Raw genomic sequence first — 144,179 nt, 5'->3', positions numbered from 1 at the left:
TAATCCCTGAGCACAGAGCCAGGAGTAACCCCGGAACACTGGCAGGTGTGGCCCCAAACCAAACACAAACTGAAGTAATCAATTTAAATAGATTGACAAAGAAGGCATGAAACAGGGAAAACATAAAACATGGCTCACCTAACACAGGAACATGGTAGAGTCTGTAATTCCATTAAGTGCAAATAACTAAATATTTCACTTAAAAGAGTAATAGACCATATTGGAAAACAATAAAACAAAACTCAGTTATATAATGAGTATAGGAGAAACATTTAAAAATAGACACAAAGAATCTAGTAAATAAAAATAAATAAAATGATAATAATTATTTTATTAATTATTTAATAAATAAATTAATTATTATAATTAATTCATAATTTATAAAATTATTATAAATAAAATTCATGCACTAGTAAATAAAAAAACTATATATTGGAAATACTAGTCAAAAATATAAGTCTAAGGGGCCAAAGCGATAGTACAGCAGGTAGGGCATTTGCCTTGCAAGTGACCGATCCAGGTTCGAACCCCATAGTCTCATATGGTCCTGAGCACTACCAGGAGTAATTTATGAGTGCAGAGCCAGGAGTAACCCCTGAGCATCACCAAGTATGACCCAAAGAGACCCCCCAAAATATGTGTAAGATTAATATTAACCTCTAGGAGAGCCCGGCTAGCTACCGAGAGTATCTCACCCACATGGCAGAGCCTGGCAAGCTATTCATGGCGTATTTGATATGCCAAAAACAGTAACAACCAGTCTCACAATGGAGACATTACTGGTGCCCACTCGAGCAAATCGGTGAGCAAAGGGATGACAGTGACAGTGTCACTGTTAATTAATATTAATATTAATTAATATTAATATTAATATATTAAAGTAGACTTTAAAACAAGGCATTACTGTAAACATTTCTTAATGAAAAAGGGGTCAGTTTGCCAGTAAGAAACCACAATTTTAGGTGTGTTTATAGTATGTGTGTATCCACAATCATAAAGAGAAAAGTTTAATGTCCATTGTTTTGTTTTGTTTTGTGGGTCACACCTGGTGGTGTTTGGAGGACCGTGTGGTACTGGAGATCAAACCCAGATTTACAGCATGCATATGTCATTCTTTTGTTGTTGTTGTTAGTTATGGGGCCACACCTAATCATGCTCAGAGGTTACTACTGGCTCTGTAAAGGAATTATTCCTAGTAGGGCACAGAGAACCATACGTGGTGCCAAGATCAAATCTGGGTTGGCTGCATGCAAGGTAAAAGCCCTCGCTACTATACTATTGCTCTGGCCTCCTCATATATCATTCTTAATTCTAAATTAAACAAATAGTATAGATACAATGAACACTGATTTAATTGAAATACTGTATAATATTTTTTCTCTGAGAGCCTGGCAAGCTACCGAGGACATACCACCCGTATGGCAGAGCCTGGCAAGCTACCTCTGGCGTATTCGATATGCCAAAAACAGTAACAATAACATGCTCTTCGTGTTCCTGGAGCGAGCAGATGCCATTGGGCTACATTAGCACACGGCCGGGACGAATGGAGACACTACCAGCGCCCGCTCGAGCAAATTGATGAGCAACGGGATGACTGTGACAGTGACTGTATAATAATTTATATTCTTTGCAAGTGTAACATTTATTAAAATTCACAACAGGTAAGGCACTTGTTATGAATCCTTGATCCAGGAGTAATTCTTGAGTGCAGAGCCAGGAGTGAGCTCTAAATATTACCGGATGTGACTTTCAAAGCTTTTTTTAAAAAAAGCTACAAAAAGTAGTAACTAGTAAACAGAAGTCAAAGAGATGGAAAACAAATATGTGAGAGAACATTCTTTTAATTGAATGTTGAAGGGTCAGAGAGATGTGTCAAAGGACTGGAGCACATGCTTTGTGTGTGGAAGCCCCACGTTCCGTCCCCAGAGTAGTCAGTCCAGTCTCCTAAACACCACCAGGCGAGATTCTTGAGTACATCCAGGTGTGGTCAGCAAAACAAAATCAAATGTTGGTTCTCTGAGAATTAATTAAATTGATAATCCATAACAAGGTCAGTCAAGAAAAAATATAAAATGCAAGAGGTAAATATTATAGTTAAAAAATACATTATGCATTTATGCCATCTAGATGGGCTATTTAAATTGAATTTGCTAATCCCCCCCAAAAAAACCTTGAAACAAAATAGCCGCCTGAATTATATCTAGTCTCATATATACTTGAGAACAAAAAGATTTATTTGTTAATAAAAGTCTTTTCACAAAGAAGACTCTAGTACAGATGTTTTCTGAGTATCCTTCAACACAAGGAAGAAATCATCAAAATATTACACACAAAATTTTCCAGAGAAAAGGGCCAGATATATATCTGAATATATATGTATATATATATAGAGAGAGAAGGCACTTTTTAGCTGAAAAAAATCCTTAAGTAATTTCTAAAAAAGGTTAGAATATTTTAGAACAGATTTTTGCCCAGAAATATAAGAATATTTGCATTTCAGTCCATGTAATTCTTACTATATTGATAAAAAGAATGATAAAAATAACAATGACTTTTTCTTTTTTATTAATGCATCATTGGTTTATAATACCATAGTATTTCAGGGGTACAACTTAACACTTCTATATGTGTATAGGATTCACTGCACTTACTATAAAGTCCTGTAATAAGATCTCTAATAAGACCTCTCTACCCTTCCTTCTACTCTTCCCATTCTCACTGGTAACCACCATAGTTTTTACCAAGTCTAGGAGTTAATTTTTTTTTTGCCAGTTTGTTTGCCTTAGTTCACAGTAACTATTTTGAGAGATGAAGAAAAAGCATTTGATTAAATTCAGTGATAAAAATATTTAATAAATCAGGAATAAAAGAGAGCTTCTGTAATGTAAACACCAATAATTAAAATAATGCTTTCCATTAGGAACAAAGGCTACTATTTCTATTCAGCATGATATCAGAGGCCACATTTAATTCAAGCACAGTGAAAGATTGAAAATAAATAAATGAAGTCATACTGTTTATAGGTAACATGATTAAGTGTAAAATCTTTTAAATATCTACATTTAAAAGGTGAATGAAACACTGTTGCATAAACAGGTGAATAAAGCAAAAATGTTTTTCATAGCAATTATGCAAATAGAAAAGGATATATAGTTTTTATAAGTTTGAAAAAATAGGTACCTAAGAGTCTAATGAGAAATATGCAAGGCTGTTTGCTACACAGGAGGAAAAATCCTACAACCAATTAGAAATTAAAGATGCCTTGGGACTGGAACTACAGTACAATAGGTAAGGCACTTGCCTTATATGTGGCTGACCTAGGTCCAATCCCCAGCACCTCATATGGTCCCCTGAACCAGCTAGGAGTGATCCCTGAATGCAGAGCAAGGAGCAAGCTGAGACCCACTGGTGTGACCCCAAAACAAAATTTTAAAAGATGACCTAAGTTCATTGAATGAGATATAGATAGATAGGTACATACATAGATTGATAGAGATATTCATGGAATAGATGTTTCAATAAGATGTAATGACATCAACTTTTTTATTTTGGAATCTTGGGGGCATCTATAATTTATGGTTGGGGCAGGCTTGCAGCTGCTTCAACCAACATACTACAGCAGAAGTCAAACTGTGTGACTTTAAAAGCTATTATAAAAAATCATGCAGTTTATGCTTCCAGACACTCTACTAGACTATCAACTAAGCCAGAGCCCCACGCTTGCTGATGACGGGAAATAACCATCCTCTTCGGTTTTTTTCCCTTTGTCAGACAGCGTGGCGATTACTAAACAGGCGTGAACTCGGTGGCGCGGGGCAAGGGGGAAAAAGAAAAGTTATGTAACAAACAGCAGGACTTAATATCTCTATATGCTTAGTAATGGAGAATTATCAAATGCCTCATTGGCAATAGGACTGTCTTTTTCTTTTTGGGGGGGAAACCCCAGCAACGGTAGGGAGTTGTGTGTTGAAACATGGAATGTAATCGAGATAAGCGCAAATGAAGTGAAACTTATCACGTACAAGGGTTGGGACTAGGGAGGTGGGAGGGGGCGGCAGATATACTGGGGGGGTTGGGGATGGAAGATGGGCACTGGTGAAGGGAGGGGTGTTTGAATATTGTATAACTGACATAATCTTGAGAACTTTGTAACCCTCCACTTGGTGATTCAATAAAAAAAAAAAATCATGCAGTTTAGACACACAGTTTCTATTATATTTCTTTTTCTTCTTTTTTTTTTTTCTTTTTGGGTCACACCCGGCGATGCACAGGGATCACTCCTGGCTCTGCACTCAGGAATCACCCCTGGCGGTGCTCAGGGGACCATATGGGATGCTGGGAATCAAACCCCGGTTGGCCACGTGCAAGGCAAACGCCCTACCAGTTGTGCTATTGCTCCAGCCCCTCTATTATATTTCTAACATAAAGCCAATAATTGCTTCCTTAGGATAAAACACACTTTTATACTTCCACAGGCCTATTTAGATTCTCCTCTTAAATTTTCCTTAACTCCCTTCACCCTTAGTAAATTTTACATTAGTACAATTTATCTAGGACTGGAGTGATAGCACAGTTGGTAGGGTGTTTGCCTTGCAGGCGGCCAACCCAGATTTGATTCTTCCATCCCTCTTGGAGAGTCTGGCAAGCTACCGAGAGCATCCTGCCCGCATGGCAGAGCCTGGCATGCTACCTGTGGCATATTGGATATGCCAAAAACAATAACAACAAGTCTCACAATGGAGATATTACTGGTGCCTGCTCAAGCAAATCGGTGAACAATGGAATGACAGTGACAGACAGTGCTATGATTTATCTATTTCATGTAAATCTTAAAATGTATTAGCACATAGAGACTGAGCACAGCGGCCACTCAACACCTTTATTGCAAACCACAACAGCTAATTAGAGAGAGAAAACAGAAGGGAATGCCTTGCCACAGTGGCAGGGTGGGGTGGGGGGGAGATGGGATTGGGGAGGGTGGGAGGGACACTGGGTTTACGGGTGGTGGAGAATGGGCACTGGTGAAGGGATGGGTTCCCGAACTTTGTATGAAGGAAGTATAAGCACAAAAGTGTATAAATCTGTAACTGTACCCTCACGGTGATTCTCTAATTAAAAATAAATAAATTTAAATAAAAAAATGTATTAGCACAAAATTATATTTTTTTAAATTTATATACCTATAAAGTTTTTCAAAACTTTTTAATCAATTTATCATTGATTTAGAATTTTATGAACTTCCAGGCGATTTTTTACCTATATGTATAATCTATCTACCTATGTGTTTGACACCACCTTCACAATAAAATAAAAAGAGAAATCTAATCGCTTCTCGGCCTTTTGGCTAAGATCAAGTGTAAAAATAGAAATATATCTCAAATATGAGATGAAAAAAAAACATAGTAAGGGAACAACAGATGGTCAAAGTCAGAACTGTAGAGTTTGTCTACAGAACTGAGTTTACATGGTGGAGCGAGGGGTCCTTGGATACTGGTAGAGGGAAGAGAGCTCGCTGGCGGTGTTGGAATGATGGATCCATGAAAAGGATGATTAACAATATTGCAAATCTTGGTACCTAATAAAGACTATTTTAAAAAAGAAAAGAAAACAAAAACAAAAACAAAAAGCCATGCAGGTTATCCTTGTCTGGGAACATCTGCTATCCAGGTGTTCGCCCTTGCAGTGAGGCACTCACACCACACAGAATAACCACAACTATGTGTTCCACAGGCAATTGTAGTTCAGATGCCAAAATCCTGTTGAAGAAGCCCCAAATTATTTCAGTCCCTCACTGATTGAGTCGCCCCCCCAGCCAAGGCTCTAAGTATTGCGGCCAGACAAGCCATCCCTACAACGCTCCCTTCCCATTACTGACCCAACAGAACCCATCAGGGTAATAAAATCGCTCCTTTGAGTCAGTTTTGCATGGCTCGTGATTCAGCCATTGATAATCAGAATAAAAGAGAGCAACTTTGTCAAAATTGCACTATGGATCCAGTATTATCTCAATTAAAATCTCAGGAGAAAGGGCAGCACTGATCCTAAAGTGTATTTGGAGTTACGAAAGCGACATGACCATTTCGAAAGGAAACAAGTTGTAAGGTCCAGACTTCCCAATTTCAAAACTTATTATACTCTAAAGGAGATGTGGTTCAGGGACTGCCCATCTCTTTCATTTGTGTGGCCCTGGGTTCAATCCCCAGCACCAGAGAGGTGTGGGGATGAGGTGCAGGGAACAGACTATAGTAATCAAAATAGTGTGACTGGCATATTTAAATGAAGAGAACAAGAGAAAATAATTGGGAGTCTAGATATCAAAGAAGGGTACCCAGATCCCCCAAAGAGAGAGTGGTTTTTTCAACTCATGGTGCCTGCCTGACTGCTTACTGGGTCGGCTCTCTTGGCATAAATCTAACTTGGCTTTGGGAATTTTCCCAAAGTGATAAAGTCGATCTGCTGAGCTAGCCTAAGTTTATAAAATAAACAATGTAATTAATGATGAACATTTGCTTTGCTTCTGGGAGATCAGAATTTCAGTGAGCTTACATAATTACTTAATGCCCACTAACTAAATGAGGCTTATGCATTTTAATTGGCTTTCCTAGAAACTATGCAAGTTACTCCATTTCAACATCGGAGGTGTCATGTGACCCCCTTCAGAAAGAGCAATAGGAAGTTGAAACATTAATCCCCTCCCCCCACCTCACCTCCGCCCTTCAGATTCTGCCTAAACTCTTTCCTTCTGATTCAGCTTTGTAACTTGGCCTTGTTATTATAATAAACCTTAGGTGTGAATTCTTCTGTTGACACACTGAATGCATGATGGTCATGGGACCGCCAAACGAGTATGTCATATGTGCGAACACAAATGGTATCACAACTGTTCCTCCAACATATATACTGGTTATAATACACATACACATTCATATGCAACCCAATGTGATCTATTGCACTAAAGAGTTCTTGTTTTCTCCCATCAAGTAAATGATAGGAGAAAAGAACAGCTCAGACTTATACATGTGCTAGTGTAGTAAAAGCAACTTCTTCCCCAGGTAAGACATAGCACTGTAGCACTGTTGTCCTGTTGTTCAACGATTTGCTCCAGTGGGCACCAGTAACGTCTCCATTGTGAGACTTGTTGTTACTGTTTTTGGCATATCGAATACGCGATAGGGATCTGCAAGGCAAACACTCTACCTGCTGTGCCATCACTCCACTAAAGGGAAATCATTTTCCTCCCAAAGGAATTAAGAGCGATCTGAATGAAGACAGCACAGCACCTTGGTTGTGAGTCCTCCCCGCAGCTCGATTAGGAAGCAGGCAAGCATGCACTGGCTGCTCCTGGCTGCGGGAGATAGACCGCACCCTGCTCATCAGCAGGATGGACTCAGCCTCAGCAGGTAAGACATAATTCTACCTAAATGAGTCAAAACTAAGAGAGTGCTAAGTAAACTTTTAAAGAGACATATTTTACAAAAATGCCACCAATGATAATCTTTTTTGGGTAAATATTCCATCTTCTTACTAGTTCAGTTACTATTTAAAATCACTGAAGTGGGCCAGAGAGATCGTGTAGTGGACAGTGCTTTCCTCGCAAGGGACTGACCTGAGTTCAATGCCTGGCACCACATAAGGTTCTTAGGTTTTCCAAGCCCTGCCAGGAATGATTCCTGAGTGCAGGGCTAGGAGTATGAAGCTGGATGTAACCAAAAAATGAATTAATAAACTCACAATTTCACATAACAGAAGAAATTTAAATGCAACAATACAAATAAGTGATGTAATATATACTTTTTGGTTGTCACCAGAACACTTTTACATTATAATTTATTTCTGCAGCCAACATCATCAGCTGCCACAAATGTTATCAGCACTATTTAAGACTCCTGTGAAAGCATATCAATGACAGTTTCAGGAGTTCACATCATTCTGTAAAGACCCTGCCCCCCCCATCACCACCATGCTCTGCAAAAAAGACTATAAAACTTTTTTTTCACAAATGAGATAAATCTCTACCTGCTGCATTATTTGCATTTGTTTTGTGGCCACACCTGGTAGCATGGGAGGTTTGGTGGGGAGGCAGTGGGGGGATGGGGATGAGGGGTGGAGGTGGGGAGGAAGTTTATTCCCTACTATCAACTCTGCATTCAAGAGTTGCTCCCAGCAGTGCTCTCCAGGGACATGTGATGAACTAGGGTATTTTGCATGCAAAACATGTAATGAGCCCTTTGACCTAGCTCTTTAGCTCCTGCTTTCTTATTTGCAGAATACAGCTATCAGAACAGTAAAAAAGAAGTATGGGGGCCGGAGTGATAGCACAGCGGGTAGGGCGTTTGCCTTGCACGCGGCCGACCCAGGTTCGATCCTCGGCATCCCATATGGTCCCCCAAGCACCGGCAGGAGTAATTCGCTGGGTGTGACCCAAAAAGCAAAAAAAAAAAAAAAAAAAAAAAAGTATTATCATTATTATTTTGCTTTTTGGGTCACACCCAGCAATGCTCAGGGGTTACTCCTGACGGTGTTTGGGGGACCATATGGGATGCTTGGAATCAAACCCGGGTCGGCCACTTGCAAGGCAAATGCCTACCGGCTGTACTATCACTCCAGCTCCAAGAGAAGTACTGTTTTAAAAGGGGAAACTCACCAATAATTTGTATTACACTTTAGGACTATGACTTTGCAATTAAATTTGCTTTAAAGGAAAATCTTTTGGGGCCAGGTGGTACAAAGGTTAAGGTGTTTGCCTAGCATAGTGCTACAGCCACCATTCTGGTTGAAATTCTGGCACTATATACAGCCTCTGAGCACAGAACCAGGTGTTGTCTCAGAATACAACCAGGTTTAGCCCCAAACACACAAAGATACAAAAAAAAGAGAGAGAAAGAAAACTCTTTTGAAAGAACAACACAATGGAATAAACTTTTAAAATTCAGACTTGTTATTATTTAATATTAATAATCACAAAAGATTTGAACTAGATAAGCAATTCTGTGTGTGTGTAACAGACAAAATTCAGTATCTGAATACACAAAAGACGTGGTTAAAGCATTACTCACATTTCTATAGCTAATAAACACTGATGATTCTACCACAGAACTCAAAATTTATCATTGAATAAATGGATCCAAGTCTAGTTCAAAATAACTAACAAAAATTATATCATTTGAACCCAAAAATCTCCTTTGATCTGAAAGTTTATTTCCCTACTCTTCCACCTTATAAAACTGTAGGAGTAGTCTAGAAATGCTACTAGTATCAATGAATGAACAAATCATGGTGATAAAATAAATGTAAAACTACTATGGTATTTTTAAAAAATTACTTTTGAATATTAACTTAGTATTGCCCTTGTGCTACACCTATCACCTAAAACCTTTTGATGCTCTGAAGTTTAATAAGTAGTTGATTTACGAAAGAAATTAAAAATTTTTTCCCAACTTTTATTTTTCATGGAGGGGTGATGCTGAAGAACTTAAAACAACAAAGAATAGCTGTAAAACCTGTACTTCAGGAATAACTGACTCTTGAGATAATTGGGCCATGAACGAAATGCCCTTACAGCTAGTATCATACTGACTTATTGCATGTGGCAGTTACTAATATCCAGAATCCAATCTCAATAGGGTTTCCAACTGTGTACCAAGAGGTATGATGCTAAATCTCCAAAAGATTACCTACTTCATTTTAAGTAGGTCCTCAATTTGGTAATCTATAAAGATTAAAGCAACTGGCTTCAGATTTTAACTGATGTACTCTTTGTTAAGATTAAGAGAACATAAGATTAAGACAACATATCTAAAACGGTGATCTGACTGATTATGCCAACGCTAAATTCTTTCAGATTTTTGAGTTAATTATGAGAATCTGTGCTCACTCCGTGGGCACTGATTTTACAATTCAGATATAGGCAAAAGCAAACAAGAGTTAGGCAAGTTTCAAAAACTTTAATAAAGAAAAAAAGACACTTCCAAAAATAAATGCCACACAAATAAAAGTTTAAAAAAAAGGCGATATTCAAGAAACAGAACTCATTCACTCTCAAAATATACTAAATACTTAAATCTAATGATGTCAAGTGTTTAAATTCTGGGCAAAAGAGCTTATAATAATATAGCTAGTAGTGTTTTTCATATGGCTGTTTCAAGATATCACAATATAGTTATTTTTTAAGTCTATATTTTCTTAAACATCCATTTCACAATTCATTTAATTATTTTACATTCATTAAGAAACACATATTTACTAACAATGGGTTATTTTGTGCTTTAATAATAATGAACCGTGGTAAAATACTTCAGTGATTTAAATGCTTTGCTAATGACTACACCCATCACAGATTCTTGCACACTTAAACAGCTACTGCGATAATCAGAAGAACTACAACTCTTCTTAAATATAACGTAATTCACTCATTTGGTAAGCATGCTAATAATCAAAGAGATGCATTTTTCCTCAAGTCAAAACAAAGAACTTTCTAGATTTTTTTTACAACCTGTAAATATAACCTACTTATTTAAATCACTTTTAACTCGCAATTGATAAAAACAGAGGAAATAGCATTTTAGAATTTTCTTTATAATTTCTATTAGTAAAAAACGGACACCCTCTTTCAAATTATGATGACACTAAGATTCTATGTTAGAAATTCTAGATTTTAAAACATGAAAAAATACAATGTCAGTTATACTTAAAGGGGCATTTTAATAAGTCTAATTATTCTACAGGCCCAACACTTTTCTTCAACAAAGCCTTATCCTCAAAATAGCAAATAATCAATTTTAGACATGATACAAGAAAAACCCTAATTCTAATTTCTTCCATAACAAGGATCAAAGACTATCATCCTGTAAATTGATAATTTGGTAAGCAGATACAAATCTAAATCAGTAATATTTATATAATTATAATTAATACTGAATACAATAAACCATTAGTTTGACAATTTGGAATTAAATTTCATGCAATTTTTTATATAGTGCTTTGATTCTCACTGATAGATAATTTTTAACTTTTTAAGTAATCAAGACAAATAGTAGAAAAAGCATTTTATTTATATGGAAAAAAGCTACATTAGGATCTGTAAAAGGTGTCAATATTGCCTATACAAAAAAAAATTCAAATGTGAAGAGCAACAAAATAGTTTACACATCATCCTACTTAGCAGTGCAATTAATTCACATTGCCATAAAGTCAAGTATAACAAAATCAAAAACAAGTATTTCTCCATAATCAATATATTGAGAATTACAGTGTAAAGATCATTCAGGTTTAAGAAATCTGTAACTGATCTACAGAATACCTAAGACAAGGAAGACCATTAATTATCAACTGTTGGGCTTTTTCAATACTGTTCACAGAAAAAAAGGAATACATTGACATACATGTAAATAGAATATATTTAGTCTATACAATAAAAAAATACAAATTATAAAGTGAGCTAACAAAGAATGAAATTTGAATGTAGATTTATAAAACATATCTTAGACAACACATACAGTATTCCTCATGTAAAAACATCTAGATTCAGCAAAAAATAATTTGGTTGCTTTTCAGATGCATGTAGATCTTGTAAGCTGAAGATGCAGATGTCCAAGTATCTTAAAAATCATAATAAATGTCTTTCTCAATGCATACAAAATGATAAATGCTCTCATCACAGTCTTAAGGATATTTTTGGAAGGTTGTTTTGTCTTGCTTCGGAAATACATTTAAAATGGGTAAAAAAATCAAAGGGTCTCATGGTACAATGAAACAGTAAACAGTACTCAATTTACTGCTAATGTTGGAAGAAACCTAGATTTTACAGTACTCTGGTATATATGATTTTTTTTTGATTTTACATTGCATATTTCTGAGTCCATTCTCTTGCATGTCTGTTGTATCTGTAAGCATACAAAAGAGATATAGTAAAAATATACTAAAAAAACTTTGCAATATTTATCTATATAAAATGAAAAGATTTATCTGTATTCTCTTAAGATTAGTCGAAACAATCACAAACATGTCAATAACTGGGTCAATGTAATTTTTGGCTCATGTATATTTGAAGCAAAGAAATTTTTTTAAACTAATATAATTCTCTACAACCTGTATGAAAATATATCTATATTGCAAATAACAAAAAGAAACAAGTTAATACAGATCTATGAGTCCACTCTGAGAAGTAACAAAATGAAACTGATACTGTTTCATCTTGTTACTTCTGAGAAGTAACAAATGAATGAACAGTATCAGCAAGATGAAACAGGTTGAAAACTATGGCAGTTTCAGGAGGATTGCCCCATAGCTGGAAGACTGCTTCATGAGTCGAGGAGAGAAGGCAGATGGAATAGAGAAGGGATAACTAGAAAATGATGGCTGGAGGAACCAGTTGGGATGGGAGATGCATGCCGAAAGTAGATAATGGACCAAACGTGATGACTTCTCAGTGTCTGTGTTGCAAGCTATAATGCCCCAAAGTAGAGAGGGAGTATGGAGAATACTGTCTGCCTTTGAGTCAGGGGGAGGGTGGGAAAGGGGGGGTATACCCGGGATATTGGTGGTGGGGATTATGCACTGGTGAAGGGATGGGTGTTTGATCATTATGAGATTGTAACCCAAACATGAAAGCTTGTAACTATCTCATGGTGATTCAATAAAATTAAAAAAAAAAATTAAAAAAAAAAAAGAAAACTATGGCAGTTTTTAGGGAGATTTAGGGATAACTTCTTTACTGGAAGGAGATAATGAATACAAATAATCATTTCCAATTACCAAATTCTTTCATCTAATGTTTCAAGTTATGTATAATTCTTTCTTATCATTCAAAGAGGACAGACAGTGCAAAGGCAGAATGTATACTAGTAAGTTATTTAATAAAGGATTAAACAGTGTAGAAAATAGTACTTTTCATGAGGGGCTGGAGTGATAGCACGGTGAGTAGGGCATTTGCCTTGCACGCGGCCGACCCGGATTTGATTCCCAGCATCCCATATAGTCCCCTGAGCACCGCCAGGGGTAATTCCTGAGTGCAGAGCCAGGAGTGACCGCTGTGCATCGCCAGGTATGACCCAAAAAGCAAAGAAATAAAAATAAAAAAATTTTTAAAATAGTACTTTTCATGAAAAAAAAAAAAAAACTACTAGAGGCCAGAGAGACAGCACAGATGGCAGGGTGATTATGTTGCAAGCAGTTCAGTCCCTGGCACTCCAGGTGGCCCCTCAAGCCCGGCAGGAGTGATCCCTGAGCACAGAGTCAGGAGTAAGTCCTGCACACTTCTAAGTGTGGCCCCCCAAATCAAATAAATAAGACTAATAAATGTTGATAAACTTTCTATTGAAATATAGGAGGATAATAAGTATAATTAAATGTACTTAAATATATTGATAATTAGCTTCGGTTATTATACAGAAATGCATTCTAACAGAAACTAATATAAGTAAACAACTTACTTTTCTTTGTCTGATTTATAGATCTGTGCAATATCTGGTACTAAGGGATCATCTGGATTAGGATCACAAAGTAGAGAACATATGGACAATAAAACTAGATTTAAAAGAGAACACTGTATTAGATAACAATCATTCTACTTTACACAAAATACACACATGAAAATAATTCTACTGTGAATATAAAAATGTATTTACAAGGAAAATTCAAATGACAGATCAAATCACATTGCACACTAACACTGGCAGATAGCATATAGCATTACTTTTTTAACTTCTAAAATTAACATTCAACATATCATACAAAATTATCAAAACTTTTGAAGTCTGGGCTTGCTCTTCAAGCTCGAGTTCTCCCTTGAACACATACCTCTTCTGTTTGTCTCTGCTCCTTTGCTTGCCTATTTTCGTTCTGGAGAAGCCTGTGTTCTGTCTTAAACACATACTGCTCTTTCTCTCCCCTTACATCTTTTAAAATAAGTTTTAGGGCTGGAGCAATAGGACAGCAGGTAGGACGTTTGCCTTGCACATGGCCGACCCGGGTTCGAATCCCAGCATCCCATATGGTCCCCCGAGCACCGCCAGGAGTAATCCCTGTGTGCATGAGCCAGGTGTAACCCCTGTGCATCGCCGGGTGTGACCCAAATACCAAAAAAAAAAAAAAAAATCAACAAAAATGATTTCACTTTACCCGAAAACTCTTTTGAAGTTTAAGTCCTATTTGAATCCTACTATTTAATAACTGTGAATCCCCAAAGGAACTATGAAATATCTTTTTTTTTTTTTGGTTTTTGGGTCACACCTGGTGATGCACAGGGGTTACTCCTGGCTCTGCACTCAGGAATTACTCCTGGCAGTGCTCGGGGGACCATATGGGATGCTGGGATTTGAACCCGGGTCGGCCACGTGCAAGGCAAATGCCCTACCCGCTATGCTATCACTCCAGCCCCAAGGAACTATGAAATATCTTTAAGTTCAAGAGTTCTCTACAGAAAATATTTTGAATAACACATACATACCAGAAATGGCATACACTATTGTTTGGGGGCCATACCTGGCAGTGCCCATGGGTAAGTTCTCTCTGCACTCAGGAATCACTCCTGGTAGGCTGCGTGGAACCACATGGAATGTTGGGGATCTAACCCAGGTCAGCCACTTTAGGTAAGCACCCTACCCACTGAACTCTCTCCCTAGCATCCAATTTTGTATTTTAATAATAATTTTTAAATTATTTTAAAATATTTTCAGTAAGTAGACTATTTAAAAAGTCTACTTACTGAAAAAAAAATCTGTGTTCTAATCAACATAAGATCAATTCAAATTACAGTAAACAGTCCAAATATTTCAAGCATTGTGCTCAGTTTATTTATTTATTTTTAGCTTTTTTTTTGGGGGGGGGGTCACACCCAGCGATGCTCAGGGGTTACTCCTGGCTCATGCCCTCAGGAATTACTCCTGGCGGTGCTTGGGGGACCATATGGGATGCCGGGGATAGAACCCGGGTCGGCCACGTGCAAGGCAAACGCCCTACCCGCCGTGCTATCGCTCCGGCCCCGCATATTTTAAAAGACATATAAGAACAGAAAAAATAATTGTTTCCTGCCATATTACAGCAAATATATATGTATAGTTAAACTTGGGGGGAAATCCAAGTATCTGAAAAAGGAGACAAGAGCTGGTTTGCTCATTTGCAACCCCTGTGCATCGCCGGGTGTGACCCAAATACCAATTGGCTCCAATTGTATGGCATCAGTCCTTAGGGTTTCATGGCATCTTTCATACAATCTTTCACCTTCACCCTTTTCTATGATGTTCCTTTATATTGTCCTACTCTTATAAATCCAAAGAAAACTTTTTTAAAAAGTGTGTGTGTGTGTGTGTGTGTGTTGCTGGGGGAGGTAATCAAACTCAGTAACTATACATGCAAAGCATACATTCTAAGATTGGAGCAACATGCCCTTCCTGCAAGAGCTGATTCTTAAATGACAGTATTTCATTCATTATCAATCTTCCAGTGAAATTTCAAACCCTGTATATTAAACCAACATAGCATTGAAGCTTATATCTACAGAAATTTATAAAAGAACTGCAAATCTTATATAACGAGGTTAACTCATTATGAGAGTCAAAGAAAGAGATTATGAGATTCAAAGGAAGACATTTAAAATATATACAAGTAAAAAATGTACAAAAGCATGAGCAAAGTAGAGGCAGTCTTGTCAAATAAGAACAAAATTCCTCATTTCCCCATTCCTGCTGTCTAGTCATCTGTCCTGATTTTACTATTTTGCACACAAACCAAATATTTTAACATAAGAAAAAGGTAGTAATATTTAACATTAACTTGAGTACTTATTATGTGCCAGGTGCATAGTGACCCTGTATCGTAACACTATTATAATCCCCATTTTATATGAAGCAAATGAAGATGATTACAATCTTAAAGGACAGTTTCCAGAAGCCAGGAATACTAATTATTCCTTATAAAAAGCTACCAATGTCTGGAGATAAGTGCTCAACATCTGGCAGTCTGCCATTTCTTTTATATGTATAAGTACTTAGCTACTTTGCCAGATGACATTCGTTCTGTGGTATCATTCCAGGAAGGAGTATATTAACTGAATAATCCTTTAACTTAAAATCTTTCAGATATCTAGTGCTTAACTGTAAACTATATGAAAGATTTTTAAAAGGACAGGACAGCCTAAAAACTTTTTTGTTTCCTTTTTGGTTTGGGGCCACACGCGGTATACTCAGGTTACTCCTGGCTTTGCACTCAGCAATTACTCCTCCTCGTGCTTGGGGGACCATCGGGGATGTTGGGATAGAACCTGGGTCAGCCCATGTGCAGGAAAAGTGCCCTACCAGCTCTATATTATCTCTCTGGTCCCAAGATAATATTTTAAAGAAGATGTTAGGCCAGAAAAATTGCCATTTATAAAATCAAGTACCTGAAATCAGTATAACGTTGATCTTGGTTCTTATAAACCTTAGTTTTTAAAAACCTTATACTTAGGTAACATTTATAATTTTTTTTTTAAAAAGTTGTGACCATGGATTCCCTCTAAGTGCTTAGGAAGAACATAATTATTTTAAATTTTATAAATACAGAAGACTACCAAATTATCTCAGGTGCAGATGCTTATTCAAAATAGTATTTCCGACTATCAGGTTCTCCTTTGTTAGAACTAGGAGGGCTGGTATAACAAACAGTATTGGCTAATAAAGTGAGTTCAGATGGCTTTTCTATACGTGATAACTTAGCAGAATAATGCTATATATCTGTGAAATTTGAGAATCTCAAGGATTGTGTAAGTCATAATAATGGTAGTGATTTATTCAAAGTTTAGATTCACATGCCCTATGAAAATTAAAGCGTGGAATGTGTCTTTCATTTTCAATCACCCTGCCAGTCTAATTTGCGACATAAGGTAAAACTTGTCAAATTTCTTATGCTAACAAGTCTATTTAATAAATGGAACCACTATTTAAAAATTTTTATTTTTACTTCTTTTGTTTTGTTTTGTTTTGTTTGGAGGCTGTACCTGGCAGTACTCGGGGCTTACTCCTGCCTCTGCACTCAGGGTTCATTCCTGATGGGCTCAGAGAACCTAGGATTGAACCCAGGTTGGCAGCACGCAAGGCAAGTGCCTTACCTGCTGTACTATTATTGCTCAGGCCCCTTTTCTTACTTTCTTTTCCCCTTTAAAGACAATGTGCAATCTAAAGGTATAATATGTCCCAAACTTCTAATTCTAACATTTTAAACTTCTTTCATTTCATCATTTAGAACTGCCCATCATTTTACCCTCGCTGCAAATTAACTGCTAAGGAAGGATAATATAAGAGCTATGAAAGTAATAAAAAATTGAAACAGAAAATAACCCTGTAGATGGTTTCTTTTAAACTTTAGTCCCTAAAGTTCTGTTTCTTTTTACTGCATTACTTTTACCAACTGTTACAAATATGATAAATGAAATTACCTTTTGACACAGTCAGAGCAGGTGACCACTGCGATCTCAGAATATCGAGACAAATACTTCCATTACTGTTTATGTTTGGATGGTAGATTTTTGTTGTGAAAGCAATCTAAACATAAAGAAAAAAAATGACAAACCATAAAGAATGAACAAGACCAATCAATATGCTCTAGGGTAAAATGTCCTCAATTTTATGTGACCTTAGGACAAAATATATTCAATATAAATGAAATGAGCTTCTATATTATATACATTAGAAATATTTATTTATTTTTTGATTTGGGGCCAAACCCAGTGGTACTCAAGGCTTATTCCTGGCTCTGCACTCAGGGATCACTCCCCAGAGGAGCTCAGGGGACCAACAAATAAATAAATAAATATGAGGTACCAGGGATTGAACCTGGGTCTGCTGGGTGTAATGTCCTACCCACCATACTATCTCTCTGCTCTTCATACACGTTATTTTTAGCTACCAGAATGTGAAAACAAACGCGTAAAAATTGATTTTCTACTCTAGTTATATGCCTTATTCTCTCAAGGAATTTTTTAGTATCAAATAGTTTACAATAGTATAACTGGTTGAGTAATTAAACAACCAAAGCAAACAACCAGGATCTCCTAAAGCAATCCTTTTTTTGAGTCAATTATCAATAATACTGAAAGTGACACCTGGATCTAAAAGAGGGTATAATTCCATTCCAGGGGAGAGATGAGGGATCTCAGCTTGTGAACTGCCATAAGAAATTCACTAAGAGATTTAATCTTCCAGATGAAATATTAGATATTTCATATAATACTAACCATGTGTTTTAGAAACCTAAAATAATTATTTCCAGAGTGACAGATTTGCTAGCGAGCCTCTCTTCTCGGTATCTCATCTGTTTGTTTTCTCTTTAAATCTAATCTAAATTTCATAAAAACATGTCTTTATCTCTCCTAACATATTAAATACAGACACGGGGCTGGAGCGATAGTACAGTGGGTAGGGCATTTGCTTTGCACGTGGCTGACCTGGGTTTGATCCGCGGCATCCCATATGGTCCCCCGAACATTGCCAAGAGTAATTTCTGAGTGCAGAACAAGGAGTAACCCCTGAGTATCACCAGGTGTGACCAAAAAGCCAACAAATAAATAAATAAATACAAAGACCACATCATATTTATGTTTATATTCTCCAATACAACAGAACATAATCGTGTTCAATAAATGTCTACTGAGCACTTAAAAATCGAGAAAAAGAGATCAACTCTGAAAGATAATTTACCTGAACAGGAAAGTTTAATTTTAAAATTGTTCTAAATTTAATTTTTAATTTTAAAAATTGGTGGGAGAGTCCACAAAAAGCAGTGCTCAGGGACTACGTCTCTGTGTTCAGGGATCACTTCTGGCAGTACTTGGGTGTTCAAAAGCTACACAGGGATTGAACCTGGGTCGGAAACAGGCAAGTAACCACTAAAATCCTTATACTCTCTTTCTTGCCTGCAGATACCATGTCTTTTAGAAACATAATAAAATATTTAAGAAAGAATATTTTAGATTTAGTAGCTGCACAGCCAGTTTGAACCTGGCTAACCTATTCACGGTCTTTGCCATCATGAAAACACCTCTGGATAGAGAGTAAAATCCTTGACATAGGAGTTACATTAATGATAAGCATAGAAATACCTTTGGTGGTTTAAAAGGATAGTCTGTCGGGAAATGTACAGTGAGAAAGAAGACTCCACCTTGATACGCGCTATCAGGCTGAAATGATAAAATATGTGCATCAGTGTTTGATTACTACAGATTTATCTTCCCCCAAATACATAAGTTCAAAAAATTTTTTTGTCATAAGTTTCACTTATTTACCTTGAGACAGCTTTCCCTTTGCAGGAATGAAGGATTTTCCAACAATCATGTCGACATAATAGAATTTAGAATAAAAATAGGATACACACAGTAGTGTGACCTGCGCAAACAAATCTGAGTACAGGTTTTTAAAGATTACCGTAAACTCAAGACAGCTGTGAGAAAAGAATAAATCTCTGTAGCAGCAATCAGTACAGAAAAAAGAACTGGGCTAGTTTTTACTTTCTTAATTATGAAGCTTAAGTTCTGACGGCCCTTTAAGAGGCAAGAATGAAAATGAATAGAAAAAAAGCAAGTTATGAAAAAAAAGTTAAGAAATACTGCTATACAACCTAAGCTTCAAATTTTTCCATTTTCTAACTATTCGTAAAACAATGTAAAAAGTAGCCCGTAGAGCCTAAAAACAAAACATTTGATTAACTCATTTTTCATAGACTTATGACAGGAATCAATTGCACAAGAGAAATTTAAATTTGCCTATGCTTCCTTATGGTAATTATAAAATGTTTCTGATGTTACAAATAAAAGGTAACTAGAAAGAGAAAAACTTATTTTAATTATTTTGTTTTTAGTGTTTTTTTTGTTTGTTTGTTTCTTGGGCCACACATAGCAATGCTCAGGGGTACTCCTGGCTCTGCTCTCAGGAATTACTCCTGGCAGTAGATGGAGAACTATTTGGTATTGAATCTGAGTCTGCCATGTGCAAGGCAAGAGCCCTACCTACCTACAAGAGTACTACCTCTTTGGCCCCTATTTTAATTACTTTATATTAACACTTGATAATGTTAAGACTATCATTGCTTCCTTCTTTAGTTTTTGCATATATATTAGAGGACTGATTGCATAATTATTATTCCTACATATAAGGAATGTGGAAAATATAACATTCAATAGTTATGGTCTTAGGAACTCAAATGACATATAGAGCAGCATTTTATTTTATTAAAACAAAAAGGGGCAGAAGTAACATAATTTTGGTAACATAATTGTAATCCATTTATTACATGTGATTTACGTAAGAAGTATTTGTGAGTGGTTGTAATTCAGCTGGCAAGAGTGGACCTACAAATCATAGTATCCATAAGGCTCTTATTAAGCAAATGAAAAAGTAAATAGAAGCAACTAGATTCTTCTTGAAAATTGTCTTTAAAATGTTGCATTTTACCCTTTTAAAATGACAATGATATAACTATTAGCTCTTTGAGACACTAGCTCAGGATCCCAGCTCTGATGATATATGTGTAGATGGATATATGACGTGTTCTGAGGACACACCTGGCAGAGCGCAGGGCTGACTGATGGCTCTGTGCTCAGGAGTCACTCCTGGAAGTGCTCAGGGAGCTCAATGTGGTGCTGGGGATCAAACCACAGTCGACTGTGTGCAAGTTAAGTGCCTTAACTCTGTCCTATCTCTCCAGTCTCTGAAAATTAAGCCTAAGCCACTATAAATGGAAATTTTACAACTTACTAAAGTTCTTATGGGGAAAGGCAACAGAATGAGGTCCATGTAAATATGCTACTCATATACTCTCACCTAGAACATCAATTCAAGTTGTCAGTACTCATTCTTTCGCAATCAGACTTTATTGTTGTTGTTGTTGTTGCTTGCTCATAGAAAGAAAATCCTGTTTCAAAATTATAACTACCTCTCGGGTGCAGAAATAAACAACCTCAACAAAGGTTAATAAGTGTTAAGAGAAGCCAGCCATAAAATGACAGGTAATTCTACTGAAAAAAAACAAAACTAAAATTTACAAATTCATAAAGTGGCAAAAATAGACTTACTGTGATTGTTTTGTTTATCTGTTTGTTTTGGGGTTTGGGGCCACACCCAAAGCTCAGGGGTTACTCCTGGCCCTGCACTCAGGGATTACTCCTGGAGGGGTTCAGGGAACCATATGGGATGCCATGATTAAACTCTGGTTGGCTGCATGTGAGGTAACTACCGCTTTCTCTCTGTCCCACCCCCTCGCCCCACATTGTGGTATTTTATGAGTTTGGTTTCAGATAAGGAACCATAAGGACTATTTCTGCATATTACTACTTGTAAGAATTCCTTTAATAGGTTAAGTAGACTTCTTTCTAATTATGCTTATTTCAGAATCAACTTTTTGGTTTGTGGCTTTTGGACCACATCTGTGGTGTTCAGGTCTTCCTGGCGCTGTGCTCAGGGATCACTCCAGTGGGTCGTGGGGGACCATACTGAGTCCCACAGCAGATCCAACTTGAGTCAGCCACCTGCAAGGAAAGCGTGTTCCCTATTGTACTATCTTTCTGCATCCTGGACAACTGACATTTTTGTATTTAAAATAAAGCCAGGGGCTGGAGTGATAGCACAGTGGGTAGGGCGTTTGCCCTGCACATGGACAACCCGGGTTTGATCCCCAGAATCCCATATGGTCCCCCGAGCACTGCCAGGAGTAATTCCTGAGTACAGAGCCAGGAGTAACCCCTGTGCATCGCCAGGTGTGACCCAAAAAGCAAAAAAAAAAAAAAAAAAAAAAAGTCTAAAAAAAAAGTCAAAACTAAAGCCAACACTCAGCCTGATCGCAAATTTTGGGTGATCCATTAATATATATAATGATTAATAAGAGTTTGACGAAGGAAAACATAGTGATCCAAGCTATTTACCATCACCAGTGGTCTAGAGCAATTATTACAAATCTTCTAATTATATTTTGTTTCCTGAGTGATTCAGAGGACAACTCAACATTAGCCACAAACAACTGGTCAAAGGTAAAATGGCCAAGAAGGAATTATGGCTGGGGGGATTAATTTCAGATATATGAATCATACTTACAGGCCCCATGATAGTAGCTTGCCAGTGGAACACTGAAACAAAACAAAGGAGTTTCGGAGTCATTAATCAATGTTCAAACCTATATTCCTGGCAAGCAAAGTCCCAGCAATAGAGCAGACGCTTACAGTCATCTCCTACGGGTCCAGCTGAACAGTGAGCAGGTGGGTCACGTTGTAGATCACTTAATTCCTGAAGCAAAGCAAAATATCTTAAATTAACACCTTTTCCAGTGACACAAACCTGATAAGCCACGAAGAAACAAACTATTGACTTCATTTTAAAGTCTTTCAAGGCAATTCTATTCAAACTATGAAAACATGAATTGTACTCTTCACTTTGGTACGCAGAGTATGGGGTAAGTTATTAAATTAGTTCATGTGACCATTCTAAACTTTGAAAAAAATCAAAAGGATCATAAATGTTGTTTCGCTTGACATCCCTAAAGACAAAAACTTTTTTTTTTTTTTGCGAAGTGGAAGGAGTCTCACGCCTGGCAGTGCTCAGGGCTTACTCCTGGCTCTGCACCCAGGAATCATTCCTGGCAGAGCTCAGGGGACCAAATGGAATGCCAGGGAGCAAACCCGGGTTGGCCACGTGCAAAACAAGTGCCCTACCTGATGTCCTATCTCTCTGGCCCCTCAGTGTTTACTTTTGGCTCTGTTTTCAGGGATCACTCTGGGCAAGCTCAGGGGACTATGTGGACCTGGGGATCAAACTTTGGTCAGCTGCATGGAAAGCAACTTACCTGTTGTACTTTTGCTTCAGCCCCTAGAAAACTAGTTAATTAGGAACCAACAGTCTCCAGTTATGATTTGTATGTTAATAATTTGTATGTATATGATTTATATATATATTATATGTGTTGTGATTTAAAAATTAATGATCTGTATGCCCATAAATACATATTGTTTACTGGGGAAAAAAAAACCAAAATTGCATTTTATGTGGAGTAACCCAGAATAATGTCTGAATTTTCAGTCAGACTTTCAAATTCTTTTAAAATATTATAGAAAAATAAGAGCTATTTTGTTCTTGTATTTTTGTACTCTGATCCTACCTCCTTGATTAGAAGTTAAAATAGAATGACAATATCCAACATCCAAATCCTTATAAAGACCAGGTTCTTAAGTTTATTTAAAGCTCACTTACAGGAAAGAGGCAGCTGTCAGAATATCAAGCAGGCACAGTAACCACTGCTTACTACTAATAATGGCACTGGCGCTTTGATTCACCCATCCTAGGTTTTGTAAGACGGTCTAAATTTCTATAGCTCCAAAGTTTAGAAATATGTAACAGAAACAATGGTACATATATACAAAGTAACCAACAGAAAACAAAGGCACAAAATATATCCTCTTGCACCTAAAAACACAGATATGAAATTTGAGAAAAGCAAAGAAAAACATTTTAAATTGAAAAAAAAAGAGAATTCTAAGATGTGCTAATTAGTTGAAAATATAAAACAAAAATTACAAACAAGCAAAAATCCCATTCTTTTTTGCTCTTCTTCAGAAGTCAGTCTTTAGATAAAATATTTGGGATTGCTTATGTTTGTTAAATCATCCCTTTGGGGGCTGGAGAGATAGTAAAGGTATGACAGTACATCCCTCACATGTAGTTGAAACCAGTTCAGTATCTAGCAGCATATGAAGAATTAAAGGAAAACATAAATACCAATGGCTTGGTATTTACATCTTTAGTTTCAGATGCTTACTAAATTCTAGCTCTTTCCTTCCTTTTTATTTTCTAAGAGAATATTTTCCAAAACCAGAACTTTTAGGCACATTATTCATAGTTTCCTCCACAATACTTGGCACACAGCTTTTCAAGTATATGTTTCTATTATTTAAGTAAAAAAATTAAGAATAACATGATGAGCAAAACAATCTCAAATATCAGTATTTTAGAAAAACATTATTAGATCTGGCAACAGGATAAGAAATCAGTTACTCCCTTTGTATCTATAGATAGAGAGAGGAGGCAAAAAAAAATCTCAATAGGATATAAAGGAGACTCATTCAGGTCACCATTTTTTATTTTTTGGTGGGGGTGGGGGTGCACACATAATAATATTCATGGCTCAGTGGACCACACTGGGTGCAGTGAATTAAAACAAGGTCAATCACGTGCAAATCTTACCTGCTGTACCATTTGTACAGGTCCCACTTTAGATATCTTAGAGTGGGGTTGGAGAGGTAGTACAAAGGTTAAGATACTTGGAGAGAGGCTGGAGCAATAGTACAGCGGGTAGGGCATTTGCCTTGCACACGACTGACCCGGGTTCAATTCCCAGCATCCCATATGGTCCCCGGAGCACCGCCAGGAGTAATTCCTGAGTGCAAAGCCAGGAGTGACCCCTGTGCATTGCCGGGTGTGACCCAAAAAGAAAAAAAAAAGATACTTGGCGAGCACACAACAGACCAGGTCTGATCCCCGGCACTGCCCAAGTGATCTCTGAGCACAGACCCAGGAGTAAGCCCTGAGCACTGCCAGGTTGGTCTCTAAACCAATAATGATGGTGATGATGATGATGATGATGAACACTGACATGGCTTTTAAAAATATATTGAGTATAGTTTATCACTTCAAATTACAGAGAGAAGGCTCAATAGGCTGGAGTGCAAGCTTGCAGGCAGAGGACCAAGTTTGATCACTGGCACCAGAAGGTCCCCCCAGCACTCCCAGGAGTGAGCTGAGCACCAAACTACAAGTAACGCCTGAGCACCTGTGGGTGTGATCCAATAACAAAAGTTCACTTGGGTCGCCTTTTTCCCCCCTGGCACCAGGGATTGAAGCCAGGGCTTCATATGTGTTCATGCTTTCTATCACTGAGCAACATCGCTGACTTAGAGGACCCTTAACACAGTAATAGCAAGAACTAAATCTCAAAAAAGCATTTTTTATTGACGTATAAGCAGACATGCTATGGGGGCACGGGAGGTAGTTGAAAGGCTGGATGGAGTATAGTCCTCACAAGCACCCGCCTCCAGTTCAACCCTCCACACTACAGGATCCCCCTGACGATGCTAGAACCAGCCCTCAAGGTCTACAGTTTGGGCAGGTCTAAGCAGTGCTGCATCACAGGGCTCGTGTATCTTCAGAAACGTGCCCCTGGACTCCTCGAATACTGCCTGGGAGGCCCCTCTAAATAATAATAAAATTAACTCACAAGTCAGTCCCACATTTTTTATTCACAGAATATGAAGTTTTACGCTGTCCAAAAGGATTCGAATGTCATACAAAATTCATGTCAGAAAGTTTTGCGTTTCCCTTAGGAGACCTCAAAATTCTAAACATCCTTACTGTTTATTTAGGATGCCACTGACCTACTTTCAAGAATTAGCTTTCAGTTGCTTTTCTAAAGGGAGATAGAGATTTGTGCTGACCCAGTCTCAGAGTTAAGTCATCTTCCAACCACTGGTAATCCTTGGTGCCAGGGTTGCCCATACACAGAGCTGCCGTTTGCAGCAAGGACAAAAGTGTTTTCATCTGTCTCATTCTCAATTTAACCAGCTGGGCTAATTATAGCTGAGATTTATTAAGCACTTCCGTATCCTTTCTAATCAAATTATGATTTTAATTTTATACTCTCATCCCAACTCTACCCTCCCAGTATTTTAAAGATTTAATTTAATGGTATCAGATTATGATGCTAGTAACAATCCTTATCATTCAGGCACATTTGGGGATGGTAAAACTGGAGCATGAAATTCAAAGATACCTTATTTAAAGTAAAAAACAAAAAAAAACTTTAAAAGTTGCATTTTTAAAGATAAAAGAAGTTCTCTGATTTCTCAGAAGCATAAAAAATAGGGCTGCAGAGATAGCTCAAACATAGGCTTCTCATGCAGGAGACCTGTATTTGATTCTCCTAGGACAGAATTGTGATCTAGTAAGGAATTGACATACAATATCCTGACTGACAAAAATTGCCTTCTTCTTCTTCTCCTTCTCCTTTCTGTTTGCTTGTTTGTTCTGGGGCCACACTCGGCAGCACTCAGGGCTGACTCCTCTATGCTCAGGGAACCATATGGAGTTGTAGGAATCAAACTTGGGCTGGTCACATGCACGTCAAGCACCTTTCCTGCAGGACTATCTCTTTGGCCTCAAAGCACCTTCTGTGCCAAAATTAAACAATGAAATCTGAAACACTGGAAAGTTTAAAGAATCTCCTAGATTCTAAAAAGCTACATAGATTTTTGTCTACTTCTTACTTTTCCCCTTTTAAACTTGCATTTTACTACTCTACTACATTTAGTACAAATAACCCTTATTTACTAAAAGATGGATTGCCGGAGCACAGATACAGTTAATGGCATTGTTTATGTGCCTGTCATTATAGCAGCAGCATATTTCCATTCATTCCACGTATGCAACGTACACCAACTCAAAGGCATGCTAGAATACCACCCCTCCCCTGCCACACCCCCAAACAGAGCTCTATAAAGTTCCATACAGGAAACTGCACTTAACAGAAAAGGTGGGATGGAGATAGCATAGGGTTAATGGTGTTTGCCTTGCACACAGCCAACTCAGATTTGATCCTGGCACCCCACATGGTCTTATGGGCTCACCAGGAATGATCCCTTAGCTTAGAGTCAAAAGTAATCCCTGAACACTGTTGGATGTGGTCCCAAAGCCAATAAAATAAAATAAAATAATGGCATACTCGAAGAAGCACTTTAAAAAATAAGCCACCTATCCAAAGGGCCAATATGCATATAAGAAATGACTCAGCTTCACTAGTTATCAACAAAATGAAAATGAACATTTAAAGGCTGAACCACCGTCCAAAAGAATGCTTAAAACAAACAAACAAAAAAATCAGACAAAAGTGTAAGAATTTGTAAAGATGGTAAAGCAATAGGAACTCTTAAATGCTGCTGTTGGGAAGAGGAAAAGTCAGACAGAGAGAAATACAGAGAAACAGGAATACTCAATCGCCCAGCAATCCTGCTGCAAAATATAAATCTAACAAAAAATGTACAAAAATTATAAGACACAAAATTTAGCTGCCAAATAATGATACTGGTTGCAAATTCATATATAGGACCTCATTTCAGTAAATACGTTGTGTGTATACATATATTTTATAGGTGTACCTTTCAATTTCATTTTCAAAGACCTAAATCTAATTTGAAATGAACAGCTGATACAATTTCCAATTTTCTTCTCCTTTGAGACAGTGTCCACTTAAAACAAACCAAACTTATACCTAAATAGAAATCAGGCAATACATATCATCACTCTGGTCATATGCCCAAGAAAAAAGCTGTCTGTGTCAATAAAGCAATATTTTATTCCAATGTGAAAAAAAGCAAAAGTTCAAAATAAAATGTTATATATTAATAAAAGGCAGATTTTAAGATATTGCTTCTATATTCTGACAGTAGCTATAAAAGCACTGAGTCCACAAAATGTTTGTACCTAATGGATTTATGTAGTCTTATATAGCAAAGCACTTCTATTTGAGTTCGGTTTTCTATAACAAACTAGACACAAAGAGAAGTACTGAAAGGTCTGAAACTGAATTTTAAATTGGCACAGATGGCATGTTTATAACACCCCCACAATATGCTGAGTGTTCTCTATAAAACCAACCTAGACACAGCCCCTGCCTCTAGGGGACTTAAAATCTAAAAGTGGATGAGGCAGTCTAATTCAAAGAAAGTAAACAAATAAAAGGAAACAAAGAAGGGAATGTAAGAGAAGAAGCCTGCATTAATCTCATAGCTCCCCAAAGGGTAACAGTCCAGTGTGAGCGGCAGAGAATGAAAGCTAGCAAGTCAGAGCGGCCTTATTTACCAGCCGAGCTAATATGACACTATGCAGTAAATATTCTCTAAAAAAATTATGCTGACCAGACTGAAAAATGCTTTGTTGTTCTCCAGCTCCAATATCCAGAAAGTCTACGTCTCCATAACAGATCTAACATATACTCCACTGGGTGTGTGGATAGGACATTAAATAGCCTGTGTAAGGGAGTGATTTACAGCCTCAAATTTAAATCACTGGGTCCAAAGCAAATGAAGGCATTATTTTAGAAAACCCTGGCTCAACAGGCAACTAATTAATGCTACACAACCATTTTTACCTCAAAACTCCTAAAATAAGTCTCTAATTCTTAGTGGGTTGCATTTTTTTTATGTCTCTAAAGGGATATATGAGCTATATTTAGTTTGTCTGTAAATAAATATTTCATGGCCTTACAGTTCAAACTCTGATCTTAACCAGTTGACTAGAGCTATTTTCAATAGTGAAATGTTAAGCAATTGTTAGAAACATTTCTGAATACAGGACCTTTGTGAGCCCCTGAAGTAAAGAACCTTCTTATTTTAAACCATGTAGTGTCAACTTTTAAACGCCTGATAATACTCAATTTGTTAAGTTACAGGAACCAAACTAACTTCAACAAACTAGTTCTGACTGCTCCATGACTCTTTGGGTCAGGGATGTCTGTTTATTAAGAGAAGCAATAAAATAATCACTATTAGAATAATTAGAACAAATGATGAATAATGTAAAGGTAAATAGTAACACCAAAATTCTGCACAAAAGGAAGATGAGTATAAGTGATGCTGCTACTGACTTGGCCAGAGTCTATTTGTTGAATCTGAACTTTATAGAACACAATTTAGAGTAACTTTTGAGGTCAGGATTAGACACATTTATTTAATGCCTCAGATCTATACCACTTTCTTCCAGTGCTCCTGATACTAACCAGGATGATTTTCTGTTTCCCAAAATACTCTCTCGTCTCTAGTTCAAAACACAGCTTCTTTCTAAATTGAGACTCCCGGGCCCTGGAGACGCTCGGTGGCTAAAACGCCCTGCGTTGCCAGCAGGTACCCCGGCAGCCACTCTCATGCAGTAAGTGCAGTCCTGGCAGCTCTGCTGTCTGGGACCTCCGGGGCCATATCAGAGTGTGCCACCTCTGGCACTGCAGCCAAGTGTGCGTCAACACTGTAACAAAAGGTGTGGAACCGCCAGTGAGGACAATTACAGCAGTGCAACCCCCCGCAGCAAAGCAAATGTGTCAGCACCACAACCAAAATGTGCAACTGCTGGCAAGCACCAAAAACCAGCACTGTGTGACTGCCTGGCCCCCATAACATTTCAAACACAGAAGAGGAAAAAATTGAGTGACTTCAATCACTTCCCTTTCTACATATTACCATCATAAGAATTACACGCAAATATGTATCTTAGACAATTCCAACATATCTCTGCAGAAATTATATTTGTGTCTGTTTTATGAAGTCTTGTGGTAAAAATGTACTTATTCATCCTAAAAGCTCAGATTGAAATTTTAGAATCACCACCTAATTCCATTTTCCCTCCATGCCCTTTTTCTCTGCCACATGAATCAGTATCAAGTTGCTCCACTTCTCCTTCAATCAAAATTCCTCCCAATGAATGGATTTTAGGAGTAGGTCACCCCTACAGAAAAATACCTGCAATGATCAGAGAAGTCTGGGAAAAGTCAGAGGAGAGCCACTTCAGCATAAGAGTGACAGTTGGGAGACACTCAAACATTTGGGCAGACTGGGGTATGGGTAGCAGGAGGAAGAGTTCTGGAGAGATGAACGGATTGGGGCTTCTTAAAACTTTTTCCACTGGTGACCCCTCCTCCACCTTCAAAGTTTTTACATGATCCCATGTATTTAACGAAACAGGTATACAAATATAGAGAGAATAAAAAAATCAGCCATGCACTGATAATATATACTAAATACTCTTTTTTAAATGATCCTAACTTTCAGTTAAACACCCACAAAACTAGGATCTAGTCCACTGAATCTTTGAGACTTTTCTTAAAGAGCCCATCTGGGTAAGCATAGATGGGTCAGACCAACTCAAAAATGCCACATGCCCCTCTTTTCAATTGTCCTTGTCCATTATCCTCATCTAGACATTCTTTGGATTACACTGAACAAGTGCAAAGATATCTTAAACCAACCCGTTAGATACTCCAACAGATGGAGTATCCCTACTAATACGCCCTCGTCAAAATAACCTTCCTTGGGGCTGGAATGGTAGCACAGTGGGTAGGGCATTTGCCTTGCACATGGCCGACCCGGGTTCAATTCCCAACATCCCATATGGTCCCCTGAGCACCGCTAGGGGTAACTGCTAAGTGCAAAGCCAGGAGTAACCCCTGTGCATCACCAGGTGTGACCCCCAAAATAAGAAAAAAAAACCACCTTCCTATGAATGTCAAACCTTTTCTATGATTTTCCTTACTCTTTAATCTCTTATTAAAGATTTAAAAATCCTCTGGATGGCTTACTAGACCTTCCAGGATCTCTCTCTTTTTTAGCTTTGTATCTTCAACCACTTTCCTTTATTGATCTACACACAAGTTAAAATGTTTTTCAAGTCTTCCTCAAAATACTATCCTGCCTCTGGTCTCTAAACACCATTTTATTTATTTTTTAAAATTAATTAATTTATTTTTTGCTTTTTGGGTCACACCTGGCAATGCACCAGGGTTCCTCCTGGCTTTGCACTCAGGAATTACCCCTGGTGGTGTTTAGGGGACCATATGGGATGCTGGGGATAGAACCCGAGTTGGCCATGTGCAAGGCAAACACCCTACCCGCTGTGCTATCGCTCCAGCCCCTGAACACCATTTTAAACAGAAGACTTGTCATCACCTCCCCTCACTCCCTCACTAACTCTCCCTCAATGCTTTCACCTTCTTTACTTTCACTTCAAATCTCATCTTAATCATTGTTTTCTTAAGGCAATTTCTCCTGAATCCTTCCAAGGGTAACTGTTATCTCCACAGTGCGCTATGCTTCCCTTTTCATGACATTCATCAAATTTTTCATTACAAAGAGAACACAATGCCGGGGCTGGAGTGATAATACTGAGGGTAGGCAGCTTGCTTTGCATGTGGCCTATCCAGGTTGGATCCTGGCATCCCATATGGTCCCCCAAGCATTGCCAAGTTACTCCTGAGTGCAGAGCCAGAAGTAACCCCTGAGCATCACTGGGTAAGATCCAATCCCCATCCCTTTCCCCCACCCCCAAGTAGTTCAATATCTTTCCCAAGCTTCTGTATGAAGTACATGTTTCTCAGCCTGGGCCCTCCCGTCCCACCACAATATCAACGTTTATGGTCCACTATTTTCTGCATGCTTCCCCAAAGTAGAATTATTAGTTCCTTCCCAAATATGTTACATAATTTCTAGTATCTTTATTTCTATAGTTTCTTCCTGGCTTCCCTAAACCTTTAAACTGCTACACAGGGGCTACAGCGAAAGCACAGAGGGTAGGGCATTTGCCTTACACGCGGCTGACCAGGTTAGATTCCCAGCATCCCATATGGTCCCCTGAGCACCGTAAGGAGTAATTTCTGAGTGCAAAGCCAGGAGTAACCCAAAAACAAACAAACAAACAAACAAAACTGCTACCTGGCTCGAGCAGAGCACACATTTGGCATATGTGGGCGACCTCTAGCATGACATACCTGCTGGGGCACTGCCAGGAGTGGCCTCTGTTCTTCTTTTCTAATTTGCTACTTATATTTGCCAACCATTCCCATCTTCCCTATTGGTTTCCTGCCACCCCACTCCTCCGATTTTCCCCAAATTAATCTGGTGTCTCACTCTGAATGGTTATTCAAATATGTTGCATTTTCCTATAAAACTTTAAGTCTACCAAGTCAACATGATATGTTTTCTTCTTGTTGTTGCTGTTGCCGTTGTTAGTTTTCAAACCACACCTGGCTGTGCTCAGGGATCACTCTTCTAAGGCTCAGAGAACCATCTTTGGGATACCAGGGATTGAACCCTCGCCGGTGATGTGCAAGACAAGCACTCTGTCCACACTGTACTACTGCTCTGGCCCCCAGCACGGTACTTTTCTTATGATTTTACTTTTTTTTTTGCTTTTTTTTTGAGGGGGGGGTCACACCTGGCGATGCAAAGGGGTTACTCCTGGCTCTGCACTCAGGAATTACTCCTGGCGGTGCTCAGGGGATCATATGGGATGCTGGGAATCGAACCCGGGTCAGCCGCGTGCAAGGCAAACGCCCTACCCGCTATGCCATCACTCCAGCCCCATCATTTTAGTTTTAAATGTCTTAACTAACACTGGTTATACCTGACATTTCTATAGATTTTATTGCACTTTTTATTTGCCTCGTATATGAACGATGTTCCATAAATTCACTAGCATGAATCTAAGAAACATATTATACATGGCAACAATAAAAAGAATTGTCTAAACATGCAAGTAAACAACTTGTATTGTTATTTTTTGTGTCAAAATTTTTATTAGAGTCCATCACACTATTTGTGGTACAATGGGAGGCAATCAGCATAAAAATCAGATGTTTTTCTCTTTCATGTTCCAAAGGTACTCCGATTTCAAAAACTTGTGAACATGGTAAACAACTTTTAAATTACAAAAGACACCTGCAAAACTGAGGAAAGCTAAAGGAAATTAGATAAACATGCTATGCTACCGGTGCAATAAAGATGTATCTTATTTGCATCACAGATAATTGCTCTTTAATCAAAGAAAATACATCTTTAGGGGTTTGTTAAACTAATATATTAAGATGCTAAAATTTATTTCAGTTCTAACATCTCAACATAAATAGAACTTTTTTTTTTTTTGAGTTGAAGGTTCACACCCAGCCATTTTCAGGGTTTACTTCTGGCTATGCACTCAGGGATCACTCCTGGCAAGGTTCACGGAGAACATCTGGGACACCAGGGATCAAACCCATAGGGCTAGAAAGACAGTACAGTGGGTAGGACACTTCCCTTGCACACAGCTGACCTGGGTTAGATAACTGGCATCCCATATGGTCCCCCAAGTTCCACCAGGAGTGATCCCTGAACCAGAGCCAAAGGTAAGTCCTGAGTACTGCTGGGTATGGCCCCAAACAAAGCAAAACAAAAAAACAACAACCATCAACCTCATGCAAGGCAAGAGACCCACACATTCTACTATCTCTACAGCCCCACTGTAAATGGAATCTTTTGTTTGTTTTTTGTTTTGTTTTGTTTAGGGGCCACATCCAGCAGTGCTCGGGGATTACTCCTAACTCTGTGCTCAGAGATCACTTCAGGCAAACTTTGGAGATCTTACAGAGTGCTGGGAATCTAATCCATCTCATCCAAGTGTAAGGCAAACGCGATACCTGCTGTACTATCACTCCAGCCCCAGTCAATAGAACCTTAATTAACTCAAGCTTTAGAGGGTAGGATGCAGGGTCACTGCATCCTATTTATGTGAGCTTTTTCAAACTGTTTGCTAAACAAAGTGCAAATAAAATTATTTAGATTTTCTTATAAGTCCTTCCTGAACCAGAGAAATCATCTAAGTTAACCCACTGAATTTCCACATAAATGAAAGAAATAATTTTTTTTTTTTGCTTTTTGGGTCACACCCGGCAATGCACAGGGGTCACTCCTGGCTCTGCCCTCAGGAATTACCCCTGGCGGTGCTCAGGGGACCATATGGGATGCTGGGAATCGAAACCGGGTTGGCCACATGCAAGGCAAATGCCCTACCCGCTGTGCTATCACTCCAGCCCCGAAAGAATCAATTTCTTAGCCAAGGTCACAACATCAAAAATAGGACAAGGGCTCAGACTACCTGACTTCCACTCCAGCACTCTTCCACTGCCAAGCAAATCTCACCACAAGACTGTATTAATGAGAGCATATTATTTTCAGCAGTGGAGCCAACGGTGCTTGAGTACTGAATTAATGTCATTTGCACATTTTCAGCAGTGCTCAAGAAAAACAAAAGTGCGATGAGTGAAGGAATGAAAAGGCATTCTTTTCATCTTTTCCCAGGAGCCTTATATCTTGTAAAAGGTTAGAAGTGAATACTACTTCAGAAGCTTTGAAGAGACTATGTTCAAAGACACTCTGAGAAGCAAGAAGAGCATAATAGAAAATTGCATACAACTATTCAAAAGATATAATAGAATTTTGACACAAAATGGAACAAGTTTCAGAGAGCATTTTAAATGCTACATTATCAAAAGTTACTATTTATTTCTTAGTAACCAAGAAAGATGATACTTCAGGGAAAAAAAACAAACTGAACAACCTATTTCTTAAAATCTACTTAACATACAAACAAACCTGGCAACGCTCTACAAATATTTGTTATTACTTCTTAATAGCCTTTTGTGACATTTTGTTACTTCAAACAGTTTTTTTGTTACAAATACTTCTTAATAGTAGCACAGAGTAGGCACTTAAGTATTTGCATAATAAATTAATCCCACTACTATGTTTGGGTACTGAATACTATAGCTGTACATTAGCAATGAAAATACTGCTATCTGTAGTAGAAAATAATGAGCACACGTAGCTTGCATGTATTTCTTGGAAACACAAATGTTTCCAAAGCTAGAACATCTTACTTTATGTGTATCTCTACATATATGTGCATGCTTGTATATAATGAAGTTCATTCATTCTTTCTTCATATGTGTGTGCTTGTGTGCATATATATATGTGTGTATGTATGCATTTCGACAATATTGATTTTACCTATGGTTCTTATGTCACAAAAAAATTTATTTTCAAACTTTCCTTACTGTAATACAATAACATTTTGGATAACAACCTATTAAAAGACATACATATAAAATATATATATATATAAATAAAATAGAAGTTTCATTAAGCAATATCCCATTACACTCACAGGGATTTTCTATTTCTTTTTGTTATTGTTTGGGACCACCAAGAGTGATCCCTGAATGACAGAGCCAGGACTGAGCCCTTAATCCAAAAAACAAAAGAAAAAGAAGAAAAGAAAAGGTGGTTGTGATTGTGATCCACTAAATTTACTTGTCAACCTTTTTCTAGAGGCTTATAAAAGTTTAAGACAGTGGTAAGGCGTAAAACCTTCATTTGTCATTCATTCCATAGAAATAACCTAAGCTCAACAGACACCAGCCAGAAACTGGCAAAATGAAGTCAAGAAATTATTAAATAAGGTTTATGCAAAGCTATATTGACAACCAAAAGGATTTTATTACTGTGTAGGTAAAAAAAATACAGATCCTTATTCTATTCTGGAACATGACATAAGTCTCAAAACCTTAAAAAGAATCAGGGTCAGAGAGATAATACAGCAGGTAAGATGCTTGCTTTGCACATGGCCAACTCAGGTTCGACTCTGGCATCCCATATGGTCCCTGGCATTTCATATGATACCCAAGCACTGTCAGGAGTGATCCCTGAGTGCGAAGTCAGGAGTAACCCCTGAGCATCGCCAGGAATGGCCCAAAAACTAATACATAAATAATTTTTTAAAGTTGAAAAAGAAATAATAATACATGTTCTCTGATCACAATGGAGTTAAAAATCAGTGCCAAAGCTATTAGTAAAATACCAGATGTTAAGGAAATAAAAACTTTAATTTTTTAATTTTTAATTTGTTATTTATTGAATCACTGTGAGAACAGTTACAAAGCTTTCAGATTTCAGTCTCGGTCATACAATAATCAAACACCCATCCCTTCACCAATCCACATTTTCCACCACCAAGAACCCCAGTATACCCCCTATCCTTCCCCTGCCCCTGCTTGTGTGGCAGATGAGGAAATAAAAACTTAAAGGGTAAGGGGCCAGTGTGATTGTACAGGGCGCAGGCCTTGCACACAGCCTATTGGGGTTTATATGGGGGATGTTCCATCCTCCAAGACCGCCAAGAATGATTCCTAAGCATGGAGACAGGTGTAAGCCCTGTGCACTGCCATCTGTAGCCCCAAAACAAACAAAACAAAACAAAATAATTGAGTCTAAAAGAAGAAAGCAAAAGGAAATTTTTAAAATACTGTTAACAAAATGAACACACAACATATTAAAATTCAGGAGCAGCAAAAATGCAGGCTAGAATTTTATTGGTTTAGAAAAGAACAATGAGCAGAGACCATCCATCAGATCTGAGTAATCCAATCTCGTAAGACAGGTAGCCCCCCAGAGTGAGAGCAATTAGATCATAACCACGGGGGAAGAAACCAGCTTCCCACCTTGTCCAGTAGGAAGGGCTTTCCTACTACATCCGAAAGGAAACGGGACTCTAACAGAATGCAGTGTGACGAAACAAGAGGAGAGATACAAACAGAATACTAGGAACAGAGCAGAGTGGGGGAAACACCCAGAAAGAGGCAAGATACCAAGCTGAGAGCATGATGATGTGGGTACAGCAGATGGGGGAGGGAGGAGGGCTTCAGAAAGGTCTGGTAGCCTCTTCTCTAAACTAAGAACAACTTCTGGAATGTAGCCACCTATTATGACAGTCTGATGTGTATAAGTGAACCTTCAGAGAGTAATCCTAAAACCAAATTAAATGCAGAAAACCCTCAGCTTCTAAGAGGCAATCAAGATGATGACCAGAAACAGAACCCATCATTCCTTCAGACAAATGTCTGGAGGTGGGTAGAGGGCCATTAACCACCTACTCCACCTTTCCCAAGTCCTGCCACTCTGGGCTGTATTACACCCGGATTTACTAAGTTTTATTTCAGTATTTCACAGGAGTAGAAGAGGAAATGACAAGTTATTTCAATATCTGTCTTTAAGTAAATGTAATTCAGTTCACCCACTGTTAAGAAAAAGATAGGGCTAATACGTTGCACATAATCACGAATTCAGTGCTACTGAAAGTATTCAGCTTATTATTTTGATGAGTAGTCCCCATCATGTTTGTTTTCTATGCGCATTTTGGAAACGCAGGTAAGTAGAGATGCTACTCTGCGTCACTAGGGCAATCCCTCACCCTATTTGGTTTTCATGTATTTATGTTCCCAAAATAAACATACACAATTTTATTTGAATCTATGTTATCTGTTTTCAAAGAATGAATCTCAGAACTTCTGAACTCATAGGTTATTTCATTTTTTAATACATTTATGTAGTGAAGAAACATATACAATATTAGAAGGAAGACCACTTAATTACAAAGATCTAAAAGGAGAAAATTTCACACAGAATTTTAGAAAAAGAATATTTTCTTCCTTTCATCTCAAGGCAAACCATTTATCTGTCAAGAAGCATACTTTACTTTTTTCCCCCCAAAAAAATCATTCTTTATTTGAAGAAACTGGGGTCTTAGATTCAATCTTATTATAAGAAAGCCTTTCTAATATATCTGTGCAATTGAACAGTTCACTAGCATTCAAAGTCACTATAGAACTAATCTTGCTGTACCAAAGTTTTGAGAAAAACAAAGTCTAAAACTGTGAAATAATGTACTCTTGACAGAACATTTATGATACATCTCCTTTTTCTAAATTCTTTTGGAGGATAAAATTAAGTGATGGAACAAGAATGAACAAACTTATTTTACTCATTTGCCATGACAAACAACCCAGTGTACACTATTTCAAAGCAGATATTTACAATATATAATCAACATACTGAGTGATGAGTCAGTGAAAATGATTAAATATGCCCAGGTCTTAATTATAATATTACTTTACATTTGTATAAACATTCCAGTTTGCAAAGTACTTACATCCATAAACTTGTCTGACCACCTTATGTCTTTCAATTTAAGTTCAGCATATATTAAATGTGAGTACATCTGGATAAGAGAATCCAAAGTAGCTAAGAATATGGAATCTGGAGCCAGAGAGATAGTACAGGGGTTAAGGTACTTGTCTTGCACACTACCAAGGCTGGGTCCATCCGTAGCACCACATAGGAGTTCCCCCGCCTCCCACTGTCACTACTTCTAGAACTGATTCTTAAGCACAGAGCCAGGAATAACTACTGAGCACTGCTGTGGAAGGAAGGCAGGGAGGGAGGGAGGGAGGGAGGGAGGGAGGAAGGAAGGAAGGAAGGAAGGAAGGAAGGAAGGAAGGAAGGAAGGAAGGAAGGAAGGAAGGAAGGAAGGAAGGAAGGAAGGAAGGAAGGAAGGAAGGAAGGAATCTGGGACAGAGATATAGCTCAATAAGCTAGACCACATGTTTTGCACGTAGGAGACCCAAGTTTGATATCTGGAACCACATAGAGCACTGTTCAGGTACCTGCGCACTGAGTCAAAAGTAGACTTGGAGCAATGTGAGGTAAGAGCCAAAAACCAAAAACTGAGAAAATTATACATTATGCAGTGTGTGTGTGTGTGTGTGTGTGTGTGTGTGTGTGTGTGTGTGTGTGTGTGTGTGTGTGCGCGCGCGTGCGCGCGCGCACATGCTCTTTCCCTGAGTCAGGGAGAGAGCTCAGAGGGCTGGAGCACAAACCTTGCATACTGAAGCTCCAGGCTAGATCCCTGGTACCCCACAATCCCCGAAATACTGCTGGATGTTAACCCCACCACTCAAAAACAAAAGTATCCAGAATCTGAAGCCAACTGTGATCTGAAATCCTAGGGCTATCCTTTACTAGATATCTGACAGACATGATTCTACATATATCTCTCAACATTTCCGTGCCTCAGATTCATCATCTATAAAATGGGGGTAATATTAAATTTCTACCTTTTTTGTTCTACTAAATATAAATATGTCAGTTAATACATGTTAAGCACTTAGAATAGTGTCCAACAAAGGGCAAGCACTATTTATTACACATACTAGTCACAGTTATTAGGAGTATTATTGTACAGATAAGGAAATAAACTAGCAAATCACAGAGTCAAAATTCAAATCCAGACCCTCTTCTCCCCTAAGGCTGGGTATTTTTTTAAACATTCTAAGGTTTTCTAGAGTGACAGCTTGAACAGTTTAATATAGGATTGCAAAAATAAATAAATGTAGCATCTCAAAACATAAGTTCACACTTGAATTTATGCTTGTATATACATTTTTTGCACTTTTTGAGGGGCTACTTCCATCTGTACCGAGGCTGCTCCAGTGGTACCCAAGGAACAGAGCCAGGCTTCCCTCATGCAGACAAGTGCTCAATCCATGAGTTACCTCTCTAGCCTTATATATACATTTTAAGTTAAACCAATTATACACAACAAATGGTTCACTTTGAGAACAGAACTTTAAAGAATAGTTATCTATGTTGCTATGTCTGTAAAACCAAATTCTTGTTTAGTTCATCAAAAGATACATAAAACAAGCACCAACCCTATCCCATCAGGTTGGCATGATGAGCATTATTTTAATTTCTTTTCAAATAATAAAAGGTCTAAAAGGAAAAATACTAAGATGATGATAATAACTATTTTCATTTTTTCTTTCAATGTTTAAAACAATATGTGACATACATTTCATAATTTAAAAAATAATTTCAAAGTTCATAAAAGACTGGAAATAGCATTAATAGAAGAAACACTTTGAATTCTAGAAAACAACAGATGCCCAGCTAAAAATCACCCTATTTTACTCTATTTTTTCAGACGTGTATTAGGTGTCTTTTCTCAAACTTGGTTCAATTTTTTTTCCCTTTACTGATTTAGGTGACTGTGATAACATCCTCCACTGTATCTAAAAATAGAGCAGTGGCATGTAAATTTATGAGCTGAAATGCAAAACTACACTGGATGTTGAAATTAGAGTATTAAATCATTTAGGGTACTCAAATGCATTGTTTTTTAAGCTCAGTAATCTACAACACGTTTTCCATCTATTTCAATTCAACCATTTTTACTCTTTTCACTTAAGTAAATTAATGTGATTATCATGATCACCTCAACATCCTCAAGTGTAGGCTAAATCATTCATAAAAAAAATTAACTTGGACAAAGCACTCTTTCACCCCAGGCCATAGGTTTCACCTTTGAGGAATGAGGAGAGTTGATCATCAGTGATGTCCAATGTTCTTTCTATGGAAGCCCCTGTGAGGAACTCAGTTCTCAGCAATGGAGAGGTCTGAAATGTCCCACCAGTGAGTGACTGTGATACACTGCCCTAGAGCAATCCGTGGCCTTCATTCTCCTCACTACTCCTGCAGAGTTCTCTGAGATTATGCAGTAAGAGTCTGCCCACCTTACACAGAACAAAATCACAATCCAATGACTACGAAAATATCTGACAGTCCAGCTTAAATACACTTTTTAAAAGTCCAAACATTCATATAGTTCTTAATTTGTTGGAGTATGCAAGATTCAAGTAACAATTTGTGTACTGTGATGTCAAAGAGAGCTTTGTAACTGTTCAAAGAGCAAACTGCATACCTTGCCTGAAATTGACTTCTAATTAAAGAGACTGGTAAAAAAGGAGGAAAAGTAAGGAACCAAACAAAGTAATACGTCAGATAGTTTAAGGGCGGGTTTATCCATCTGATTAACAAAAAGGTGATTTGTACACACCAACTTTTCTAATAATAGAAAAAAAGACAAAGATTGCTACACAGATGTAACGTTGAATGATTCCCAATTCTTCTCCAAAAATCAATTTATTACAGACCTGATATCAATTCCCTGTAAGACTAGGGTTGTATTTCAGTGGTAGAATATGTCTCACATATATGAAAACCTGGCTTAAATCCCTGGCACCTCACCAAAAGAAAAAAAAAAATCAATCTATATAAGTCATTTTTTTTCTCTCTCTCCAAACACTATTATTATAAACTAATAAGAATAATCACTACAGGGGCTGGAGCGATAGCACAGCAGGTAGGGTGTTTGCCTTGCAGGTGGCCGGCCCAGGTTCGAATCCCAGCATCCCATATGGTCCCCTGAGCACCGACAGGAGAAATTCCTGAGTGCAGAGCCAGGAGTAACCCCTGTGCATTGCCGGGTGTGACCCAAAAAGCGAAAAAAAAAAAAAAAGAAAAAGAATAATCACTACTGAAAATGAAGTTTGGGCATATGCCATATTAACAAATACTCTGACTCAGGATGGCAATTGACAGTTGCCAAAAAAAAGTATTTAAGCAGAGCCCATTTTCTCCAAATGTCTACTTTCTGTAGATAAATTCTATACCATTTCAAAGTCACAGTATGTACAAAGAAGACTTATGAAATAATTCTCACAAGAAGGAAGAAAACAATTTTAAAACTTCCTTAAAAAAACGCACGCATTTAATTCAAATGCATGTGAATATTCTCTCATTAATAAAAACAAAAGGTACGGCAAAGATGTTAAATAGGGTATCAAAATAAGGCTTGTCTAAAAGGAAAATATATAATTGCATTATCTTCATAACCATGACTGCATAATCCATAAATACTGATAGCCATGCTTTTTACAGTGATAGAGCCCTTCAGCAAGACACACAAAAACAGTGATATGCACTGCTGGGAATATATCCCAGAAAAGCCAAAAAGTATAGTCGAAGTGACATATGCACTTATATGTTCACCGCAGCACTGTTTACAATAGCCAGAATCTGGAAAAAACCCGAGTGCCCTAGAACAGATGACTGGTTGAAGAAACTCTGGTACATCTATACAATGGAATACTATGCAGCTGTTAGAAAAAATGAGGTCATGACGTTTGCATATAAGTGGATCAACATGGAAAGTATCATGCTAAGTGAAATGAGCCAGAAAGAGAGAGACAGACATAGAAAGATTGCACTCATCTGTGGAATATAGAATAATAGACTATAAGACTAACGCCCAAGAATAGTAGAAATAAGTACCAGGAGATAGTTTCCATGGCTTGGAGGCTGGCCTCTCATTCTGGGTAACTCAGGGAAGGGACCACCAAGTAAAATGTGGTTGGAGGTCATGTGGGGGAAGGGTGAGGCGGGCGGAATACAGACCAGAGACTGAACACAATGGCCACTCAACATCTTTATTGCAAACCACAACACCTAATCAGAGAGAGAGAACAAAAGGGAATTCCCTGCCATAGTGGCAGGGTGGGGTGGGGGGAGACGGGACTGGGGAGGGGGGGAGGGATGTTGGGTTTACTGGTGGTGGAGAATGGGCACTGGTGAAGGGATGGGTTATCGAACTTTGTATGGGGGAAGCATGAGCACAAAGATGTATGGATCTGTAACTGTACCCTCACGATGACTCTCTAAAAATAAACTAAAAAAAAAAAACAGTGATATGCAGATTAAGCAGTTGAACCAAAAGAGAAATAAGTGTCTGGGTCTAAAAGTTGCTGTCCTCTGTACCAGAAGAAGCCACCAGAGGCAAGTGAGAATACAATGTAACATGGCTCTCTTGGCTCTATCCATTCACAGCTGAAAAAGTTCATAAAAAATTCTTAGCCAGAGTCCAGAGTTAGAATAGCAGATAGGAGCTTGCCTTGTACATGACCAACACGGTTCCATCCCCAGCACTCTATATGGTTCCCACAGCACTGCCAGGAGTGATCCCTGAGCAAAAAAAGAATCAGGTGTAGTCCTGAGCACATCGGGTGTGACTTAAAAACAAAAACAATAAACAAATTCTCTGCCAGCATTATTGGGGGGAATGAGGGTATCGGGGGTCAGATCCAGCAGGGTTAAACCCTAATCTGGTCCCGTGCTCGAGGATCACCCCCTTTCGGTGCTCGGGGACCATCTAGGATGCTTGGGATGGAGCTAGGTCGACCCCAGCGGCATCTTACCTGCCTGCTACACTCTCCCTTCAGATCCTCAGTATCAGTTTTTTTGTGTGAAATCGTTTTTTGAAAACATGTTGTCTATTGTTGGCTGTAACTCGAAGGCACTCCCCATTTTAAAAAAATTTCCCAGTACGTCCAATATAAAATATCAGTGAAGTAACCCTAACTATAATGTCAGTAACAGACCTAAGGAAATCAAAGCGAACAGAAAGAAAATGCCCCAACCCCAACTTTGTAAGACGTTGACTTTTCAATCAGCAGCAATGCATATTATGCAAAAGAAGACAGGCCCTTACAGAACTGAAATGGATAAAGAGGTGACTGAATATCGACATCATTCGCCCCCGCTCGTGCTAAGCCCCTGCGCCAAAGCATCAACAATGTAACTGGGGCAGCTTCTACTGGGTCTCAAACTTTACATCTAAGTTTACCATGTGGGGGGGAGGAAGATGGGGTGGCGGGGAGGGTGGGGGGAAAAAAACCTGTTTGGCTTGAATCACCATGAATCACAGCCAGGAGGTCATCTTGTGTAGCAGTGACTATGTTTTCATTCCAGGGATGTGACCTGAAGTGGCAGCAGCAGAGGCACCAAAATAGAAGGGGCAGAAGGTTCGTCCTGGCTTCCCTGGCCGCGACGGGCTGCTGCAGCCCCGTTCGGGCCAGTGAGCGGAACCCGAGCTCGGTGGAGAGCGGGGAGCCGAGCCGCCGGCTGGGAGGAGGGAGGCTGCAGGCCCACCACACCTTCCTCGCGCTCCCGGGGAGCCCCGGCCAGCCAGCCCCGAAAAGGCGGCCGCGGCTTGAGCGTCGGCGTGGGGAAAACACGGCGTGACAGCGCCCCGACTAGCCCCGGCCCGGGCAGCAGCCGGCGGGGGGCCGCGCACCCCTGATTCCGGGCGGCGCGGGCAGCCGCTGCCCAGCCCGGGCGTCCAGGCGCAGCTCGGGGCTGCTAGCGCGCAGCGGGGTCCCTCGCCTGGGCACCTGCCCTGATGCCCATCTCACCTGTCCCGCTGCCCGCCGGCCCGGCCTGCGCCCCGGGACCCCCAGCCCCCGGGGCCCGGACGCCCCCCTTGCCCATTCTCTGCCCTTCCTGGCGCTTCTCTCCGACCACCGCCCGGGTCTGGGGGATGCCGGGGGTCGAAGCGCGTCCCGCCCGCCGGGGCCTGGCCCCGCACTCACTTTCTGGATCCGCTTCAGCGCCATGGGGCAGGACGGGCGGCGGGGACACGGCGGCGGGGCTGGGCGGCGGCGGGCGTGGCGGGGTCGGCGCGGCCCGACGGGGGCCCGGCTCGCTCCGGGCGCGGGTAGCCGAGTGTGCGCCCGAGCGCGAGCGTGCGCGAGTGTGCGGGCGGGGACGCCGGCGAGACTCTTTTGTTTCCGCTTTTGCTTCTGGGAAGGAGCCTGCGCCCTCCCCGGCCCGCGCCCCGCCCGCCTGGCACACTGGGAAGTGTAGTTCCTGCCTGCTCCTCGGCCTCCCGCCCAGGGGCGAGGGGGGTTGCCCACGGGTGACCGCCCCCTGACCATGTGGGCGTGGAACGGCCGGGGGTGTCCAGGGTTCATCTCTGCTCCTTGATTCCGAGGGCATTCCTGAAGCTGGAGTCCCCAACCTGCGAAAGGGGGGTCGGCACATTTCTTGATGGAGGCTATCTGGATCTTCCCGAGCTGGCCTCAGCTCGGATTGCCTTGATTTTTCATCGTGCACAGACTCCCACCAGTTGTGGTTTCTAATGCCCGTCCTGTTCCTTTTCTAAGATTTGCCCCCTCTATCCAATGCTTATCCCACATGCCTGCTCCTCCTTCCAAGTGTGGGGTCTGAACTTCAGTCTCACCTTTTAGCTACTTCCCTCCCCAAAACCTTAACCTGCTAGAAACAGCCTGCTCACATTGTGAACTTGAATACGCACTAAAACCTGGCTTCTGACTCGGCGGGATTGTGCAGCGAGTAAGGTGCTTGCCTGACACGCCGCCAAGAGCGATTCCTGAGTATAGAGCCAGGAAAAAGTCCGGAGCACTGCTTGACCATCCTTCCATCCCACGCTCCCCTCCCCCCAAAAAAACCCTGGAAGCAGTATATGTTTTCACCAAAGTCAAGCCTTTAGTTACCAAATCCGATTTGTGCTTTGTCCTCCTGATAAGCCATCCTTTTGCTTTTCTTCCATCTGAAAACAAACAAACAAACAAACAAACGTTCCCCACCTCTGGTTCATACAGTGCCAAGGTAGCTGAGTCTTCTCTGAATTTCCCTCTTCTGTAACTAGCCCCTTTTCTTGGGCGTGGTAGTGCTTTAGGGAAGTGATTTTGAATCTTTCTCCAACCACAGGCTCCTTCCGAACTGATTTCCTTCCTGTGCACTCTTTTTCCAATCCACTGAGTCTCTAATCTTGTGCCTTTATCCCCCATTTACCGGATTTTCACCTGTGGCCCCATTGGAATATCCTGGACATCCACGGATATGGAAGGGTGGAGGCGGGGGCATATCACCAACGGTTGAGAATGACTGGTTTACCAAACCGTGACAGCTCCCATCAGTATCTTCCCAGATGCTGCTGAGCTGAACCCTGGTGTGCCGGGAGGCTGACGCATGTGATTGGAGAGGCAAGGGCTTTGAGACTAAGCAGGATGGAATCTGAGCGCTGATCCTACCACCATGTTTTCTTGGCTACAACACTCAACACTTAAACTTGCTAAGGCTCAGTTTTCTCATCTTTCAATAGAGTTCGTGTATTGTTGGATTGTTGTTCAATCAAATTTAATCTACATGGCATTCTATTAGTTTATAAATATAATTTTACAATTATTCATATGAAATGTTCCTCTGCTCTGTGTTGATGCATGACAGTGGTCTTCAACCACGCAGGCTTCGTTGGTTATTTTCCCCCAGTGTGGACAGTTCCAGGCTGCATTTAGGTCCTGGCACCCCCATGGGTGTTCCACATGAAAACTGAACACTTATATCCCTCCATCAGGATTTTTTCTTCACTTCATAGCTTTCTGACACTACAAATTGGACTTTCCTTCAGAATGGAGATCCTCTTGTCCGTCCTGAGTTCCTTCATTTAACACTTCCATTTGACACTACCTGCTTACATAGATCTTTTCACCCCAGTTTGGCTTCTGACAACTCACATCAACCATTTCCCCGCGAGGCTGATGAATGAGGCCCTTGATACCTGAGCTGAATGAGGAGGATGTACAGCTCAGGTATCAAGGGCCTCTCCGTCCAGTACAAATTCCTCACCTCTGACACTGTTGACAAGTCCTGAGTGCTGCTCTCCTACAAGGATGCCCCCTTCACTTCCCTGAGCTCTCTTAGCCCTGTGCTGAGCTGTCCTCTGCAACCAGTGTTCTAATTTGAATTCCAGTTCCCCTGGTTTGATGCCTTCTGTGACAGTGCCTCCCTTGTGCTACTTAGACTCTTATACCTTGCACTAAGCATCTTTCTTTTGCAGACACCCTCTATATTCGTTTTCTATTGCTGAGTAAAAAGTCTTCACAACTGTAACAGTTTAACATAAAAAATCCAGATTATCTTATCGTTTCTGAATATCTAAAATCAGTATGTGTGACAAATGGGTTTAGGTGGATTCTTTTTCCTTAAGAAAGTCTCTTAAGACTGTCAAATAACAAGGGAATAGAAGTTTTAGGGACGCAGTGAGTTTGTGTCACCCAAAAATGCATGTCCATTCAGAATCTCAGAGGCAAACTTATTTAGATTTAGAATCAATGCAGATATAATTCACTAAGGTCCTCAAGTTAAAATCCATCTGGATATAGGACAGGTCTCAACTTTAATAAAAACCAAAGTGAGGAAGATTTGGACACAGAGGACACTCAGAGTGAGAGAAATCCATGTGATGATGGAGTCGAAGATGGGAGTTGGGCTGTGACGAGGCCCAGGAAAGCTAAGAATTATTGGCCCTCACCATAAGCTAAGAGAGAGGAACAAGAGGCTTTCTTCTTTAGAAACTCAGAAGGAATTAGCCCTGTCAACACCTTGATCTTGGACAACTAGCCACCAGAATTGTCGAAAAATATATATTTTGTGGTTTTAAGCCAATGAAATTGTAATACTTTGTTGGTAACCTTAGGAAACTAATGTAAGGGCATATTAGAATTCTGTGCCCCACACCCTTCTTACCCCACTCTGTGGACACCCCCCTCTAATATCACACTCTGCCACTGTGCTTCCCCCAACTCTGGTATAGACATTTACCTCATCTGACCTGTCAGTTGACTAATAGGTTTGAATTACACAAAAGCAAAAGAATGAGATGAGGGAGAGGAAAACAAAAAATGAGGAAGCTCCAATAGGTTTAAAAACTTTAAAAAATTTATTTTGGGGGGTGACACCCAACTTATAGTAGAGCTTCTCCTGGCTCTGTGCTGAGGTGTTTCCTTTGAAGGCGCTCCAGGGACCATGCAGTGCCAAGGATCAAGCTCAAGCCTCTTACTTGCTAAGCCTGCACGCAGCCCTTTGAGCTATCTCTTTGGCCCAGTAGGTTTTTAAGTATCCTTTTCACCTCCACCTCTCCTTTCTTTCTCTAGAGATTAAATTACATCCCAAATTTAATGTTAACATTGTATCGTTTCATGTAGAATGTAATAATTTATAATGACAAATCTCCTTTCTGCAACTGTATGATACATTGTACATATTAACACATAAATTCCACAATACATGTTATAATTTTGCATTAAATGTTCATTAACAAAGTGTTCATATATTGATCATTTTTGGTGCTTTTTGTTCCTTTACAAACCTTTCTTTCTCACCTTCTTTCTTTCTCTTTTTTCTTTTAAAAGTCAGTTTTCCTTCTTTTTAAAAAAAATTTATTGAACCACTGTGAGATAGTTACAAGCTTTCATGTTTGGGTTACAATCACACAGTGATCAAACACCCATCCCTCCACCAGTGCTCATTCCTCACCACCAATATCCCCGGTACTAGAACTGAATTCCCATCTGGATCTTGATGCTCTATTCATTTTTTTTTCTTTTTGGGTCACACCCGGCAATGCACAGAGGTTATTCCTGGCTCATGTACTCAGGAATTTCTCCTAGTGGTACTCAGGGGACCATATGGGTGCTGGAAATTGAACCCGGGTCAGCCGCATGCAAGGCAAATGCCCTACCTGCTGTGCTATTGCTCCAGTCCCTTCATGCCCTCTTCTAAACTTACCCAGGTTGTAATCAGAATTTAGCTACTTTTGACTATAGGACAGAGGTTCCCTCCCCCTTTTTTTCCTGGTTGTCAGTCTGGTGTTGTGCTCATTTCCAAGAGATTTCCCTCAGGTTCTTTCTAGTCACATGCTCTTCACAACCATATATTTCTCCAAAGCCAGCAGGAACATCTATTTAGCTCAAATCTGCTATAATATAGACATATGACAAAGTAGTCAATAGAGCGGTGATTGCATTGTATTCACTGGTCTTACCAATGTTCCAAGAGAGGGGAATTAAACAGAACAGTAATAGAAAATTAACATAGAGACTTGTCCCTACTTGTCTACCAGACTTCTAGTTCCTATTGACTGTCAGTCTATAGGGTTATTTATTTTGGCATTTTGATCCCTGTCAAAAGATAAAATTCAGCCAAACAATATGAGCAACCACTTTCAGAGGATTAGTAGGAACTCATCAGGAATCCTTTCTTGGTAAAGAAAGTAAAATTTGTTTTTCACAAGGGAGCATAATCATAATGAGGGTAAAAGGGCCACTGCCAAAAACTGTAAGGTAATCTAAAATTAATGTTTTAAAAACAATTAGTTATAAATTTGACTTGCATTCTATTCACCTCTCTGTCAAGAAATAGCATTCCATTCTCAGATCAGCATCTGCCATGCAAAACAAAGTTTCTAAAGGATGTACCTTGGTCTTAAATATAAGATTTAGGCTAATTTATTCAAACCTTTGAATTTTTCTGTTTCAAAGATTGCCCAAGAAAGGGAAATAGTTTGAGCCTATACAAAGGATGGAGTGTGGAGTGAATAAAGTCATTCATTTGAAAACTAAGGAATTTTTTAAGTCCATTTTTGTATCTCAACCAGACTGGAAATATAATCTAGATATCTGCAAAATTCCCTGAATGAAGTAATTTCTTCTTTCTTTTGTTTTCTACTGTGCATGTGTATGTGTGTGTGTGTGTGTGTGTGTGTGTGTGTGTGTGTGTTGAGTACCTGCTCAAAGGGGTAGAGTATTTGAGATTCTTAGGTACAAATCTGAAGAGACAGAAAAAGGACAAAAAGAGGATGTCACGAGCATTCAAGAGATGAAAGTCTTGCTAAGAACAGTTTAGTATGTCATCTAGTTGGAGGTGTCATCTTAAACTAACATTCTCAAACTACAGTGCGCAATCCTGAATGCATTTTTGATCAACTATGTAGTTTGGAAAATGTGCCCTTCCCTGAGAACAGACCACAAGTACCTCCAGAGCCCTTCTGAAGTGGCGCCTGAGAACTGTCACATGTGTTCCCCACTCCAAATCGTGCCCAAGACATGACCAGGGGTGATTAAATTGGACTACATATTAATTTCTGGCAAGAGTTTTTCTGTCACTGTCAATCACTGTCATCCTGTTGCTCATCGATTTGCTCAAGTGGGCACCAGTAATGTCTCCAATGTGAGACTTGTTACTGTTTTTGGTACATTGAAAACACCACAGGTAGCTTCTCAGGCTCTGCCATGTGGGCGAGATACTCTCAGTAGCTTGCTGGGCTGGCGGAGGAACCAAACCCAGGTCGGCCGTTGAGAAGCGTTTTTCATATATTTCAAAATCAGTTTGGTTCTCAAAGTTTTAATATATTCTAAAAATTCAACCTGTATCAGGATTTCTGATTCAGTAGGTTTGCAGTGGGGCCTAAAAAGCTGTGATTCCACTGTTGTTTGGAGATTCTCTATACCTCATCTTGGTTGGAAACAATCACTGTGGATAAGAACTGTGTGCTGAAAATAGGTAAAGGAACAAACAAGATAACCACTCAGTATATGTATATTACAAACAATAATTCTCAGAAAGACAGAGAGAGAAGAAAAGTGCCTGCTGTAGAGAGAGACAGACTGGGGGGTTGGGAGAGAAACTGGGGGCAGTAGTGGTGGGGAAATGTACACTGGTGGAGGGATGGGTATTGGAACACTCTGTGACTGAACCCTGACCATGAACAGCTTTTTGTAACTCTGCATCTCAAGGTGATTCAAATTTTTAAAAAGAAGAAGCTGTGATTGTAACAAGTTCCCAAGTAGTGTTAAAGTTTCTGGACCAGGGACCACACCCTGATAACTATTGCTCTGGATCATCTCCATTTGGAATGTGGTCTGTGTACAAGGAATATCAGAATCACCTGAGAACTAATTAGAAAAACCCACTGCCTGCATGTACTGCATTACAATCTACAGTTTAATAAGATCCCCAGGCAATTCTGATGAACATCACACTTTGAAAAGAACTATGCTGGGAGCCACTGATAGACAATAAAAACCTTCAGACATAGATTTCCTTGATGAAGTCATGAAATTTGCTTATAAGTGGATGGTCATGGAGAGTATCATGCTAAGTGAAATGAGTCAGAAAGAGAGGGACAGACATAGAAGAAACGCACTCACTTGTGAAATATAAAATAACATAATATGAGACTGACACCCAAGGACAGTAGACGCAAGGGCCAGGAATATTGCTCCATAGTTGGAAGACTGCCTCATGAGCTTGGGGAGAAGGCAGCTGAAATAGAGAAGGGATCACTAAGTCAATGATGGTTGGAAGGATAGTTTGGGATATGAGATATGCACTGAAAGTAGTTAAAGGATCAAATATGATAGCCTCTCAGTATCTGTATTGAAAACCATAATGCTCAAAAGTAGAGAGAGAGTCTGGGGGAAATTGTCTGCCATAGAAGCAGGGAGAAGGTTGAGAAGGGGGAAGAGTATACTGGGGACATTGGTGATGGAGAATGTGCACTGGTGGAGAGATGGATGTTCAATCATTGTATGACTGAAACTCAAACATGAAATCTTTGTAACTGGATCTCATGGTGATTCAATAAAATAAAAAGACACAGATTTACTTAAAGAAACTAATTGATAATATTCCATATGATCCAGCAATTCCACTTCTTGCATTTACCCCAAGGGTTCAAAAGTCTATTCAGAAAAGACCTTCACATAGGAACTGGAAAGATATTACAATGGGTAGGGTGTTTGCCTTGTCTATGGCTGACCTGGGTTTGATCCCCAGAATCCCATATGGTCCCTTAAGCCTACTAGGAGTGATTCCTAACTGCAGAGCAAGGAGTAACTCCTGAGCATCGGCAGGTGTGGCCCAAACCCACAGCTCTCTCATATCAACCCCCTCACACTCCAAACAACAGATATTTGCACTCCTATGCTTACTGTAGCACTATTTACAATAGCCCAAATCTGGAAACAATCCAAGTGTCCAAGAATAAATGACAGGATAAAGAAATGATGGTACTTATACACAATGGAATATTACTTGGCTATAACAAAAGATGCAATTGTGCAATTTTCCACTACATGGATGGATCTGGAGAGTACTCTAAAGTATGTACTATAGTACCCAGTATGTCAGAAAAAGAGGGACAGACACAGAATGATCTCTCTCATATGTGGGATATGAAGAGACAAAGTAAGGAAACAACAGATATACAAAGACAACGGAAGTTGATAACAGGACTTTAGTAGGTAAGAAGCATAACACTGTAGCGAGGTGATAGGAGACTAGGACAGGGTGATAACACTGGAACAATGGTGGAGGGAAGTGAACACTCTGGTGAAGGGTTTGGTGATGGAACATTGTGTGCATGAAAACTGCCATTATCACTGTAAATCAGTATTTGATTTGAAATAAACAAAATTAAGTAAAAATATAAAATAGAGTCTAATTTAGTACATCAAAACCCCTGTATTATATATATATTTTAAAAGTCCCAGGATATTCTGGTGCCTTGAGTGTCTGAGGCTACATGGTAGAGGAATCTTCACCTTACACAAGACCTTAACTCTAAAGCCCCAATTTTCTCATTGACAACTTAACAAATGTTGTATTTGCTTCAAGTAAATGGAATTGAAACCTTTGTGGTCCTTACAAAAAGGTCTGTCATTTATACCCAAAAGTTGTTATTCTGTTCCTTATAAATAAGAAACCTAAAAAGAAAGTTTACAATTATTTATCTTTTTTTCCAGGCAAATTTATCTCTAAAAGAAATCACACTTTAAATAAAAACAACTTTAACATCTTATATTAGTAATTTAAACTTTGGTATTGCTTTAAATGTTTAAAAACATTTCACACATTTTCACTTTACTTGTATCATTTGTCATCTCGTTGCACATCGATTTGCTCGAGCGGGCGCCAGTAATGGCTCCATTTGTCCCTGTTGCATACTAGTGTAGCTCAATGGCATCTGCTCGCTTCAGGAACACAAAGAGCCTCAAACCCTTCATTCAGGGTCTTGACGAAGAAGTCTGACCATCTCGTAGGTGGACAGCCAAGCGTTCTTTTGACGTCCCGTGGAATCCAGTCGGTAATGGTTCTAATCCAGCGGTCATCTCCAAATCGCATTATGTGTCCAGCACATCTGATTTTCGATGCCTTGGCAAATGATTATAGCGTCCCTGATTCTTGATCGTCGAGGTCAGAACTCCAGATTCCTTTTCTCACTTGAGCGAAACGTGATACTCCAAGCATAGCTCTTTTGATTCCTCTTTAAGAGGGATACCTGAATAGTGTTCTCATCCTGTTTTCCTAGAGCCAAGGTCTCTGAGCCGTATGTTAATGCAGGAAGTATAGTGGAGTCCAAAAGATGTGCCCTGGAGCCAGAGGTCTTCATCCTCTTAACAACTTCAGTTTAACAACATCAACAACAAACAGTAACAATAATAGGCCTCATTCACACATTTTAGTAAACAAAAATACAAATGCAATGTGGTCCAAGTGTTTAGTAAGCTCTTCATCATTCAGGTCATGTTTTATTTTATCATTATTTTTTTGTTTGGGGGACACACCCAAGTGGTGCTCAGAGTTTACCCCCTGACTCTGTGTTCAGGGATCACTCCTGGCAGGGATTAGGGGATCATATGTGGTGCCAGAGACAGGACTCTTTCCTTTATCTCTTGTCTTCTAAATTTTGTCCCTTTGATTGTACAGCAAAGGAGCAAAGAAGGACTGCAGGTCTCTAGTTGGTGTTTTTCTCCAGAAAGTTGGAACTGAAAGGTCCTCATCTTCTGTTGACCACAGTTAATTACAGTATCGGATTTTCTTGAGGGTAAACTGTTCACCCTTGTGTGGAGAAGTGAACAGAGATAGCACACTTCAGCGAACCCACATTTGTTGTTGGTCACTTCCCCTGCCTCTGCCTGTACTCCCTCATTTCTGGCAATTTCACTGCAAGAATCTCCTGGAACTCTTGAGATGGTGAGAATTTTTGATGATTGAAAAATTGATGTGTCAACTGGACTCAGCCCTTGTGGGACCCTGTGAGCAGGCCAGCATTATTGATCCAAAAATCAGATGGAAACTCTGACCTTGTGGTGGTTTTGCTAATCTTCTTATTGGCAAAGACACTTCTGCAAACAGGTTTCTTGTGGAGGGTCGATAGCCCGAACCTGGGGATGCTGCCTAAACTGTATTATTCCCAGATGCCATAAAACAAATCAATGCCATTCCCCGAGATTCTCTCTTGGGTTGTCCTCGTAATGACAGGACTAAATTTGATCTCCAAACCCTCAAGAAAATGTACATAATTTTCTCAGCAATGTCACATGGTGGCAGTATGAATTTTAGGGGCAGGAGGCATGGCCACTGAATGACACCAACTCTGGCCATTTATTCCATTCTCTAACTTGATCACCTAATTTTATTTATTTTTGGTTTTTTACCTCCCCCAGCTGTGCTCAGGGCTTACTCTTGACTCAAAGTTCAGAAATCACTACTGGCAGGGTTGAGGGACTATACGTTGTGCCAGGGATTGAGTCTGGGTCACTTGTGTGCAAGGCAAGCACCCAACCTGCTGTACTCTCAGCTGTCTAACTTGATCTTTATTTCTGGCATGTAGAAAAGTAGTCTGAGGGCCCATCCATTCAAGCTTGTATATCTCTTAACATACAGTAGGCATAAACTGAAGCATCTATAAGCCCCGCTAACTATGAAAATTTGAAGAGATCACTAGACTCCCAATGAAAACCCAACTCTTTTTCAACATAGATTACCTGAGGCCCTAGAAATGGATACCAACTTAAACCCTGACTCTACCCTGAGATCAGGAAAAAAATATCCAGAAGCTATATCCGGGCAAAAAACTCCTCTACCTGTTTTCCAGGTATGACCTTCAAGGTCTATAACAATAAGGAAAAATATAGTGAAGGAAAAGCGGACTGTAGAGAGCTGGAAAAAGATGGGGACAGGCCCACTGCACGACCCTGGGCTGTGCACTGCACTACACTAGGCTCCTTCACTGCCTCAGTAGTAGAGCATATGTGTGGGAGTCACAATGACAGTGTGCAGACACAGTTTCACCCTTTAGCCTATTGGGTTGATACCTTGCTATGTATCTTTAGGGTCCACATATGAGAGAGGTTATTCTGTATTGAGCCTTTTTTTTTTTTACTGATTTCACTCAGCATGATATCCTCTATTTCCTTCTATGACACTGTAAATTGCATGATTTTTGCCTTTCTTGGAGCTAAATTGAACTCCATTGTATATATCTATATCTATCTATCTATCTATCTATCTATCTATCTATCTATCTATCTAATAACTTCTTGATCTAGTCTTCTTGTGTTTTCGAGATTTTTTTCATATATTTGCTACTAAGTACAAAGCAAATGTAAGTACTAAGCACCACTACGAACATAGGTTTGCAGATACCTTTCAAATGAATGTTTTATCTTGGAGGGGGTAGATAGCAATGTGGTATAGCTGGGTCATATGGGAGTTATAATCCTTTTTGTTTTGTACCAAAATTTTCTTATTGCTTTTTGTAGAGATAGAACCAGATGACATTCTCACCAACAGTAGATGAGGAGTCTACTGACTGCTTCCAGACTTTCATGTGCATACCATTTTCACTGGTGTGAGATGATATCTCAGTGTTGTTTTAATTTGCATCTCCCTAATCATGAGGGACAATGAAAACCTTTTTCACATGCCTATTGGCTACCTATATATTTTATTTGGAAAAATGTCTTTGATCTCTTCTTATTTTTGCATGAGGCTCTTGAATTTTTTGGTGTTGAACTTCATAAGTGCGTTTAGATCTTGGATATTACTTCTTTATCTGATGTATTATATGAAAATATTTTATCCCATTTAATAGAGTGTTTTTATATTATATCTTGAGTTTCTCCTGTTGCACAGAATCTTTTAAATTTTATATAGTCCCATTTTTTTATCTTGTTTTTGTTGTCCTTGCCTTTATGGTCATCTTGAAGACACCTCTGAGGTCGATGTCCTGGAGATTCCTGCCAATGTTTTCTTCAATATATTCTATGAATCTGGTCTAGTCTCAAAGTCCTTAATCCACTTTGAGTTTGCTTTTGTGAATGGTGTGACATATGGTTCTAATGAAAAATTTTTACATGTGACTATCTAGTTTTCTAAACACTATTTGTTGAAGAGATTTTCTTTGCTCCACTTGATGTAATTAGATCCTCTTTTGCAGATTAACTGTCCATAACTCTAGGAGCTTTACTCAGAACTATCTATTCTGTCTTCATCTGCAGGTCTATCTTTATTCCAATATCATGGAGATTTGATTATATGCTTTGCATATACTTCAAAATTGGGAAATGCAATGCTTCCCATCTTGTTTTTTCTATCTAAGATTGATTTAGCTATTTGGGGACTTCTATGGTGTTATACAAATTTTATTAAAATTTGTTCCCCTATAACTTTATATTTCATTATCCGTGAACTCCAAGCCCACCCTTTGGATGATAATGCTAAGTAAATATGCTCAATAGACAAGCTCTATTACTCAGTCTAGCCTCCACTAATCTTACAAACCAGTAATACTAAGATTTGTGCCTTGATTTCTTAACCTTATAACCTAATTTGTTTGCTCTTGCCTCCAGGCTCTACACTTACAACTTGAAGTTCAGCTGACCTCAAGTTTTGACTCAATTTAAATTTAAATTTAGACCTAAGCTGTAAGGTTTTCTCGTGGCTTCCTCCTTCCTCAACACAGAAATGGCACTGTCAGAGACAGGTCTCTGTTCATAAGCAGCTTGAAGCAGTTTCAGAAGACAGACCATTGTCTCCGTTCTAAGATTTTCACTGTAGGCTGCAAAGTAATATTTTGAGCACAGCTATGTAGATGGGCTGACCATGGTATCATGCTATTTATGGAAAATACCCCCTGCTATGAAAAACATCTGTCCTGTTCCTGCTTGCTACCTCAGGCACGAGGAAAAATAAGCACTGGCTACTGTAAAAACATGCTACAGGGGCTGGAGTGATAGCACATCGGGTAGGGCGTTTGCCTTGCACGTGGCCGACCTGGGTTCGAATCCCAGCATCCCATATGGTCCCCTGAGCACCGCCAGGAGTAATTCCTGAGTGCAGAGCCAGGAGTAACCCCTGTGCATCGCCAGGTGTGATCCAAAAAGCAAAAAACAAAAAACAAACAAAAAAAAAACCATGCTACAAAAACACCACCTACAAGTAATATCCTTCTGCTATAAGTCTATAATGCCACCAATCCCTACTGACTTGGCTGCTGCTCTCAGTACTAAATAAATCATTTTCTCGCTGGCTTTTACTTCAGTCTTTAGTAAATTTTTTACCTAGGCAGCACAGGCCAAACTTAGAGCCCATAGTAGGAAGGATTGGGAAGCCATTTTGATACAGTTTTACTTCTGTGAGATAAAAAAAAAGTGATGGAGATTGCACACAAATAAGAATTTTCCTAATATACCACAGTGACCACTGAGAAAGGTCCAAATGATACATTTTATGTGCTTAAAGAATTTTTTATGACAATTAAAAAAAAGGTTCTACTAAAAAGACAATTATTGGAAAAGATGTAGATAATCTAGACCCCTATCACCATGCTGATGAGATCATAAAATGGCATAGCTGTTTTCGCTAAATATATTGGAAATTTCTAAACATGAACTTAGTCATATCACTCAGCAAATTCAATAAAGCATATAGCCATAAGGAGATCTACATCAATGTCCATGGCAGTATTGTTCATAATAACTAAAACCTGGACACAATCCAAATGTTTACCAGATTCTAGAATATGGAATGTTGGGTATGTGGGAATATCCAGACAATAGAATAATAGTAAGCAATAAAAAGGTAAATGTTGACATTAACATAAATATACATATTTTAAAAACATGGTAAATGAAAAAAGCTGGATGTAAAACTTACATCATGTATGATTCCATTTGTATGAACTGCCTAACCAAGGTAAATTTATGTAGACCAAAATTAAGCATATCAGTGTTTTCCTAAACTTGACTATGCAAGTAGGGATAAGCTATCAGCAAACATAATTAAAACTTTGTATGTGGGCGGGTGGGAAAAAAAAAACCAAAAAATGTTGGATGCTCTGCTGAGATGTCTGGGGCAATAATGGGGAAGAGGGTTGCAATTCCCCCCCTCCCAAAACTCTGGTAGCTGCACTCAAGCCCCAACAGCTGTCTCCATGCCTCTGGCAGGATTGTTCAATTAAATATTCTGGATTTTCTGGAACCACATCTCCAAACTCTACAGCATTCACATCCCAGTAGGATCATACCAGATTGAATGGAATGTAGAAGCCAACCAATCTTGACTAGCAAAAAACTAACAGAAAGTTTAACTTGCAACAACAGCTTTGTAAACCCTCACATAAGGACTTAATGTCCCTGTGGTGAGATACAACAATTTTCAGAAATTTTCTTTTACTCAAATATTTTTTTGGTGACTCCATTATCCATTTAGTGGTAAAAAGCAATATAAAATAAATTACTGTGGGCCTGCTAGGATAGCAGGCTTAAGGGGGGGTTGGAAAAATGGAGACAATGTTGGAGGGCAGGTGACAGTGGTGGTGGGACTGGTGTTGGAATATTGAATGACTGTAACAGATCATCATGAACAACTTCGTGAGCCACGGTGTTTAAAGAAAGTGGGAAATAAAACTTTGGTGATGACAGAAATTTCTTAAAACTAGATGGTAGCGATGATTGTATTAAATTCACAAAAAATCATTAAACATTTTAATGGTAAATTGTCACTGTTATCCCGTTGCTCATCAATTTGTTTGAGCGAGCACCAGTAACGTCTCTCATTGAGAGACTAATTGTTACTGTTTTTGGCATATCCAATACGCACGGGTAGCTTGCCAGGCTCTGCCGCTCGGGCTTGATACTCTCAGTAGCTTGCCCGGCTCTCCAAGAGGGGCGGAGGAATCAAACACAGGTCGGCCACGTGGAAGGCGAAAGCCCAACCGCTGTGCTATAGCTCCAGCACCATTGGGCTGTATAATAAATTGTATAATTTGAATAATAATAAATATAATAAATAATAAATATAATAAATTGTATAATATGAAAATTATACCTCAGTAAGACAAATATTTAAAAAAACTAAAATCATCATGTTTACATTAGAGGCAAAATTGTTAGCCCTATTCCAGCTTCCAGAGCAAGAGTCCCCAGGGACAAGGTGATCTTATCTTACTGAGCTTGATGATCAAGACAAAAATGGAGATTTGTGAATAAAATTAATTTACATATATAAATATTCTAATAATGAACCAAAATCTCATGTTCAAAGAGTCCTCCCTGCCTTTCTTTTCTTTTCTTTTTCCTTTTCTTATTTTTTTTTTGGGTGGGGGGGTTGGCTACACCAGCTTTCAAGGTAGACACAAGTATACATATAATACAAAACATCCCAGATTATCAGGCATTCTAATTTCATAAATTAGAATGGAAAACTCACAAACAGCTGCATTCTTATTAAGGGCAATATGTCATTAGATTTATTTTAATTATTTAGAAACTTATATTTAAAGAGAAAAAGTAGTTTTAGACATATGGCATATAAGTGACCGACCTAAGAGTTGTCATATTAGCCAAGGAACTTCCACCACACTAGAAACAACTTTTTCAAAATATCCCTGCTCACCCCAGAAATAACTCTCCTCTCCTGAGAACAGTATATCTCTCTCAGAAGGTGGGATTTGGCACTGGAGGATAAACCTCTTTGAGAGGTTCAGATAGGCTTTGCCAAGCTTTGTCACTTGGGGACCTGTATTAGTTCAAGCTAGGTCAATTGAAGTAGCCTCATGAGAAACTTTATCACTCCCTGAACTGAGAGAAATTTTAGTTGGGTAATATTGCACAGAGTTAAGATTCTTTTTGTACCAAAAATAATCTTTCTATTGGAAAACCCTTATCTAGGGTAGGGAAAATATGTAATTATAGAGTCTCTGGTCTTTGTCATGTGAGTCAACCTCTCCTCATTGTGTGAGTTCCCCTCCTTCCTCCTGGAAGCCCAAGGCCCTTACCAACCATTCCATAGCTCTAAAGCAAATGGAAGACAATGAGAATATATACAATATTCCTCGTGTACAGTCAAGCAAAGGGCAGCCAATAAGAATTTTTAAAAAGAATTATCTGAACCAGAGAGACAGTGCAGTGAGCAGGGTGCTTGCCTTGCAAGCAGTCTACCTGGGTTCTATGCCTGACACTCCTGATGGTTTCCCAAGACTGCTAGGAGTAAATCTTGAGCACAGAGCCAGGAGAAGCCCTGAGCACCACCGAGTGTGGTCCAAACACACACACACACACACACACACACACACATATATTATATATATATATATATATCCATGTAGATTCTCCATTAAGGATGTACTTAGTTTTTTTTGTTTTTAAACAACTACTGGTCTCTCTAGTAATAGAGATGTTATACTGGTGCCTGCTCGAGTAAATCGATGAACAATGGGATGACACAGAGATACAGTGATACTAGTCTCTCTGATGCTAGTTTGCTGATTTGATCAGCCCAAGAGAAACCCAGGAAGGTGAGAGGGGAATTTTTTTCTCCCCTCCAGAATTCATTCACTCACACTGGGTAGTTCTGGACAGGCAAACCAAGAAATATTGTTCCTCTATTGTGAATTATAGGAAAGCAGACAGGTAACTCTCAACTCTGAGGCCGTGTGTTTTCGTACCCTTTTCCCTAGCATCTTCTCCTTCCATCCATTGTTGGCCTAGAGGAAAGGAACACACTATCATTGGATGACCAGTAAATGGCAGAAATGAGAAAAGGCTGAAAATGAGAGAAAGGAAGGATAGTCTAATTGGTAAAGCTCTTGTCTTGCATGCAGCTGACCTGTAGAAAAGTCTGTCACTTTGGGCAAAGATCCTGTGTTTGCAAGAGAAAAACTGTCCTTGCCCTCTGGGAAGTAGGGTTTGGGCAATTGCATGGAAATAGGAAAGACAACCACAGTTTCTGGATTTTGACAAAAACATCCCATAGATGCAACTCTTACATAAGTGACTGCAGTTGTTAATTTTTTTAAGTCTCCCCAATCCACCACCTTAGTGGGGGTTGAAAAACAATCGAATCACAATTTGACATTAACATATGCCCACAGGAAAACAAAACAAACTTTTGTCACCTGAATGGAAGTTTCTCTTGCCTCTGCAGAACTCTGTGAATGTAGGTGTTAGAGCTGCTGAACTGCTCTAAACTTCATCCCTCAAAAAAGAAGAATCTCCTTATTCTGCTAACAAGCCTCAGAGAACTGACAGATTTAAGAACATGAAGCCTCTTGAAATGATTTTCAGATATTTTTAATATGAAATTCTGGGTAGAAGAACGGAAGAGAGGGCAAAGAGTGAGGAGGAAAGAACTGCCAGTCGAAAATTAGTATAAGAGGAAGGGAAAGTGCATAGTCACCCCTGAATAAATTCCACAATACCCTGGCTTATGTGTGGTTTCTAGTTTAAGCAACCAGAGTACAGTTGTCTTGAACTTAGAGCCTGAAGAAGTAAGCTTTAAGGAGCCAGCGAAGTAGAGCAGCGGGAAGTCTCTTGCCTTGCATTGATCTGACCTGCATTGGATCTCCCAACCCCCTGCAGTGAAGCCTGAGAGTAGAGCACAAAGCAAGCCCTGAGGACTGCTTGGTGTCCCCCATTCCCACCAAATCAACCTCCCCCCAAGGAAGATAAAAGGAACTTTAATGTCAGTTGCATGATTTAGAATTATGGATACACCAGTTGCTCCAGGGCCATGTCAAGGGCCTTGGTTACTCTGGGTGTAGACCAAATGGGGTCACTGAGTAGAATTTTAGAATAATATAGGGGCTCAAGACATTGTGTAGTTAGTAAGGTGCTTACCTTGCATGCTGCAGACCCCTGTTTAGTCCTTGGCATCACTTATGTTCCCCTAAGCACTGCCAGGAGTGATCCCTGAGCACAGAGCTAGGATTAAACCCTAAGCTTCACTAGGTGTGGTCAAGTCCCCTGGCTCCCTGGCAAAAAATAATGAAGTAATATAAAATTGTTAGCAATCTTAAAGGTCTGGAGCGATAGCACAGTGGGTAGGGCGTTTGTCTTGCACGCGGCCGACCCGGGTTCGATTCCTCCATCCCTCTCGGAGAGCCCGGCAAGCTACTGAGAGTATCCCACCCGCATGGCAGAGCCTGGCAAACTACCCCTGGAGTATTCGATATGCCAAAAACAGTAACAACAAGTCTCAAAATGGGGATATTACTGGTGCCTGCTCGAGCAAATCGATGAGCAAAGGGATGACAGTGATAGTGACAGCAATCTTAAAAAACAGTAGTGATAATGTACTATGATGCCCAAATATTTTGTTGATTTAAGTTCTAAGCTATCATTACAATTCTTCTTGAATTTTAAAAACATCTTCATTAAAATATATTCATCTACCATAAGATTCACTGATTAAACTCTATAATTAAATGGTCTTATTTTGGTATATTCACAGACTTTTGCAGCCATTATTGTAATCTAAGTTTAGAATATTTTCACTACCTGACAGGTTTTAGTTACATATATAATATGAACACATACATTTACATATTACATATTGCTTTATGTTCTATTGTTAATCCTTTAATAGTTTACATACTACATATGGTCAATTTGAAGAATTTCTGGTCATACTGTAGGCCTCTAACTCAATGCGATTTAGTTCCATGCATTTATTTTCAACTCAAGTTCAATAAAGATCTAAAATTGTTTTTAAGTCAATGGGGATATTCCTACATTTAAGCAATAGATTCAAAATTAACAATGATATAAAGTAGGATTTTATTTTTAGTTATTGTTCTCTCATATGTTGATATAGTTGACTGGAGTATTTGCAAAGATGTGAGAATTAAATAGTGGTACTATCTGCTGAAACATCAAAGTTTAAATTTGTTCCTTGAAAATTTGGTTAAGCAATATGACAATTGTTTCACACTATGCACAAAACTAATAAAAAAATGGGTTGATACATGTAAGACCTAAATCCGTAAAATACATAGAAGAAAACATAGGTAAATCACTCTATGATTTTGGCTTTAGCAACGTCTTTTGTGACTTGATCCCATCGGCCAAGAAAACAAAAGCAAAAGTATACAAATAGGACAATATCAAATAAAAAATGCTTGCACTCTGAAAGAAACCTGTCACTGAAACAGTCAACTGAATAGGAGAAAATGTTTGGGCAGCACTCACCTGACTAAATATATGTATATATCCTAGAGAGTGGGCTGGAGTGATAGCACAGTGGGTAGGGTGTTTGCCTTGCATGCAGACAACGGGAGTTCGACTCCTCTGTCTCTCTTGGAGAGCCTGGCAAGCTACCGAGAGTATCTGCCACCCACATGGCAGAGCCTGGCAAGCTACCCGTGGCATATTTGATATGCTAAAGACAGTAACAACAAATCTCTCAATAGAGATGTTACTGGTGCCTGCTCATGCAAATCGATGAGCAATGGGATGACACTCATACAATGATACAGTGATCCTAGAGAATGTCATAGTAAATGAAGACAAGAAAGAGAAAGACAAACAATGGATGACTTAAATCATAATAAAAAACAAAAAAAGCAAATGGAATAGACAATGTTCAATGAGAACAAATTTGTAGTACAAAACTAGAACTGAGGTTACTAATCAAGCAGGAAGTAGCAAGGAAGGGGCCTCCTATAAAAAGTGGTGGAGAGATACTTGCACTTTGTCAGTAGGTGTGCTGTGACAACATTGTACCCATAAAACTTACAAAAATATTTACAAAACTTTTATACTCTTGTAAATAAGTATTTTCTTAATAAAACAATGAAGTTAGGATGAAAAATTGGGAGAGACACTATAGTGGTTAATTTCTTTTTTTTTTTTTTTGGCTTTTTGGGTCACACCTGGTGATACACAGGGGTTACTCCTGGCTCATGCACTCAGGTATTGACTCCTGGCGGTGCTCAGGGAACCATATGGGATGCTGGGAATCGAAACTGGGTCGGCTGCATGCAAGGCAAATGCCCTACCCTCTGTGCTATTGCTCCAGCCCCTTAATTTCTTATCTATGTTTTTTTCTTTAACTATTGGTTCTTCATCAAATTCAAATTCTGATTCTTCAGGGACTCTGATGGTTCTTATAGTTATTTGTTTTCTTTGGACTCATCCCTTAGCTCTCTGGAATGCTGTTCAGACTTTCTCCCCATTTTCTGTCGTTGTCTAGACGTTTCTTCCATCTCATCTTAGAGCTTCTCGATCTTATTTTTTAGCTGTTGTTATTCTAGTGTTCAGACCTTCTATTAATTTTTGGTTGTTTTTTGGCACCACATTTGGTGCTCAGAACTGGCTCTGCTCAGGTGTCACTCCTGGAGGACTCGGGGAGCCATCTGGTTTGCCCGGTATCGAATACGGGCCTTACCCACTGTACTATCCCTCAGGCCCTTCTATTGAGTTTTTAATATCATCTACCTCACTCTTCATTTCTGTCATTTCAGGTGATAGTTTATGATTTTTGGCTCTCATCCTTTCTTGTGCTCTACTACTACCTGTAACATTGTATCTTTGAGCTCATTAAACATCCTTAACATGGCATTGCAAAATCACTGAGTTTACAGAGCTGAAAAATGAACTGTCCCTGACGTTCCATTTGCTCTCAATGGCACAAACATCTCTGAATGCAACAGCTACGTGTACCTGGGTCAAGAACTCAACATGAAGAATGGCTTGGTGCCAGAACTGTGCAGGAGGAAGAGAGCAGCGTGGAACGCCTTCAAGAGCGTCAAAGAAGTGGTTAAGAGGACGAAGGACCTCCGGCTCCGGGCACATCTTTTCGACTCCACCGTTCTTCCTGCACTAATATACGCCTCAGAGACCTGGGCCCTACGAAAACAGGATGAGAACGCTATTCGGGTATCCCAAAGAGGAATCCAAAGAGCCATGCTTGGACTATCATGTTTCACTCAAGTAAGAGAAGGAATCCGGAGATTTTGGACGATCAAGAATCAGGGATACTGTCTCATTTGCCAAGGTGTCGAAAATCAGATGGGCCGGACACGTAATGTGATTCAGAGATGACTGCTGGACTAGTGCTGTAATCGACTGGATTCCACGGGACATCAAAAGACCACCAATGAGATGGTCAGACTTCTTCGTCAAAACCCTGAATGAAGGATTTGAGGCTCTTCCTGTTCCTGCAGCAAGCAGATATCATTGGGCTACACTCGAATATGACAGGGACAAATGGAGATGTTACTGGTGATTGCTCGAGCAAATCGAAGATAATTGAGATGACAAGTGATACAAGTGAAGGGAGTAAAAAAGTTCTAGATTCTGTGTATTGTATTATACTATAGAAGTCTTTGCCACTTAAGAGTTCAACAAAAATATTGTCCTTACTTTCTACCAGAATTTTTGTTTTTTTGTGGGCCACATCCAGTGGTGCTCATGGCTTAAAAAAAAAAATCATGGATTTGTACTGAGGAAACTCAGGAATCACTCCTGGCTGGCTCAGGGAAATACATGGACTACTGGGGATCAAATCCTGATCAGTTGCTAATAAGTCAAGTGCTCTACCCACTATACCATCTCTCTGGCCCTCTACCAGTATTTTGTATTTTCTCACTGTCTTTATATTTTGCAGTTAGGGGTGTGGGGACAGAGAAAATTCAATCTTTGTAAGATGTCAGGTAGTAGTGTGTATTTAAAACTGCTCTTTATTCCAGGCTGGTTGTTTCAGTTTTGAAAGCTTTGAATATTTATCCTTTCTTGATGATAAGAAAGGCAACTTTTATTTTAAATTCTTATTTGCAGTAAGGCCCTTTCTAAGCTTCTATTCTTTTTCTGTAGATTTTTTTGGTTGTAAATTCATGTTCAATTATCACGCAATTTCAATTATTATTGTAGTTTAATAATAGGTCTAACTATCTGAGGTTGCTAATTTGGGGCTTAATTATAGGTTTTGCTCTCCTCCTACAGCAATCTGGAGAACATCTCAGCAAATGCTTAGGTCAAAAGCCTTGTGGTAATCTTTTTTCTTTCTAGATCCAATCTGCCCACAAATCCCATCGATTCTACCTTCAAAATAAATCCTGAATGAGAGAGATTTTCTACAAATTTTCCTCTTGTTCCACATGAAGTTGTCATCATTTCCTTCATCTGGATCATGGGAACAGGCTCCCAAGTGGTTTCTTTGCTTCTGAGTTTGATTCTACATTTCATCTCCACAGAGAAGCCAGCACTTCCATGTAAATCAGATGTCAGTCTCCTGCTCCCATGTCTCCGGAGGGCTGCCTCATTCTACAAACAAATACACAGACAAACAAATAGAAAGCCAATTTACCCCAGATCTTTATTTATTTTTTTTTTCTTTTTGGGTCACACCTGGCAACGCACAGGGGTTACTCCTGGCTCTGCACTCAGGAATTACCCCTGGCTGTGCTCAGGGGACCATATGGGATGCTGGGATTTGAACCCGGGTCGGCCGCGTGCAAGGCAAACGCCCTACCCGCTGTGCTCTCTCTCCAGCCCTACCCCAGATCTTTATACCTGCTGTTCCACCACCTGAAATTGCTTCTCTCAAATATCTATTTAGGTTGATGACAGACAGGGAAGAAAGGGAGTAAGACTTTAAACATACCATCGTTTCTTTAAAGATAGAAAACACTATATAAAAAAATAGAAGATAAAGTATATTTTATAATAAAGGCAGGAAGTAAAACAAAAAACTTCAACTATCAGCACATATAAAACATGTAGTAGAATTATTAATATTACAGTGTCAGGGATTTTCCTCCCCCCATAGGTGTTTGGGCCACAGCGGACAGGGGTTCAGGGAACCCCCTGCACTGTCTCTGGCCCTCGAGTGTCAGGATTGAATCAGAGCCTCACACGTCAGGGCAAGTGCTCTGCTGCTACACCTCTGGGCCCATGAAATCCTAGTTTTTAACAGCTAAAAATAAGATAGAAATCATTTACTTATTTTGTTTTTTGAGTCACACCTGGCAGTGCTCAGGGACTATTCCTGTCTCTGCAGTCAGGAGTGACTGCTGAGGTGTCCAGGGAACTGGCTGTGGCCCGGGGAATCAATCAGGGTCCCCGGCTTGGCTGAAGTGGCAGCATGCAGGCAAATGCCTTAGCTCCGTACTATCTCTCTGACCCTCCCATGAAATTTGCTTATAAGTGGACAGACATGGAGAGTATCACGCTAAGTGAAATGAGTCAGAAAGAGAGGGACATAGAAGGACTGCACTCATTTGTGGAGTATAGAATAACATCACATGAGGCTGACACCCAAGGACAGTAGATACAAGGGCCAGGAGGATTGCCCCATAGCTGGAAGCCTGCTTCATGAGTGGAGGGGAGAAGGCAGATGGAATAGAGAAGGGATCACTAAGATAATGATGGCTGGAGGAATCAGTCGGGATGGGAGATGTGTGCCGAAAGTAGATAATGGACCAAACATGATGACCTCTCAGTGTTTGTTGTGCAAGCCATGATGCACAAAAGTAGAAAGAGAGTATGAGGAATACTGTCTGGTATGGAGGCAGGGAGAGGGTGGGAAAGGGGGGTATACAGGGGAATGTGCACTGGTGGAGGGATGGGTGTTTGATCATTGTGTGATTGTAACCCAAACATGAAAGCTTGTAACTATCTCATGGTGATTCAATAAAATAAAAAAAACTCATCTAAAAAAGATAAAAGTAAAGCTTATTTCTTATATCTATGCATGAATATATGGACTGGAGCGATAGCACAACGGGTAGGGCATTGCCTTGCACGTGGCCGACCTGGGTTCGATTCCTCTGTCCTTCTTGGAGAGCCAGGCAAGCTACCGAGAGTATCCCACCTGCATGGCAGAGCCTGGCAAGCTATCTGTGGTGTATTCAACATGACAAAAACAGTAACAACAAATTTCACAGTGGACATGTTACAGGTGCCCGCTAGAGTAAATTGATGAACAACAGGACGACAGTGCAGTGCAGTGCTACAGTGCTATACATGAATATATGCAAAAAACCTATCTATTAAAGGGTTAACATTATTGTCTTGCAGGCGGCTAGCCCCAATTTGATTCCAGTATATGTGCTTCCCATCCCTCCTTCCCCCGCCCCTGCAGCCTCCAGCACCTGCAGGAGTGATGCCTGAGCACAGAAAGCCTGAACATCTCTGGGTGTTCGCAGATCTTCTCCTCCTCCTCAAGCCCTCCAAACCTCCAGTTGAATTACAAAACAAAAAAAATATTCTACACAGTATTTTTGGTGCAGAGAGAGTACTAGATGAAAATGACTCAGCAAATTTTAGAATAGCATGATGAACAAGAGATATTCTAGGAAAATAAAAATAAAGCACGGCCCAAGATATTATCAGATGAAGCAAGACTGTAATAACAAATTATGAAGAGGGATTTCATATGAAGGGTACAATATACACGGAAGGTTCAATAATATATGTGCCAGGTTAGAGGTCTATTTTGACCAATAACTGTCAGAAAGGAAACAGGACTTTGTAGAATAAGTGAACGGGTTTATGATAAGCATAATGAAGACTTGATTAAAGGTAAGTGGAGTTCTGTGGGCTACAAAAAGGAGCTCCTAAGCCTGAGGGAGGAGGGTTGGCTCCCCAGAAGAGACAATGAAGGGCTCCATGATACCTTGAGAAGTTTTTTTTTTTTTTTTTGCTTTTTGGATCACACCTGGTGATGCACTGGGGTAACTCCTGGCTCTGCACTCAGGAATTACACCTAGTGGTGCTCAGGGGACCATATGGGATTCTGGGAATCGAACCCAGGTCGGCTGCGTGCAAGGCAAATGCCCTACCCGCTGTGCTATTGCTATAGCCCAGAGAAGTTGGGTTTCACTTGGAAGAAAAAAGTAGTGGGAGTCATTTCAAGAAGAAAGCAGCTCAGTAAAGGATCAGAATTAGAGCAAAATAGCTGAATCTAGAGTATGGGGTTGGAAATGACAATTTGATGGAATTAGTGGATAGTCAGGTTGGGCATGAAGAACTACACTGAAATAGTACTTGGTACAGATTGATGGCCCCCAAGCACCTCTGGAATGGCCCTGGTGACCCCAGCAGCTTTGCTTTGCCCAGTCTATACATCAACTATCAGGTGCATCGATGGAGTGCTCTCTCTCTCTCCGTTGAATAATACTAGCACGTTAGGTAACCTAGTACCTTTTATCCTTTTCCAGGGGCTTTTCTCACTTCCTCCTCTGACCTCTGGAATTTCTTATAGTCTTTGATTAGAAATTCTTATTTTATCCTTCATGTATCAGTTCAAATGTCATTTCTCCAGAAAAATGTCTTATACTTCCTGCAATTTGAATAGCTTGAACCACCATACTTTTAATTTTTAACTCCATTCTGTTTTATAATTATTATTTTACTTTTTTTCTTTTTGGGTCACATCCACGATGCTCAGAGGTTACTCCTGGCTCTGTATTCAGGAATTATTCCTGGTGATGCTTGGGGGACCATATGGGATGCTGGGAATCGAATGTCCTACCCCCCTATACTATCTCCTCAGCCCTGAGCTGTGGTTGCTTTAAAGGCATTTTTTCAGCTAGGCATTTTTTGAGAGACATTTAAAATTTTATCTCTGTATTGAAAGTATCTTAACATATTTTGCTCTTGTTTATTAATAAGGATCTTATATTAGTATTCTGGAAGTGCAAAAAGGACAAGATTGTCAAGAACTTCCCAGGAAAGAACACTTGAGATGGTTATCGAGAATAAATAATATTAGAAACAAAAATGAGTGCAGGGCATTATCATGCAAACAAAATATCAGGAGCAAAGATGATTTCTTATTAAATGACCAAATGACTAATAAAATGACTGCCTAGTGGCTAAACGGAAATAACAAAAATTTGATTCATTTATTTGGATGAATATTGACATGTAATCCCCCTTAACTCTGGGCTCTTTTTCCTTTGTTCTGATCCAGGTTCATTTTTGAGGGGCTGAAGATGTTTGCTTATTTTTGCTAATAAGAGCTGAACAAAACAGGGGATTGTATTTTAAGACCCAACTCGTGTTTGACTTTGTCCGGGGAGTATTTCTCATCAGTCAAAATCCAAAGGGTTCCTTTTTCTTCTGAGTCCTGGATTTCCTGGTGGTTCATCTCTATTACAAACTATAACTCTCAAAAGCAATTTTTCTTATTTTGAAACTGCATATATTGCATTTTTACTTGTATCTTTATAATGATTTTTTTGGGGGGCTTGCAGTTGATACTGGCAAGTCATCATACTTATTACACACATAAAAATAACATTTCATAGACACAGCGCACTCTTCATTTTACCTTACTGAAGAATTAGGAATGTATGGGCGTTTGCCTTACACGAGGCTGACCTGGGTTCGATTCCCAGCATCCCATATGGTCCCCCAGCACCACCAGGAATAACCCCTGTGCATCACTGTGTGACCCAAAAAGAAAAAAAAAAAAGATTAAGATCAGAGAAATGTGCTTTACTCAGTAAGAGTAGTATTTAAACATTTCCTATAGTTTGAGATGTATTTGAAATCAATGCAATTATTAATCATTTTGATATCACACATGGAGTTTCTTAGGTCTTGTCCTGCAGGAATGAGCTTTTCTGTGTGGACTGGAGAAAAGTCTTCTGTTTGGCTGACTTTGATCAGCTTCCGGCAAGGAGTTAGATTGTGTGCCCTAAGGCTTTACCTTCTGATAGCACAGCGGTTGGGCGTTCACCTTTCACGTGGCCGGCCCATGTTCGATTCCTCCGCCCCTCTCGGAGAGCCTGGCAAGCTACCGAGGGTATGGAGCCCGCTCGGCAGAGCCTAGCAAGCTACCCGTGCGTATTGGATATGCCCAAAACAGTAACAATAAGTCTCTCAATGAGAGACATTACTGGTGCCCGCTCGAACAAATCGATGAGCAACGGGATGACAGTGACTAATCAGAATTTAGCAGCTTGCAAGTTTTCCTTTGAAATAGACTGGCACACTCTTTTTAGTCAAAGGCACTTGACTTTTTTTCTAATCTTGATAAAAGTTCATGAGACATTTATAAGAAATTTTTGTTCCACAGTCTACCTAGTACCCTGCCATAGAAAGGTGGGGTGAGAGCTCCTCCTGGTGGAGACGGTAACAAGTGCATAGGACTCTCCAGAATTGTGTTTCTTGCACTTTCAATGCTATTGGAATAAAGGCCATGAATACAAATATTGTAGAGAATAATAAAAGGAACAAAAGGGAAAGGAAAATATTTTAGGAGTGCTTGGCTAATTTCTCTGAAATTTAAATTTTATTACCTTTTGCTGTGTTTATTCTCCAGTTTCTTTGGATTTTTTTCTATGTTGATTAAACAAAGGTTATAACAATAAAAGCAAACTTGCACTGAAACATACTATATCTGCTTGACTCTAGTTCTGATCAAAGTCAAGTTTCTGACTGAGATAATGGTTTGAGTTGTAATAACGATATGCTGAACAATACTAAATGAGCACATTTATTAGGTATTGGGCATACTGTGTAGTGCTTCATGTGCATTGTATCTTGATTGCTTTGAGGCAATGCTGTGGTTGTTTTTACACTTTATCTTAGCCAAAAGGCCGATAAGCGATATCTGTGGTTGTTTCCAGTGGTGCCATGTGGTGCTGGGTATCACACATCCAGATCTGAGATGTCCCATGTGCCACACCCTGCCTAATTATGAAGCATCACATGCATATTGGCTTAAAGCAAATCAATCAGGTTAATTCTAGTATTTCTAAGTTGGTTTGTTTTTACATTAAATGTTTAGGTACAGAAGTACAGAGGATAGACTAAGGATGCCGAGAAACAGAATTAAAATGTAATTGGCTTTAAAGACACACAAAATGATTTTTCAGCAACCAATATCCTACAATTACATTCAAATCAGGCATCTATTACTTATTATATACTTGTAACTGTTCTGGTGCTGAATATACCATAAATGCTCAAAATCTGGATTATTTTACTTTTCAGGGATTAAAAAAGATGGATGTTCAGAATTACCAATAATCTAGCAAACCACACAGGGCTTATGTACTTGGATGTATTGACAAGAAAAGTAAATCGTGATTTAATAAATTATTAGAGATTCTACACTAGATGGCACCTAGGGTCATGAGTGAAGCTGTAACTTGAAATGGAAAGTTGATGTTATTTTAGAATTTCCCAGTGGATCCAGAGAGAAATGCTAAGGATTTTGAAAGGGATGAGATTACTCCAAGTGATAATTCAAATGCATTTTGTTGGATTTGTGAAGTGAGGCTACATGGGGAAACGTTCAAGTGATGGCAACCTGGTCAACTGCCAGTTGAAGAGATAAAAGCTGGATGTTCTTTTAAATTATAAAATTGTGGTATTTAGGTGAACACACAGCCTTATGCTTTAGAATGAGAGGGAGCTTGTGTCAAGTTAGTTTATGATAAAGACAAAGGATTTCTATGCAGAGATAGAATGGAACTCTACCTTTATAGTGGCAAGCTTTGAAATAATTTTAATAGGTCTAGTTTAGTGGCTGGAAGTCTAAGACATCATTTCTTACCTTACATGCAGTTAGGTGACCCACTGCCTGAAAGAAAAATGTTGGCAGGCAGCATTACTAGCAGAAAAACAATTTATCCCACAATAATGAGCAAGTAGGCAGGAAGGCAACCTTCAGAATAATTTTAAATGTAAAAGAAAACTGAGAACTCTGTAGCTGCTCACTTACAAATGAAAACCATTTTTGAAATTGCACTTGAATAACGGTTCTTGGTAGAAATGGAGCTATCTGTGACAGGTTGATAGAAGTAGAAATAAATAAAATAAATAGACTATTTTGGGATACAGGTGTTTTTGAAAGTGAAGTATATCTAGTTTGCACAATGCCTAATGAACAATATTCAAGGAATGGAATGCTTGATGAGTCATTTCTGTTCTTTGAAAACCTAAGGGGAAACACAATGTTAACACTTCTAACTGATATCCACGTATTAATTTACTGATTAAAATCTTATTACTAATTTTTGCCCCCTGCTTGATTCCCCCTTTGCATGACTAGCAAATACTTCTAATTCTTTTGCTTGTGAAACACTTCTCTTAAACCTGTAAAAATATGAACTTTAATCAGAAAATGTAGATCAGTTAGCAATTATCATCCTTTGTAAATTTTCATGATGTGCATTTTATTTCACCCCCTTTAAAAATATACTTTATTTTTTGTTTCTGGGCCACCTGGCAATGCTCAGGGCTTACTCCTGGCAATGTTTGAGGGACCACATGGGATGCTAGCTACAGGACTGAGGTCTGCCACATAGTACACAAAGGTAAGAGAATATTATTTTAGATATTCGAACCTATACAACAACATATAATCTTAAACAATGATATTAGCATGTCAACTCTGAAAGATGAAAATAGTATCTGGTAATTTTAAATAGATTTTGTTCTTATTATCTGTATATAATTGAGGCAATAAATTAGTTAAAAATTACAAACTCAAGATAATCAGCATATCTTATATTTCTAATTTTACAAATTCTATCATGAAATGTATATTTATATGAATTTAATACAAATGTAATATACATAAACTTACATTATTCTTTTAAAGCCAATAAGATGTGAAACACAGTATATACATATTAAAAATGAGTCCTGGGTCAGAACAACAGGACAGTGGGTAGGGCATTTGTCTTGAATGCCACTGACTGAACTGGGTGTCCTGGCACCTCATTAATTCCACTGAGCCCTGCCTCCTAAACCATTTTTTATCTTAACAAATCTGTATGAAGTCTCAATGCATTGTGCTTATGGGGCATAATAATCATTTATGGAAATTTTTTTCTTTTCTAGTTTTAGGGCCACATCCAGCCCCCATTTATGAAAAGTTTCAAATATGTATTCCCATGTAACAAAATATTAAGCCCCAGAACTTTAGATAGGACCTTGGTTTAGTGGTTTCCAGACTTTTAGATTCATGGAATAGATTTTTTTTTTAAAGTGGAGACCAACCATTCGTATTGTGTAAGTAAGGATGTTTAAGGCAACTAAAACTACTATCAACATTTCATAGAAGAAAGGATGTTTTAATATCACAGAAGATACAACAACATTATAATAAAAATTAAATCCAAGTTGATCACTTATCCATTCTTTTCTTTGTGGATGCTGAAAATGAAATAGTGACCTAGAACTGGGGACCAATTGTCTAAAATATCATTTAAACCCTTCAGTTAAATCTCAGATGTCAGTGGCATTGTCTGAAATAAGTAGTGTTAGAATTAGAGCAAGTTTAGTGTCTGGCAATTAGAACGGTCACCCTCACAGATATCTTAGCACTAAGCATACTGCTCATCAGGAAACCTTAATGTTACCTTAAACCCAAAGTCCTTAGCAACTGAAATAAAATCAAACAATTTCAACTAATTTGTAGTAGAAAGAATTATTGCAATTAAAGGAAAATAAAGCCAAATCACAAACAATAATTCTGTAACATGCCATAAATGGTACTACTTAAATGGTGAGCTTTTTAAGTTTCTTAAAATATTTCATTGCATGTGGCTGGTCCAGGTTCAATTCCCAAACCCCATATGGTCTCCAGAACGCTGGCAGGAGTAACCCCTGAGCATCACCGAGTATAGTTCAAAAACTAAAAACCAAACTGAAACAAAAAAATCTTACTTCAGAATTCACTGTTATAAAAATGAAACATAGAAAAAAACATTATAGTGGTATGGGTGATCCTCTCTGCTTACAATATTAATCAAATGAAAGAAAGAGCAGCAGGAAACTTAAGTGTGCTTAATTGAGAATTGTAGCTGCACACGTTGATTTTGTGTACAAATACCTCACAATAAGAATCACATTTTACTTTTTAGATTAAGCAGCATGAAATTAATTTAAAAGAATTCTAAATACACTTTTTTTCTGACTTTCAAACTGCTAGAGTAGATCTGTATTTCACTATAAAGTGACTATTTTCTGGTTCACTGTAGAAATACACCCCACATAATCATTTACTTCTGAAAAAAAAATAGCTAGCATTAGTAATTCCTTTCCTTCATTAACCATAAGAATACCTGACTACTTAAAGTTCAAAGTGAAACACAGTTTAGTCTAAGTTAAAAGTATGATTCTTTATCAGAAGCTTTGGCTGCAAATGAACTTTTCCCTAAAACTATTTTTTCTTTAAAACAGAAATCCTTTGCTCACCCATTCATACTGTCAAAAAAAAGGCAGAAAGGGTCAGAGAGATAGTACAGTAGGTAGGGTCCTTGCCCTGCACGTGGCCTATCAGGATTTGACCCCTGACCTCCCATATGGATCCCAGGCCCCACCAGGAGTAATTCCTGAGTACAGAGCCAGGAATAACCCCTGAGCACTGTCTGGTGTGGCCCCCAAACAAAAAAAAGGCAGTGTATATCATGGACAAAACTCAAAATCTTAGGGAATCAGTTTGTAATAGTTATATTTTATGCTAAAGATGTGTCTTGCACACACATCCATCATGTGGGCTACTTAAAAACAAGTACATTAAAATATGAACTTGATCTGTAAAAACCCTAATTGTGCATTTAAAAAAATCCATGATCATAATCCAGGAACTGTGGTTTTGTTGATACTTGTGAATTCTATGGTAATTCTGAATATTAGCGAATAGAAACACTGGGAATCCAAGTATTATAAAATAAGAATGTTTACCTTCACAATTCCAAATTGTTTACCTATTATCACCTGTAGTCATGATTTTTCCTTCTAACCTATAAAACCTAAGAATATACATTTACTTCTGCGTAAGTTTTATTGCTCCTAATTGCTTCCACATACTTTTCTAAGTCAGTAATAAATGGAATGTTTCCACTTAGTGTATGAAAAATATCACATAAACTTAACCTTCAATTTCTTGCTTTTAAGATCCCACAGTCTAAAAAAAGAAGTAATATTAACTTTCTTAGTCAAACACTCTTCTTTTTTTTTGGTGTGTGGGGGGCTATTCCTGGCGGTGTTCAGGGCTTACTTCTGGAGCTTTGTGCTCAGGGATCCCTCCAGGCTTGGGGGACCATATGGGGTGCTGAGGACTGAACTTGGGTCTGTCAAGTACAAGGCAAGTGTACTTACTACCTGTGATACTCTCTTTGGCCTTCCAAATAATCTTCTAAAATCAGCCATGTTCCTGATTACTAAGAGTTGGGAAATAAAAATCTATGTCTTTGATCTAACGTATGACTATTATTTCTGTAATGAACATGAGATTTTGTGTCCGAGAGTTGGCATGTATGCCAATTCCTACAGTGTTCAGTTCAAGTGTTAGCTGTTCCTTGGGCAATAATTCTGGAATGTTACTTTTAAAGTTTTCTTCATGGCTACTTTACGTTTAATACCAATTTGAGTTAAATGTCCCCTCCTCCTTTAACACCCTTAATTACTAACCTGACCCTCATTTTTAAGTGGAATAATATTCAAAGCTCAGCTGGACTGAAAATTGTGAAACAGATAAGCCACATTTCCCTAGCTTCATTACCACTGTCAAAAAGAAAAACCATGATCATAACAGATTTTCCTAGATTATACTAAAAAACTCATGTAGCGTAATTATACCAATTTACTTTCCGGTAAATTTCTAGGTTAACTAATATTAAAAGGTGCTTTCCCCCCCCCCCAAATTTACAAGTACAATATGCATATATACGATTTTGAGAATAATTTAATTGTTTTGAAGATACAACTATGCTCCAATGTCATTATTTTCAATGTAAAGAAACGGATCCTTACAAGACCAAAATAACCCACAGGCCATGAGGTTGGTTTTAACTTTCTCCTTCTGTTCCAACAATGTGTACCACAATGGCTCAACAAGTAAGGCAAATGCCATGAATAAGAAAGCTGCTGTTTACAATATACCACACCTAGAACCCAGGGGAGGCGAATTAGATAGAAGTGGTAGTCATACTAATGAAACAATCAGGTAATATCATGACAAATTGGTCTACAGCATCAAAACTGTCCATTTAAGCTTCTCTCTTCTTAATGATCAGAGGTCCCACGTTGTCTCCAGTCTCTTCATTGTGTTTTGTGTGAGCTCCATCGCAGAACGGAAACTATGAAGAGAAAATGAGGATGTAAGATGCTTTATCACAAAATGAGTTTTGTGTTTGGCAGAGTAGGAGCAATACTCAATTCACAATTATCACATGATAACTACATAGACTTTTTTTTTTGGTTACGGAATACAAATTCTATTTATTTTGAGGTTTGGACCACACTTGGTGGTGCACAGGGTTTACCCCCAGCTCTGCTTTCAGAGAGCAAACCCGTCGGGGCTTGGGATCATATGGGGTACTGGGTATCAAACTCAGGTTGGCTGCATGCAAGGCAAGTGCCCTACACTGTACTATCTCTTCAGTCCCTCTCTAATTTTTCTTAAGGAGTAAATGTAAAGTATGTATATATTACACAGAAGAAAGAAATCAAATTGTGGATAATATACAGATCATTTGTTTTATTTCCATCTGTGGAATGTGGTAAGCTGAAAATCTTTTCCATGATGATGTACTATACTAGCTACATTTCCTCTCCACTGAATTCTCCTTGTCCATTGCCAATTATTTGTAAGAGTATAATTTCCCTCTATTTAGAATAAATTTGTACCGCATTCCTTTGTTAAATATTTTTGTAGACATTTTTTCTAGAAGCATTTTAATTTGGCTTATTTTTTCATACCCTTAATTTCTCTACTTTCATATAAACAGGCCAATAAAGACTTAAAAAAATGGGGGGCCACACTCAGCTATGCTTGGGGCTTACTCCATCTCTGTGCTCAGAAATCACTTCTGGCAGGGCTCAGGGGAACATAGGGTTCATCAAGAATCGAAACCGGGGTCAGTTACATCCAGGAAAGTAGTCTCTCTTTAGCCCCACTCTTTATAAAGATCCTTTATGGAAATTTCTTTCTTCTAGAGAGGTGATAGATTTCCATTCCTTTCATGAGTTTATATTTTTAAATAGCTAACAGTTTGGGGTTCAGTGGGAGAAAATGGGAGACTTTATATTCTGATATCTACTACCATGCCATTCTATACAGCACACTCGGCAAAGTATTGCTTTATATTAGGTTCCTTCCTGAACTATTAGACCTTTATTAATAACTGTCTTCCAAAGTAAATTCCTCATATAGGATGCGTATTTATAGGTTTTACATTTTGTTGAATCTTTCATGTTTTTCTTTTACAAGAATGAAAAAAAAATGTGTTGCCAGGTTCTATTTCTTAGGGCGTTGTGTGTGTGTGGGGTTGGGGGGGTGGTTTGGTGGATGTGTGTGTCAGGGATGGTAAGTTGGGCAATACTCCAGTGCTTCTGGCTCTAAAGAGACCCCAAGGGAGTGCTTGAGAGCAGCATGCAACCCAAGTGCCTTAACCTCCTGCACTATTTTTCCAGTCCTCTTTAACAGCTTTTATCCTTAGAGCTCATGATACTCTTACAAGAGTTGACTTATTTTTATATGGTTATTAGAGTTAGATGTATTTTCACTCCTGAAATCTCTAATTCTACATATCACTGGCTTTCACAGTATACTCTTCTTACTGTTAAATGCTAAAAACAAGATTCCAAAATATTTCATATGTCTCCTTAGAACTTTATACTTAGGAAAAGGTTCAATTTTCAGGAAATTATTTTGGTTTTTGTTGTTCTCTAAGCCACTGATTTTTATTTCATGTCAAACTTTAATAACTAGCATCTTTATTTTACTCCCGATGTCTTGAATGCAGTTATAGTCTAAAATCTAGAGTTTCATTGTTTAGGGAAAGGCACACAAGGGGATGGAAGAATAACAAGAGCTGTGTAACAGGAATACTGGACAAGATTAAGTCAATGCACAACACAAAGGTAAGGGAACATTATTTTAGATGTCTGAATCTATACAATAACATATAATCTTAAATGCTGATATTAATAGTATCAACTCTAAGATTAAAGTAATATCTGATAGATTTTTATCTGAAAGAAATTTTCATTGTACTATCTGTACACAATTGAGAGGCAGTAAACTAGTTAAAAATTATAAGCTCAAGATATTAGTATATCTTATATTTCCAGGTATAAATTCTATCACAAACAGATAGGAACATAAATGTAAAATATATAAAACTTACATTACTCTTTTAATGCCAGTATAATGTGGAACACAGTATATACATTAAAAATAAGTCCTGGGTAGGAGAGACAGCATAGTGGGTAGGGCATTTGCCTTGAATGCTGACCCGAATTTGATCCCTAGCAGCTACCCTCAGCCCTGCCAAGAGTGATCCCTGAATGCAAGATCAAGAGTAAGCCCTGCCCACTTCTGGGAATATACTGTGGGGGCTCAGAAACACACAGCAGAAACATCATCTGTGCTCCTATGTTCATTGCAGCAATTCACAATAGCCAGAATTGGAAACAACGCGAGTGCCTGAGACCAGACGAATGGATAAAGAAATTATAGAATAGATAGAAGACACGATAGAATACTACGCAGCTGTTAGGAAAAATGAAGTAATAAATCTGCCTATAAATGGATAGACCTGGAGAGAATCTTGCTGAGTGAAATGAGTCAGAAGGAGAAGGACAGATACAGAATGACTGAGTTCATTTGTGGGATATAATATATATCGGAGAAGACTGATATCCATGGCCAGGGAAGACAGGGGCTAGGAGAACTGGTCAATGGTTAGAATCAACCACAAGCATGTGTGGGGCAAAGAGTAGGTAAGACAGCGAAGGGACCAGTATGACAAAAATAGCTGGGAATGATCATGCTGGACAAAAACTTGGTGTTAAAAGCACCTTATCTGCTGTTCTCTCTCGAGCCCCAGGATTAGTAATTTCTTTATTGGGGGTTGGATAGAAAGGGTATTTGGGAAAAAAAAAAAAAAAAAAAAGAAAGGGTATTTGGGCCACACATGGCAGTGCTCAGGGCTTATTCTTGGCTCTAGACTCTTGGTAGTTCTTGGAAGACTGTACTGGGTGCTGGGAATCAAACCCATGTTGGCTACGTGCAAAGCAAGTGCCCTACTTGCTGTACTACTGCTCTGGCTCCCAGAAATTTCAAATAAATCTTAATGGGGGGCTGGAGCAACAGCACAGTGGGTAGGGCGTTTGCCTTGCATGCAGCTGACCGCATTCCTAGGTTCGATTCCCAGCATCCCATATGGTCCCCTGAGCACTACCAGAAGTAATTCCTGAATGCTTGAACCAGGAGTAATCCTTGAGCATTCCCGGGTGTGACTCAAAAAGAAAAAAAAAAAGTTAATGGTCAATGAAGTGCATTTGACATTGATTTAAGATTTCCACTTTAGAATAAATAAGTGAATGATAATTAGTACAAAAATTCAAATAATAGTATTTGTAACAGCAGTTATGCCTTTATGAGTGTTTTGTTTTATTTGCAACCTTTCTATACAGAATAAAGAAAATTTATGGTAGAGATATAGTTTTAAATATAACCTAGGAACAGCATTTTCAAAATTAAAAATAATATAATGAAATTATGAGAATTTTATTAATTTTTCATTTAAATTCTAAAATTTGTTAAATTATCAGAACTGAATTACATAAAGTCACACAGGCCTTTCTGTGTCAAAAATTTTTTTTGTAAAAAAATATTTAATTCGGGGCTGGAGCGATAGCACAGTGGGTAGGGCATTTGCCTTGCACGTGGCCAACCCGAGATCGAATCCCAGCATCCCATATGGTCCCCTGAGCACCACCAGGAGTAATTCCTGAGTGCAGAGCCAGGAATAACCCCTGTGCATCGCCAGGTGTGACCCAAAAAGCTAAAAAAAAAAAATCAATTTTTATTAAACTTTTCAAAAAAAGATTAAGTAATGATTATAACAGTGTTAAAGTTTATGATATTGATGTACAAAGTTACTTCGCTCGTCACCACCAAGTGCCCATCACCTTCCACCACTGTCCTTAAATCATCTCTGGTCTGATCTTCACCTTCCTCCCCCACATTACTGCTTGTTACAATATTTTGTAATCCGAGGTCAAGGGTTTATCATTATTGATAATGTCTATTCCTTGTTTTGCCCCTGTGTCCCACAGATAAGTGCGATCAGCAGTTACTTGATCTCCTTATGACCTACTTCATTTAGCATACTACCTTTCAGTTCCACCCAAGTTGCTGTGGACTGCATGATTTTATCTTTTCTTACAGCCACAGAATATTCCACTGTGTACATATACCACAAACCTCTTCAGTTACTAATTTGTCCTTGGACGATTTGAGTTATTTCCATATTCTGGTTATTATATTAAGTGCTACAATCAATATGGGCATGTGTACACTTTTAGAATTAGTATTTTTGTGTTTTGGGGGTAGATACCAAGAAGTAGAATCACTGGGTCATGTAGGAGGTCAGGTCTTATTTGTACTGTTTTTTTTTGGGGGGGTGAGAGCATGCCCAGAGATGCTCAGGCATTATACCTGGCTCTGACCTCAGGAATCACTCCTGGTGGTGATCAGGGAACCACATAGTACGTGAGGAATTGAACTTGGGTTGGTCTTGTGCAAGCACCTTAAGAGCTGTACTATCTTTCCAGCCCCTATTCTTACTTTTTTGAAGACGCTCCAAACTATTTTCCATAGAGGCTGAACCACATGATATTCCCACCAACATTGAATGAGGGTTCCTTTTTGGCAAAGGGTGTACTTGATTTAGTTCATGCATTAACAATAAAGAGCTTAGTTTACAGTTGATTTTAAATTTGTTCTGAGGTACCAGGATTTGTAGGTTCTCTCTGTTATCTGAAAGTAGGGCATTCCCATTTGGTACGATTTGATAGAATATTGGGAGGGGACCAGGAATTCATAAAATGTTTCCATATAAATGAATGGTAATAGCAGACTTAGACCACCCTCATGCTCTGTGTTCAAAATAAGCTACAAATAGTATAATTTTATGTTTTTTTTTTTTTCAGTCTTTCATGTGGTGCTCAAGGGGACCACGCCACTCTTGCAAAATCCTTGCACACTAGAAGGCTGAATGCTTGGGCGGAAGTGAGGGAAATCCCAGGCTCTGAAATCTAAATTCTGCTGGAGGTAGGGACTCCAGGGAGACATCTGGTTAACTCCTAGGGGAACAAAGGCTGGAGAGACAGTCTAGGGGTTAAGGAGCTTGCTTTGAATGTAGCCAACCGAGGTTCAATCCCCAGCACCTATATGATCTCTGAGCAAAGCCGAGAGTGGCCCCAAAATACACACACACACACACACACACACACACACACACACACACACACACACATAAAAATGAAATAAAAAGGGAATAAAAATTAAAAACAAAAACAGAAACAGGGGATTGTGGTCCTAACACTTGTACTAGCTCCAAGGCCTGGATAATTCTACCTTTGAAAAAGGGGAAAGTTGTACTAACAGGTATGGAGAAAGTGAATTAGCTGAAAAGATACCATCTATTTGTTGACACAATTAGAAAACTAAAAATCCCAAAAGATCTTAAAAATTAGGGGGGACAGAATAGGAAGAATCTGGGATAAATGCTGAGGAGAAAACAACAACACTGGCAAGCTCCGCTTTCTACTTGGAAAGCTAGTAAAATTAAAAGGACCTGGCGCATATGCTGCCTGAGCCCATGTGCTGCTTGTGCCCACGTGGCCGAGCACATGTGGTGCCCGAGCACATGTGCCGCCCGCATCTCCCCCCTTGAGATGTGTACTTTCATGCTTTCATGTCCAGTGCTAGGATGTGTGTAGCGCTTCCTCCACCCTTGGAGAAGCCCGAGTTCTCTCTTGGGCGCGTTACTCCTACTGCTTTTTCCTTTTCCACTTATCCCTTCCTCCTTCCCTCAGAAGCTTCTAAATAAAATCTATTACTTCAAAAAAAAAACAAAAAAACAGGATCTTTGCAAAAGACACAAAGCTTCAAGTTACAATGTGTCTACTTCTAGGATGATTTATGATGAAAATAAATGTTCTTCCTTGACTTATCATTTCTGTCTGTAATTAAAATATTTTTTTTTCCTTCTACAAATTTTGTGTTTTTCAAGAGACTTTGGATTATATTTCCGAGGGAAGTTGTCTGGTGCCATTTTTGCTCATGATCACGAACTGCTGAGAAGTATGCTCCCTTTGGTTGAATGAGAAAATAAAAGGGCTGGAGAAACAGCTTCATGGCTGAGCACATACTCCTCATGCAGAAGGCTTGAAAGTTCAGCCTCTGGCAGTGAAGAGCGTTTCCTGAGCACTGCTGGGGCTGAGCCCTGAGTACTGAGCTGGAAGTAGCCCCTGAGGGGAATATCCCTCCAAAACAAACACAAGCAATGAGGTCACAGCTCCAAACGCTACAATACATCCCAGTAGGAGCACATCAAATTCGATGGGAAAGTGACATAAAAGCCAACTAAGCTCAAAAACAAAAACATTAACAGAAGACGCAACCAGCAACAACAGCTTAGTAAACCCTCATACCAAGGCTTGGTGTTACCACCGTGAGCTACAACAATTTTCACAAACTTTTTTTTTTTTTTATTGAAGTAGTTTTTGATAATTCCATTAGTCTTTTAGTTGTAACAGACAATATAAAATAAATTATTTTGGGCCTGCTAAGGGGGCAGGCTTGAGGAATGGTTGAGAAAATGGGGACACACTGGTGGTCAGTTTGCTGTTGGAATACTGAAAGCCTGTAACAAATGCATCATGGACAACTGTGTAAAACATGGTTTACATAAAGTGGAAAAAAAAATTGTTTTAATAAAATGGAAGAAAAAAGCAACGAGATCTTTGTTACTCAAAGAAAATGACATTCCAAACAATTTGGAGGGGTGGTGGTATTACGGCTCACCCCCCGATTCCTGGCTTGTGATTAGGGGTGACCTGGCAATGCTCAGGGGACCACATGCAGTCAGTGCTGGGGATAAAACCAATATCTATGGGACACAATGCAAGTACTTTAACCTCTGTACCACCTCTTCAGCCTCTCGATGCTATTCTTATGTACTTACTTTAAGAGACTTAGGTTAGTAAACATTACAGAAAAATAGAGAGCTAATTTTATAAGACTGTCCTTATGTGAACTGGCAAACAAGCCACCCAACATTCATAACACTGTTTCTGGAAAAAAAAAAAAACAAACCCCAAAGCGGACTCAGTGCAATTCTCTTCTAAATCCGTTAACACATACACCAAAAAAAAAAACAAAAAACAAAAACAAACAAACAAAAAACCTGTCAGTAACTACTTAAAGTTACTTAAAGTTCCACTCAGGTCCCGGACGCACTTATAAAGAAAATGACTCTATATAGCATATCTAGTTGCCTGTTCATTTTCTTTTCGCTTTTCTTCGGTGCAGTTCATTTCAACTTCAGTTGAGCTGCTGCTGTTAAAAGACAAGCCTCTATTTCTTGTTTATTTTTTAATCTGTCCTCTTCTGTAGTCCTCATTTAAACTCTACCTTCCATATAACTCAGTAGATGAATGGGAGAAAATGGGAGTATAACAAGACCATGTTGTATTTGTTCCCTCTTAGAGACTTGCTCTCACCTTGCTTGGTCAATAAAACGATCTTTTTCTAAGGGCAAGTTTCACATCTGTTCTCTTACTTTCATTTCCTTTCACCCTCTATCAAGATACCACTGCCTCAAATACTCTTTCTCTGAAGCTGTTTTAATTATTTCCTCTCTGTTGGTTCCTTTCCTTCTCACTTCACATCTAGATAGCCCTTTTGTGAAATGTCATTATGAAACAGCAGAGAAAGGGCACAGGTTCCGTGTTGGGGAGGGAGAAACAAGGTAAGTAAAATACATGTAATTTTTGCACAGTAACAGATTTTACTAACTCTAGGAAACTTGTTCAAAGTGGTAGACACTATGAAAATGTGATTCGTTATATCTGAAGAAAAAAATCAAGGTCTATTGGTGGTGGCAGCATTGGATCAGAATCAGAAGTATCTGCCTTGTGAACAAAAGGTGGAGCATTCCCTCAACGGAGCTGACTGTGAGCCGAGCACTGGCAAGGCCGTTGTTTGGGCTCCTCAGTCCTACAAGAGTGCGCAAGCACTGGAACTAAAGCATGATCCCCATCTCAGCTGAAAATGGGCGAGTACGGTGCTCAGGTATGTGATCCTTGACCACAGTAAGATTTATAATCCCTGGCAAGCAGTGAAACCAGATGTGCAAGTCCCAGCAAATACGGCAGTCAAGCAAGTGTGCGAACCCAACTCATCACAACAGCAAAAGCAAAGCAAAGCAAAGGAGAAAAATGAATTAGGGTTGAATTAAAAGTTCATGTTGCAAACGTATACCCACTTTTTTTTTTTTTTAAGGGACAGAAAAGGCATTTAAATCTCACAAACACAACTAGTTAGGATAAGGAACAAATTACTGAATGTGAACAGAAGGTAGCCATCTAGTCAAAGATTTTAATAACAAGACTTCAATTTGTGACTTGGCACCTGTGTTATATGAAATCTTGGAAACCTCAAATATGTGGGGAGTTCCCAAAGACGTATGAATTTAGAGAATGCCCATTAGCTGAGTAATATTCAAAGTCAACTCTCCATTGTTCTGTGCAGGAGTACAAAAAGAGGTCAAGATTTAATGAAAAATCAAAATTGACAAATCCTAGAAGCAAAGGATGAGTGTCAGATATGTCCTTCCTAGCTAAAGGAAGCCCCTGGCCATTCTTGTGTTCCTTGCCTTACAGTCTATGGAAAATAGCAATCCCCAAATTTAGCCCTTTGAAGTCTAAATTCTATGATGAAAGAATAATCCAGGCTGGTTTTGTTGAACTATGGAGAAGCCTAATATATTTAAACCATTTTTAACCTAAACCATTTAAACCTAAAATATTTAAATCATTTGCTTGTGTCCATTTGTGAATCTTCCTGAAATACTGGAGTTCTTAGTCCATGGAAGATGTTACTTCATTGACCCCTATTTCTCTGGGAAAGCAAACCAAAGCAAACATCCTTTACTTGACCCCAAAACTCAGCTAAGCCAAGCTTTGGTGTTCATAGTTATGTGTTTCCTCTCCTATTTACTCTTATTTGCTGACATTTTGACATACATTCAGAGCTCTACTATTTCTCGATTCACCCTTCAACCGACTTGGACATAACTTCTATTTTAGTTATTCTGTTGAAATGACACCAAACAGTCAATTGCCTAATTGTATCAGACAATGGTTCTACCTGTCTGTTCACTATCATTGATGTTCACAACTAAATCTTTGCAACTTTTGAATCAGAGACATAACTTAAATGGCTGAGTGTATATAATGGATATAGGAAGCCCAGGTTTGATCTCTATGAGGACACACGGTTCCCTGGGCTGGCAGCATTTAAAAATATAAAATAAATTTTTGAAACATTAAACTTTCCCCACTTCTACTGTGAAGTCATGAGTTTCCTACTCTGGCAGCTCTAGCACTTTCAAACATCCTCTACCCCTATTTTATTTTGGTTTTTGGGCCACACTCAGTGATGTTCAAAGGACCATGAGGGATGCTGGGACTCAAACCTGATTCAACTGTGTGCAAGCAACCACCCTACCTGCTGTACTATCTCTCCACCCTGCCCCCTTTTGCCCTTTTTTTTCTCTCGCTTTTTTATCTCTTTCTCTAATTGTAGATAATTCTCCAAATTTTATATCTATGTCAAGGATTTGTTGCATTTCTATGCTTGACTCATCAGTTTTGTTGCTCTGTCTTCAAATCTGAAGTCTCAACTTTAGCCCTGCATTTCATAGTTTGCTGCACATTTCCATTCAAATATGCCATCTCCAATTTTTTGTTTCAACTTGAACTTATTACCACAGACTACAAAAACCATCTTTTCATTCCTGAATTTCCTATTTCTCTTAACGACAATATCTCTTTTCATCCTAAGTGTTTAGATACTTAAGTGAGAGTTATTTCTTCTCTCACAATCTTTCACATTATTGTATTTGGCTGATCCTTCCCTCAAAATGTCAAATATATCTACTCACGATTCTCTGATCCTTCAGTTAGCATCCTGGTGCCTAAGTACCAAAACTGTTATCCCTGACAAGAAACTCTTGAATGTATGAGGCCATATACCCCTCACACTGGTACTTTATCTGGACTCATCTGAATTTATCCCTAGAGGGAAGGGAAGCAAGGATCACATTAGATTGTTCATTGATTCCCTTTTGTTCAAAGGAGTCTTTTAGAGTAGATTTTGAAAGAGTTCTTGCTTTTCATTCAAATGCCACCCTATTTTTCAGGGATTAACTTCTCTGTTTATTATTATTCCTTTCAAAAATTCAGTATCAAAAGATGTAAACTCTTCCTTTTATCTTCCTTTTATTGAAGCACTTGTGCTACATCTGCTTTATAATAGGTCCCACTTAATGTTGATAGGTTCTTGGAAACTGTGACTTTAAGTAATATTAAGTTCTCAAAAAAAGCTGTTTCATTCAACCTCAGCTGGGGCTGAGATTTTTTTTTCCTCAACATTAAATTGAAATTAAAATATTATCCAAGGACTTGCTATACAGATCTATGAAAGCTGCTGCTTTACTTTTTCACTGTATCACTGTCATCCCGTTGCTCATGGATTTGCTTGAGTGGGCACCAGTAACATCTCCATTGTGAGACTTATTGTTACTGTTTTTGGCATATCGAATGCGACACAGGTAGCTTGTCAGGCTCTGCTGTGTGGGCGGGATACTCTTGGTAGCCTGCCGGGCTCTCGAGAGGAATCGAACCTGGGTGGGCCTCGTGCAAGAAAAACGCCCTACCCGCTGTGCTACTGCTCTAGTCCACTTTACTTTTTACATTTAATTTTTTCATATGTATATTTATTTAGTGGAAATGAAATAATTGAAGATACTGACCAAAAAACAAATATTATTCCAATTTAGAAACTCCACAATTTCTATAGATTGCATTTTCTATACTTGGATGAGCAAGAAGAGAATGAAATCTCTTACTGAGGCATGGAGAGAGAGCTCACAGGCTGAGTGAATGCTCTCCCAGTGGGAGGGCTTCGTTTAACACCCAATACCTCCCTAGGCTCTCCAAAGCACCAAGCAGGGATTACGCTTCAGCACAGCCAGGTGTAGCCATAAAAAAGAATCAGTAACAACACAACACAAAACAAAAAAATCAATAACACGGCATAAATATAGATCAGTGATAAGATCACTGTCTTGCATGTATGTGGGAAGCCCTGGGTTCAATCTCTGACACCCAACTGACGAAAACCAAAACCAAACACACTACTAACATTCTGGCACAGTAGCGGTACAAGTGGGTAGGGCATTTTCCCTGCAATACAGCTGACCGGGTTTCTATCCCAGCACTCTATACGGTCCCCTAAGCCTGTTAGGAGTGATCCCTGAATAAAATAGAACCAGAAGTCAGCCCCAAACACCTGAGGGTTGGCTCCCAAACCAACCAATCAACCAAAAATACAGGCCCCAAACAGGTCCTTTCTATAAAATATTGAGAGATTAGTTCCAAGCAATCATACTGGCTCTCTTTTTTATTTATTTTGGTGTTTGAACCACGCCTGACAGTGCTCAGGGATTACTCTGGGTTCTGTGCTCAGGGATTACTCCTCATGGTCTTAGGAGACCATTTGGGGTTCCTGGAAGTAAGCGTGGGTTGGCCATGTGAAAGGCAACTGCCCTACCTGCTGAACTATCTCTCTGGCCCCTGCTAATGCTTCTAAAGGTTCAACTTGTTGTAAAAGGGCTATTAGATTTTGCTTCATATTCTATATATTCATCAAGTACTTTTTGGTCATAATAGCATCTCTTAACACTTTACCACTGGGCTGTACAAAATCAATTATACTGGGAAAAAGGGCGTTAGTAGAATTTCCATGTATTTGTAACTTATTTGTAATAATGGATTTCCACTGTGGGGAGAAGTACCTGTTGGAAGAAGTCCCTGAAATAATGTGCTTTCAGAAATAATACACCTCATTCTCATTGCCTATTTTCTTAGGCTTTGAAGTGTCATCTTGGGAAATCAATTTTATTTAGATGCTAGTAGGAGCAATACATACAGTATTTTCACAGTACTTAAGAAATTTCTGGTGTTGTTCAATGCAGGAAACTTTTCAAATAACCTTGTGGAGTCAGAACAGTTTACAATCTTTGATCACTAACTGTCATCACTGTCTAAAAGCTGCAGGTATCACAGATAATATTTCCAAATGGATCTTGATGACATGCAATTCTCACAAAAGAAAATATTGGAAAAAAAAACCCAAACCCTATAGGAACTGCAACTTAAAGAAGGTATAAAATACAGAGTTAATATATGCCAGAAAGAAATAAGAAATTCTCAATGGTAATTTTTAAAGGTTTTCTTGGAATTCTGAAAACTAGAATGCCCCAGAATAAAAGAACTTGAAAGCTAAAACAATAAAGGAAAGAATAAAGAAAAAGAATTTACTGCGGGATGGAGAAATAGTACAGCAGGCAACTGCTTGCCCTGTATGCAGTCAACCTGGGTTTAATCCTTGTTGCTGCAAGTGGTCCCCCTGAGATCCACCAGGAGTGATCCCTGAGCACAGAGCTAGGAGTAAACTCTAAGCTAGGTGTTATTAAATTAAAAAATTAAAAAAAAAATCACTTTCCATCCTCTTTGTCCTGAGGTTGCATATTCCCTTTCTTTGTTAAGACTAAGTTTACTGGGGAAGGAAATCTTAAAAATAAAGGGATTTTTTTCCTCTCCTATTTTGATACAAGTGTGGCTGCATTCACCTGAGCACAGTGAAGTCTTAATGTGCTTTTACTGCATAGAGGTTAACATTTTAGTATGTAAACATACATATTTCCGAAGGGTACAATTAAAACACAAGAGAGAGGAGGCTAGAGACAGCTCAATGGGCTCCGTGCAGGAAGCCTGGATTTGATCCCGAGCAACACATGGTCCCACAAGCATTGCCAGAAGCAATTCCTGAGCACAGAGCTGAAAACTGCCTAGAATATTCCACAGCTCTGCTCCAAAGTCTGGTGGTGCAAAATTGCAAAAAAGATATGCTACATTAAATGTGGCACTCACAAAATGAAATAGTTTTGCTCACCTTTTTGGACCTCCAACAACGGCAGTACACAGCTTTGTCTCCCAAATCCTCCATGTCAAATGCATGTACGACCTTGGGGTTATCTTTCTGGATGTGGAGGTTGACCATAGACTTATTGCGATTATCTCTGCTGTAAAATTTTCTGTAAGCTAGATAACCAAGTGCAGCTGTCCCAGCAGCAAAGGTAATGCCTGCAATCCATTCAACTAGAGCCGGGAAGAAAAAACAGAATAATCAAAACCAAAATATAAACTTAGGATCTAACATGTATGCACACACAATCCGGTTTTTGAACATTATATGGCCCAACAAAGGCTTTTTTCTCTTCTTTCTTTCTTTCTTTCTTTCTTTCTTTCTTTCTTTCTTTCTTTCTTTCTTTCTTTCTTTCTTTCTTTCTTTCTTTCTTTCTTTCTTTCTTTCGGGGGGCTACTTCTATGCTTAGGGATCACTTCTATGCTTAGGGATCACTTCAGTGCTTACTTCTGTGCTCAGGAATCACTCCTGGTGGGCTTGGGGGACTACATGGGATGCTGGGGATTAAATCTGGGGCAGCTGTGTGCAAGGCAAGAATCCCACCTTCTGTACTATCTCTCCAGCCCCAACAACAAAGGCTTTTAAAGTTAACAACATGACCAGAACACCCTGGAGTAAACAGTCTTTTGTTAAGCCTTTTGGAGTTTTTACTGAGGTAATAGTGTCTTCTATTGAGTGGTGCTACTTAAGATAGAAACTTATAAGAAATGAGCCTGAGGGGCTGGAGTGATAGTACAGAGTAGGGTGAATGTCCTGCTCATGGCTGACCAGGGCTCGATTCCCAGCATTCCATATGGTCCCCTGAGCACTGCCAGGAGTAATTTCTGAGTGCAAAGCCAGGAGTAACCCCTGTGCATCGCTGGGTCTGACCCAAAGCAAAACAACAACAACAACCAAAAACAAAACAAAACAAAAAAACAAACACCCCCAAAACCCCCCTATTTTTTTTAAAAAAATCACATTATAACAGACCAAAAGCCAGAACAAACTAGTAGATGAATGATTTGGCTAACAAAATCAATAATTAGAATCCATTTAAACAGTAAGGTCCTTTAGTGATTTCAATATACATAACCACAAACTAGATTGGTAGCCAAAGAAAAAATAAAAAGGAACAAATCACCCTTACTGCTAAACATTCCAAGGAATATATCCAACACGATTATGGGTTTCAGTCTTTAAAAGTTGTATGTGTTTAAAATTTAAAAGTGCTTCCTCATTAAAATGCCCAGGATGTACTCATTTTGCAGAAAACATGACTAATGGCTTCTCATATTAGATCAGAAATTTAAATTTTTATTACCGAAATTACAAATTTCTATTATCCACTAGTAGATTATCATCAGAATTCTCTGCAAAGTTCCTTTAAAATATAAAGACATTTTTCTGCTCAGTCATTTGCTTGACGAACAACATGTCATCTATTTATTCTTTTCAGGTAGCTTTTGCAAGGAGCCCTCAGAAACCCACATACTTAACAACTAATTACCCCATGTCTAGAGAACACTGGAGAGAAGAAAATTCTGCTTAGTCTAGTTAGCCTGGGAGAAGAGCTGTCTATTCCCAGCATGGAGTGGGCTGCAGGAAGAAGTTGAACAGGGGTCAGGATAAACACCCTGGGCTGCTTCCCAGCACTTCCTGAGTCAGATCTTCAGTGTCTGAAATAAGTTCCCAGACTATCAAATAAAGCCCTAGAGAGATAAGTACAAAAAACACATTCCAAGGCCAAACAAAAACATATACTGAGTAATTAATCATATGGCTTATTTGCACTAGAGTCAAACTTCTTATTTTACTAATGTGATTAATCACCCTTACTAATAGCTAAAACTGAAGCACATTCTTTAGAAAGTCTATAAAAAAAGGATCAGCCATTCTCACACTTAGTTCCCTTTACTTTGGTGTTCTTTTCTTTCATGATTTAGTTTTTAATCAAATGTTTCTAATTAGCATTTTCCTCAGATTCTATTTTCAACCTCAGCTATTTTTCTCTACAAAGTAATTTAGCCTGTTTTCCTTCTCCAATATTTCCATTTCCCTTCCTGCTGTAATTCCCTAAAACAAACATTAACATTTTGGCCTTTGCAGGTGTTGCATGGCTGAAAAAAAACAAGTTAACAGTCATATGACAGCTTCAAACCTTTGGCCCAGGGTGCATTTTAGTTATGAATTTTGTGGTGTTTTGCTATGAATTTTAATGCTGCTTCATGGTATTACTCTGGTAATTCCAAGCAGGGCTGCAATTTTGCTCTGATTTCTAGCTTGACTCATTAGTGTTTTTGATGTACTATGTGGAACTCCCTTGAGAAAAATACTGTCAGGAGCTATAAGCAATTCACCTCTTAGCAGCTAGTGCAACTACCACAAAATGTACCAAAATAATGCTTTGCACAATAGAATTTTAATTATGTTCACTGAACGTTCTAAACCTGAAAAGATGAGCTCTTCTCAAACACTTAAATTTTTTTAAGGGTGGGGGGAGATGGGATTGGGGAGGGTGGGAGGGATGCTGGGTTTACTGGTGGTGGAGAATGGGCACTGGTGAAGGGATGGGGTCCCGAACTTTGTATGAGGGAAGCATAAGCACAAAAGTGTATAAATCTGTAACTGTACCCTCACGGTGATTCACTAATTAAAAATAAATAAATTAAAAAAAAAAGAAGAAAGAAAGAAAGAAAGAAAGGAAGAAAGGAGAGAGATAAAGAAAGAGAGAAAGAAAGAGAGAGAAAGAAAGAAAGATGGGAGGAAGGAAGGAAGGAAGGAAGGAAGGAAGGAAGGAAGGAAACAGTCTACAGTACCTATAAGCACATGTGGCTTGATAGCTTAGAGGAAATATTGTGAATGATACTTTTAATCCTGTTTCCAGAAAAGGAAGTCCCTGATGGTGACCACTGGCTTTCTTAAGTGTGATCAAATGTTTTAATTCTAAGTGCTCCACCTCTGCCTTTGCTGTTGGCAGCATCATGTAGTGGTTCTGAGAATAGAGTTAGCACTTAGAGAGTTCTCATGTGATCCTTACTGTCATCACCAGATGTGTTACAAGAAAAAGTGCTTCACTTTTTTTGAATTTCAAATGTATATTTGTAGAGGTCCTGATCTGTGTCTATAAAGACCATCTTTATGGTAAAAAAAAATTTTTTTTTAATATACCATTCTAATGTTGTTGATCATACTTGTAACATTTTATTTTTTAGGTGAATTTTATGGAGTTAGAAAATACTTTTGAATGGTGTCTATTTATTTAAAAAGGTTTGAGATCCAAAGATCCCAGTCAATTAGCTGGTATTAATTTCCCATGTTATAAAAAGAGAATCTCACAGCAATTTCTACCTCAAACTCATGACTGGCAGAGAATCTTAATCATGGAAAACATTTTTCTATTTCTCTTATTACCAATTGGATCCGTATGGTGGCAGCTTTGCTTTTTAAGTCTGTACCTTCCCTTGGGTTTGTTGTTTTTTTCTTTTTTTGCTTTTTGGGTCACAACCCAGCGATGCTCAGGGGTTACTCCTGGCTTTACACTCAGGAATTACTCCTGGCGGTGCTTGGGGGACCATATGGGATGCCGGGGATCGAACCCTGGTCGGCCGCGTGCAAGGCAAACGCCCTACCCGCTGTGCTATCGCTCCGGCCCCTCCCTTGGGTTTTTGATGGTGGAAGATATGACAGACTAACTGATACAGAAAAGTGGGAACATAAAAGGGGAAAAAAAGGGAACTCTAGTTATTATGCAAGAATGGCTGTCTCCTGGGGAATCATAACATGCACTGTGACCCTATCTCTAAAAGTGTGGTCACTAATGAACACATAAAAATGTCATAGAACCAGATATATGTAATAAAAATGGGTTTGTATTTAAGCACCCAGATAAAGGCTTAGGGTTTCCATTTCTTTTACCCCTTTCCAAGTTCTAATTCTCTAGTCTCATTGAGGGAAAAATGCAAGAGTCCCCTGAACAATAAAAACATTGCTCATTTATCATTACATTACTACAGCCTGAATCAGTTTTTGCTAGCAATATACTGTGGATACCAGTGGCAGCTCTAGGGAAAAGATAAAGGAAACCACTTAGAAATAGAAAAAAATAATGTATTAAAAATAATCAACAATTAGGATAGAGACAGTATTGAAGACACGAGGTTAAAAACCTTATTAAAAAAAAACTGTAACATTTAGTCCTTGATATTGCATATGTCTAGTAAGGATAGACATAATTTCAGATGTAACAAGAAATCAATTACTCCTACCAAGATCAAATTTTATTAGAACCCTTTACGTCCTTTTTCAGAACTGGGATCCAGAAAAATCTTATTTCTACCACTTCTGAGTTACACTCTATTTCCTTTTCTATAAATCTTTCTCAAAGTATAATATTCCTAGAATTTTATCAAATTTCAACCTGCAGACCACAAATACCTCCAAGGAGTTTATTTATAACATAAACACCACAAGAAATGCACTGCCAGATAACCCCGGTTTACCGTTCCATATTCTCCCTTTGGCCTATTATTGTGTAATGTTGGTTTTCTCCCTTGAAATTATTCAGTTCAAGGAAACATTAACTTGCTCCCAAATCCCACACCCTGTTGAGAACTCATTCTCAGCTTTTCTCTGGGACAGGGATTAATTTGCTTTGATAGAAACCTCGCCCGCCCGCCTGGCTTCTTTTCCTTTAGTCCTTTTTCTGCAGCCAAACTGCCTTTTGCTGGCTGTAAACTGCCACAGAATCACAATGTTCCTCTCCTCTCAGGTGAGGGGGAGGGGAGCTGCTGGGTTTAAATCTTTTGCTTCCAGAGGTCTCCTCCTGATTGCCAGGCTGTGCCTGCCAATGTTTGTCTCTTGTGCCTGGGATATAGGGGCATTCAATGTTAGCTGAGTTATTAAAAAAAAAAAAGATTACTAACTTGATTTTGCAATTCCATCTGTCTATCTTATCATCTCATTGCTCTTACATCAAAGACAGGAGCAAATGTCATTTTTGGACTCTTGCTAACATGTTGCACCAAAGTGTGGGATTTATACTCTTCCTGAGATTAAAAATGAAACTTTACTAGGGAACATACACAGGGAATATTATAATGAACTCTTTATTTATTCTTGCTCCTTTCTACTGTGTTAACTCAAGGTCAGTCTTATTTCATCTGGAGTACCCACTCTTCTGTCAATCATTTAGTTTTGGTTTATAAATTAAAGGCGTTACCTCCTTTATTCTTGGTCTGACCTGCATATTATTTTCAGACAAAACACAAACTCTTGTTTATTTTACATGACTAAACTTGGGGGCCAGAGAAATAGTACAGGGGTTAGGGTGTGTGCTCTGCAGAGCCAGACCTGGCACAAAATGGTCCCCCAACACTGCCAGAAGCAATCCCTGAGCACAGACAGAACACAGAGAAGTCCAAGTATGACCCCCACCCCACCCCCTCAAAGCCTCTATCAAACCTAAATAGTATTTTTATAGACTGAGACTAAGTGATCTATGAAAATGACAAATTATAAAATTACAAGCAAAAATATAAAGAACAAGAACTTAAAAAAGAACAAGGACTAGAAAAAGGTCAACGTCTAAAAACTAAGGAAGCCCAGTTTTGGTTACATGCTTTTTAGTGTCTGAGGCTTTGGAATGTTTAACAAAATGCAAGGCATATAGACAAACCCTCATTTCGTACCTTGAGGGTAAAGCAAAATATGGGGAATAAAAGTGATTTGAGGGGAAGGTAGATTAAGAATAGTTTATTTGCCTCTCTTGCAGGCCATTCCTGCTGGCACTGGTGGGCAGGGTGAGGCTATTTCTGGCTAGGAGGTGGGGATTTATGTATTTAAATATGGATGTGATGTGATGTGATGTGTGTGTGTGTGTGTGTGTGTGTGTGTGTGTGAGAGAGAGAGAGAGAGAGGGGGGGGGGAGAGGGAGAGAGAGAGAGAGAGAGAGAGAGAGAGAGAGAGAGAGAGACATGAGAACATCTTATGGAAGACTTTAGAGAAAGAAAATCCTTGTGAGGCTGAAGATTTAAGAGCAACAGATTTCATCAGCGAAGCAGGAGTTAAGGAAGCAGCCTTCAGTCTGAGTCCCACTTCATCTGTTCCTTGCAAACAGAAAGCAGATTCAAGTTTTGTAGGTATCAAGGGGTAGGCTAGAAAATAAACTTTCTGCAGCTTAGCTACTGGATGAGGAGTCATTGCAGATTCTTTGGCTCTGAAGGTCACCTGCCCTAGTTAGAAACACTAGCAACAAGGGTGGGGTAGAGGTGGGGGAAAGTGAGCTAGCACACATGTTCTCATTCTGAGTGCCCGTTTTTATTCCCCAACATCACATATTCTCCCAAACCAAAGCTGCTGGCAGCTCCTAAGCACCACTGGTATGGGCTAAAAAGCTGGGGAGGGAGGCTGGAGCAGTAGCACAGCGGGTGGGGCATTTGCCTTGTATGGGGCCGACTCAGGTTCGATTCCCAGCATCCCACATGGTTCCCTGAGCACTGCCAGGGTAATTCCTGAGTGCAGAGCCAGGAGTAACCCTTGTGCATCGCCAGGTGTGACCCAAAAAGAAAAAAAAAAAAGCTGGGGAGGGCAATATTCATTTTCAAATAAAAATTAAATATATTATGATTAAGCAAAGTGTTAAGAGTCATCACTCTGATGGGATCTTTGGCTTTCACTTCCAACCATCCTCATTACCTCTTCCAGATTTGTATCTTGGCCTGATCTTCATTAATGTTTACTTATAATCCACACAATATACTTCTTCTGAGTACAAATAAGAATTCTGCATGCATAGATGACCTTTCATTAATTTTTAAATTTTATATAGCACTTACTATCTGAAAGCCATTAATATCACTTATTTGAAAAAAACAAGGTCATCTCCCCCACAAAAGATCTAAACTGATTCTCAAACTGTAGCAATTAATACGTTTAATTAAAAGAACTGGGAGTAAAACAATTTATCATCTAGATATTGCAAGGTGGATTCCCAACATTTTGACATAACCTATATCTGAATAAGAAAGTGGGTGCTAGTAGAGATTCTGGAAGGAATTGGTTCTCTCTGCATAATCCCCACTCACCTTTATGATTTTAGGTGAAATAGTTACATCACAAAACAAAGTTCAGTACCTCAAAATTTAAGCTAATAATCTGATCAAATGATTTTCTATTCCCATAAACCATATTAAAATTCAAAAATGTCACGAATCATTACTCTTACTATACCAGGTAACTTTTGGCAAAAGTGAAATCTTCCAAAATAAAAGTGAATTCCTGAAATTTATAGTATTTATAATAAGTGAAGGCTCAAATGGGTAGGGACGTTACAGAACTTGGCATTCTGTATGTTCAATATTTTCCAAATGAATCAGCGGGGCTATTTTAATTAACTTCTGTACAATCTCTTTACTCAACTCCAGTTACAGGTAGCCAAGCCTTGGGGTGTGGCACTTAACACACGGGAGGAGACATCATATGTATCACATAGCGCGCGCAGGGTCCTATTAGTAAATTATACTACAAAGAACTGCTATAAAACAAAGCACTACACTAAACAATGTCAAGAGAGTCTCGTTAAACTGGACCTTTTGTAAATTTATTCCCTAACGTTGGGCACTAACATATTTCGCAAGGTTGAGAAAGCTGAAGGCTTTCAATCCTCTCTCTTGGACTTTGGCCATCAGTGCCTGATGCCAAAGGGATAATAAAAACAGGGAAAACTGAAGACCACAGATTGGGTTTCTTCCCTTAAAAGTGCAAAACTAAGATGTGATTAGTCACTCATTCCTTGAAAATTGCAAGAAAATCGATACTGCAATTTCCCGGTGAAGAAAAAGTGAGAAGGGGTAACAGGATTCCAGGATTCCTCCCCCCTCCCCTCCCCCCCAGCCCTGCAGCCCCATCTTTGGTTTTTTCAAGGCCCTAAGGCGTGGCAGGGAAGAACAAGACAGGCTAGAGGCAAGACCACAGGGTGGGGTGGGGGTGGGGGTGGGGGTAGAGCAACGCGGTCCAGATTCTGATGGATGTCTGCGTCGCCCCTTGTCACTCAAGCCCGCTGTTCTCGCCAGTCCAAACCCAGACCTGGCCCCCTTTCCCAGGCGGCCCCGAGTTCTAAGGCTGGCCGAGAGCATGCCCTTCTGGAATCCCAAGGTTACGGGACCCGCAGGCGCGCAGGGCAACGGCGAAAGCCCAGAGAGGAGCTGAGGAAGCTGCGACCGGGGCGCAGGCCGCCAGCCTCACCCACTCCCGGGCCCACTTCACCTCGTACGTTGGAAGTCAGACTCATGGTGCCGTCGCTTGCAAGGCGTGTTACACAGGACGCTAAGCACAAACCAGCTCGCGCAGACCGCCTGAGTCAAGGTGCAAGAGGCGTCCTAAGGGCACTGACTCCAGGTGGGTACCGCGCAGGCGCCGCGACCGGCCGTGAGCACGTGTGTTCTCCACCCCGGGGGATGCTGAGCATGCGCAGAGCTCCGTCTCCGGCCAGGAGGAAGTTTCGAGTCCGGATTTTGACAGCCGCAGGGGCGGGGAGGGGATCGGGAGGAGGGAGGGTCGAGCGGTAGCGACTGAGCTTGCGCATCGCTCGGGGGGCGGGTCCTGGGGACCGGAGGCGGGGCTTCGAGACCCGGTAGTCCAGACCAGGTTTTCCGACTCTCCAGGTGTGCGGCTTTTATTGGGTTGAGGACAGGTGCTAGAGGACACTGGCTGTAATCAGAGATCTAAGATGTTACTCCAAGTTTACTTGCTTTGACCGGTACCTGCGAGGCCAGGTCCAGTTGACTTTTAAAATGCCAAGGGCAGATACACTGGAATCCGTTGCAATTATCGTGTCCGTTCCAGAAACGTAATCCCCTACCCCCCCCCCCCCCGCAACCCCGGCTCCCGCCTACTTGCTCATTATTTGCATCCCTGTCATCTGCCTTTGACCTGGTAGGACCTTGGAACCTGCGCTAAGGGTCGAGGAGGAGGGGAACGACGCTATTTCCTTCAAAAAAACAAAATCAAGATTGTTGTGGTACACAGTATGAATCTGCCAGATCCATTAAGAAAGTAAGGATAATAAGTGGCTTCGGGACACCAATGTGAGGAGGGGGCTCTTCCCGTGCGAGGGGGGAGTTAGGGAGAGTGGGGTGCAGGTGAGGGGTGGTCTCTCAAGCACCTTTATGGCAGATGCTCCCTCCCAACTCGCCTAACAGTTGACTCACCACACCCCTGGAGGCTCAGGGCGTCAGGAATGAACCCCGAGGAAGCGGTGAAAAACGCAGCGAAGGAGTAAAGGGACAACAGCACTGGTGGCATCGTAACGTCCCCTCAGGGGTGGGGGTGGGGGTGGGGTGTGGGTGAGCAGGCTCCCGAGCGCACTCCGCCGCCTCCAGCCCCCGACCCCGCGCGGGGGTCCCGTCGGGCGCCCTCTGGGCATGCTCAGTGGCGGCGGCGGCGGGTCGCGCAGTCGGAAGCGCGGGGCGCGGCGCGGGCGGCGCTGACGGCGCGCGGCAGCCGCGGGGACTGGAGGACGGCGGGAGGGGCGGGGGCCGGGAGGTGGGGCCGCCGTCGCCGCCGGGCCCTGGGCAGCGCAGCGCGCTGCTGCCGCCGCTCCTCGGCTCGGTTCCGCGTCCGGGCTGCGGCAGCCCCGAGTCGCGCTCCTCCGAGACTCGAGCCGGGGGCGCCCGCGCCGCCGCGGCGTCATGGGCCCCCTCCCCGGGCCTCAGCGGGCACCCGCCGCGGGAACCCCCGGGCCTCCTCGCGGCGGAGCCTGAGACCCCCCGGGCCCTGCGGCGCCCCCTCTCCCTCCTCCACGTCCTCCTCCTCCTCCTCTTGCTCTCGCCGCCACCTCCGTTCCGCCTCTCCGTTATGGCAACGGAGCCGCCACCCCCCCTCCGGCTTGAGGCGCCTGGCCCCCCCGAAATGCGGATCCCCCCGGCGAGCGAGGCCGCCCCCGAGGGTCCGCCGAAGCCCGCGGGCGGCACACTCCGCTTCCTCAACGGCTGCGTGCCCCTGTCGCATCAGGTGGCCGGGCACATGTACGGGAAGGACAAAGTGGGTAAGTGGGGGGGCTCTCCGCTCCCCTTCCGCCTCCGCGCGCCCCCGGCCGCAGGGTCCGCGGGGCTGTCCCCCGCCGAGCCCCCGGGGCCCCGCGCGCCGCACTCCCGGCCTCTTCCGTTCCCCTCCCGCGGGAGCCCGGCCGCCCGGGGCGGGGGGGGGGGCCCGCACGGTGGGGCGGTTTCTTGGGCTGGGGGCGCCGGGTCTCCCGGGGGAGGGAGGGTGCGCGCTGATGGGAGATGGCGTTGTGCGAGCAAACGAGGAACTCGGTTTTCCCTGGACGGGGAAGTCAGTTCTCCCCAGAGCACACAAGGTCTGTTTATTATAGGCGGGTAGTTATTGCAAAAGGAAAGGAATGAAATGCAGATGATGCTAATCTAGGGCTCTCCAGGGTGCAGCTGCATAGCTGGAGGGGAAGGAAAAAAAACAGGACGTGTGTGTGTGTATATGTGTCTTGTGGGGTGGCGGTGGGAAGCTTGTGTGTATGTGTCTGGGTGGGGTGGTGGAAAGCGTGTCACGTCTTATTTCGAATCCCTCCCAGCCCCCCCCCCCCCATGTTTTCTGATACCGTCTGCTTCTCTCTGGGAGGCGTGGTTCTAGTAGGTCAGAAACTCGAATTCCTGATAGGAAGTACACCCCTGCCCTTCTGCTTTGAATGGTGTTCGCACAGGACATTCATTTATTCTTGGTCATCTGTATCAGACAGTTATCATGGCTGGTGTCATAAATTTTGTGAGGTCACAACCTGTGTTTAAAGCACAGCACAAGTGCCCATTGCAGTTTATTCTTTTGGTGGCATGAAAGATCAATTTAGGAATTGTAATGTATCTAATTTATGTCCTTGGGCCATGATTGGGGAATCTGATGGTTGAGTTGGTAAGAAATGAAGATCTTAGGATGGAAGCCACTAGAGAGGGTTGGAATTTTGCTAGTAGAGGATTCGAGTTGAGGCTAATGCGAAGTTTAGGCTAATGAGACGTCATACATTTTTCAGAGGTGCTAATTAAGACCAAGGCTGGTTAAATGTCAGGCCTAAAAGTAACACTGCTACTATGTATTAAGAGTTGGAGAAACCGAAGTTCTGCCTTGGAGCACTTTTATTCCCAGCTGGTATTATGCTTGCAGGTAACTCTTTTTGTGGGGTGGAGGGCACACCCAAAGGTGTTCAGAGTTTACTCCTGGCTCTCTGCACTCTGGGAGGTAACTCTTTTATGAAAATGGATGAATGCTCGTTTGTATTTTTCAGAGAGTAACGTTTCCTACTAATTTTATCTTCTTTCCTCTCTTTGAGTGTTGTTAAATGATGTCATTATAGATTGTGTCTTCCTCTCTTCTTCGATTTGATTTTCTTGAAGTTAAAGGCCGGCTGGAGCGATAATACAGCGGTAGGCTGACCCGGCTTCGATTCTTCCGCTCCTCTTGGAGAGCCTAGCGAGCTATCCCTGGCGTAGTCAACATACCCAGAACAGTAACAAACAAGTCTCACAATGGAGACGTTACTGGTGCCCGCTTGAGCAAATCGATGAGCAACGGGATGACAGTGATGTTATAGGAAAAATTGGGTATCCCAATTTCTTTATACACATCTTTTGGCTTAATGACACCCAGGGAATGTTTAAAGAGCTAAAATTCACAGCTCTTTTAGTACTTCCAGCTAAAGAAAGAAGTACACCAGTATCACCAATTTGTACCCAGAAACAGTGTGCACTAAAAAGTAGACCAATATGTCTTCTTGGCATAGACTTTTTTATGAGTGTCATTTTTGATAATGAGTTTGGGAGTATTTATGGAATTACTATTAATAGATTTCTGTTGCATTCCTATTGCTTCATATCAATGGATTGAAAAGCTAATATTTCTGATAATATTCTAGATGCCTGAAAAAGTGAGTGTCTTCCTCAGGAGCCCTAGAGATTGATTTATATGCAAAGGAGAATAAGAAGAAATCTCAATTTAAACATAGCCTTACTGAATATTGTCCTCTAAGAGTGTAACCACAAGCTAATAAAAGTCTGTATAAGCGAGCCTATTCAGTGTTGTCTGTGGTCAGTTACAAATACACCTTAAATGTAACTTAAAACTGCATTGCTAATTGCTGCTGAAAGAGTTAATCTCTCTCCCACTAATGAAGTTAGTCTCTCTCCAAATAACTGAAGCAGTTTAGATTCTAGAGGAAGGATTCCTTAATCTTATTTTTTATTACCATCAATTTAAAACAAATGTGTTCTGCTTTGCCCGGGAAAGGCATAGGTTTGTTACATCTATGGCACCACATGGCCCTCTGCACAAACCATGCACTGCTGGGTGTGGCCCAAAACCAAAAAACACAACAGAAAACCAAGAGTTTCTTTTTTTCTGGAAAGTTCTCTTGACCAAGCACAGTTTTTTTTTATTACAAGAAAACTATGCTCCAAAACATTGTGCTAGTTAGTACTTTAATACTTGCTGAGTTTTTCATTTTCAGTCTTGCATATCTTTTTAGTGAGAAGATAACTAAATGATGATGATCTTCCCTATTCATAAAATGAATAGTTAGATGTCAGTAATTCAAAGTTCAACAAGCATGTCACTCCATGATCATAAATCTCTTATAGTTGTAGGGGACATTGCTCTCATACTTTTATTACAACCTTTAACCAGAATTTTTCAATTAGACTTAAACCTGATTTCATAAAGGAGCTACATGTAAGCTTTCTTAAATGAAAAATTAAAAACGGGCTGGAGCGATAGTACAGTGAGTAGGGCATTTGCTTTGCACACAGACGACCTGGGGTCAGTCCCTGGCATCCTGTATGGTCCCCTGAACACTGCCAGGAGTGATTTCCTGAGTGCAGAGTCAGGACTAACTCCTAAGAATTGCCAGGCATGACCCTCAGTCCCCCTTTTCGCCCCCCCTAAAAAAATTAAAAACTGGAAACAGTAGCAAGCACAAAGATTCTTGAACAGGGGCTGGAGCGATAGCACAGCGGGTAGGACGTTTGCCTTGCACTCGGCTGACCCGGGTTTGATTCCCAGCATCCCATATGGTCCCCTAAGCACTGCCAGGGGTGATTCCTGAATGCAGAACCAGGAGTAACCCTTGTGCATTGCCGGGTGTGACCCGAAAAGCAAAAAAAAAAAAAAAAAAAAACGATTCTTGAACAGAAAAATAGATCTTGGAATGGCAAGTGACTATATTATAGTTCTGATATCAAAATTATAGTTTGTCATCACTAAAATTATTTTTCATTAAAGCACTTTTAAATATTGGTTTAAGAATATGAAGTGTTCTTTAAAACTGTAAGAATAGGTTTTGGAGAAATAGTACAGCCGGTAGGACACTTGCCTTACACGTGGCCTACTTGAGTTCCATCCTTGGCATCCCATATGGTCCTTCTTAATATTACTGGGTGTAGCCTGAAAACCAAAACCAAAAGAACCAAAACAAAACTGTAAGACTAGTACATGCTGTCTTAGAGAAAAATAATAAAGTGCTAGTAGTACACTAATCCTACTTTTCCTCTCCCAGAGGTAATCATTGGTAACTATTTCTGTGTTTCCTTTCAGATTCTGTTTCGGAATATAAATACATTATCGCACTTTGATTTTTCATACAAGTAGATATATCAGCAACTTTTGTTTTCAGTCTGTTATGTAGTATATCAGTTCTTTTGTACTTAGGATATGCTTTATTCTTATAAAAATTTGTATTATTTTGAAAAACAGTATAGATAGATTGTAATTTATTCCTGTAATTGTGGATTTTTAGATCACTATTTCTTGGCTAGTATAAGTAATGGAGTAAGCATTCTTTAAAAAAAAAAAAATTACATCCAGTGTTGCTTAGGGGTTACTCCTGGCTCTGTAGTCAGGACTCACTCCTGTCAGTTCTCAGCGTTACCATATGGGATGCTAGGGATTGAACCTGGGTTGTCCATGTGCAGGATAAACAGCCTACTTGCTGTACTATCGCTCTGGCCCCTGTCTTAAACGTTCTTGTATGTTATAGGGCATACCTTGCTTGAGTGTAGTTGCTATTAGTTTAAATTCCCAAAATTCAATTAAGTTGCTATGAGTTCTTTTTCTTATTTTAATATTTAATATGTACTAATTCTTTCAAGTGTCCTTAGAATTTCAAACAAAATTGAAAAATTTCTTGAAATTGTTGAAATCTGGTATTTGTATCTTGATTGAATTTATGATACAACAAAGTCGTTTGGGGTAGGAATGTGGTCCACTGGTAGTGTGCTTGCCTTCCCCATGTGAGGTCTGGGTTTGATTCCCTAACATCCATCCCCTCCCCATCCTTCCCATAGCCCCAAATACAGACATGTAGTTTGTAGTAAAAAGGATTTAAATGGATTTTATTGTGGGGGGAAGAATCCACAACTATTTAGGTTTTACTGGTCTATTTTTGTTTGTGCTCAGGGTTCACTCCTAGCTCTGTGCTCACAGATAACTCCTGGCAGTGCTTCAGGAGCCATATGTGGTATTGGGGATTAAACTGTAGTTAGCTGTGTGCAAGGCAGGCAAGCATGTTAATTGGTGTACTATCTCTCTGGCCCAACTGGTTTGTTTTATTAGATTTCTCTAGAATTAATTGTTCCAACTTGCAGAAAAATTGCAAGTAAGTGAGGTGTGGTGCTCACTTAGCTGAGGTGCTCACCAGAGATAACACTCCTTTTAGTTAATGTTACTTGCACATTTGCTCTGGTGAGGGGCAGGGGGAAGAGGCCACATTTGTGTAGTTGTGAGGCTTGCTTGCATACATTCTGTCCATAGAGCTCTGGAGGCGTAACTTCTATTAGACTATGCTCAGTTTGATGTTTCTTAAAGGGGTTGGTTATTACTCTTGAGTTGTATTCTAACATAGCTGCTTTCAGTCCAACTGAAAATAGCTAGTGGTGCCAGAGATTGAAGAAAGCAGAGCCGCCAGAATCATTCTTGATGCATGTCCTGGCAGTGGTAATCAGATTCAGGGCTTCATGTGTGCGTGGCAAGTGTTTTAACCCTTGAGCGATCTCCCAAATACAGTGATAGTATCTTTGGTCAATGGGTGTGGTATGGTTTGACTTCTTCGTTATATGATTATTTTTTTCACACTTCACCTCTTGATTTGGCATTTATTGATGATTCTGTCTAAAGTAATCTTTTCTCTGATATTTAAAAATTGTGATGTTACCAAAAATTCCATTTTAATAATCAGTATTCTAAGAGATAGCTCTCCCTTTTCTCCAGTGTATGTTTATTCTTATTTATGACTGTTTCGGACTAATGGATTCTTGTTTTTAAAGTGTCATAACCTGTAATATGAAACAATCACTTTGTTATTGATGTTGTTTCAAATTTGGCCAGTGGGAATGCTTCCTGATTTGTAAAAATTTATTTATACCTTCCTTTTCTACTTTCAAAATCAATTCTCCAAGGGCTTTCTCATTCATTTTTAGTGAAAAATGATATTTAGAAACCAAGATCCTTTTGATGCTAGTTGTGCTCATTACTGCTGGGTCTTTTGGTAGACATCAGAAGCATAGATGAATATTTTGAAGTTATAATTTCATACTAATACTTCCAATTTAACTTATGTTTTACAAAGTTCTCCCTTATCTTTACTGTTTCTAAGTTTGTGTTTTCCATTTACCGTGGTAGGAACCCTACCTTCCTTGTAATGATTATATTTTTTGTTCTCAGTTGTGTAATTTTTTTCAGAAATTCTATATTCGTATTACTGCCGGGGAAAAACTTACCACTGCCCTATGTTTGTATTTCTCTTCCTTGTGAATAAGAACGTCCTCCCCTAAACATTCTCATATTGGGGCTGGAGAGATAGTATAGCGGGTGGCTGTTTGCCTTGCTCCTGGCAGACCTGGCTTTGGTCTCTGGCATCCCTTATGGTCTCAGGAGCACCACCAGGAGTGACTCCTGCGTGCAGAGCAGGAGTAACCCCTGAGCATCACTGGATATGGCTTCAAAACCAAACTGAAAAAAAAAATACTTATTTCAGAATTCACTTCTATTGAAATAAAGCATAGGAAAAAAAGATTACAGTGTCAGTTTTAATAATGTGTTCCTAAAGGAATTTCTTTGTTTCCTTTAAATTGTTGGTATGGAGTTAATTGTACTTTTAATAGAACTTTTTAGTTTTACTGAGGTTTTTTTTTCTCCTTTGTTCATTCTTTTTTGGGGGGAGGGGTCTGATTTGGTCACACCTGGTGGTGCTTAGGACTTAAGGCTGGTATTTTACTAAGGGGTCACTCCTGGTGGTTATTGGGGATCATAGATGGTGATTGGAGAGTGAACCCTGGATAGTACATGTAAGGCATGCACCTTTTTTTATCTATTCTTATCTGTTGATTGTTTTTTCCTTTTCTTATTTGGGGTTAGTATGTTCTTTTCTTTTCTAACATCCTAAGTTAAATTAGATTCTTATTTCTTTTCTAAGGCAAGCATTTAAAACAATGTATTTTCCACTCACAAAATGGTAGTTTAACCGTTCCACAAAATGGTAGATTACCTGTTTCACAGTTTTTGATATGCTAGTTTCATTTTCATTTTGTTAAAAGTATTCTCTAATTGACTTTAAGAATTATGATCAATGGATTATTTACAAGTGTTTGCTTTAAATTTATATATTTCCCAAATACCATTCATTTGATCATACAGTATTTTGTGATTTTAATTTTTTTTAGATTTTAGACTTATTTACATTATAACAAGTTGTTAGTCTCGATAAATGTTAAATTTATACCCCCCAAAAGTTTTATTTTATTTTGTTTTTTAGGCCACACCCTGTGATGCTCAGAGGTTACTCAGGAATTACTCCTCGTGATGCTTAGGGGACCATATGGGATGCTGGGGGTCGAACCTGGGTTAGCTGTATTTGTAAAGCAAGCACCCTACCAACTGTACCCTGGCCCCAGAAATGTTTATTTTGTGGAAAGTAAAAATCCATGCCAGTATGTTCAAATTGTTTATAATTTTTAGTTTTTCTGTATAGTGTTCTTTATACTTTTTTATGGAGTTTGGAGACAGTGATTTTGGGTTTGTCTGTGTTTTCATTTCAGTTTTGTTTTATGTATCTCTCTGCAATATGTTTGAGATTGTTCTTTTTTAAGAATTGATTTTATGATTAGAAACATTAATGTCTAGTAACTAGAATTACTAGAATATTGATTCTGACAATGTATGTTAGTATTTCTTGCCTTGATTTGCTGTCAGATATTAATATAGCCTGATATGTAACAATGTTAATGTATTTACTTATATTTGAAAGTATATCTTTTTTTTTCCCCTCAATCTTATTTTCTTCTGGCCTATTTGTGTCTTTATAATTAAAATGTTCAGGAGGCTGGAGAGTAACTGAGTTTAAGTACTTGCCTGCTCTTGTTCAAATCCCAGCACTACGTATGGTCCACCAAGCACTGCTGGGAGTGCCTACAGAGCACTCTGACCCCTTAAAAGAAAGACAGAAAATATTTAGGTGTTTTTTGTTTGTATGTTTTAGCTTATTTGTGATCTCCTGAGCTCTTTTTCTTTTTCCAGTAATATTTGTGATAGGGCATAGTTAATTTGACATATGTATGTGTGTAATATATATGCTTTCTTAAGATTTTAAGACGTTTTCCCCCTCTCGCAATTTGGGTAATAATCTTCTTTTGTCAAATTCACTGATTCTTCTGTTTTATATGAGTAGGTAACCCGTTCTATCTCTCTCACAAAATCTATTGATCTGTTTCTCTCTTTATGACTCCCCATCTGTGCTCAGAAACCCTGGGGGTGAGGAGGTCTTCCTGGGATTATACTAAACCTGGGTTATGGCTTTGATGGTCTTTGGTCCCGTGATGCAAGTGATTCTTGGGCCCACAGTGATACGTGCTGAGGAAGTGATGGAGAGTGGCAGTTGACGTAGTACAGTGCTCAGGCCCTAACTGCATGCAAGGCACATACTCCAACTCTTTGAGCTATCTCCCTGGCCTCCATATATATATATTTATTTTTTACATGCCTTTTAACTTAAAATTTTTCTCAGTTGAAGTTCTCTATATTTTATAATATGTTTAACTTTTACATAGTAGTTTTGGTTAAGTTTCATTGATAATTCTAATACCAGTATCATCTCTTAAACTACTTTGCATGTTAAACATCTATTTTTTTTTCTCCAAATTGGGAGTGGACTGGAGTGATGGCACAGTGGGTAGGGCTTGCAATTGGTTGACCCGGGTTCGATTAGATTCTTCCATCTCTCTCAGAGAGCCCGGCAAGCTACTGAGAGTATCTTTCCCGCACGGCAGAGCCTGGCAAGCTACCTGTGGCATATTTAATATGCAAAAAATAGTAACAACAAATCTCACAATGGAGACGTTACTGGTGCCTGCTCAGGCAAATTGATGAACAATGGGATGACAGTGCTACAGTGCTATAAATTGGGGGCAGAGTTGGGCCATACCTGGTAGTGCCTGGGACCTACTCCCAGTTAGCGCTTGGGGGTTGAACCATGGTAGACCATGCAGGGCAAGCGTTTTAACCCCTGTACTATCACTCCTGTTCCCCGTCTCTCTTTTGATTTTTTTTTTGGGGGTCATACCAGGCGATGCACAGGGGTTACTCCTGGCTCATGCACTCAGGAATTACCCCTGACGGTGCTCAGGGGACCATATGGGATGCTGGGAATTGAACCTGGGTAGGCCTCTTGCAAGGCAAATGCCCTACCTGCTGTGCTATTGCTCCACCCCCCCTTTGAAATGTTGGTTGCATTGGTCCTAACAACATACCCCTCCCCCCGCGGGCTTTTTAATGTGTATTACAGTCTTTATTTAATTTCTGGCTATTACCTGAGGCAGGCAGGATTTATCCTTGAAAGCAGCCTCTCCTCTGGGAGGCTCTTAGTGTTGCTGCTTGAGCTTATATTGTCTGGAGTAGACTAGTTTGAATTTTGTTAATAAAAATAGTTACTTTCTGTCATGAATTGTTCCTAAAAAATTAAATGTTGAAATCCCAGACCAAAATATGATTATAATCCAGCCTTTATGGAGGTTGTTAAGATCAGTGAGGTCATAAGGGTGGAGAGAAACCTGATACAGTAGGATTAATGCCCTTATAAAAACTGAGACATGAAAATATTGTTCTCTTTTTCTACCTTGTGAAGGCAAAGAAGAAAATGGCTGGCTGTCTTTTTTTTCTGGAAGCTAGGAAGACAACTTTCACCAAGAGCTGAATTGGTTGCCACTTTGATCTGGGACTTCTAAGTTCCAGAAGTGTGAAAAAATTACTTCTGGATTATTTTTTTGTGTGTGTGTGTGTGGAGGTGGGAGAATACCTGGTTGTGTGTGGAGGTGGGAGAATACCTGGTTGTGTGTGGAGGTGGGAGAATACCTGGTTGTGTTTGGGAGCTTCTGGCTGTCTCTTCAGCCCACATTTCTGCTGCTCAGATTCATAGGTCTCTGGCGTTTTGTTATGGAAGCATTAGGAGACTAATAGTTGTTGAGTTCATCAGAGGGTGGTTCCTCTAATGTAGTAGTATGTTTAGAGTGGGGATTATTTCAACAGATTTCCCCCTCTTCCTCTTTACTCTCTATTTTAGATCTTCCACAAGTGTCCAAGATACTACTCTAAGGCTTGGAGTAGGTCCCTCCCCACCCCCGGTTCTTCCTTGTCCTTCAAATATATATTATTGTTGGTCATCGTTTCATAATTGTAACCTAGTGCTAGGCTTCAAGGGTGTTCTCTGTTTTCCTAGTCAGCTTCAATGTTAAGCCTGTGAATGTGAGTCCCAAGATGGGACTCTTTCAGTAACCTTTCCACTGTTTTCATCTAGTAGTCAAAGTCCTTAGCAGGTGCTTTGGACTCTCCCAGCTATTTAAGACCAATAAAATCCTGACTCACTGTGGTTTCCTGGTGTCTCCTCAGGCACAGAATTAGAGGATTTTTTTTTCTTTCATTTTTCTTGGGGCGGGGAGAACGGGCGGTTTGCACACTGGCTGTGGTCAGGGCTTACTCCTGGTTGTGCACTCAAGGATTACTTCTGCTGGGCCTGGGATTCATGTGGGATGTCAGGGATTGAACCTAGATTGGCTGCATATTAGGCAAGTGCCTTATCAACTAAACTATCGCTCTGGCATCAGTATTTTTTCTTTTATGATTCTTTCCATCTACAGTGAATTGTCAAAATATTGGGGGCAGCATGATTTATTGCTGTTATCTGAGACATTTGAGAAGTTTATTCACAGTGGAAATAGTTTGGGGGAGTGTGTGTGTGTGTGTGTGTGTGTGTGTGTGTGTGTGTGTTTCCCTATTCTAGTGGTGTCTCCCTCAAGACTTGTACCTCCAAGGGTGTGTATGTGTGTGTGGGGGGGTTGGTGCGGGGGGGGGGGGCACCTTCATTGGTTCTTAGAGCTTATTCTGGCTCCGTGTTTGGTGGTTTTTCTGGAGGTTCTCAGGGGACCATATATGTTGGGATTGAAACAGGTTGACTGGTGCAAGACAAGCACTTTTACTGCTATTTTGTAGAGATCTGTGGAGGAGATGCTGCAAGTGTTCATAACTTTTTCTATACACTTTCCCTTCCTTGGCCTTTAGATCTTTTAAATACTTTAGCTGAAATTTTCTTGACCTGTTTTATCAAGAAGCTCCGTCTTTTTTCCTTGGTAGGGGTATTTGTGTCACACCCAGCTCTGCTATGGGCTAAATTGGGCTTAATTGAAGCGGTGCTCAGGGTGGACAAGATGTGATGCCAGGGATCAAGCCTGAAGTCAGTTGCTTACAAGCTAATGTTTTACTCCCAGCCCAGTCTCTCCAGCCCAAGTCCACTTCTTTTTATTTTACCACCCTGGTTCTGTGGATTATTTTATTTTAGATACTAATTTAAAAAAATTATTTGAGGAGTTGTGATTTACAGTACTCTTACTTACAGGATTTTATATAATGTTCTGAAACTATACCCTCCACCAGAGTGTCCGCTTCATTTGGCTCAGTGTCTGTTAACCTGTTGTCCCTGTCATCTTCTTATGCTGTGTTATAGGTGAGGCAGTGCTTCACCATTTTGTCTTTTCATAATGACGTGTCTTTCCTTATATGTGATTTTTGTTGTTTACAATCTCAGCACTCTGATGGTTTCAAAAAAAAGATGATTTTGTAGCTTAATTTTGCCTTATTTTAGATGGTGTTGCTCTTTCAGCTTTTAGTATTTTATGTAGAAAAGGCACCGTTGCACCGTTGCCACCCCTCGCCACCATGAGGAACGAGACAGGGATGAATGGAGACATTTCTGGTGCCCGCTTGAGCAAATTGATGAGCAATGAATGGGATGACAAGTGATACAAGTGAAGTGATGTAGAAAAAGGAAACATAGATATTTTCTGACTCAAAATGTATGTGATAGACAAAGTATGTTTTCGTTGGAATGTTTGATATTATCTACAGATTTCTAATGTTCTAGTATCTTTTAATTTTTTATAATTTATAAAACCTCTTTGCATTAATTTGATGTTTTCTTTTGATATTTTATTGCCTGTTCTTTGATGTGTCAGTTAAAATTTTTTTGTCAGATACTAGGAATTTTCAATTTAATTTCTTTCAGTGCCTTTTTAGAGTTTCTTTTTTCCCCCAAAATGCTGCTTCTATTCAACTATTATATCCACCTTTTCCTATTTCTTTAGCACATTTTTGTTGTTTTAACATTCTTATTTGCTGATGGCAATTACTTGGTCATCTGTATATCCGTTTTAATTACTGTTTTTCTTGATTATGCATCACATTTTCTTGTGATTTCTCAATTTTTTATTGGTTTTGGACAATTTATTTAAATAACAGTTAAGAGTGTTACATTTTGTTCCACATAAAGTGTGTAAGAGTTTTCCTCTGTTAGGAGTGAGATTGATAAATGACATTTCCTATGAATTAGTAGAACTGGTGCTTAAATATTTGCTTCATTATTATTGACTCTGTCTTACACATTCAGTAATCTATTATTGATTTAGTCTTCCCCAAATGATCTGTTTTTGTCTTGACATTTCTTTTGAGGAGAGAGGTATGTCGGCGGTTTATTGGTTTACTTCTGCATGTTGGGATTAATTTACTGGGAGAATGATCGGGATTGCCAATTTCTCCCCCTGGCCCTCCCCCAATTTTTCTAAAAGTGTAGAAAAGTTGTGTTTCTGAGAAGCAATGTGGTAGAATTGTTGGAATAAGTAATCTTTTTGTGTTGAGAAAATTGTCTCTAGTCCAGTCCTGTAACCCAATGTTGTTGTCTGCTATCGTCCAGATTTCTCTTTGCCTGCTTAAATGCATTTGTCTAATGACCAGTTTACCTGTTTCTAAACAAGATACCTGCCAGAAAAAGGGAAAATGCATGATTCTTTCCTCATTCCCCTTTGGAAGAGTGAGGGAAGTAAGGTCTACTCTGGTTCTAAATCTTAACCTCATTCTTAGCCATATGGATTAATATTTACTTTTCTTCTATATGTGTCTTAAATTTGATTGAATTGAGACTTTGTACTTCACTTGATTAAATTCTGTGTTTTGGGATTGTTATAAAACTTTCTGACACTAATGAAAGCAACAGAAACTTTAGTGGCATGTTTTAATCAAAATATGTAAATAACTTTTCTTGTCCTATTATACTCTAACCCACATTATGTTGTTAAATTTTAGTATGTGAAAATTTATGATTCAGCAGATGCTTGAGAATCAATCTTTACGGTATATGGAGAGGTCAATGCTAGTACATATATGATGACTATTAAAAAAAAAAGCCTTCTTCAAATGGGTAGTAGTTCCCCTTTCTGCTTCAGGGCTGGGGCCTAAATTCAGCCTCCTCTTTTCTTGATGGCTGGGTAGACTCACTCTCTGAGTGTACATCTGTGCATGTATACCAGGAAAAATGTTTTGCTTTCTTCTAATAGTTAAAAATTACAAGATAGGAAATTCATATAGGATTTTCTCCTACTTATAAAAGTGGGATCAATTTTGCTACTGATTTTTTTTTTGTTGTTGTTGAAGTGGAACAGGCACTTGTTGCAGTTATCCTTCTGCTTTTGTTTGTCAATAAAATAACATCTCTTGGAAAGTCTGTTACTGAACAATTTTCACTTCTCTGGGGGTGGGGGTTTGGGTGACAACTGGCAGTCTCAGGGCTTATTCCTGGCCCTTCACTTAGGAGGGCCACTCCTTCACTTAGGAGGGCCACTCCTGGAGGGCCTTGGAGGTGCACAGATTGAACTCAGGCCAGCTGCGTGCAAGGCAAGCATCCTGCCTGCTGTACTATTGCTCTGGCCCTTTCTTTTAAGAATTTTTTTTTTTTTGCTTTTTGGGTCACACCCGGCGATGCACAGGGGTTACTCCTGGTTCTACACTCAGGAATTACTCCTGGTGGTGCTCAGGGGACCATATGGGATGCTGGGATTCGAACCCGGGTCGGCCGCGTGCAAGGCAAACGCCCTACCCGCTGTGCTATCGCTCCAGCCCTCTTTTAAGAATTTTTATAAAAATCTACATGTTCTATTTATTAGAAAATCTGAAGGGACCATAAAAGGGTAATAAGCAAACTATTGAAGAGTTAGTGGTCTGGTGCTTTGCATATAACAAGAACTAAAATGTGGTAGTTGAGTGTTAAGATTTCTGAAGCACAAGGAGACCCTTACATTTATGAGTGCTTTATTTGTACCGCTATCCTGTGAAAAAGGTTGCCCTATTATTAAAGCATTAAAAAATGCACAATTTTTGTTCTTTAGGTATATTACAACATCCTGATGGCACAGTTTTGAAACAGTTACAGCCTCCTCCGAGGGGTCCGAGAGAGCTGGAATTCTATAATATGGTAAGTGAGGTAAGATTTGCTATCTTGCATTCATAGAATTTGTTTGTTTTTATAGTTTTCTGGTTATCATTCAACAAGAAATACATTCAAGAGCAAATACATTTAAAACTGTATCTTAGTGTACAATGTGTGTACTGAAGCATGTTTCATAAGACATCTAGCTTCTATTGTTTATTTTGGACCCTCCCAGTGGGGGCAGGGGATTGACTTGGACCAGCTGTGCTGGGGGCCCCCAGAGCCATGCCCAGTGGTGTGCTTGGGGGCCTCAGACTTGGTAGTCATGAACTCTGTTCTTTCATTTGCCTGACCCCTAAGCTCCTCTTTGTCAATGCAGACTAATATACTTTTCTACTTTATTTTTAAAACCTTCATTCTAATTACCAAATTGATTTTACTTAATGTGTTATAAACTACAATTTGAAAAACAGTTGTGCAACTGGCTGTGTTTCTCAGAAATGCTAAGTTTGTTTTTGCTGCAGAACTCTTAGGGCGTTAAAATGTTCTAATGTGCATAATAAATCTCCAGAGGGGAAGGGAATGGCCATATGTAACATCTAATAAACTGTGTGACAGAATATTTTTTTAAAGTTACTTTTAATTGAGATAATATAAGTCACATGTTTATAATACTATAATTGTTTATAATATACAGTATTTATTATATACCGTTAACACACCTCACCACCACCATGAAAGTGCTCCATCCCCTCTACTGTGTCCTTATGTTACTTCTAGTCCACTTCTTCACCACCACCTCACCTTCTCTTTGCTTGACATTCTCAGTTTTATAATCCAGGACCAAAGATTTGTTATCATTAGATACTGTCTATTCCTTGTTTTGTTTCCCTGTATACCACTGAAATAATCTGGTATTCATCCTTCTGACTTTGCTTAAATAGGATGCCCTTCAATTCCATCCAAGTTGCAGTGAACTGCAGGATTTCATCTTTTCCTGTGGCTACATAGTATTAGGAATACTTTTTTATGTATTTGCAACGTTTTATAATCACTTCTATTTAGTAACAAAACATTTTATCACTCCAAAAGAAAACCCTGTACCCATTAAACCATGATACCCTATTCCTCCCTTTTCTCTGTCCCTGGAAAACTGTTGCTTTCTATGAATCTAAACCCATGTGTAGTGTTGCATATAAATGGAGGTATAGAGAATCCAACTGCTTATCTCTGTTTTTTTTTTTTTTTTGTGGTGGTGGAAGGGTGGTGTCGGTTTCTTGTAATGTTTAACTTATTTATCTGTCCACCCACTGATTTATCATTTGAATTGTTTTCTACTTTTGTAAATAGTGTTGCTAGGAACATTTATGTGTAATATTTGAGTGTCTGTTTTCAGTTCTTCTGGCGTATACTAGGAGTAGAATTACTGGATCATAGAACATTTTATTTAACTGGCTTAGGAGCTGCCATAGTGTTCTCCAAAGTGGCTACCCCATTATACTTTTTATTTCCATCAGAAATATATGAGGTTTCAGTTTTTCTGAAACCTACCAGTCCTTGTTTTTTTTTTTTTAGTGGTCATCCAAGTGAGTGTGAGTGCTTACCATTTTGTGGTTTGTTTTGATTTGCATTTCATAACAGCTAAGGATGATGAGTGTCTTCACATTCTTACTGGCCTTATACATACCTTCTTTGGAACTATTTATTTAGATCCTTCACTTGCTGTTTTATTAGATTACCTTTTTGAAAAATAATTCTTTTACTCATTTATTTTAAGAGGGAGGCTTTCTTGTCCAGACTGTACCATATTTGGGGACTTTCTAACCTGGGGGGGAACCCTACATCAGGACATCAGGCCTTTTTTTTTTTTTTTAACAAATACAAGTTTTTATTAGATAACATGTTTTTGAATATTTTCTGCCATTCTGTGGTTGTCTTTTCAATTTTAATGAAGCAAAAATGTTTCAAAATATTCAGTCCAGTTGTCCAATTTATCCATTTTTTTCTTTTGTCCCGTGTGCATTTGGTGTCTGTCTTATCTAAGAAACAATGACCTAAAACTTGGCCACAATTTAGGAATTGTATAGCATTCACTCTGAAATTTTGATAGAAGTAATTAAAATAATGCAAATTGAAACAAAAAGCGAGTGTTGCTGAAATACTTCACCAATATTACTTCATTTGATTCTCACAACTAGTTTCTCATTTTAGTAATCCTCACTTTTATATATGTGCTCACTAACGCATACTTTGTTTAAATAATGGCCTAGATTGTTCAAATAGTAAAGGGTAACACAGGATTTAAATATAGAAAGTCTTGCTGTGTGTGCGCAAGACTTTCCCTCCCTCCCTCCCTCCCTTCCTTCCTCCCTCCCTCCCTCCCTTCCTTCCTTCCTTCCTTCCTTCCTTCCTTCCTTCCTTCCTTCCTTCCTTCCTTCCTTCCTTCCTTCCTTCCTTCCTTCCTTACCTATTTTTTTTTATTACTTTGTGGGAATACACCTGGTGGTGCTCAGGGGATGCTCCTGGTTTTGTGCTGAGGGTTTGCTACTAATCTTTGGGAGGAGCATGTGCAGTGCTGGGAATTGAAGTGAAGTCCACCACATGAAAAGCAAGCACCCTAACTCCTGTACTCTATGGCAACCCATTCTTTTATTCTTTCTTAAAGAAAGTGTTTTATATTTATGCTATAAAAATCTTGTGCATACTTTGTGGAATTTGTTCTAGATGTTATATTTGTTTCTGTTAATAGTATAGAACTTTTCAATTAAGTTTTCCAGTGATTGCTAATGTATAAGACTAAACTAGTTTAGTATAAGACTAGTTATGCTATACTATAATTATACTATAGTATAAGACTAGTTATACTAAACTAGTATAAAACTAGTTTAGTCTTATACTAAAATAGTGCTCTTATCTAGTATTTTTGCTATTTTTAAAACTTATATTTACCTGAGATTCTCCAGCAATTCCATTTGGATTATTTATAGACGATTATATCTTCCATGATTGGAGGTTTGTCCCTTTTGAATCTACTTCTATCAAAGTCTTCTAGTTCAGTGCTGACTAGAAGCAATGGTGGTGAGAACTGGTTAGGGGGCCGAAGGCATTTTAACAGGGGTGTGTCTAACATTAACTTTTCAGGGTGTCTTTCTAAAGTTTTTGTTGAATATGTCTTCCCAGATTTAGAAAGTTGCTCTCTGTATAAGATACAGTGCTGTCAAGGGGCTGGAGCAATAGCATTTGCCTTGCATGTGGCTGACCTGGGTTTGATTCCCAGCATCCCATATGGCCTCCTGAGCACCGCCAGGGGTAATTTCTGAGTGCAGAGCCAGGAATAACCTCTGTGCATCGCTGGGTGTGACCCAAAAAGCAAAAAACAAAAAACAGTGCTGCCAAGTGTACTTTATCACTTTAATAAAGACTTTACAAAGGTATGGTGAGATTTAAGGCCACTTTCAAGAGGTAATAATACACCGTCCCTGGGCTGTAAGGGCCGAGAGGGAGTGCTTACGGGAGCCCAGGGAAGGTTACTTTGTGAGAAGAAACAAACTGATAAAGAAGGGAACTATGGAGTCAATAATCTGACCTTTATTATTTTCTTTTCCTCTACTCTTGCACCAGTAAGAGACAAGGCAAGTAGACAAAAGATTTTAGTGATGTAGTTAATTCAAGTCAGCTTGAAAAACAAAAACCTGGAAGGAAAAAAGGAAGCTATATTGCATTTTTTCTATTTTTATTTTAAGAAATAATTTTAAACCAGTGAGTTTTGAATATTTTTTGTTAACTTTTCTGTATTTTTTGAAATGATCATATGCATTTTCTCTCTTTAATTTGTCAAGGTTGTAAAATAACATAAGTGTCTAATACTACATCACTTTTAAAAATAAATACTCTCGGATATGTATCTTAATTTTTTTGTTTATGTTTTTGGGCCACACCCAGTGGTGGTCTGGGCTTAACTCCTGGCCCTGCACCCAGGAATCTCCTGGAATACTCAGGGGACTGCTTAGGGTATCTGGGATTGAATCTGCCTCAGCCTTATGCAAGGCACAAGGCAAATGCCCTCTCTGCTGTACTATTGCTCCAGCCCCTGAAATCTACCTTTTTAAAATGAACAAATAGAAAGTACCCCTTTAGTGTACCCAAAGCTACTACCATGCAACTTCTGGGAGGCTGCATAGTTCACTCTGAGAAATATTATACTAGTTTTTAAAATTAAGTACAAAGAAAAATGTTTGCTTCTCTACCCTTCCAGTTCTTTATTTCATTTTCGCTTTTTAATATATTATAGACCTCTTTTGGTAAATACATAGAAATGTACTTGGTTCTTCTTGTCCTCATGAACATAGCTTTCATAGTCATGCCGGAAATACAGGGGTAAAGCACGCTGCACTCTCAGTCACTGAAGTTGACTAATAATAGTTCTGCTCACATTTCAACCGGGAAGGTTATGAAATAGAAGTGGAACACATGGATATTTTAGTCTCTGTCACACTGGAGTTTATTATGTAGAATTATGTTATATGTTACTATTTGAAATAGATATGATTTGACATAGATAGGGCTGGAGTGGTAGCACAGCAAGTATGGCATTTGCCTTGCATGCGGCTGACCGGGGTTCGATTCTTCTGTCTCTCTCAGAGAACCCGGCAAGCTACCAAGAGTATCCCGTCTGCATGGCAGAGCCTGGCAAGCTACCCATGGCATATTTGATTTGCTAAAAACAGTAACAACAGGTCTCACAATAGAGACATTACTGGTGCCCGATTGAGCAAACCGATGAGCAATGGGATGATACTGATGACAGTAATATAGTGATTGACATAGATAATTAGAACTTGAATATTTGTTTTCATAAGCATTTTGACATGAGCAAATGAATGGTTTTAGGCAGTTAGGCAGATTGTATTTGCTTTTTGATACTGGTTTTTGGGTTACACCAGGCACTGCTTACTCTCAGCTCTGTGCTCAGCTGTCACTGGGGAGACCATATGTGGTGCTGAGCATTGAACCAGAGTCTCATGCAAGGCAACACCTTAATCCTTATACTATCACTCCAGTAAATAGTTTAGACAAGAGTTAATTAAAATATCTTACAAGTTGTTTTTCACTGTATCACTGCATCACTGTCATCCCCCCCCTTTTTTTTTATAAAAGTAAAACTATTTTTACTTTTTTATAGTACAAAAATCCCCAACAATATAATTCCATGGTATCTGTATATTTTAATATGTTTTATGTTCTAATTATAAAAAGAAATGACATGGAAAAAAAGTGACTCATTGAATGAAAGTTATGCATATGTATACACATATGTATCACATATACACACACACACACACACACACACATATATATGTACACATTCGTCTCCATTCGTCCCTGTTGCATTCTCCATTCGTCCCTGTTGCCTTCAGGGTCAGGGGAATGCGGCCCATTATTGTTACTGTTTTTGGCATATTGAATACGCCACAGGTAGCTTGCCAGGCCTGCCATTCGAGATTCTGCATCAATCTCTTCTGGGAGCTTTGTTTTATAGTCTCTGGATCATGGCCATTGATGAGATTACATGTGCCCAGGGGCACTTTGTGGGCGTGACTGCCAAGCTACTGGAAAACTGGGGATCTGGGTGGAGGAGGTCCAGTCCCGATTTGAGCAGGCTTGGAGATCTCAGTCACAGGTCCTGCATACTGGGTTCCTCTGTCGGTTCCTTCATGGGTAAGGCTCGTCTGAGTGTGTGGAGTGCGCTTGAGCATGGCTGTGGCTGGGTTCTGGAGGTTTTCAGCTCCTGGGGCTCTGCTTGGGGCAGGGAGGGAAACTCAAGGCAGTTGCATTTCCCTCCAAGGGGCTCCTGGTGAAGACAACGTGGTGCAGGGGCAGGAGATTCTGCCTAATTCAAATTAATTTTAAAAAACTGCAATGAACCCATCCTGTCTAGAGCATCTCAGTGGCCACCACACACACACGCGCCCGCGCGCACACACACACAAACACACACACACGGTAAAATCACAACCATTAGGGTCAAGAATATAGGTCAGTGGTAGATTACTTTCCTTGCATGGGTGAGGCCTGGGTTCAGTTCCTGGCACTCACTGATCTTCCATTACCAAAGGAAATGACCTTTAAACCTCCACTCAGTGTCAAACAAATGAATAATACCACATTAAGAATTTTGTTATAAGTCATCATTTATAGAAAGGAACAGGCAGATATTAAAGCTCATTCAAGAAAGAAACCAAAGGAACACAGATTTATGTGGAATGAAGTCTAAGTTCGATGACTTTACATGTGAACGCTCTACTTCCCTATCAAGGTTTGTGAAGGAGTCAATTGGATCTCCTCACCAAAATTTACATAGGTATTTATGGATATTTGCGAATTTTGTATTTGCCAAGAGTGCCTGAAATTGGTTATAAACTAGGCTAAGGACAATGAAAACTAGAATTCGTTCTCTATACTTAGTTTTTCATCTGGAGATAGTAATCTTTTTTGCTTATTCCAAATTTTCTTCCAATTGAAACTCACATATAAATTTGAATTCAATATTACTATTTTATTTGAGAGATGTTTAGGGCTATTGTAAAGAATTTTAATAAGCCAGAATGAAAATATGTGTTTTTTTCTAGGTCTATGCTGCTGATTGTAGTGATGGTGTTCTTTTAGAGTTACGAAAATATTTGCCAAAATATTATGGCACCTGGTCACCTCCCACTGCACCAAATGGTAATCTTTCGTTTGAAATTTATTCTTCTCTTTTTTTACTCTTAGTTTGTGAGAGTGGGCTTTAAAAAGACTTTATATAAAGTTGTCTAATGCCATATAGATTGCATGTGTTTCTTTGTTAAAACAAACTTACTAATTTAATACCCAAAAAGTTTCTTAAATCACATATACATGTTAATGACCAATCTGTTTAATTGAATGAAAAAATACATACTTGTAGTTAATATTGTTTAAGTTTACCAATGTTCTTTTTTTCCCCTCCTAATTATATTCCCTCTCCTGAGCAATATATCTTTTCTTATTTTATTAGAATAAAATCAAGAAGGAATTGATTTTAGGACTATCTCCTGTTCTTTGCCCTCAGACTTTAACAGTATTTTATTTATTTTTTTATTTTTGGGGCTACACATGTCAGTGCTCAAGGACTACTTTTGGTGTCTTAGTTGGGTAATTTAGAAATTCTCCACCGTTCTTTCCTTCTTTTTGGATCAATACCTAGTAGACTTTGTAGATATGTTGGGGAAAAGTTTGGTGAAACATGGAGCCCATAGCCTCATAATTTACACAATCAAAAACTTTTATTTGGGGGATCTAAATAAGGCTTCCTTTAATTACCTTTGAGTCTTTCCCCTGAAGAAACTAGTTATCTTTACTGTTCAGTTTCCTGTAAATATTTCGAGTTTTCCACAATATTTAAAACATTTCCATTTTTGCCTCTTTTGATACTGGGTAATTTTCTGCATCTCAGAGTGTTAGACTATATTCCAGCAGTAGGAAAATTGTTAGAGGAATGAAACAAAGTATATTTAATGTTTGTATACCATAGCTAGTTATACCCATTTAAATAAAAATAAATTTGAAGTAGAAAAGCTTTCTTCATCAATAGTAACCTTGCATAAACTTGTATTATCAACAGCATAAAATATATAAATTTAAGAAATTGGTTTTGGACCATTACCTGGCTTAGGCGACTATTTATAGTGCAGGGGATCGAAACCTGAGCCTCTTGCCTGCAAGTATACTGAGCTCAACCCATTCATCTTTCAGTATTTTTTAAATCATGTGCTTGCTAAAGCCTCTAAGGATCATATTTAATAGTCCTCTTATAACAGTAATGAAGTAGAGGTGTTTGGAATAGCTGATATTTACTCTTCTGATGTTTACTTCAAAAATCGCAGAAAATTTATAGCTAATATTCCATAGAGTTACAAATAATATATCTGTCTTTTATAGCCATATCCTTCTCTCCCACCCTCTTTCTTTTTTGTTTTTGTTTTTGGGCATACCCAGTGTGCTTAGGGCTCTCTCTCGATTCTACCTTCAGGGATCATTTCTGACAGGGCTCAGGTGCCATGTAGATTGGCAGGAATGAAACTTGGGTCTGCCACATGCAAGCCATGCATCCTGCATGCTATACTCTATCTCTAGCCACTAACTAACCTCTTAAATTTGACTACATTTCTAATCTAATCTTTGTTACCTCTTGTAATGATATTTATATCACTTATATATTGTAATGATTCACATATTTATAATAAGTAGATGTCCTTTTATTTATTATACAAATAACAGGAGTAAACTTTGTGAAATCCCTTTCTTAGATCTGATGTTTACAAGTGCTAGTTCTTGTACCTTTGACAGTCTGGCTTCACCAGGATCTGTTAAAGAAAGGAGCATGTCAAAAATTGTAAAAGTTAATTATGCTGTTTTATTATCTATACACATACACGCATGTGTATATATAAAAATCTCTTCAAGACTTTTTAAGACTCAATTCAAACTTACAAGCTACATATATATCAAGCATTCATTATTTTTTTCTAAATGTAGTATATAGTTATTTTTTAAGAACACTGTGTCTCTGAAGCAGATATTTATCAAAACCTATTTATAAATGAAAAGAGATAATTTCAAGTATTTTTTACTTGAAAAATGGAAGCTGGAGATCTAAAACATTCTACCACCTCTATCAAAAGGTCTTAGGATTATTAATTTAGTACTGCTGATCACTATTCTGGAAGTTAATTGGTAATTCAAATTACATAGAGTATATAAGAATATACTAAGAACTGAAAGTAAGTTTTAAGGTGAGCTTACTGTCAGTTCTCAATATATTCTATTGGCTAGTCAAAATAAAGGTCAAATAAAGCCCATAATATTTGGGTATGTTTACTGAAGGAGTGACTCAATTTATTATAATTTGAAGAAAGCAAAACCCAAAGTCTCTCTGGGAAGAAGAATAAGAAGAGCAAACACTCATTCAGCAAACATTTATTATATTTCTACTATCTAGCATGTTTGCATTTATATTTTCCTCCTTCCCAAGAGAAGATATACAAATTATATATTCAGATTTTTAAAGTAGAGATTGTAGAGTTTTCTGTCATCTCTATTTCATGTAAAAAATACTATTATGTTAATTTTTGAGGTTTTGGACCACACCTGGCTGTGCTCAGGACTTATTCCTGGTTGTTTCCTCTCAGGAATCACGCTTGGCAGCGCTTGCTGGGGTGATGATGTGTGGTGCCAGGGATTGAACCCAGTTCAGTCATGTGCAAGACAAGTGCCTTACCCTCTGTATTATTTCTCTGGTCACAGATAAAAGTTATTTTAACCACTACCATTTGCTTAGTTGGAAGCAATGACCCTATACTGAGGTATAGAGATGATATAATGATGGTTAATGAATTTACTTTTTAAAAGTGTTTATCTTTTCTTTTTTGTCTTTTCGAATTTGGGGGCCACATCTATGTTCTTAGATCCTGTGCTCAGGATTGAACTGGGGCCTCCTGCATTTCGAAGCATACACCCAGTCTATTTAGCCATTATCTCAGGCCCTCTTAAGACTTTTATGTATTTATTCTTTTTTTGCAGTGCTGGGAATTGAACTCTATAAGACATTTGCTATATTACTGAGCTACATTTCTAGTCAGTATTATGATTAGTTAGCTTGTTTCACTCACTTTTTGTACTGCTATATATCTCACTTCATGAAGACTTTTGGAGCCCCTTAGGATATAGCAATTAATGATAAGAAGCTTGAGAATGCCAGCCTACTGCATTAAGATCTAGTTACTTCTTTCTGTTATTTGAAGTACAGGCCTTATAACTGAAACTTTTGTAACACTACAGAAAGGAGATGGATGTTTCCTTCTGTGTTGCTCAGTATTGCTGGATCAGTCTCATTGCCTTTTTAATGTCATGTCCTTTGAAATTGTATCTACTTTGCATCTGTTTTGTATTTATTATTTAATTCATGTCCTGTAGAGTTTTTCTATGCTGGTTATGCTTGTAATAAATTTGTTGATCAGTCTTTTCAGATGGAATTAATAATTCTTATTTTTTAAAAAACTTTTTAAAAAATCAGTTTTAGAATTGTTTTGTTTTCCCTTGGTGGTTACCTTAGTATAATATGCTTTATAATGAAGATTTTTCTTTAATAACAGATTTATACCTTAAACTGGAAGATGTGACCCATAAATTTAATAAGCCCTGTATAATGGATGTAAAGATAGGGCGAAAAAGCTATGATCCTTTTGCCTCATCTGAGAAGATTCAGCAACAGGTCAGCAAGTACCCATTAATGGAAGAGATTGGGTTCTTGGTGCTTGGCATGAGGGTAAGAGTGATTATTTGTATAACATACACATTGTGCTTTACGTGTTCTTTCCTTGAAAATTATAGACAACATTGTAATATGAATATATTTAAAGATAATATGTTTTTAAAATTTTGTTGTCTATAATTTCCCAATGTGGGGCAAAATTTGACCTCTGTTCACTGGCATGTTTGGTTAGTGTATGTAATTTATATTTTAGTGTCTGTAATAGTTCTGACTCTGCGCCAGGCTGTTTTCACTTGGGGCGCTCCGGAGAGGCATGGGTGAGAACCCTTCCCTCTCCAAGGTACCCAGCCCTGGCAGCCAACATATATATATCTTGGAGAGTTGGAGAGCCCGGCAAGCTACCGAGAGTATCCCGCCTGCATGGGCAGAGCCTGGCAAGCTACCCATGGCGTATTCGATATGCCAAAACAGTAACGGTAGGTCTCATTTCCCTGACCCTGAAAGAGCCTCCAATTGTTGGGAAAGATGAGTAAGGAGAGGCTGCTAAAATCTTAGGGCTGGGAGGAATAGAGACGTTACTGATGCCCGCTTGAGTAAATCGATGAACAACAGGATGACAGTGATACAGTGATACAATAGTTCTGATATTTAGTAGATGATTAATGAAATAATATAAATAAATAGGTCTGGCTAAATGTCCGAACTGTTACACCCGGCAACACTCAGGGCTCACTCCTAGTTCTGCACTTAGGGATCTCTCATGATAGTCTTGGGGTGCTATACAGGGCTCAGGGGTCAAACCCAGGTCAGCTGCATGCAAGGCAAGCACCTACCATTGCTTAATTGTATATCTATCAACCTCCTAGACATTTTGCTTGATAACTTACAGACCTCAAATTAATAAGTAATTAAGTGACTCACAAAGCAAGTCACAGAGATCACAATAAATTTCTATTACTTTCCAGTTCAATGGAATTTTACAAGGTAGAAATCCTGTAGTCAGAACCATCATTCCTTTGGTCTTAGTTCTCAAATATCTTGAGTCCCATTTGCATCATTTGCCCACTCCAGAATCTGTAGTAGTCCTTAAGAACCCTTAGGTGTGGCCCCAAAGTTTAAAAAAAATAAATAAAACAACTTATATATCACTCATCAATAAAAATACCATTTTAATATGGGTAAATTTGAGGGATATCTTTTTCTGGGCTTTGATTTTTGTTTTCCTGATGATTAGGAATGCTGAGCGCCTTTTCCTATTCTGTTGGGCACTTGGATATTTCCTTTGAGAAAACGTCTGTTCTTCTTCTATGTATATTTTTTAATAAGTCAGGTTTTTTTGTTTCCTTCGTTTTTGCAACAGTACTTGAGTTTTTTAAATATTTCAGTAGTAGTCCCTTAGCAGATAAATGATTTGCAAATACTTTTCAGAACCATGTAATCAGATTAATGTAGTTTTAGAATGAGTTTTGAAGTCAGGAATACAAGATCTTAACTTTCTTCTATTTCAAGATTGTTTTGAATAAATTTCTACATGAATTTTAGGATCAGTTTATTGGTTTCAGAAAAGAACCACCAGTTGGGATTTCAGTAGGAATTTTTTTTTTCTGTGAATCAGTTTAGCTTTCCAAACTTTGCTTTATTTTTCTAAATAAAGATAGGAGTGTATCTTCCTATCTATTTTTGTTTTTCTTTTTGGGTCACATCTGGTGATGCACAGGGGTTACTCCTGGCTTTACACTCAGGAATTACTCCTGGCGGTGCGCAGGGGACCATATGGGATGCTGGGAATCGAACTCAGGTCGGCCGCATGCAAGGCAAATGCCCTACCTGCTGTGCTATCACTCCAGCCCCAATCTTCCTATCTTTCATTATCCTTCTGGATAAACCCCACATGGTCAAGAAGGGTCTGTTTTTAATATTCATTGCTTTTTTATCTGACAGGTGTATCACGTTCATTCTGACAGCTATGAGACAAAAAACCAGCACTATGGGAGGAGTTTAACAAAAGAAACGCTAAAGGATGGTAAGGATTGAAAAACATAATTTATGTTTTTATTACTGTACAGTTACCAAATACTCTAAAGTGATTCAGTTTTAATCCCTCTTTTGAGTAATGATTCAATTTATAATAAATAGACTTTTAAAAAGATTTTCTAGACCTATAGGACTGGATTAAACTGATTCAGGATATACTTAAACCATAGGTCTTTGAATTTTTATTATTCATATATCTGAAAAAATTATATCTGTGAACCAACCTGCTAGTTCAGGTTGACTTTAATACCTAGAGTTTGCCATTAAACTTATAGTATGTGGTCTTGGTGTATTAAAATTGCTGTTGAATACAACTTTGAAATGTATGTGTAACATTAAATGTCTATATTAAATTTGCTCATGTATTGTTGAATGTATATTACAAACATTTAGAACTACACATTGAATAAATTAGTGCCATTACATGAGTTAAAAAGAAGTCTGTTTAATACATATTCCTCCACAATACTTTTGCCCAAGGCATTATGTAAAAATCTTAAATAAATTTCTTCCACAGTAATCTGCTATAAGTTTATTCTTAGCTTTCCTTAAGATGGAAAAGAGTTTATGTAAAATTTAAGGATTTTGAAAATGGGATTTTTATTTCATGTATAAAAATAATAAAGATATGTAGTGTGATTTTGATTAGCATTTAGTTCGGTGTGCTTAACCAATTGTAAATAATATTTATATAAATTGTTAAAATATTTTCCCAGCCTAGTTATTTCTGCAGTTTCACAAGCTGTGGAAATCAAGTTGATAGACCCAAGAATCTCTAATGTCATAAAATAGGCATACATAATTTTAAAAGATGATTAATGATCTGATAGGTTAAAATATTTGAAAACTTCAGTCTTGAACTAGAAGTAGTGATAATTCCAGTATTATCTTTTGTACACTTCTAGTTTGATGTCAGTGGACTGTTGACACCATTCAAAAGTAGTATAATTTTTTTTCCTGAGTTCAGTTCTTTTTATTTGTTTTTTAAAAATTGAATCACCTTGAGATACACAGTTACGAAGCTGTTCTTGGTTGGGTTTCAGTCATAGAATGTTCCAGCACCCATCCCTCACCAGTGTACATTTTCCACCACCAATGTCCCCAATTTCCCTCCTGCCACTCTTCCCCCAACCTGTCTGTATGCCAGGCACTTTCCTTCTCTTTAACTCTGTCTGTTTCTGACTGTCTCTGTCTCTCTCCCTCTCCCTTTCTCCCTGTCTTATTCTCTCCCACTTTCCCATGCTCCTTTTAGGGTTTGCAATACAGATACTGAGAGGTTATGTTTGTTCCTTTACCTGCTTTGGGCACACAGTTCTTATCCAGAGTGATCATTTTCAACTCTCTTGTCATAGTAGTCCCTTTTCTATCCTAACTGCCTTCTTCCCGAGCACTAGAGGCAGGCTTCCGACTGTTGACAAATCCTTCTGGTCCTTGTTTCTACTGTCCTTGGGTCAAAATAGTTATAATTTGACTCTCGCTTCTATATTAGCTCTTGAATATCATGCTACCAAATAAGAAATTTTAGTATAAAATCATTTACAATATCGCTTCCCCGCCTTTTAGCTAAGATCAAATATAGTATAACAGCACATCATGGGATAATGTTTATGAGAATATACATATTACATACTAATTATACTAGCTGTATATAAGCTAACAGCGTACATCTAATTTATTTTTTGTTTAAATAGAAAATTTTCTTAATGTAATTGTCATTTAAATGTTTTTTTATTATAAATGTCTTAACCAGAAGTTAAGTTCAGCTTTAAGTTTCTGTGACTGAAATTCTTACTATTCAGTTAATTGTAAAAAGGATGATGGGAGAAATATTGAAAAATTCTATTTAAAATGAATTTACTTCCCAAATATAGCAATTTTATAATTTTGTTGTAATCCTAATGTTTTTCTTTTTATAGGAGTCTCCAGGTTTTTTCATAATGGATACTGTTTAAGAAGAGATGCTGTTGCTGCCAGTATTCGGAAGATTGAGAACATTCTGAAGTGGTTTGAAAGCCAGGAGCAGCTTAATTTTTATGCAAGTTCTTTACTCTTTGTTTATGAAGGTTCATCTCAACCAACTACTACAAAAATGAATGAAAGAACTTTGGCAGAAAAGATTTTGTCCAAAGGACAGCTCTCAGACACTGATGTACGAGAGTACAATAATAACTTTCATGTGTTCGGTTCCACAGCAAATGGAAAAATAGAGGCTACAGTAGGCAAAAACTTGTCCAAAATGTATGCTCGTCACAGGAAAATGTATCCAAAAAAACATCACAGTCAAACTTCAATGAAGGTTGAAAGCATTGAGCAAGACAATGGATGGAAAAGCATGTCACAGGAACATTTAAACGGAAATGTGCTCTCCCAACTGGAAAAAGTTTTCTACCATCTTCCCAGTGGTTGCCAAGAGATTGGAGACGTAGAAGTACGAATGATAGATTTTGCTCATGTATTCCCTGGCAACACAATAGATGAGGGATATATTTATGGTCTAAAGCATTTAATTACTGTACTGCAAAGTATTTTAGACAATTGAATGCTTTATTGAAGTCTTTGTAAAGAAAGGATAGGGCAATCATAATGAAGAGCAGGAGGTAATATCTCTGCACTTGTTATGCTATGTAAAAATTTGTATTGTGAGTCTATAGTTTATTTGTCTTTATACTTTTGGTAGGAGGGTTAACTTTTTTATAATCTTACTCAGGAAACCTAATTACTTGTTCATTAGAATACTATGAAGAGTAAAGAAACTTAGAAAGGTTGAGCAGGGAATGTGGTGGTACATGGCTTAAACATCTATTTGGCTCAAATAAAATGTGGGCCATTAAGTTATTAAGAGTTTAATTTTCTGTAGCCAATTTATTGTGACATTTCTGTCCACCAACCTTGACAATGAGCCATATTTAAAATCATTACATTATTAGAATACTTTCAAAAATCTAGAAAGCACAGGTATTGCTATGTCTGAAATGATTAAAACTGGAGAAAATTCTGCTCCAGGAAAAGATACCATTTAAGCTTTATATTAAAGGTTCAAACCAGCATATTAGAAGGTGCTTCTTAGTAAAATGATCTAGAATCACTGCATTCCAAGAATAGATTTCCCCTTATATTTCCATTTTAAGCATATTACAAAATTAAATTTCATGTAAAATGGATACAACAACAAAAGTCTTGAAATTAGTGTCACTATTCCTGCCAGGGTTAAAAAGAGAGCATATTTGTAAGGAACAAACTAGTTTTTCCTTTATAACCTTTCATTTGGGAGGAAATCAGTATATGTAGTATCTTATGAAAAGTATTATAAACTATACTTTTACTAACTGCTGCTTCAAAAAGGTGGATGATTGAAGTTTTGTCTTATTTCTTAAGGAACTTCTGAGGATTTTTTTCCTTTAAAATTTTATTTATTTAAATGTCCCATTTAGTTAAGCAGTAGTATAAATGTATGTTGCCAAAATAATGTTTCTCAAAATTCTAGTATGCAGTAAAGGACAATATTCAAAATTGTATTATTAAAAATGCTATGTTTAAATTATTGCATCATTAGTTTGGTGATCTAAATTTGCTTCTTTTTTCACTCAGACTCTGAAACAGTTTATGTCCTATTTCAAGAAAGAAATTATAATTTCTTAGAGGGGAGAGTAATGCTGTTTTTCAAAAGAATTAGATTCTTTGGTGTTACCTACATTTCAAATTCACTATTTTAAAAAAAAACTAGTAATTTTTTTCCAGAAACATTTCAAACTTTGATTTAAATTTGCAGATATTTCGGTGCTTGATGATCACTTGCACTTTGATTCACTTAATAATACATCAAATTAGAAATAAGTTTTACCATAGTCCTAGGAAATGTTTCAGAATTGTGAAGTATTAGACTGTCATTCTCATTTTTTACCCTAAAGTTGCAAATAAAACTTTTGAATTAAGCACTTTGTTGTTATGGAGGAAAGTATGACAGTTTTTTTCTTCTCACCTTTCCAATCCTGTCTGGGGCACTTAGTGAATTATCTGAATACAAATTAAAGTACCAAATGGCTTAAGAATTCTATGCTTAGTCAAGTCTATTAAACGGGAATAACTTAAAAAATATATATGTATCTTGTTGCAGAATTTAGCAAAGTTTTGTTTATTATTTTATTGACTCTTTTCTATTGGGTCGTTGTATTTTTCTCTACTGCTAAGTTGGTTTTAGTTGTAGCTTTTTTCTGAGACATATTTTGACTCATTAATAATTGCATTTTTCAGTTCTTATTTTTCTTCTACAATATAGACTTTTGTTGTTATTTGAATGGTGATTCAACAGGTCTTAAACTCAAATAATTAAACACTTTAATCTTAACTATTAAAGAGCCTTTTTTGTATGGGATGGTAACAGCTGTGTACATCAAATTTAATAAAAAGTATTACCAGATATTTTGCACATTTTAGCTCAATAAAGTCTGAATCAACTGTTCCAGATTTTTTTAATCCATATTTGGAAAAAGGGTTTTGTAAAATCAGTGTCTTACCTTTTTACAGTAGATTATGTTTTATTGTAATAAAACAAGCTCTTTTATCTTTTGTTTTTCAGGGATGGGATTAACATTTAATTCTGTTTGTTTACATTTTTATCACTGTTGTCCAATGTCATTTTATGTTTCATATGGCTATTTTACTATCTAATCCAGTGATTTAACGTTATGCTGAAATTTACCAATGCGGGGATGAAAGATCACTATTCATGAAGCATATATAAACATGTAAATGTTTACATCATAAGCATAGTTTGGGTTAAAAGGATTATCATAGTTTCCCCTCTCCCATAGGAACTGTAATGGTTTTAGGGTATTTCTTAGGGAACACATTCATGAAAAGAAAATTGTGTCTAGTAAATAATACATTTCTCAATAAAAATTTAAATTGTAAAATAGTTTTATAATAAATATTTACATTAATTGATATTTTAATATGGATAAAGGTTGCATAGATTCAAATAAATTAAAATTGATAAATGCTAAGTATTTTATCTAAGTAGTTTTTCAAGAAACAGTTGTGAAAATACATATTAAATGGCTCTAACACGGAGCTCTTATTTTCAACTCAGTATTCATTATTATTTGTTTTATGTGTCTGAAAAGACTGCTATGTTTCTTTACACTACAATTTGCTGTTGTGGGACTTGAGATTGTACTCAGGCGAGTGAGAACTTTTTCTGAAATTTGATTGTGTATATTTGCTATGGTATGATTTTCAAGATGATGTTCTTAATTTCATCTCTATAGCAACTATGTATCAACATTATGACATTCAAGGGATTAATTTCCAGAGATAGTCCAGTTGTAATTTTGTTTCACTCAACCAGAGAACAGTTGTTTCTAGGATTCTGGATATTATAGAAAATGTAGGTGGAAGAAAATGGTAGAGCAGTGGGAGATTTTTGTCTGAAATGACAGTTTTATCCACTATCTTAAACATTGTCTTAATTTTAATACCATTTTTCTCTTAACTGTTTGGGAAAGCTTACTTTGCTTTAAAAATTGTTTACAATGCTTTATATTTATCTTCCTCACCCAGTGCCTTTAACTATGATTTGGTATATTTGTAACCTTATTTATCCACCTCTTACATTATATAGTGTTTTCACATACTAGATTTCCTTTACAAATTGTTAATTTGGTCATGTAAAGAGGTAGCAATTGTCTATTAATGCTTTGGAAAAGGGAGTAGTGTTGCCTACGGAGACCGGGCTTCCTAGTTTATTCAGAAGTACGTACTGGATATGTCTACCACATGCCATTTATATAGCCCCTGGATATACAGTTGTAACCAGACAAGTCCCTAACCACTCTCCAGTGTTCTGTCTAAATGGGATGGGAACAAAATTAAAATATATTGAGAAATACGAGTTTAAGGATAGTAAAGTTAACATTGGAATTTGTGTGAAATCTAATGATGATTTGAGATGAAGCAATTTGCAATATGTTAAAGAAGTTAAGAACACAGCGTTATTATCTCTGTTTGACTTCTAAGTTTAGGTAGTAAGTATAGTTAGCGTTAAAAGGCCTTAATTTTTATTATTGTTAAAGGTACGTTTACTTAGACTATCCATTTAGTGTAGTGTTTTAACACAACATTACTGTGAAAAGCATTCCAATACATATTCACAAGCAAATTACTGCACAGTTTTAAAAAATTGTACTTAACAGTTTATTACAAATATAGTCCTCTTTAAATGGCATTTTAAATTTGGTAATGGACTAAGAAATTTCTTTTTGACTTCAAGTGATTGTATTGTTACTTTAAATAATTGATGATAATATTTTAGGAAGGTTTTGAGTTTAAATTTTTATTTTGCTAGCATCTAGTTAGAGGAAAAATTAAGACTCATGCAACTAAACACATTAAAGTATACTTTATAAGAAATTTAAAAATTATTCAATTTTGACATAATTGAGGTTAAATTTTGGCCTGGTGTTCACTTACAGTATATAATAACAAGTGAAATAGTCTTAAGTATGATGTATGATGCACCTGCATATAAATGAAAATGGTGTGCACAGAGACACTTTACTATGGGAGCTGTACTGGAAGATTTACGAAAGCATGTGAAATTGCACCTAAAATTGTGTTCTTAGTGACTATGCTAAATGTATTGTACTTGATGAATGAATGTATTTAGTCTAGTCAGAGTTACTTTGTGTTAAGTGTCTAATGTTTCTTTTTAAAAAAGATATATGTTTGTAATTTGTACAATTGGGGGATATCCGTGGACTGCAGGGGTTATTGTCAATGTGTGATTTGTGTTTTTATTTTATAGAATCATCTAATGTGATATACCAATTTTTATAAGTGATATTTAGATAATTCTAATAACTGTATATTTGACACCCTATTAAAATGTTTTGCATTGGACCTTTTCTTTCATTAATTGTATTATGCTAATAAACCCATAGTAGTTACTAAGTAGCATTATTCAACACAATTTAAGTACATGTTAGGTACTGGAAATGAAATCAAATTAATGATTCATAGTTAATTAGGATAATAAAAACATAGAAAAGAATTGGTACATAGATATTTTTATATATGAATATTTTTATAAGATACTTCCCGTTTTCCATAATTCCCACACCATATTTGATGGAGTTCAGACAGTAGGCAACAAGTCATAGAAAGTAATATATATGTGCATATATATATTATATGTGTATGTATATATATATATGCATATATATACACACACACATACCTCTCGGAGCCCGGCGAGCTACCAAAAGTATCCCACCCTCACGGGCACAACCTTGCAGCTACCCATGGCATATTCGATATGCCAAAGACAGTGACGATAGATCTTATTCCCCTGACCCTGAAAGAGCCTCCAGTTGGAAAAGATGAGTAAAGAGAGGCTGTTAAAATCTCAGAGCTGGGATGAATAGAGGCATTACTGGTGCCAGCTCCAATAAATCAACGAGCAACGGGATGAAAGTGATACTGTGATTTTCATATCAAATGGACTACAGTCTTTGAAATCAACCTAATAGAAATGGAGTATGGAGATACTGATTTTGCTTTGAAAATAATAGACTTTAATTTTAAAACAGGTCAGTTAATATATTTATTTGGCTTTCGAGCCACACCCAGCGGTGCTCGGGCTTTCTCCTGGCTTTGTGTCCAGTGGTTGCTCCTGGTGGTGCTCAGGGGATCATGTTTAATGCTGGGGATTGTGCTCAGGTCTGCAACGTGCAAGGCAAACGTCCTAGCTGCTATACCAATATCTGGCCTGCTAAGATATTTTGACGTGCGGTTGTTTAATCAGTGACTAAGCTTTTCATGTTTGTTAACTTCAAAGAGGACACTCTTGAATAGCTTTACCAGACACTTTGAAGATTTTGAAAAGAGAAATTGCGTGTCTTCAGCCTGTCCAAATGAGCAGTTTCAGTTCTCATAGCATATAAGAGGAAAAGAAGTGTGATTTATAGCCCAACAATTGTACATTAATGTAGTCATTTTTCTTAAGCCATCTCTTTGACAGTTTCTTTTCTTAAGACTGTCTACTGAAAATAATGGATATTCCCCTCACTATAGTCTCGTTACATCTAAGAGAACTGAATAATGACTAGAGTGTTAGTAAAAGTGGCCTGGAAGCTTGCCTTGTATGTGGCTGAGCTGGTTCGATTCCCAGAACCCTAGCTTCTTTAGCATCAGGGAAGATTGCAGCCACCCAGGAGAGCACTGTGAATTATTCTTTGAGTCCTTTACACAGATTTATAAGAACTTAATCTGGATTACTGTGGGCTCCTGTCAGATGAGTGTATATGGATGATAATCTTTCGTCTCAGGAAACAGCTAGATTAACCTTTGTCCCCTTTAGTATCTAGAGGAGAAATCAAGTAATGGAACAATATGTTCCATAAACACTGACACTACCACTGATATATCATTGAAACCTCATATCATTCCTTCAGCTTCCTGGTACAGTGAGTCAGTTGTACCTATGGTTATTACAGATATATTAAAATTCCAATAGATAGTCCACTAGTTTATATATTTAACTTATTTGAGGGATGAGAATGGAGACATTCAAGGAGCTCTCAGAAGGCCGAGGGTTTTTCCTGGAAAGTCTTGGCCAACTGGGCTAGTAATTTATTTCTTAATTTAAATTAATTTTTTTTGAAGCAAGGCAGTTTATTGAAACATTTTGAGAGATGTGAGGGGAGGAAAAGGGAGATGTGTGTTCAAGAGAACATAAGCTTCTCCAGAGTGGAGATAGGTAAGCAAAGACAGAAAGCAAGTGAGGTACATGTTCAAGGGAGAACACAGGCTTGACAAGAAACCCTGTTTATTTGCTTATTTGATTTTGGGGCCTAAGGTTGACAACTGATTTTTCACTCGGGGATCACTCCAGGCAGGCTTGGGGATCATATGGTTGCTGAAGATTTAAGCTGTCGGCCATGAGCAAGGCAAATGCCCTGCCGACAGTATTATTAATATTCACACCCTGGGCTAACAGTTTAATGAGGGCCCAAGGGTCCTGTGGTGCTAGGGAACCACTTTGGTGGTGCTTGAGGGCCTCCAGATTTGCAGTTGGTGATGCTTAGTAAGCCTAACTAGGGTCAGTTACATGGAAAGTATGTGCCTTAACCACTGGAGTATCCTACAGCCCCTTGGCCACTGACATAATGTGCACTAAGTGATTTAGGGCAAACCAGTTTTTGACACTGGACCAACTTTCCAAAATATTTGTGAGAAAGTAGCTTTTAGTCATTGATGTTACCTTTATTCAATATTTTCCCTTTTGCCTCTTTTTGTTGCTGCCTTGGTGACCTGGTTTTGCACACACTTGGGCAGAGGAGATTGCAGGCTCTGAGGCTCTCAGACAGCAGTTGTGGATCTGAGGCTCTCAAACAGCAGTGTTGTTGGATAGTGTTCAAGCATGTGAACTGGTGTCAGGAATACTGAATTTGTGCTGCCAGCTTGCAAGTAGGTCTCAACTAATGATCAGTCCCCCAGATCCTTGAAAGAATGTTTTGAATCATGTTTCTCATGTTTGCACCTGATACCCCACCCTCAACAAAAGAAAGGATAAAAGCATCATGTTTTTGACCAGCAGGTCCAAGTTACTTTGCAAAAAATAGTTGCCTATATTCAGTAAGAATTATTTCGGGAGGTGGGGGCAGGGGAATTCATTTATGCACTGTAGCACTGTTCCATTGTTCATCGGTTTGCTCAAGATAATGGGTTATGGGAGTTGGGTTTCAAAGAAGGATTTTGTTCCTTGGAAAATTGGTAAGAGCAAGACAAATATACTGGATAAACTAAGATAAAACAGAATAAAACTGGAGCTTTGCTATCAAATATACATACATATTTCAAAATGGAAACAATCTTGATGTCAATAGAATATCCAGACTACAGACTATAAGCAACATGTAGGATTTGAGACACTACTCTGTCACTGTCACTATCATCCCATTGCTCATCATTTTGCTTGAACGGGCACCAGTAACTTCTCCATTGTGAGACTTGTTACTGTTTTTGGCATATCAAATACACCACAGGGAGCTTGCCAGGCTCTGCCCTGAAGGCGAGATACTCTAAGTAGCTTGCTGGGCTCTCTGAGAGGGGTGGAAGAATTGAACCCAGGTTGACCTCGTGCAAGGCAAACGCCCTACCCGCTGTGCTATCGAACTATAGAGGTATTAGGATGGATAGGATACTTGCCTTGCAGGAAGTCGACCTGGGTTTGATCCCTGACACTGTATATGGTACCCTTAGCACTAATAGGAGTGATCCCTGCGCACAGAGCACCACCAGGAGTAACCCCTGAGTAATATCAGGTGTGGCCCCCAAACCAAAACAGTACAGAGATATATTGCTACTGGAGATGTTACTAGAGAACTGATATCTACTCATAAGGGAATGAAATAAAGATTTGAAGTACTCTCAAGCATATTTGACTATTAAAAAATCAGTTTTCTTTTATCATAACATAAACTAAACTTACATATTTTTAAAGTACACTTTGATTTTTTGTTTGTGTGTGTTTGTATTTTTGTTTTTGGTGAGAATGTTAAATAGTATAAATGCAGTGATCTCTAACTTAGTAGCCTCTAGTTTACTTAAAATATTTTGAACTTCCATTATTGATTGCACTACTGCAAAATCATCAAATTACATCAGTTAAAAAATATTAAATTGAAATTGAACAAGAATAGAAAAATTTAGATTGTATTTCTGCATATAGGTTAAATGTATATCCATATATATTAAAATATATTTTCATATATGTTAAAACTTCCATATATCTTAAAATGAAGAAATAAGCTGCTTATTTCTTTATAATTTACAATTTTAAAATTGTAAAGCAAATTTACAATTTTATGATGAGCATATTTTCAGCTGTCTTGTCTTGCAATTATTTAATTTCTCTACTGTCTTTTTCGTATATTTCTCTATTTATTTTATTTTATTTTATTTTTTTGATTTTTGGGTCACACCCAGCGATGCTCAGGGGTTACTCCTGGCTTTGCACTCAGGAATTACTCCTGGCGGTGCTTGGGGGACCATATGGGATGCCGGGGATCGAACCCAGGTCGGCCGCGTGCAAGGCGAACGCCCTACTCGCTGTGCTATCTCTCCGGCCCATCTCTATTTATTTTAAAAGCACTAAAAAAAATTGTATCTCTTTTCCCCTCTTTAATACAATGGACCACAACTGTCAAAGGAAAAAAAAAGAAGGGTAGATGGATAGAGTCATGGATTAGACTTTATTTTTACATATTTATTTTGGGGATAATTGGGGTATGTTCAGTGACACTCAGGGTTTACTGGCTTTGTGTCTCAGTGGTCCCTCTCTGCGGTGCTTAGTGGGAGAGACTATATGCAGTAAAAGGGATTCAACTGGGGTTGATCACATGCAAACAAGTGCCTTAACCCCTGTTCTATCTACAGTCATACCCAGCATGGAACCATGCAGCGTGGGAGGTCAAACCTAGCACTCCTTCATGTAGAGTATCCATGACAGCTCTTTGAGTCATCTCTCAGACCTGATAAAATCTTTCTGAGGAAACCAACTTTGAAGTAAGACCAAATTTGTAAGATACTCAGCCATGTTTTAGGTTCTACAGTCTGGATCCGCTCCTGCCTATGCACTAGCATCAGAAGGTACAACAGAAATAAGTATGACTCTAGCTTCAAGTATGCATGACTTACCAGAGAGGTAGAGGCACAGGCAGATAAAGTTAGTGTTTGAGCCCACTTTTCCAGATGAGGAAATTTAGGCCATGTCTCATTAACATCACCTAATGACATGTAGTCAGTGTTAGACCAAAGATTTGGGTCCAGACCTGATGGAGGGTCTTCCTTCTCTCCTTGGACCAATTCTCTCTCTTCTCTATATTTGAAAACACACAATTTGTTTATCTTTTAGTGACACAAAGCTCAAAAAAATCCCGTCATCAAAGGCAGTCTTTAATTTCTCTACATATTCTTGTGGAACACTCCTTCATACTCATCCCCCACCCATATATAACTGGTATTGTCTCTCTGTAGTAGAATTTTTTTTCTTTTGTACAAAAGGAGGAAAAAAATCTGGACTTATTAATAAGCTTGGATTTCATTAGCTGAACAAATAGGATTAATTCTATTCAATGATAAGATAAATAGAAGTGGTCCCAAGAGGTAGAAGGAAATTTACTGGGAAAGGGATAATTGCTGTATCATCAGTCTTGATAGTGATTGTCAGTACACAAATTTTTGTCAGAGCTCTAGGAACTTTTTGAATGATTGCATTTTTTACAGAATCTATATTTCAATAAAGTTGACTAAAATCAGCAACAGAAAGAGAGGTAATTCCAATTGTCTTATCACAATTACTTCTGCAAAACCAGTTCTTTTTGTTTTCATGGAAACTATTCGGTAAAGCTCTGGCAGTAAACAGTATAACTGAAAGCAGTTTACTGTTTTCCTTATCTCAGCTATATATTTTTAGGATATTTCGGTTTTAATATCCTTTGCTAGAATTTTGGATTGTCATTCATCAGTTATTACAAGAGACCAAGTCAGAAGGCAATACATTTAAATTTAGTGCTTTCTAAGAATTTGTGCACTTAAATTTTTTTTAAATATAAGTAAATTACAAAATTTACTCTTCCTTTACCTAGAAAGGGTTAGTTACTAAATTAGAAAAAAAAGTGTCTTTTCTCATGAACTATGTTTTTATATGATCGCTCTAGATATTTTACAAAATATGTTTGTACTAACCTGTGGTTTAAAGAGGACAAGAAGCAGCCACTATTCGCGGGACGAGGGGGGGAAAAATAGAAAAGTTATGTAACAAACAGCAGGACTTAATATCTCTACATTCTCAGCAATGGAGAGCCATCAAATGCTTCCTTGACAGTGGGACTGTCTTTTCTTTTTTGGGGGGAATCCCTAGCAACAATAGTGAGTTATGTGTTGAAACATGGACTGTAACCAAGATAAAGCATCAACGAAGTGAAACTTATCACTTACAAGGGCGGGGACTGGGGGGGCGGGAGGGGGCGGGAGGTATAATGGGGTGGTTGGTGATGGAATATGGGCACGGGTGAAGGGAAGGGTGTTTGAGTATTGTATAACTGACATAATCCTGAGAACTATGTAACCCTCCACATGGTGATTCAATAAAACTTAAATTAAAAAAAAAAAAGAAGCAGCCACTATTTATTGTGGACTGACCAATCCCAGAGGCAGTACTTTAAATGCTTTTTTTAAGGGGTGGTTGGGGAGGGACTTCCAAGTGATGCTCAGGAGATTCTCAGCCAACCTGACTGTTGGTTCAATGGAAGGTGTGGTGTGGTGCAGCTCAGGCCTTGTAGTGTGGCGATTACCTGAGCCACCCTGAAAGTGCTCAGGAGCTTCCAGAACCACATCTGGTGGTAGTTTAGGGCTTCCAGGGATGTGTCTAGAGATGCTTGATGTTCCATATAGTGCTGGGACCAAAATCCAGAACAAGCGTATGCTGGGAATGTGCTCTAACTACCAGCCCTTAATCCCCATCTATTGTTTCTTTTTCAGGGGAGTGGGCAAATGCAGTCCCCATGACTCCAAATTATGCACTTGCATTTCCAACATTTGGGGAAATCGCAGAGATCAGCACATCCAGTGTGTAATGGATAAGCCTTGTCCTGGGAAAACCACCTTTGTGATCATGTTATCTCCCCTGCCAGGTCAGTATCTCCAATATGTTTCAACTCACTAGCTATTCAGCTATCAAATAATTAGAAATGGAAGGGTCTGGAGAGATAACACCATGGGCAGGGCAGTTACCTTGCATGTGGCCGATTCGAATTTAATCCCCAGCTCTTCATATGGTCTGTGTGCCCCACAGGAGTGAGAGCAGAGCCCCAGGAATAAGCCCCAAAATCAAATTCAAACAAACAGATGAGAATTCCAAAACACACAATTAGAAGCATATTCACAATCTCAGCTACACTAGAGTTGTGGCCATTCCAAGAAGATTTAGAAGAAAATATAATTTCCTTCCTGGTGTTCTCCAATTTAGTTACTGTTGCCACCATCTTTCCAGTTGTCCCAGAAACAAAACTTGAAGTTCTCCTCTATTTCTCTTTAACTCCTCTGTTTGAAAATACTCCAGACCCAGACCATTAGCAGAGATTATTAGTTCTACCTCCAACATATATTGAAATACTGACTTTCTCTCGCAGCCTCCCTTATCTCTTTCCAGGATTTCTCAATAGCCTCTTAATTGCTCTCCTGCTTTCCTTCTTACCTTCTGCTCCTTTTTGTCCACTTAACAGGAAGAATTTTGTTTTCATTTGCTTTTGAGTCATACCTGGAGGTGCTCAAGGGCTTACTTCTGTCTTTGCACTCCGGAATTACTCCTGGGTGGCGCTCAGGGGACCATATGGGGCCCCAGAGATTGAACCGGGTGGGCCTCATGCAAGGTAAATGTCCTATCTGCTGTATTTGCACTCTGGCTCCCCAAAAATTTAAAACACAAGTCAAAACATATATTACTTCCTTGTTGCCAACTCTTTAGTAGTTTCCCATCACACTCAAATAACATTCAAATTACTGAGAATAGCTTCATTAATCTGCAGCTGTCTCACTGTTCTCATTTCCTGCCATTCCTGTCATTCTCAGTGCTCTGACTAATATGCCACTGCCCTTCTTGCAGCATCTTCTGAGGTTTGTGCTTGTTTAAACCTGGAACTTCCTATTCTTCCTTATCCCAATTGTCCTCTCTTTCACCTCTCAGGTCTTTTGTTCATGCATCACTGTCATGTTGACAAGTTAGTCAATGCTTCCATTACTCAGGGATTTACATTGTCTAATTTTTCTTCCTAATACTTATTACTACCTGACATCTATCAGGATTTTCCGTTTTCATTCATTGTCTATGAACTAACCCTTACTGTCCGTCATGAGAAGAGAGACTCCAGGAGAGCAGAACTGTTCCTTCCCAGAACTTAGATCCTGATACCTGATAGCTTCTGTGGCTGGTGAAGATTACAAGGCTGTTTGAACATAAACAACTCCAGTAGACTTCTGTACTCTTGGTTACTTTTGTATTATTTTTATTTCAGCAGTTTCTGTCTTCCTTTTAGAGTGAGCTTTAAAATGGGCGTGATGTGCTCAGGATGGACCACACCCTCCCTTTCAGAAAACTGTTTTGTATTTTGTGCTTTTTCTGATCTGTGAGTCATTCTAGTGCATTCTTGATGCTGAGAGTAGGTTATCAGAATCCCCAGATTTGTAGCTGATGGGAAGTGCAGGCCTGAGATTAGATCTGAAGTAAGGGAAGTCTTGAGGGATTGTTCCCTTTGATTTATGGAGTCTGATGCTAGAGTGATTTAGAGTCAGAATTGAATTGTAGTCCCTTAATGCATATTACTCTGTAAGGACACCATAATTTATATATGCCATGGATTCATTAACATCAACATCATTACAATAGCACTGCAATTCACATCCGAACAAAACATATCCAAGCATACTTATCCATTACACATATTTTCTTAGGCACATTTGTGATATTCTTTGCTCAAGGTCATGACAATAAATAGTTCAGTACTATGTTTTAGGAGCTATTTTTTGGAGGGGGGGGGTAGTGGGAGGCCTTACAAGCCCCAAAATACTCAGGACTTACTCTTGGCACTGCAGTAATGTGTCACTCTTGGAGGGACTTGGGAGACCATGTAGGATGCCAGGAATAAATCAAATCTGGGACAGAGTGTGCAAGGCAAGGATCCTGTTTGCTGGACTATCTCTCCAGGCCCTTTTAGGGGGCTGGGTGTAAACTGCCACATTAACCAAAGAAGCTCAAAAGTGCAAAAGAGAACAAGCCAACCCCCACATAAAACAACAAACAATACACACACACACACACACACACACACGAACTTAGCACTAAATAAGTTGTAAAAGCAAAAGTTGCTTGAACTATGAGAATTGAAACAAGAGTGCAGAGCATTCCCTTGTTTAGCCCCAGTTCGAAACCTGTACATGGTGCTGCTCTGTGCACTTTAGCAAATGACTGTGAAAATGTCACAAGTGCTGATTTCAGATCACAAATAAATTTCAGCTAGTAAGTGAATTAGAAAAATAGAGAATCACAAATAATTAATCTTGATGTATATATATATATATGTTTCCATATGTATACATGTAGACAGATGAATACTTTTTTTTTCAACTTAGTAATTTATAAGCATTTCATCCATAGACTGGTTCTTTTAATTTGGGGTCTAAATACTTTGGCTAGAACAATCTACCACACATCTTATAAAAAATTCAATTTATTTCTCATTAATTCTGTGAAATCCTAGAACTTGTAGTCCCCAATTTATATTCCTTCCTGGTTTTTAGTCTAGTTCCTCTCTGAATCTGATTTTTTCCCCTTCTATACAAGATCAGGGTGGGACTCAGTTCCTTTTTTCTAGGTTCTTTCTCAACCCACTCACTCACAGAGAATTTTTATTTTTACAGCAAGTTTTAGGGAATAGAGATCTGGATTTACTATGTTACTGATATCAAACCCAGTTAATTCTCATAAAACCTCTAGGAAAAACTCTTATTTCAAATTTATAGAAAAAAAAGGTAGGAAAGTTAAATAACTTGTCCAAGTTCACAAAATTTGTTTTAGAGTTCAGCCTAGACTTAAGAGGCCAAGATATGTAATTATCATGCTAGGTTTGTTTAGTTCCCAAATTCTCTAACTTTCCTAACAAAAGATGTCCGAATTATTGAGAAGATGCTGTGGCACATAGGGAAAAAAATCTATTATCAAATTAAATGCTAAAAGCATTCCAAGTTATTACTTTTGTTCTTCATGTATTCAGAAATACTTTATATGTTAGAGAATAATTTTAAAAGGATGCAAATTAAAGAAACAAAGTACAGAGGTGGGAATGTAGTCAGATTATAAATGAATAAAAATTCTGATTTCTAGCAAAATAGAGTGTTTTTGATTGAGTGTATAGGCAAAAGTAAATGGATGCTCTCAAGATATAACATGTATGAAAAGTTATTTTATTTTTAATGACTTAACTAAGGCACAATGTAAAGGTGCTTGGTTTGTCATTGTTCTGTTCTTGGTAAATTTATTATTTCAGTTTGCTAATTTGATTTAGTTTAGTTTAGAATTTTAAAACTTTGTCATAAACTCCAAATTTCTCTCAAATTTATTTTCCAATTTTTTAAAAAAAGGTAAGATAGTTTTATTGAGGGAAGATACAAATTAAAGGGAGACTGTGTGATAAGAAAAAGGGCTGGGGGAGAGAGAGAGAGAGAGAGGGAGAGAGAGAGAGAGAGAGAGAGAGAGAGAGAGAGAGAGAGAGAGAGAGAGAGAGAGAGAGAGAGTCTCATAAAGGAAGATAATTAAGTGCCATAAGCTGGGATTTGGGTGACTCCACAGTGGAATGCACCCCCATATCCCCATTTGATCTTTTATAAAAAATTGTTCTTTAAAGAACTGAAAGAGGAACACATACATATTTACAAACTTACTTTAAAAACAAGAAAGATCGTTTAGTACCATCTAGTGGTGTTTAAGTAGATAACAAGTTAGTGCTAGAGTTCCTGAAATACTGTTTGAATCACTTCAATGGAATTTATTAGTTACACATATCTATGATTTAAAAGTGAAATATGACTTGAAAATATGGATGCAATCATCTAAGTTTTCCTGTTTGATACATTTAAAAACAGAATTACACTCTTCCTTTTTTTTTTTTTTTTATTGGGTCACAACTGGCGATGCACAGGGGTTACTCCTGGCTTTGCACTCAGGAATTACTCCTGGCGGTGCTCAGGGGACCATATGGGATGCTGGGAATCGAACCCAGGTCGGCCGAGTGCAAGGCAAACACCCTACCCGCTGTGCTATCGCTCCAGCCCCAACACTCTTTCTTCTAATAAGCGTTGACTTTGTGTCAAATGTGCTTGGTTAATAATGATTCGGCATCCCTCCGGAGCAGGGATGCAGGGCCAGAATGCTGAGCCATCTTCTTCCTGGCTTGAGAAAATTCACTGTATAAGGAAAAGACTGTGGGAAAATACATAAAATGAAAGGAATTGGGCTTTTCAAAATGGGTATTTTTTCCTATTGATTTATGTTTTCTTGATAATATAAATTAAAAATTGTAAATGATATATAAAAAATTGAAATAAAATTCCAAAATATTTCATAAGTAACTACTGGACAATAATCATTTGTTAGGCTACCATCCCCCTCCTGAATTCCTCCTTATTGGTGGCAGAAACTGCAGGGGAGGGGCCAGAAAGATGGTACAGTGGGTAGGGCGCTTATTTTGCTTTGCACACAGCAGACCCAGGTTGATCCCTGGCACTCCACATGGTCTCCCAAACCCCACAAGAAGTGACCCTTAGGTACAAATCCAGGAGTAATCCATGAAAACCATTTTATGTGGCCACCCCCCCACCCAAACACAACAACAGAAAAAAAAAGAGAGAAAAGAAACTGGCAGAGAAGGTTGAAGGCAGTGTTCTATTGAGGGGGTCCTGCCTCAGCCCCACAGCTGAGGCCACTTGCTGGGCACACATCTGTTGCTTGTTTCCTTGAGCTCAATGTCCCAAGATTAAACTAGGATTAATCAATATTCATATGTGAAAATTTATATAATTCTCTTAGTATGCCTAGAAAATAGTACCTGCTTGTGGAAAAATGTCTATAGAAAAGATAGTTTTGGAAAGCAAAGTTAAGTAGCAACTGATGTTAAACTGAAAAACAAGTGCCTCATTTAGATTTTAATTCTGGCTCTGATTCTTACTATCAGGTGGGCTTGAGCAGGATTTCTTCTTTGCTTTGCTTTAGATTTTTGAGTCACACCCTTCAGTGCTTAGGACTTACTCCTGACTCTATGCTCGAGGGTTACTCCTGCTGGTGCCCAATGGATCATATGTGATATTGAGATTTGAACTGGAGTTAACCACATACTAGGCAAATGCTTTAACCCTCTACTAGTCATCCAGACCTCATAAGTCTCTTGATCTCATTATCATTAATTTTTTCTCAATTGTAAACT

At 38.8% G+C, this 144,179-nt stretch overlaps 3 protein-coding genes and 1 non-coding gene across 6 annotated transcripts; 1 reads left to right on the top strand and 3 right to left on the bottom strand.

Moving 5' to 3' along the window:
* Positions 1-9,924: 9,924 nt before the first annotated feature.
* On the bottom strand, positions 9,925-43,852 carry UBE2D1 (ubiquitin conjugating enzyme E2 D1). Its single transcript, XM_055119500.1, has 7 exons — positions 43,675-43,852; positions 22,181-22,244; positions 22,056-22,087; positions 19,073-19,150; positions 17,411-17,516; positions 13,431-13,524; positions 9,925-11,882 (listed from the first exon to the last, which is right to left on the bottom strand). Exons 1-7 carry the CDS (start codon positions 43,696-43,698, stop codon positions 11,837-11,839), a joined length of 444 nt encoding a protein of 147 aa, XP_054975475.1. The 5' UTR covers positions 43,699-43,852; the 3' UTR covers positions 9,925-11,836.
* Positions 43,853-73,025: 29,173 nt separating this feature from the next.
* Positions 73,026-97,487, bottom strand: CISD1 (CDGSH iron sulfur domain 1). Its single transcript, XM_004607522.2, has 3 exons — positions 97,295-97,487; positions 89,018-89,223; positions 73,026-76,058 (listed from the first exon to the last, which is right to left on the bottom strand). Exons 1-3 carry the CDS (start codon positions 97,317-97,319, stop codon positions 75,969-75,971), a joined length of 321 nt encoding a protein of 106 aa, XP_004607579.1. The 5' UTR covers positions 97,320-97,487; the 3' UTR covers positions 73,026-75,968.
* Positions 97,488-98,584: 1,097 nt separating this feature from the next.
* On the top strand, positions 98,585-132,042 carry IPMK (inositol polyphosphate multikinase). Of its 3 annotated transcripts, none has more exons than XM_004607521.2 (6): positions 98,585-99,074; positions 112,780-112,865; positions 119,450-119,546; positions 122,993-123,165; positions 125,053-125,134; positions 127,062-132,042. In XM_004607521.2, exons 1-6 carry the CDS (start codon positions 98,885-98,887, stop codon positions 127,682-127,684), a joined length of 1,251 nt encoding a protein of 416 aa, XP_004607578.1. In that variant the 5' UTR covers positions 98,585-98,884; the 3' UTR covers positions 127,685-132,042. The 3 variants fall into 3 exon arrangements, with proteins under 3 accessions (XP_004607578.1, XP_054975421.1, XP_054975420.1); XM_055119446.1 differs by having other exon boundaries at positions 112,780-112,874; positions 122,993-123,111; XM_055119445.1 differs by having other exon boundaries at positions 112,780-112,874.
* Positions 132,043-138,684: 6,642 nt separating this feature from the next.
* Positions 138,685-138,847, bottom strand: LOC129399522 (U1 spliceosomal RNA). Its single transcript, XR_008627154.1, has one exon. It is a non-coding gene; the product is annotated as a U1 spliceosomal RNA (small nuclear RNA).
* Between the last annotated feature and the right edge of the window lie 5,332 nt (positions 138,848-144,179).

Source organism: Sorex araneus, chromosome 11, assembly GCF_027595985.1.
Source record: "Sorex araneus isolate mSorAra2 chromosome 11, mSorAra2.pri, whole genome shotgun sequence".
Lineage (NCBI taxonomy): Eukaryota > Metazoa > Chordata > Mammalia > Eulipotyphla > Soricidae > Sorex > Sorex araneus.
Note: the sequence above shows the minus strand (reverse complement) of the source record. Positions and strands in the feature narration are given on the sequence as shown.

What these genes read in the sequence shown, in the direction of transcription:
- IPMK (XM_055119445.1), top strand. Translation starts at nt 98,885, where the DNA reads ATGGCAACGGAGCCGCCACCCCCCCTCCGGCTTGAGGCGCCTGGCCCC. An exon ending in GTACGGGAAGGACAAAGTGG is followed by an intron (nt 99,075 to 112,779) that starts GTAAGTGGGGGG and finishes TTTGTTCTTTAG; the next exon opens with GTATATTACAACATCCTGAT. An exon ending in AAAAGAAACGCTAAAGGATG is followed by an intron (nt 125,135 to 127,061) that starts GTAAGGATTGAA and finishes TTCTTTTTATAG; the next exon opens with GAGTCTCCAGGTTTTTTCAT.
- UBE2D1 (XM_055119500.1), bottom strand. Translation starts at nt 43,698, where the DNA reads ATGGCGCTGAAGCGGATCCAGAAA. An exon ending in CGCTGAAGCGGATCCAGAAA is followed by an intron (nt 22,245 to 43,674) that starts GTGAGTGCGGGG and finishes GCTTTGCTTCAG; the next exon opens with GAATTAAGTGATCTACAACG. An exon ending in ATCCTTTTAAACCACCAAAG is followed by an intron (nt 17,517 to 19,072) that starts GTATTTCTATGC and finishes CTTTATGTTTAG; the next exon opens with ATTGCTTTCACAACAAAAAT.
- CISD1 (XM_004607522.2), bottom strand. Translation starts at nt 97,319, where the DNA reads ATGAGTCTGACTTCCAACGTACGAG. An exon ending in TCTGACTTCCAACGTACGAG is followed by an intron (nt 89,224 to 97,294) that starts GTGAAGTGGGCC and finishes TCCCGGCTCTAG; the next exon opens with TTGAATGGATTGCAGGCATT. An exon ending in GTTGTTGGAGGTCCAAAAAG is followed by an intron (nt 76,059 to 89,017) that starts GTGAGCAAAACT and finishes TTCTCTTCATAG; the next exon opens with TTTCCGTTCTGCGATGGAGC.